The sequence below is a fragment of the Chanos chanos genome, chromosome 6 (genome assembly GCF_902362185.1).
Source record: "Chanos chanos chromosome 6, fChaCha1.1, whole genome shotgun sequence".
In the NCBI taxonomy this organism is placed as follows: Eukaryota; Metazoa; Chordata; class Actinopteri; order Gonorynchiformes; family Chanidae; genus Chanos; species Chanos chanos.
This window is the reverse complement of record NC_044500.1, coordinates 16,044,235-16,188,413: the sequence shown is the minus strand read 5'-3', so window position 1 is coordinate 16,188,413 and position 144,179 is coordinate 16,044,235. Positions and strand designations below refer to the sequence as shown.

Here is a 144,179-nt window from a genome sequence, read left to right as displayed (position 1 = left end):
GCTACTGGATCTCTCCTTTAGCTCTGATTGTTTGGCAGAAATGTAACTCTTCAGAGCGTTCGTACATATGTACACCAACATGCAAAGCGTTAGACATGGCATGGTAGGATCATCATAACAGCTAGGAACTTTGAAGGATAGTCAAGTAAAAGCAGTTCCCTGTCTGCCCTGAAAAAAGAAAAAGAACTTTGTGAGTAAAGTCCAGCAAAAAAAAAAAAAACAAAAAAAAAAACCCTAGTTCCAAGGAAACTTGGCAACAGTGTGCTTTGTTTGCTTACTAAGGCGTGCCTGTCCAGTGATTTACAGCAGACAAAGGCAGCTGTGAATGACTCACCATTACACAAAACCATTGGCAGCACTGATAAAGTTATAGCATGCCGAAAGCATTTTCATTCACTTTAAAAAGATCATTATGAACTGCTCAGTCAAGACCACGCTCTGGCTGGTGATTAATATTAGGCAATCATTGACCATTGCTGGCTTTAATATATATATATATATATATATATATACACACACACCCATACACATGTGTTTATCCCCTCTCTTGACATTTCAGCAGTAAAATCCTGCTCTCTCTCTAAATCATTTTTTTCCTCATGCCTCCTTATGCACCCACCTACTGGTAAAAAAATGGTGAGTTATATCTCATTCTTTGCTTTTCATCATAACGTGCTCATCATAGTTTCTCTATTACTATGGTATTGAGCCTAGTCTAAACTCACACACAGCTGTGCAGATTGGGCCTTTATTATTATTTGCCTTTATAAGCACCAATGCTAACTGGAAGCTTGCATAGCACTGACTGAATTAGTATTTAAAAAAAAAAACACTAGACACACTTCACATGATTTTTGATATGAATTTGATCTTGCTGATTCGCTGAAGTAGTTCATTCTCAAAATTTCTCTGAGAGACATGTTTTTCGGTAAATATTTGGTGGGTGTCTCCTTATGCATAATGCACATAAGAACAATAAATAAATAAATAAAAGATGAAGAATATATCCAAATAATTAAAAATGTGGAAAAAAAGCTTTCTGTCTTAAAGATTAAAAAAAAAAAAAACTCAACTAGGTGGAGATAGAAAGTGACGAAGGAAAACGCACAAGAGTACAATATGGCAAAAACACAACAGGGTTTCAGATTTTGAAAAAAAAAAAAAGAAAAGAAAAAGGGGAAGCTATGCAGCTGTGTTACTTTTTCATGAGAGGGGTAATCATACTGCTTTGCATATCAAGATTAACCAGTCAACCAACTGGTGAAGGTAGTCCTGCAAAAAAAGGATCCTCTGTTGTCAATCAATTTTATTGTACATTACAGCACTCCTGGCTAATGGCGATACTTAGTGGTACTAACATCCACTGCTAATCCCACCTCTCCGTGTCTCCCTGATCCAGAACATCTCACTCACATGTATTGTGTATACACAGAGACATGGAGAAATAACAAATAACTCACTCCCAACCCTTTACAAACAGCCCCATTCTGGTTTGACCCAGTTGCTTAAAATGCTCTGTCTATTCTGTACAGTCACTTAGTGCAGTCACTGAAACGTTGCACCACTTCTCAACAGTTATACCACGTTAAAACTCCCTTTTGTTGTCTGAATAATTACAGATATAGCCAAATGCTACACTGGGGATAACTCTTTTCAGACAAAAGGGTCAAATTATGCATTTTTAGGATACTTAGTCAGTGTTGACCAAAAAAGATTATTTAGTAAGTCAAAGGCTCTATTTAGTCCTTCTTCATAAAAGCTGAACATATTTGGACATATTTTATCTATCTATCTATCTATCTATCTATCTATCTATCTATCTATCTATCTATCTATCTATCTATCTATCTATCTATATGTCTGTCTGTCTATCTGCCTGCCTGCCTGTCTGTCTATTTATTTATTATTTATTTATAAAAGCCAGCTTTTCAATTAAAAGGAGGGAAAAAAATTAAGTGCATGGATTGTAAGATAAAAACAATGTTTTTTGTAAGACTTAAGCTGTCATATTCCGTCTACACTGTGTTTTTTAAAGAGCAAATGCCACTTGTAAATCGTACTTACATTTTCCCATGTGCATGCCTAGATGTTCTGCTGGTTTTACACTACTATATGTTAGTGAGAGATTTCCTAGCTTTTGCAAATATCCTTACTTTGGTTCAATGTTCTAGAGTAGCTGCTTGAGTAGGCTGCTTTATAAATGCCCTCCATGCAGTTTCAAGTGATGTCACTATGCGCACCACCACAAGTTTCACTGTGCACTCTCACGAGTTCACACATAACAACATTTTACCATTAGTATAGGTGACAGCATTTAGACTAACACAGAGAAAGTGCTATAAAATAATCACAGAAACTAAACAACAAATTCTCATACTGTGAAATCACACAGTGTACAGTCTTCAAACATACAGTCATACATTGCTGATACTCATCACTTCAGCCACATACAACTGTATGAACCATTACAATACAAGACAGCAGTGCTTTTCCAGGTTGTCCCCATTATAGCCAGTTACTTTTGTGAAACCTTCCTTGTAAAATAAGACGCTCTTTTATATAGAAATGTATTAAGTATATTCATTGATATTAAGCTGAATAGCAGAACAAGTCAGTAGGGTGGTGATATTTTCCACAGGCAGTATGTCCGTTAGCAGGATCCCAGCTGCAGCTAAATGGTATATCACAGATGTTTCTATATCAGCAATGCTAGCAAAGATAACTTAAAAGGGCAAGATACCCAGGTGGGACAGGTATGAAAGTCTACATACTAAAAAGCAAATTGAGGTCTGCGTGTCTTAATATGGTTATATATTTTTGTGAGAGGCATTGTTTCTCAGATTACCATGAAAACGACAAAAGCGAATGCATATTTGGTCACTCATTCATGCCCATCTGTAAATCAGGAATTTAACAGTGACCACAGCACAGAATCTCTGCAGTGAATAAGAACAAGGAGTACTGCATAGGCACTGGGATTCCTCACTTATCAAATCAACTGCCAAATTAGAACATATATGCCCAGTAAACTGGTTCTGGTGGGAACAGACTGAAAATCAATGGCATGACACACAGTATCCATCATACCTAAAAATGAGGTAAAGTATTTTTTTCAATGAATATCTATGGAGTCTATTTTCTTTCCAATGGCATTTAAAACAAGCCTTGCAAAATCATAGTTCCTTAACATTTCCATATTTGCTTTTTTATGAACTTCTTCAAATGAGCAGGGAGATGCAGGTGTTGAAATCTTGTGCCTAAATTAGATGGTTTTTTGTGAATTTTTTAACCAATCTGAAACTGACAGGCCAGTCAATTTATCAGTCTCAAATAGGAAGCACCTGCATGCATGTTGAGCTTCACTGACTCACCCATTCTCCACAACTCATGTTCACTGTCCTTAAAGTTCTGTCCTCAGTGTAACACACCAGCAACAACAAATATTTTAGTTTTAAAAAAAAGCTATATGTCATCAAAAAAAACCCTGATAATTGACTAAAATGAAATTAGAGAAATGGGAATACTAAGAATATGCTTGTGGTTAGAATTTCAGAGGCATGCAATCATTCTGTAAGATGTTTTTCAGAAAATTACTGAATTAATTTTAAAGAAAAAGAGTGCGATGCACTATCTAGCAAAAGTATGTTTGAGTAAAATCACACACACACACACACACACACACACGATTGATTCTTTCACCGAATTTAGAGATTAGACTCTATCAGTCAGCTGGTTTGACAAGCAATTCTTAAGATTCACAGACAGTATTGCAGAAATTAAATGAAATTGCACTCACTTACTTTGTCACGGTAAATAGAAATGCCCTTTTCTTCAAGTTCTAACATGAAATTTGCCACTCTGTCTCACAACTGTCTCATTTTAATACTATCTGATGCAAACGACAGTATCCCTCAGATGCAAAGAAGCTATTTCTTACCAACCTAAGCCTACTACAGAACATGTTTATGGGTTTATGCATAGTTACAATATGATATGATTTAACACATCTAGCTGATGAATTTGGGATTGTTCTCAGAATGTCTCCAGACCTGAACATTGTGTGAGTTTGGAGCATGTCACTGTTTGACAAGTGTGTTACTCTTTGACCTGTCATCTGAAGGTCAAACAGCTGGAGGACTTTGTTCTGCCTCATGACCTGATCCCGGTGGTCCATTATTTTTCAGCTGTCTGAATAATTGAGTTTGAATTCACAAATCACCTGTCTATTTTTCTCCCAAGTGTTTCAGGTTTCATAAAAAAGAAAAAATGGGACACTGGTGGTCTGTGAACCCATTTAAAATAACTGTAGAAAAGAGGAAGCAACAAAAATGAGTACAAGCTCACAACAAGCAAGTGAAACTCTAACATCCTAATTTACTACTTCAATCAGTTTGACACGTTCCCTCATTATAAACATGCAAGTCAGCAGATTTGATGGCTAGGGGCCCCAACTGTCTTATCCGACATCTTCACCCGGAGGCTTTTTTCTGAGAGATGGAAACCTGCAGACGGAGGAAACGTTCGCGGCCACGTGCACTCACTTGCAGGTGGGCCTCTGGTTCTGGATCACGGTTTTGGGCTACTGCAGCTGATCAGTTTGGGAAAAGTAAATTCCACAATATGGCCCAAGGAAAAGGAAATGGTGGAACTACAAGTGAAGAAAAAAAAAATTAAAAAGAGCAGGTATTAAGTTTTGGTTGGGAAAGTTTAAGAATGGCCATTAAAAAAAAACAAATTCAGCCAATCAAATAAGGACAAGTCCTTCACTACAGTTGAGAAAGAATCATGAAACAATCAGTTCTCTCATTACATTGAGCAAGGTTTATCTCAAAGAAATAGGAAACACACTCTCATAATTCAGTTGTTCTATGTGATTCCTCCCTTGACGTGAACTGATAGATATGCATTGTTTGACCACATGAAGTCATTACCTCTGTCAAGGTGATTACGTTTTCGGTGGGGTTTGTTTGTTTGTTGGTTTGTCTTTTATGTCTGTCTGTTTGCTAGCAGGATTACAGAAAAACTACCAGGCCGATTTTCATGAAACTTGGTGGAGGAGTGTAGCGTGGGCCAAGGAAGAACCCACAACATTTTGGAGTGGAGCCCAGCCACAGGGTGGATCCACGTGTTATTTTCCACTTTTGTTAACATATCAAGATAGGGCAAAAATGAACTGAATTTGTCGCACATGCGCGAACCCGTTGTAATTTAAGTGAATGATGTGCCGTGACTACACATAGGCTACAACAAAACATAACAGCCACCTGAAACATCACTGTAGAAACAAATACAGCAGGTATGCAAGAAATAAGCAACATCTAAATAATCCTTACTGTTTTTTTCCAAGTTGATATGACCAAAGTACGCCTATTTAAAGATTATTGTGGTCTGGCATAACACACGCATAATCGCTATAAGAAATTGTTTCTTGAATACGTTAGCTTTTACAATCATACATTCTGACTTTTTTTGTTCTAATAGTTTTGGAAGTATATCCAGACATATATAGTGGTTGCGGTTGCAGATTTGAATATCATAGAAGAGTGCACTATTGGCCTTGATGGAGGTCTGCGCTCTCAGCGGGCCCTTGTAATTGGAAATGTTTTTGGCCGCATGGGGCCTCATGAACTGTTTTGTGCACTACAGGGCTACATTTGGAGGGTGACTGAGAGTATCTGGTTCTGCTGTATGCTGTGTATACATGCCAGCTCACAGGACAATCCAACAGGCTGCAGCTTGTTGAACAGAACAAAACCAAGGCTCCTTTTTATCATAAGGGTGAGGCTCATGTCTCACTGTACACCATAGCCAAAGCCATTTGACATTTCCTACTATTTGCCGAAGGTGTTGCAGTTTGATACCTTTGTACCAATGGAGTAAAGATGTGCAGATATTGCAAGTTAAATAGCAGTGCTTCAGGGAAGGCAAACTTGCAGAGGGTCTTTAACACAGTTTATCCCTGTTTTTTTGACAACAGCATCCAGTCAAGTGAAAATGAAAGGATTAGAATGATAGACAGTAAAGCTTCTTCAGTAAAAAGAATTCTGTCAAGAAGAGCTTAAATCGCTCAGTACTGGTGAGTAGCAGAAAAATATTATAGAAACCATAAAGCAAGTGTGATGGGCACTATGTAATCCCTGGATGAAATTGTAAGAAAAAATGGTTAAGAAAACCAACTAGCCTAAAGATGTTCAGAAAGTAACAACATAAACAGCCAAACCCTGAATCCCAGCTCAGGTGTTACTTTGTTGGATGACATTACAGAAAGTTTAAAAGAATTCATTTAAAATTCTGAACATAATTGCAACAGACCACTGTTGATTCTGTCAAGCAGAAAACAGGAAGGAAGAAAATGTTTCTCTTCTCCTTTTGAGATCACTGAAAGCCAAAACTGGTAAATTGTCCAAAATGGTAAATGTAACCCGAGTGAAAAAAGGCAATCTAAAACTTCAGAAAATATATTGCTGTCTTATAAAATGTCACTGGCCTGAGTTCTAAAATCAAAATTCACTTATCTTGTACAAAGCCACTGTACACTACTACTGACTACTATCCATAAACTCACAGACAATTTCTATAGCAGCTTTGTTTCCTTAGTCTTTATCTTTATACGTGTGATTTTCAAACATCAACAGAGCATATGTTGGCTGTTTCACCATCATGACAAGACAAAATAATCCTGTCTTTCAAATTATCTCCTTTTGCTTTAAGCAAGAACAGTCAGTTGTCACCTATGGGGCACAGATCCAAAATCTATGCTAATATGCATAACTGTTTCTTCAAAACAAGTAAAATTACTATTCAGCAATTCATATTTGTAATATGTATGTATGTATATGTATGTATGTGTATATATATATATATGTATATACACACACACATACACACACACATATATATATGAATATGAATACGAATACAAAATACTTTATTAATCCTGAGGGAAATTCGTGTCACCACAACACCATCAGCACACACCAAACACAACATAGAATAAAAAAGTAGAATATAATAAGATATATAGGAAATAGGAATAAAATTAAAACAGATCAAATAAAATAAAGGTAAAATAAGATAAAAACAAAAGTTGTTTCTGTACATAGTGCAGTGATTGGTAATGTAGTAATAGCCGTAAAGTGAGAATACTGAGGTAGATAGAAGTTATTGCCATAGTGCGGGAGTTATATACATAGTATATAATGAATATGCCACAATATAGAGCAGTAGTAGTAAGATCATCACTATTGTGTGGTGTGTAATGTGCAATAGAGAGCACTGATGTTACATGTGCAATGGAGTACATTGTCATTGTTACACATTGTGTAAAACGATAATACTAACTGCACAGTGCAAATCTAAACCAGATACTGTGATAAGGAGTGAGATAGATAGACATAGTTATTGTCCATTATGCAATTGTCCATTGTGCAATTGTCCATAGCGCAATCATTACGTTGAAGTAGGAGCAGCATAGGGCATCAGGTGTCAGTCTAACCCTTTGCTGCGACAGAGAGGGGAGGAGTTGTACAATTTGATGGCCATTGGCAGAAACGACCTTCTGTATCTCTCAGTGGAGCTCAGCCTGCCGCTGAAGGTGCTTCTCAGTTTAACAAGCTCGGGGATGGGAGTAGTTGTTCAGGATGCTCACCAGTTTCTTAAGCATCCTCCTCTCTGCCATCACCCCCAGCAAGTCTAGCTCAGTTCCACCTCCTATGACAGATCTGGCTTTCCCGACAAGCTTGTTCAGTCTGTTAGCATCCCCAGCTTTCAGTCCAAACCCCCAGCACACCACCGCATAGAAAATGGCACTGGATACCACTGACTGATAGAACATCTGCAGCATCCTGTTGCAGACATTGAAGGATCGTAGTCTCCTCAGGAAGTAGAGCCAACTCTGACCCTTCTTTTAAAGGGCCTCTGTGTTCTTAGTCCACTCCAGCCTGTCGTCCACGTGCACTCCAAGGTATTTGTAGGAACGGACTACCTCGACATCTTCTCCATGGATGGAGACGGGGGTCAGGGTAGGCTTATTCCTGAACTGAACTGAAGTCGGAGGTGTACAGGGTGAACAGGAAGGGAGAGAGGACGGTCCCCTGGGGGGCCCCTGTGCTGCTTAACACTGTCTCTGACACACAGCTCCCCAGTCTCATGTACTGTGGTCTGTTTGTCAGATAGTCCATTGTCCAGGTCACAAGCGGAGCATCAACCCGCATGCTCCTGAGCTTGTCTGCCAGTAATACAGGCTGAATGATGTTGAATGCATTGGAGAAGTCAAAGAACATGACTCTCACAGTGCTCCCAGCCTTGTCCAGATGAGAGTAGGCTCGGTGCAGCAGGCATATGATGGCATCCTCCACTCCGACGTGTTCCTGGTAAGCAAACTGCAGGGAGTCTAGTGCTGGTCTGACCAGGGGTTTAAGGTGGGAGAGGACCAGCCTCTCCAGGGTCTTCATCAACTGTGATGTTAACACCACTGGCCTGTAATCATTTAAGACCTTGGGGTGCCCCTTCTTGGGCACAGGGACCAGGCATGACATCTTCCAAAGTGTGGGGACCCTTCCCAGTCCCAGGCTCAAATTAAAGATGTTTTGGAAGACACCACAGAGCTGTTTGGCACATCCCTTGAGCACCTCTGTGCTCATGCCATTGGGGCCTGCAGCTTTGCCTGAGTGGAGCCTTTCCAGTTGTCTTCTCACCTGGTCAGTTGTGATGGTTGGGGGGAGTGGTGAGGGGGGAAGAGCAGGAGAGACCTGAGAAGGGCTGGAGGGGGGCTGCATGGTGATTTGGGAGGTGTGAATGGTCAAGGGGCTGGGGGGTGAGTGGGAAAGGGCTCCAGTGTCAAACCTGTTGAAAAAACCTGTTGCCCTCTCTGATACGGTTGCTGGTCTGATTGCAGCCGGTGATTCTCCTCATACCATTCCACACTTCCCTTGTGTTATTCTGTTGCAGCCTGTACTCCATCCTCCTGCTGTAGGCGTCCTTGTCCTCCTTGATCTTAGCACTCAGTGCTTTCTGGACCCTCTTAATCTCCTCCTTGCCCCAGCTCTGAAGGCCCTCTTTTTGTCATTAAATAACCCGTAATACAGTGTGTTAGCCCCTCTGTGCCCTCACCATGCGGCTCGATTAGAACCTCCCAGTCCGTAGCCTCGAAACAGCCCCTCGTATATATTCTTATGTACCTACTGTTGTGACAAAAGGGTGTGAAACAGCATCTTATGTGCTTTTGAAAAGGAGCCTTATAATGACATTATTCAGGAAAGGGTGCCCAGAGGCAAACTTAATCAAGCACAGAGAACAGTCTCATTTAGAGATGGTGTTCTATCTCACCACCACATTCTCATCAGCCTCATCTAACACTCCCAATGTTATTGGGTTGTTCGGTTTGAGGAAGAAAGGGGAGTCCCTCATGTTTTGAAAGTGAGGTCGTATCTTCCTAATATTATTTACAGGAGGTTTTCAGGAATATATTGAAACCCCAAACTGACCCAGTGCATTCTTGGAGGAGATTTATGCAATTTCCAATAAACTTTTTTCTTTCTATTTTTGATGAAGACATACCGATGGCATGTACTGACTCTGTATCTTAAAGAGATATTGCGTATCTCATACGAAGAGTAAGATGTTAAGAATATTAAGAATGTTCAGAACAAGACAAATAAGTCTCTCCAGTTTAAACAATATATGAATAAACAAATAAATAAATAGATAGATAAATAAACATTCTAAAAGACTGGAAGATCTTTTGAAGATCCTTTCTGGTATCACATCACATAAATGTACACTGAACATCTTGAAAAGGCCTCCTGCAGATTAAATTAAATCCAACATAAAGCTCAGCTCAGCTTCTTCCATGCTTACCAAACCAGTGCAAAGATGTAGGACACGGGATGCAGAAAATTCAGAGCAATAAACCTCCTGAACCAATCCTACAAGACACCTCAGATTACAGGACTACAAGATTATATTTTACATGAATATATGTATGCATATGTCAACATAACCATGTGAAGCCGCTAGCTTACCTGCACTATACTGACATGTTTGCACTAAGTTGCATACTTTATACTGTGAAGCTACTACCTTACCTGCACTGTGCTAACATGTTTGCACTAATCTGCACAGTTTATACTGCATTGCTGCTATGATTTTTACACAAAACTGCCACAGACTCCACTGCCACTTTAAAAATCACAACTCTGTACACATGCTGATCTATGCTCAGTTCTACATCCAGGGACATACAAGACCATGACCCAAGCACACACACAATATGCACAATGCTTTACTCTTCGCTTGCCCATTGTTACGTCCCCGATGTAGTGTGGTGTCTAAGGGTATGTGAAGGGGACGTAGCCCGTATCCCTTTTTGTCCTCTTTTTTTTTACTTTATATTCATATTTTGCTATACTTCTATATTTTCTTCGTATTTTTGTTTTATATTTATATTAATAATGTTTACTTACTGTCTTTTTTATGCGGTGGCTGTAATGTGACATCATCGTTACAGAAGAACAAGTTGAAAAAACTTGAGTGGACCATGAATTTTCTGTCCTCGGAATTTAGATGCTTCGGAGGCCATAGCAGAGAAGTCAGTACAGCAGAAAATGTCCATCGTGTCGGATACAAATCATCCTTTGCATGTTTTTCCTGTCCTATTACTGTTTTTGTGGCTATTTTATAATAAAAAAAGGACAAAAGACATACATGTTTGGGGGAAAAATGTTTTCCCAGTTGTTTTTTATAATCTTCAAATTTAGGCAAAAAAAGTGCTGTAAAATTGTGACATACTCACAACCTTCTAAATACAACCATTATTTTCATTTAGTAATCCTTTTGGTCTTATCGTCCCAGATGCTCCAACACTCTTTAATTCTTCATTCATCAGTTTTACTAGACAATTTAATTGTTGGATTGTATTGTTTTGGATTAGTTCTGCATGGCTGAGATAATGTGCACTAAGGCTCTTTCCTGTAAATTAGTGTTTCAAGACTATTTGTGTTGAGGCTCAGGCCTTGGGGAAGGGTGGGTGAAATTTTGACATCTGAGTCCTTTGTTTTGTATTGCTGGAAAAAGCAAAGATTCTTTGTAATTGGACTGGGCAAAAAGTAACCCTGGGCCTCAACATAAATATCTTATTACGAAATATATGAACTTAAATTTTGTTGAATGATTATCTCATGGCCTGTGTTATCCGCTACCTTCTTTAACAGCTACAGGAATACAATAACACACTCTGTCAAAATCAAGTGTTGATCTTGGATGCATGAATGATGAGACATGTTTCCAGATGGTTTGCAATGACAGATCTTGACTGTTGCACAACGTTTTATTTTCAATATCCGGAAAAGCAAAAAATATTAAAATCCTCATGGCTTGTTTTGGCGTGTTATTGGCATACCACTGATCCATAGTAATGTTGCCCAGAGACTTTAATGTGGGTGAAAAGGAAAAAAGGGAGCCAAGGATGTCATGCAAGTTGCTTGTTGTGCAAGTTGTGCAGCTGGTTATAAAGGAGCCCAACAACAGTTTCTACTATGGCTCTTAGTGCCTACTGGAGACAGGTACAGGGGTGAAAATAGGCTACACACGGCCTCACCTGAGGATTGGTCTACAGAAATGGAGTTGACTGCCAGTGTTACAGTGTGTGTAGAGGTCTCGTGGCCTGAGGGCTCATAGCTGTCAGATACACAGGGGCCTCAAATTTTTGTTGCCTTTTTTTTTCAGTTGATGTATGATTCTTCAAGCTTTGAGGAAAAAGAAGTATGTAACTGGAAAAAAGTCAGAGAAAATTCTGCAACTAAACATCTCCTTTGATCCTGCATGAATCAGTGGGCTTGCTCAATTTGCGGTTCTCAAGATTTAATCAGATTAAATGGAATTACAAAGTAACTGAAAAAAAAAATCCACAAAACTTTTCACCATGATTTTTATACTGATAAAAGAATTAGGACAGGCACCATTGTCAGTACCTGCTGTCAGCTATAGCTTGCAGGAAATGACAGCTAGATTAGAATCTAGCTAACTACTTCCAAAGGACACAACTTCCAAAAACTGTTGTAACTATTGCTCAGTAGGCAATAGTTACAACAGGTATTACTCTGTTTGTTTGCCTTTTTTAAAAAAGGCAAACTTTGTTATATATCCATGAACTTAGATAATGTTATTAGCCAGTCAGTAAAACATATTTAATGGTTATAAATGATATTCATTTGTTTTGTGGAATTTAAGGAATACCATGAGTTTCCAAATTTAACTTGATAGCAACAGTGAACAATGACTGAATGTTACAGGTTTGAATGGATGTATCACCAGTTGTACAAATTTAAATAATTTTCCATGCACTTGCTATTTAGTAGACCAAACCCATTCTTTTGTAAAAGCACTGAAGCATATTTATGATATTTTCATCTGAGTTTGGCTGGCTCCACTCATTTCTAATGGAATAGTTTGTCTGTCTATGTCAGCCAATACAAAAATGCTTGTACAGCAAACTAGTGGCAACACGTTTGTTACTTAACAAGTCAGATTGAGGACAAAGCATTTAGTCAACAACAGGTCCACTTAGATAGCTTAGTCTATACATGCAATAAATGAAAAAGACATTCCTCATAAAATTCATTTAGCAGGTGGTGCTTATCATGTTGGTTAGATGTATTCTGAATAACATTATTAAGGTGGTCAGAACAGTCACTTAAAATAATACAGAGCAGGTATTTTGAAACTAATTGTCACAGCCTGCACCTCATTTTGGACTTTTAGTTTGGTATGTCTTTGTGCTCTTGTTCTGTGTCTGTCTCCGCCCCTCACCTGTTCCTGTTTGTCTCATTATTAACCTTGTTAATTTCAACCAATCCTGTTTTGCCCTGTTTAGTTCTCCTTCTATTTAAGTCCTAGTGTTTGCCTTGTACTTTGTCTATCGTTGTTTGTGTTTTTTGCACATTGTTATGCTGCACCTTTTTGTTATCGGTTTTGTTACAGTTTGTACTAGTATTTTGATCTTCTGTTTGTTAGTAAAGTCCTCCGTTTTGTCACCTTCATCATCGTGTCTCTGCACTTGGGTCCTGCACCACACCACAAGCGTGACACTAATTTTGCAGATGTTTTACAGTCACGTCTCACGAAGAGTCTATAATAATGCTTAACAATGTCTGGTTGAGAAATTTTCTGGATATAATAAATGTACTTTCAATATCAGTGTTGTGTTTTACCATGCAAAACTTACACATGTTTTGACACATCAAAGTATACATTTTTCGAATTCAAAATTTTGAATGTGGGCAATTTCAAAACATATACTTACTGGCCTTCCCATGGCCAGCCTGTATGACCTCACCACGGCCACAAATAATAATTTCTTCTCCACAATTTCTGTAACACTGACAATAGCTTCTCCAACTGCTATCTCCAGTATAATGCAAATTTGATGGAACACCAACATGACCCTGCTGAGTGCTGATGTTGCAGGTGCTTCAAGTGACATACCAACACCAACTTTCAGTCAACAGGTCATATATATGTTAATGTATAATTTATAATGATACAATGTACACAAATCAGGCCCAAAGTGGGCCAACACAGTAATGCTCTTTTCTGAATAAAACCTTTAATCTGGAACAATTTATGTGCCTTGTCTTTTAATAGAGTGGCATATCTCAAATATGAGGTTGAGATATGATGATTCTGTTTTATACACTTCCTCTTTTTGTGGCTGAACAGCAGTTATCAGCAGTCTTGGTACCGTTTCATTTAGATTTTAGATCTTAGCTGTTCTTCTCCATAAAAAGAATCTTAAAGAGTTATGTTTATTCTTATTATCAGGCATATGGATCTCTACATCATGGCTGAGTAATAGTGGATTGAAGGAGTTTATTACAACAGCTTCCTTGAGCTAAATGACAAGTGGGGGCATGTTTTATTTAACCATGGCTCACAGGAAAAGTGAGTCGCTCCTCAACTCAAGTTCCTCATTACAATGAGAAAGTGAATTGAATGGCTGCTTCATACATGCTAGGGTCTTTAAAGACTCTCGCTAGATACCACAAAGTTATAACAAGAAGTAAACACACACTGAGCTCAATAGGAATGCTCCCCACAGATTGAGTTAATCATCACCAATAAATTAAGGGCATAGATACCTGCCACACTCAACAAACCAGTTCAACGGTCCCTAACTAAATCCAACAAAATCGGGGGGGAATTCTGAGGAACAATGTGACAAGACGTTTAAGGAAAAGACATATATATCTGTGGGTGAAGTTGAACTTGTTCACTGTGTGTGTGTGGGTGGGGGGGGGTATGCTTTCCCTATTTTCAATTTTGGAGTTCCTGTATTCTGTTGAAGGACAGTAGAGTTCCTCAGAATTCAGAAAAAAAATCAATGGAATGAGCGTCTACTAATGCATTATAAAATAAAATCCTAAAAATCTTATTTTGAACCTTCTCCTTATTGCTCTGCATGTATATGGAGCTTACAACACAAAAATGTATTTATTTATTTATTTATTGTATGTTTTGTGTGTGTTTGGGGGATGTTGAAACATGGAGAACAGCTCAATATATGTACATGTCTTCAGTGACAAGTAGACAACTGCCATGAACATTGAACCAGAAACTATTTCCAATATTTCCAACAAGTCGATGTATTACCATATCTCTTGCAAAGCTCTAGTGCCCCTTAGTGGAAGTAAACACTAATAATGTGACTTTGAGTAGCGACTGAATAAATAATGGTTGATCATCTCTGATCAAATCCTGATTGTTCCTTCTTCTAACACACGTTTTTTTAACTCTTAGTGCAAAGGGGAATTTAAGCTCATATATACTTGTGGAATGATTTTATTATTGTGAGTGCTACATTTCTTCACATTATCATTTCATTTTTTCATGCATAGTTTTTGACATAGGATACACAGTAAACTCCAAAATGGTTCACAACCACAAAACAATGAAGGAGCTGGTTTTAAATAAGGCATACAGGTCAAAGTTATAACTTTTGGTTATTTACATTACATCCCTTTGTCCTCTTTGTTATCAATTACACTGGGAAAGAGGAAGAACTTTCAGAGGAGCTGGTGATTTCTTAGATCAGGATAAAGATTAAAAACATGACTTATGTCCACTATTAGATCAGGAATCAAGAGGCAAACCTGCCTAGCAGGTGGCCTACGTACAGACAGGAATAAGATTCAAGAGAATACGACACATTCAGTCGGTTGGAGTTAAAAGAAAAAATAAAAATGGATGGATGCATCTTGAGGGCACTAGAGAGCACACTGCCATCTACAGGACATGTCTAAATTTCACTAAAGTATTTTGCTTTGTTGGTCAGAATGGGGTGCTATGGTTTTAGTGACACTGAATTTTTTTTTTTTTTTTGGAAATATACACCACCTGTGTGTTTGATAATTGGGAATGGTGCTTCATTTAAAGTTATTGTTTCCTAACTTTTTGCATACACTGGTTATGGGGCTCTTGTTGAAGTAAATCAGATGACAAACTTCTGAAGGTATGGAAATATTTTTTTCCCTCTGGTATACTAGTAATTTGGCTCCCTCTGCTGGAAAGCTGGTCACACAAACATAAATATGTTTCTAGGAGAGAACCACGCCAACCATACTGCAAAATCAACAGTGCCTCTGGAAAAATTTGTGTCAGCTGGACACTATCTACCCAGTACACTGTCTGTTTTTCATGAAACTGGAGGCAAGTACAGTTAGGCTCTGAGATCACAGGAGTTCAACAGGTTGTTCAGTCTAATGCCACCATCTAGGCAAAATGGTTTATTTTAGGAAAACCTTTTTTAAATATATAAATAAATCACCACAGGAGACTCCAGACACCCATAATTTCAAACTTGAGTATGTGCAAAAACATACTGTATCACTACTAACATCATATATATATTTAGCCATTATTCATAAAATGCATCTTTTTAGTTCTTCAGGCAAACCTAGTCTAGTGCCAATCTACGGTCAGTTAATGCTTGATCACCAGAACTATGGTTTTATCCAAAATCGCGTGTTTAATGTTTCGATTAAATGAAACTAAGGATAAGAAGTCATAGAGTCACAAATACACACACACACATGCTTATTTTTGATACAAGCTGCAGTTCCTTTCAAACATGTGTGATGTGGATAAACTCAAGTCAAATTATTGTAGTGTTCCAAACCTGAAATGTGCCATTCTATTTATGTTAGGCTAATCTAATTTTGTACAGTATCAGCTTGAGAGCACACAGATATCATTAAGGTAGCTCAACAGATGTGGTCCCCCAGCTCTGGAATGGGGGCTATAGTGCGGGACAGATCAACAGGTATCCTGGTCTACTCAAACAAACCACATGACTGGGTTACAGCTATCTTGGGATCCATGGCTACCAGGAGGTATAGCTACAACAAGAGCATTTGGCAATGAACAGGAATTACATAGAAGTTATTTGCCACATAAACTCAGTGGCTTTCTGTGTGCCTCCAGTTATTATAGTGTTATTATGATGTTTAATCTATTTCGTGCTGTTGATCTGATGTAACATATCCATAATTGACAGCCCTCACAAAATGACTCTGAGAGTGCGGGATTCATAGTGTTCTCCCCTCAGATATCGCGTCAATAAGGCATCTGGTCTTCACTCCACCAATATACAACTCAGTCAAAGGGAAACTCCCAGATCCATTCACTGTGGGTGAACCTCATCATCTGGTGTCACAGAAAACTGTACCACAGTTGTCAGCAATACCCTACAGCAATTTGTAAATTATAAAGTTCTTCCCAGGGTGGGTGTTTTTTACCCTACCACTGCAGGCCTTTTTTTTGCTTACCTTCAGTTTAATCATCTTTTATGGTTATTAGTTTGCCCATTATGTTTCACTTAAAGTTCAAATCTTGTAGAGGTCGCCAGAATGTAAGGATAAAATGAGATCTTAGTCACATCTTAGGTCTTTATATTTTCTCTTCATTATTTATTTCCAAAACAAAATCATGAAGTACAACTAGAGGTAAAACTGAAGTGAAAAGTCCAGTGTAATATGCAACAGGCTGACAAGGTGGACGGACAGATGGACGGACAGGTGGACGGACAGACAGACAGACAGACAGACAGAGAGATAGATAGATAGATAGATAGATAGATAGATAGATAGATAGATAGATAGATAGATAGATAGATAGATAGATAGATAGATACCTCTTAGATAGATCTACCTCTTAAGCCTCAGTCTCTAAAATGAAATCTAACTAACAGTCTGCAGTTTTGGGTCCTACTGATTTACAAGCAAAGGCTAAAACAGCATCTGTCCACATGCAGGATAATATGAACAAGTTCTGGGTTCAAGTCCAAACACGGATTCAGATTACAGCTGATGACTATGCCATTCTTGAAAACAACGCACAGCAAGTGCCATTAATTTTAAAACTAAAATAATTGAAACTAAAAAAAAAACGCATATCAAAACTACTTTGAACAACATGATTTCTTGATTTCATGAAAGATCGTTTCTGAAATTAACACACACAGAGGTCTTTTCTTTCATGTATGCTCAATACTTTATATTCAAGAATGTCAAAACCAATGTTTTGAAGAAATTTGTATTGAACAGATATTTAACTCATTTACATTATTAAGTCATTATTGCTTTAGTTTATGGTCAAATTAATTGATTTTCTAAAAATGTTAAGAGGCGAATGGTACAGATGATATATAAACGTGAAGTGACGACAAATAACAGCCTTTACATTTGAAAAGCTATAAGTGCATTCCTTTGAACGCGGTGCTTAACAGGCTTATGAAAACTCCAAACTTTGATAACCCATAGAGGGCGTGAGGTGGTGCACTCTGCAATGGGACTAAAGTTTGGAGCACATCTGATCACAAAAAAATTACGCAACTGATATAGTGCAACAGGATGAAGATAACAGAACTCGCATACCATAACGATCAAGCGAGGTGTACACTGTAGTTTACTTGCTAAAAGTTTGGAAATACTAGGCTACTGATTGCGTATTTTGTGGTACAAGACAACTAGAACGTTATCTCATAAGCATCAGATTACATGTTGTATATTCTATTTTGGTCATTAAAAAAGGAGAGAGGACCTTATGGTGACTGTCAAATCCTATAATTTTAGCAATGCAATGGGATGCCCGAAGCCAGTTCCTTAGCCTAATCTCTAAACCCAAGGTCATGGTATGCTGTCAATCCTCTAATAATGGCTTTCCTGTTGGGTACGCTTTGGGGTTTATGGTACCCTTTCTATAACGACATGACGTCTAGATCTAATATTAAGTTTAACCTACTTCTGTAGCGAACAAAGCAAGAATGATAACTGTCTATTGTCGTGCAGAATAGACGAGGTTAGTAAGGGCTCTAGAAGTTTGCAGGCTGTTCAAGTACCTCTAGTTAATGATAGCTTCGCATTCCGACTCTTGCAACTAGCGTGACAAACGGGTAGGGTTAGAGCCTGCTGGGAGCAATTTTGCATTCCTCTTACTTGGAACTTCAATCCACGCCCTCTGAAGTAATAATGTTTGGAACAGATCTCACCCCAGCTATTTACTCCCATACGCTTGATATTGAAAGGATAACAGGTAGGGTACTGCTCATTTCATTTGGCAAAGGATGCGTCTTGTTTAACAAGTATTTTATACGCATTAACTGAGGGAATATATTCGTGAGTTTATAAGGTCATTAATCACATATCAAACGTTTGTTCGTCTTCGTCTTAGACTGGAGAATTAAACATGGTAAGCAGCCAGGTCGAGACTACTGAGCGCAAGAAAATGCAGCAGCACCGCCGGGAAAGGAGAAACAGAGGAGATGGCTTCTATTCATGTGACAGCTCGCCAATGCCAGGTTCACCACCATCAAAACGGTGTGGGTCAGACGTTTCAGGCATTAATCGTTCGCATTCGGATGTCTACAACAGTAAGCAGGATATGGCAACTAGACAAACACCACCATCCAGCAATTCAGGTGTGTTAATGACTATTTCCCGGGAAAGAAATGGCATCCAGATTATACAACAGTTTGTCAATAAAAACGGTCAACAGTTTGCTCTCTAAGTAGCCTAGACTTTAGTGACTTGATGACTGAATATTTAGTTACAAGACTTTTATAAGAACAGATCCCTGTTTTGCTTGTTAGGATCAAGTGAGGTAAAACGAACACCTCAACTACCATCAATGTTCACTGCTGTCCATATCCATTAGGAGGCACAAAACAAATTAGCACATTTTCTCTGTTTTCATACTGTTTATAATGTTTTGAGGTGGGAAGTACAAATGCAAACTCACAAGTTTTACAGTTGCATTTACCCAAATATTCTAGTGATCTGAACTTTTTAGTAAAGTTACAGGACATAAATTGTTACATGAGTGCACGTTGGATCCGAGTTTGATCGTTCACGATACACATTTGTCAGGGTATCATGGAAAGCTGAAGGGACAGTTATTTCGAAACTTTTGATTGTGCAAATTTGCCGTCACAGCAGTTCTGTCAGTCATAAGAAGCACACAGGTAGATGCTAATTGTGAATTTACCCCGTCTTTAATATCATCAGCAATAGGTGTTATCACTTCATGATATCTAATCATGAAGTGAATATCTAATAATCTGTGCACTGTGGTTGTATAACTGTGGTTGAGTTCACTCTAGAAGTTTTCCAACTCTCTAGGATTAGATTTTTAGAGCTTAGTATACTTGCACTTCTTAATGTTGAAACACAATTGAAAATTTATTGTTCATGTAATGCCACTTCAGGTTCAAAACCCTCTACACCTAAAACTGAGAAAAGGTACCTAGGCGTTCGGGTAAGAATGCCAGTGAGAGATATGCTGAGGAACATACGGATAGCCAAGGGAATGGACCCCAAAGAAATCCAGGTATGACTTCCTTTATCAACATTCCCAGGTCCAATACATAAAGTCATTTGCACCTGTGCAATAATGACCTCTTCTCTCTTCTCAACCTAGGGAAAATCAACCAAAGCGTCAAAAGGTTAGAGAAAACTTTGTATTTGTTTGTTTGTTTGTTTTTTAAACCAAAATTTGTCTTGTTTAAAAATGAATTAATTTGTAATTTTCTGTATAATTACTATAAGGAGATAAAAAGCGTGTCAACACAAATGGAGAACGTAGGAACGCTCTAGTAAGTATAGTTTCTTAATATCTTTCTCATTTAAAGTTTGAAGCTAACTATACTGTTTAGGAATATTTTCTGCCTTGTTAACACAGAATTTCTCTCATGCCCCCACTACATTGTATGTTTCAGAAAAAACATCAGACAAAGGGTTTGGAAGAACTCGCCATAATTGTGGAGGTACTGGAGGAGGACCTCAGGACCAGTAGATCACACAGACAAGCAAACAAGCTTGGTTCATCCACATTGTTTTCAGAGCAGAAGGGGAAATCCTTTGGTGAAGACGTATCCTCACAGAACCCATTTTTTAGACAAAAAAGGGGGAATGAGCAGTCCTTGTCCCCCAGTCATAGCTGGCCCTCAGAGAATTCCCCCACCTACTCTGTAGAAGATTACAATTTCTTTCCGTCTCCAGCTTATAGCCAGTGTATCAATCAGTATCCAAGTATTCAAGGAGGGTACAGCAGCGATGAGTCAGACGACTATAGATGCAGTGACCAGTATGGGATGGCTTACTCTCCCAGCTCATATGAGTACCAAGTGCCCTCACCCACAGATTCAGCCTTTACCAATCCTGAGCTGGACTGTTGGAGTGACTACCAGGAGAGCCTTGGTGGTCCCTGGCCCTGTTCGCTGCTGGAGAAATGGGAGAACATGGTGTTCTTCAGGACTCAGATGGAAAGAGAGGAGAGTCTGCTGAGGGAAGTGTCTGATAGAGAACTTCTCGCCATGGACGAAAATGGAAAAACGTAAGTTATCTGTTGCTCAGTGCATACTTATACTAACACATTTGGTTGTAACAAAAGAAGAACAACAATGCAAAACTTGCACTTACCTGAACATGTCTCAATGGGGATATGAAAATCTAAAATGGCATTTGTTTTTTTGGGGTTTTTTGTTTTTGTTTTTTGCTTTGCCAACAGCAATCATTGTACAGACAAATCAAAGGAATTCCATATTGTAAGTGGTGAACGTAATAGTGGTATTTTGCATCTTATAACAAAATGTGCTGTAGGCTATAGATGTTATCATGTCTTTGGCAACATACGTGGAGCTGACGGGAGGATTTCAAGAACAAAGTATTCAATGAGTCTCCATACTTTCTGGGCCAGGTCGACTCATCATGACATGAAAAGCAGCCATACCTGCCTCTACCATTTCCATTTAGATCAGACTCTGAGGTTGATTCTTTTCTTCAAAGTCTAATTAACTTTTTTTTTTAAATCCCTTGTCTTAGTTTTTAGCCTGTGAGAAAAACAAAACACGTTTTTTGGTTTAGGTATTATGTTTCCCATAAACCTCAGACACCATGATGTCCTCTCAGCTAATGATTTTAACACAGGCTGTAGTGAGCCAGTCTCTAAGTATTCCTGTTTGCTTGTTTGATGGTTACGCCTCAAGTAAACAAACATCTCTGTTATAGTAGTTATGGAATAATTTGAGGATTTGTGTTAAACTGTAGAATATTTTTGATGTTTATTGGATTATTTGATCTTTTCAGAACAGAGATGTGTTACCCCACCATGTTTGAAGAAAAACACAAACACACAGACATACACACACACACACACACATACACACACACACATCAAACATCCTGAAACTTTACACCAGTGAAAAATGACTCTTTACAATCAGAGAAATCATAAACATAAGACAACAGTCTACCCCAGGAATCAGATGTTTAGCTCATGAATTCACATTTATCTTGATAAAAGATTTAATTCTATTTCCCCAGGTATCTTCACAAAGTTGTTGAGGAAGGGAGAAGAGCTGTTGTTTATGTGGTTGCCAAAAGAATGGCAGCGCTCAAGAAACTGGATGCTAAAGATGCAGAGGGAAAGGTAATACCCATACACACAAACACACCCACACACAGACGCGCACACACACACACACAGACACATACACAGACACATACACACACACACACACACACACACACACACACACACACAAACAAACATCTACATAGACTCATACACAGTGACTAAACACTTTTTTTTCTATTTTTTTTTTCAGACCCCTCTCCATCTAGCCACTCAGAAGAATCAACATTTGATGGTTGCTGATCTGATTTCACTGGGCGCAGATGTTAATGAGAGAGACAAGTATGGCAAAACATGTCTTCACCTTGCTGCAGAGCGTGGATATGTCAGAGTCTTGGAGGTAAAATCTTGCTACTAACTCTTTGAGTAGTGCCTCAACTACCCTTGTGGTCACCATTGTTGCATGAATAGCCTTTCTTAACTTGAGAGGAATATAGGGGTACCATACAGTTGTATCCTTATTTCAGGTTGTGTAGAACAAAGAGTTGCTATGTAGATACATGCTCATTTTGTGGTAAACTGAAAAGGACTACAAAAGTAAAGTACATTCTGCAAAAACTGTGTGATATTTTCTTTTGATAGAATGGTTTGTATGAGCTTTAACATGTTCTGTTTCTCACAACAGGTCCTGAAAAATGCCATGAAAAATGGGATGTATATAGAATTGGAGGCCAGAGAAATGAATGGTATATATGTATTTTTCACCCTATCCTAAAGAGCATTTATGATATTCTCTGTATCTGGGTACTTTCAAGCGGGGCCCCAAGTTTTTGTCATTACTTTGAGTTTAACTTTCCAAAAAAGAAAATAAGAAGAAAACAAAAACCCGACCAAATATCCAAGATTTAGTGCAATAAGATCTAGCCAAGATAAAGAAAATTGTGAAAGTTGAAGTGGGGAATCGATTCAAACAATTCTGATGAATAGTGATATGCATTTACGACGTTAAAGAAATCTGATCCTCTACTGGTATATTTTTTTGTGTGTGGTGACTCAAAGTTACATCACCTTAGGATAGCTGTTCATTAGTACTAGAATCTTGACAAACCTGTCACTTGTCACCCACTAGTTATTGACACTGCGGCACTATCGTTTCATGTGCTTTGTTGTTTAGCCAGTCTGGAACTGATCTACTGTAATTGTTTGACATTGGCTCATCTAGGGCGTACCGCATTGCAGTGCGCAGCCGTTGCCCTGAACAGCAGTGTCTGTGGGCTGGAACTAAGCATAGTGCCCAGCCAGGTAAGGCTGCACAACTTACGCCAAGAGCAGATGATGGAAACTCTGGAGTGCCTCTTGCAAATGGAATGCAATTTACACAGTTTGGTGGGTATGACTGTTCATGTGATTATGATATCTTGTCTTATGATCGGCCCATTCATAAGTCATTTGTCCAAAACGAACAGTAGAATGCTCATTCTAATAACTGCAGTGGGCCTCAATGACAAAGATTCTCATAAGCATTCACCTTCCATCTTTGTTGCTGTTCTCCATCACCAAATAAGAGGCTGCTTTATGAGTCCTTAAGCTTTACATTTTATGATATTGATTATCTCTCTGAAATACAGTAGAATACTTAAAAACTCACAAGATTGTGCCCGCGTGTCCCTTGTGGATCATTTTGTTTAAAGACACTCGTAACTGACATGTAATAGATCTGATCAGCATAAGAAGAGCAGCAACAACATTTACGAAATGTGTGAAAGTCATGGTTATATGTTCAAACAGGATCATCAGCTGAAGGAACAAGCCAGCATGATGAAACCAGGGATGGATTCACTCAAGTGTGAACAGTTTGCCCACCTCCCTTCTAGAGAAGACAAGGTAAGTCTCACTGATTGTTTAGCGTGTTTTTTTTTTATTGATCAGTAGCCGTGTTTTATTCAACATCCCATTAAATGTAATAAGTTAACTTGCATTTTTTCTGAATTCAAAATCTAGTGTCTAGTACACCACTGGCTACATGACACCATATACCTATGAATTGCAGATGGTCTCATTGAGTTTTTCCTCATCTTTCAGGCAATGTACATGATCTAGGAGTAAATTGCCTGCCTTCTCAACTGGATTTTGCAAACTGAATAGTTTGTCTGCTATGGAAGGCAGCCTTGTGACCCGACAGTAAAAGTTTTTGAGTTAATACTAGTTTTAGCATGCCAAGGAAGAAAACATGTAAACTCCTGGTAGTTTGTTTAAAAATTATTAGGGAGAAACATGTCTTTCATGGCTTGTTAAAACCTTTAAAACATGCAACCAGGTGTTTTGTTAAGTGCAAACACACAGGAAAACCTAGTGTTTCAACAAACACACTGGTTGCGCAATAGCTGGTTTCTGAGAAACTTCCACTGTATGTTGCGTTAAAGTAGCAAAATATTAATACAAATATAAAAGAATTTGGTTTGATTAAAGTGTGTGCAACTGCAAAAGCCTATTCCAAGGTCTCTGCACTTGCAAATTTTTGCTCCAGGAGTAAACGTGATCATGGGTTTAAAGTGATATGCACAAAGCCCGATCAGTCATAAGGATTCTGATTCTATATAACAGATTAAGCTGTTAACCAGTTAACAGTGGTTTTTAAAGTTAAAGTGGTTTTTAAGTTGTTGTTCACTTACTGTTTTTATTTCTCCTGCTTTAAACCATGTTTGGTTTAGGAATAGTTCTAGAGCTACAATACTTGTTAATTTAGAAACTTTGCAATTCACTACTATGGTATAGAAGAATTCCCACCTAGTCCTTAAGGTAACAGCTTAACCAACTTTTTCTTTGGGTGACCTTCTCATTTCCTCACAGTATAAAGCGAAAGTATGAGATAACAGGAAACATGTAGGTGTATGGTTGAGTCTGACTCACTGCTTTTTGATGATTGTTGTGAATATGTTTTGAATACTTTTGAAATGTTCTTCATTTATTCAAATATGTTTGGTAATGCTCAATTTATAAAATCTTTTCTATACAGCAGTTTATTGAATGGTAGTTACATGATTTTGAGAAGTGTCAAGGATATCTGTAAATGGAATAGAATTCGTAAAATTCAGTAAGGCACACCTTATCCATTTTTTTCATCAGGTGACCTTCTGATGTCTTAAATTTGTAAAACTATAGCATGTGATACAAGAAAAACACAGGTGTGCCACTGGGTTAGAATCTGTTCCTTTATTTTGATCAGATGTTTTTTTTTTTAAATAAGATAAATGTTAAATTTCCTTCATTTGAAATATGTATGATAGTCCTCAATTTGATATATATTCACTTGGCGTTTGGCATATATTCATACTGGTACTGATATTTTTGAAAAATACATTAGTCCCCTTGTGTTGGTTATTATTTTGAAGTTATAATAGTCTCTTTAATAGCAATGGTAATCTTTGGGTAGTCTGTTGCTTTGTTAAACAGTGGATTTTGATTGAGTATCCAGAAAGATTGTTTTTAACTAATTACATGTTAACATTATATTAGGTAGGTTTGTAATAGGTGTTTACTGTTCTTTTACCACCAGTTTTGAAGCAAGTATGATTTATGAATAGTTGTTTACATATCTACAATACTTGTTAGGACAGAAACTTTGGAATTGGCTGTGGGATAGAAGACTTCACACTTAAATTTCTTAAGGTACACCTTAGCCAACTTTTTCATCAGGTTACCGTCTTCTGACAGTTACAAATTATAGCACTTGATACAGAAAACATGCAAGTGTGTGGTTGAGCTGGGATCTGTTCATTTCTTTGGATCAGACTGATTTTTTTTTTTTTGTAAAATATTGTACATTTCAAATTTCACTTGCACTTCACTCGCAATGTCTGATAATCGTCAATTTTGCGTGACTAATCAGCAGTCAGTGAAATCTTAGTTATGTTTGGGATCTGTGTGTTATTTGTAATCATACACTAGGGACAACATGGACACTATTGCTCCATTAAAAACTCCTTATCTTTATGTTTTGGATGCTTTGGATAAAGGGTGATGTGTATGTTATTATGTAGGTGTGTTTATGTGTTATGGGCAGGATGGTACAATGTACATCTGCATGATGTTGATGCCTCATTTAAATATAGGTTATCATCATATTTACAATTTTTTGGGTTAAGGGTGGACAATTATTCACATGGAAGATACATAAGTAGTCAGCATATATTCATACAGGTAACAATGTTTATCATTTCTAATCTCTTACATGGGAAATGGTATGTTTTTAATTGGATACGCAAGATGATCTGCAGAGAAGACTTCTTTCAGCTTCAGGTTCTGTGCTTTTTTTGTTTTCTTTTTTTTTTTTCCTTTTCTTTTTTATTTCTCCACGGAGAGTAAAAATGTGATTTTGATGTTTCATAACTTGCTCTATGTGTTATTTATGAACTTCCGGTCTCTTACCTGTCGTCTTCTCTTTACGTGGCCGTGTGTTTTACATACTTAGAGGGCGGGTCTACATGGGGGAGATGCCAGTTAGTCTTCTGTTACCTGCCCTTAGATCTCCTCCTCCACAATAAGCAAAGCTTGTTTTCAAAAACTTTTTTTTTTTTTTGTCATGTTTCCTCTGACATTTTTGGGAATAATAAAATAAACACAATGTAATTTTTGTTTTCATAGAAGTCTTCTGTCGTTACTAACATATGTGTGCTGTTTGTGTTTCTTTGCTTATGCAATAAAGAAAACTTGAGCATCACACACACGCACACACGTACTGTCATGTATGTGCATTTGTTTTTGGAACAGAAACCCTCTCATCTTATGGATGTCTTTTAACATTTGGGTTTTCAGAAATATTTGATGGTTTGCCAACTGTTGAAACTGTCTTTCATGACTCAGCTAAGCTGTAAACACTTTGACCATAAATCTTATCCCAACAAGAATGTAGTCCAAGCCTTCAGGGAATGAGAGGCGAAGCAGCTTCTCACGCACATCCACTTCTGCTGCATTTTCAAAACCACAAGTCTTTCATGCCCTACAGCCATTTACCTCAGGTCTACGCTCCCCTTTTCAAAAGCGGCTTGGCGGGATTCCAGTAGAATGAATAAGAGGTGACTTCTGTATGTTCCCCAAGACAAAAAAACAGTACTTTCTTATATGTATAATTAGTGTCAGTCATGCTGCTGAAACATACAGCAAGCTAAGCTACCAGTTGCTCTGCAAAAACCGCTGTAGGTCAGCTACATGGAAGCTATCCTTCGGAGAAATGTTGGTAGCTACACCACTAGCTGCATGGCAAAAGTAACTTGCTACATTGAAGCTACTTCATTATTCATATCATCCACTGCAGTAAGCTGCCGAATATTTGGTTCTAATAATTATTTATTACAAAACATACAGAGCATGCTATTTATATTACTCTGTCTCTATGGACTGGTACTGGATCAAATGCAAGAACACTTTCAGAAGGGGTGCAGTATAAAACAGTCATAAAACACAAGTTTGTTTCCTGTCAGAAAGCATGTTTCTCATCAGACTTCATTTTTCCGGTGTTCTGTCGAGTTGTGCTACTTATCGATATGTGCGATTTATCAGTTCTGCACATGCACTTAGGGTTAGGCTGAGGGTTAGAGATAGACGTTGCTATCGATTCCCGCTGTGGTACCATCTCTGGACAAAGCACAACTCGTCAGAACATCGGCACCAAAGAGTCTTTCGCAATCTTCCCAGTTTTCTCATCCAGTGGGGATGCTGAGCAGAATTTAATGTGTAGTCATTTATTCTGATTCCAAACAAAAGACAGAAGAATGAACGACTTGATAAGTTAAAATATAAATATCGCCTGGGAGAGTGAAACAACATAGCAGTTGTCGACGGTACTTAAATGAATGATCGCAGCTTCACTACTGAAAAGCTACCTGCTGATGAAAATACCTCGCTCTTAGGAAATGTAACTGAACTAATAGCTTCGCCACTTCTAGCGGCGCTACTGAACAGCTATCTGTGTAATAAACATTTTGTGAGGCGTATTTTGTACTGTAAATCCTAAAAGTATTGTATTATTAACAAAACTGCACATCAGGTCCTCAAATTAGAGAAATATAAGCAAGTGTGGTAAATCTTATTTATATCAATCTGAGAGTTTAACAATGTCTGAAAAGGGAATGGAGGAAAACAAAAAGAACACAGTTGCTTTCTTGACAAGTTAGTTACAGAGACGCCCAGTTTCACATCAGTAGTTAAGACTTGTGCCTAGTGTAACCACAAACATCTGTTGAGTGATCCCTCTTTGTCAGAGCAACTGTCAAGTACATGTCAAACACGTTCCTAAAAGCTTATGGAAGTTTGACACCTGGTGGAGCCAATATGCACTGCAATTACTTTGACTCCAAGCAATCAATGCAGAGCCGCTGAGAGAGAGTTGCGACACGGATGGATCTCACCGCCAGGCGATCTCGTGGTTCATGTACACCTTCAATAGTTCCAAACGAACCCCGCGCTGTCAAGTTCTCTATATGACAGACGACAGCGAATGCGATATTAAATGGTAAATATTAAACCATTTGTGTGTATTTTTTACCTGCCACTACATTTACGGCATCTACGTTAATGTCAATTTTGGTATTTGGAGTGGCGGAGTGACAACTTAATCTGTTTATCAGTTATTTATACCAGTTTTATTTTTGGAGGAAAAGAGTGTGTTCATGTCAACATATATTATGTTAGAATACATTACATAATGCAAGATTACCTCACCTCTCAAGCACAGTGATTATAAAGAGAAATCATGACACATACAAGTTGCTTGTGGTATTGGTATTCATAAGAAAACAAACGTATATCAAAAGTAACACTGTTCATACACTGTTCTTTGTGTGGATTTGTCTTCCTGGTCTTGTAATGAACCCTGGCCTCTCGCCTAATCTAAGGCAGGGAGACATGAGTGGGTAGGCAGAGGTTGTCACGCGCTCTCTGTGGTCTGCACTATTGTCTGAAGTCTTACAGCAATGACTACGACATTTTATAGATCAGTAGTCATACCATGGCTGGGTGTGCAGCATTTGGATGCACCAATCGGTCAGAGAAAGGAATGCGGATGTATGCCTTCCCAAAAGACACAGACAGCAAAAAAAAAAAAATGATTAGCAATGGTCAGCAGAAGCAACCTGACAATTACAAGAGACTACAATAACAGAAATAACAAATAACAGAGCTGTAAGGAGGGAAAAGCCAATTGGCATCTTGGAAGACAGAGCAGTAGCAGAAGGCAAAGAAGATCAAATCTCCTCCAGCACCTACGACTATAACAACCAAGCCACTACCAAGCACCTCGCTCGTTGCCATGGACGTACTTGGTCTGTCCATTCCTTGCACACTTGCAAACCTACTCATCAGTGAAATGGAAATGTTAGCCTCGATAGCTGGCTAAGCACATTTTCTCAAAAAAAAGATACACATTACCTCATCTCTTTGTATGTGGGGCGCCTCTGCCGGCCCATCTTCACAGATCCCCTCTCATCTCTGATTTACATTACATCATTATTGCTTATTTCCTTTACATTTAGCATACGTCGTCACCAATATTTACTGCCCTGCTGATTAGTGGGGTAAGATATATCACGAAACCTTGAACGTTTCACCCTCTCCATATATTATGACTGACCACAACACTCTGGCAGAGGCGCCGTCCTTATCTCACATGCAGTCCCCTAAAGGGCCTCACAGGCCTCTTCTTTTTGAACAAAGAGAATTTGACATTTCTTACAATACAAAGGATTGTATAGTTATAACTGTTAATATAAACGATTACATTGATTCACCCCTATAATAATGAATACATTATTGTTACATTGTTTATCATGGTTGCTACAATGGCTATCTTAAAGGAGAGTAATATTCTTCCAACACTACCTTTGGTAATAACTATTAATTAAGATAAACATTAACAGTTAATGCTGAGCACACACAAAGAATAACAGTATTCACTATATTAATGACAGTTAATGCATTAACTGTTTAAAAAATTCTGTTATTTTATCAACTTACTGCTGGAAGTGCTTGGCAAGCAATGGAAATGCACGTTGTTCTATGCCGCGAATGTCAATGTTTGGAACTATTCACCGTTCCCATGGCCCAGAAACTGGCCAGAAACATGTCCGCTGTTTTTTACAATGGTCCCCTGTGAGAGTGTCACCGCTGTGTTCTTTCCACCACTCTGAATCAATGTACAGTGAATTATCAGGAAAATCTTTTTCAGATTCTTTTTTTTTTTTTTGCCAAGAATAAATTTACGATACGTAGAGTGTGTATAAGTTATCAGTGCTGTGTACACCAAAGGAAACTACTAGAATATCTATGTATTCATCAAGGCATCAAAAAAAAAAAAAAAAAAACGCTTTGAAAGCTTACAGTGATTCATAATGCATTCAACATGCTTTAGTCAGAGACCAGCACACACCTTAGAGGAAACATCTCTGCCCAGCTCCCCAGACTCTGCTGAGCTGCTGCCAGAGATACATCACCGCCAGCAGAGTGGACCAGCAGAGAGAGAGACTGCAGCAACCAACATTAAGGGCAGGTGTCCTCCGAGTTCCCCAGCCTGTTGACAAGCTGTCACTGGAACCACCCACTACCAGCTGGGACTGATGTTGAGCTGCCACAGGAAGTGAGCCCTGGAAGATGCAGACGAGCCGCCGCTGGATACAACCGTCAGCCTAAGCATCTCAAAGCAAGCCACCTCACCGGCTCCTTACCTGACCGGTGACCACACTAAGATCAAGGATCTACTCCAGCCTGCCCCTGGATGGAGCAGAACCATACCTGCACTCCCTTGTGCTGGTCCCATTGTCCCAGCAGCTTTAGCACATGTGAACATATTTATGTGTGTAATTCAGCAAAATGAAACTGCCTTGCCTCATGCCTTTTGCTTACAAGTTACATCCAGTTAAAACCAGAAAAATTTAAAAAGTGTGGTGATCTCATCATAGGGATGCCACATTAGAACAAACAAGTCAGGCCAGTGAGATCATTACTCCAAACCTTGGATTATTTTGTGATGCATTTCAGTTGTTCTCTCTCAAATCTTCATATCATTCTTTGCCTCATTCTCCTTAGTGTATATAGGAAGGAGTATTGGTTCAACTGTATTACGAACAAGACACGTATCGGTCTTGTAATGAAACCATGTATGTTAGCCAAAGCAAGATCAGTTTCTCAAGAGTTTAATTTCTGCAGTTATGTTTGAACGTTCAGATGAACGCGTATCACCGTCTCACCCTACCTCAATGTGACTCACATCTTTTCATGTGTAGCCAACCCTTCCTCCATACAACCTGCTCCGATAAGAGGATTCATATCCCAGGAGTCTTTTTTTTTCTTTTCTTTTTGTAAACGACGTGCTAAACTTTCAAGAGTCTGAACAAGCTTTTGTTCCGGTTCCCTCTTTTTTATACCTAAGGCTATGGCCTGCAAAGTGAGCATATGGGGTACCAAGGGAATCTATGTTTATGGCAAATCCAATTAAGGTGTGACTGATCTCTACAAATAGGGGCTTTAACATCTGAAATGCATTGTGGTTTGGTGGATTGATCTTGCAAACATTTGGGTGTCTTGGGACATGGTTTGGAATAATGTCTTTGTTTCTTTAGGAAATCCAGGTCATCTTATCCATTATAAGCGAGTCCTAGGGAACATTGTGGTCCAATATTAAAAGTGATTCTTAAATCTCAAAACACAATGCAGCTTTCTGCACCACACTGACATACATTTCATTTGCTATATCCCCAGGACCTAAAAATTGTTTGTCCAATCATGTTTGGCAGAAACTGGCTCTTTCTGATGTTTATCCATCAGAGCAGTTGAAAGCCAGGATTAACCACTGCTCTGTAGCTGTATCTCAGACATAGCAGGGGACAAATGAAAAATTATTTCATCCAGTAACGCTAGATGTATTGATGTTAACAATATTTTTTTTATTTGGAGTAATTTATATATTTTGACCAATGAGCGGGTGGAGTGGGGTGGTGAAAGGGGAGATTGCTAAAGGATGCTCGGTGCTTTGGATGTTTTCTTTTCATCTCATTTGTCCTTGCAATGTAAATATTGAAAGTAATCCTTTGTCTTACCCACAGTAAAACACGAGAAAGAACAGCAATGACACATTTATTTGCTTTAAATTTATTTACTGATGCTTGATTCATTTGACTCACCAAAAAATTTTTTGTGTGATTACATTTTGCAACATCACACTGTTTGCTGCAAAGTATACTTTTAACTGCAGTATCCATCTGAGTATGTTTTTTGACATTTTAATTCTTCAAGAAAGAAAATCACAAACGATGATTGTTCACCGCAAATTCAGTGAGGAAACAAACCATCTCACACTGTCATAAATTTTGATTTTAAATAGTAGAGTGCAGAGTGAATTATATAATAAAATAAATTACAAGGTTGAAATGTTATAAGAAATTTAACAAATTGCTAGCATTATTCTTGAAACATTTTACTTAAAATTGAAACTCATGCAGGTAGAATCTTGCAAACAATCTTAAATCATGACGCTACATGCTTTTCAAAGTTTCTGACATGCATTCAGTACTAGAGCAACTCATATCAATCAGAATAGGTAGTACCATACTTTGTAAATCAATTCATGTTGTAATAGAGTATATTAATTTACAATAATTTTGCAAAAGCATATTGCTTCAGCAAATAATTTCTTCAGCGTTTTCCAGATGAATCCTCTAAAATGAGCAGATTTAAAAAATAGAATAGTATAGCACAAAGCAAGCAGTTATTACCTCGCTGTAATACTTTAAAAGAAACATGAACTGATGCATACATATTTCCTGATTAATACAGCAAGAATACTTCATATTTTAAGTACAAGGCTATGTGTGTAGAACCCAAACCACAGCAGCAAAGAGTCACAGTGCTCACGGAAATATTCATCAAATCTGGTCGTTACAGTGCTCCAGGAAAACAATATCATCTGTTTACGGACATGTCCTCACTGTCCATGAAACGTTTAAAAACTAGAGAGTCCTTCCACAGATTTATGTTAAGCTATATTATTGGTAATGCTGGTGAGAGGATATTTAGGCACTGGTGTCTTCTTTTAAACGCTGACTGCGAGCTTTATAAACTTCAATAAGAAGGTCTTTCACATACTGGATCTCTCGTTCAACAGACTCTGCCTTATCTCTTAACTCTCGGTTCCGCCCCTCCAATCCATGCAGCTCCTCCTCCAAGGAGTCCAGCTCCGCCCTCTTACGCTGCCGATATCTGCAATTATTATCATAACATGGGTGGTGTGAATCAGCGCCATTTTGATCTGGGGTTTTTTTTTCTGCTTTTTTGTGATTACACACATAGCATAATACTATGGTAAACCTACCAGCAACAATACTATTAGAAACCTGGGTAGAGAGCTGATCAGTTTATTAATTTCAAATCAGTTCATCCCAATCAAAAGAAATGTGCTGTATCTGTGGCTCTCACAGTCACTGAAGGGTAATCTGTTTAATTGACATTACTTGTACATGGTACTCCAATGGCTCGAAAACACTAATCGGAAAACAGATAGGAGTAACCTTATCAAACTTCAAGCTAGTATACCTCTGATGATGTCTGCAGTGCAAATTCCACTGCTAAATCAACGCAATAAGGGAATTCTGACATTACCTGTAAGCAGCCGTCTTGTTCTGATCTCTTTTCTTCTGTTTGCGTTCTCCATTGTTCACCTCCAAGGAGCCAGCTGTAAAGTCAGTCTTGAGAGCACAGGTGTTATCTCTTGGCCTTTGCATTGGTTTTTGAGTTGGAGACTCCAAAGAACAGCCTACAGTGTCTTCACCAGACTGACACACAAAGCTTTGGTCTCCAAGGCACTCATGGTGGGAGAAGTCACTGCTCTGGGACTCAACAGCTGCTGCTCTGAAAGAATTATCTACTTCCTCCATAAAGTTATAACATTCTAAATTAGATATTTGGTGAAAGTAACATTCGGCTACTTCTGGCTGTCTGAAAACTGAATCTCTACCATCTTTAGTGCACTGCAACACAGGCATTCCAAGACTTTCATGGCAACCGATCATCTTCATTCCATGCATCTGGCCCTCTTTCTTGAGGTGGGTATCAAGTGACCCACCACTATCATAACTTTGAGTCATCTCTGTTCTATAAAGAACATCTTCTGCAAAACTGTAAGTTTCTTCTTCCTTCAACAACATGCTACATTCTCGAACCTTCTTTGTACAAGCAGAGTCCTTTCCAAGTGCTCTACTAAAAGAGCATTGTCCAACATCAGCAAAACCTGAGTAAGTCTCTTTGGAGTTCCATATGTCCTTCTCAAAGACCTCTCCATCCTTAAATCCATTTGTTACTATCCTTCTGCTATTGCAATGAGAGCGAACGTAACTGTAGGGGGCGGGTCTTGACATCTTGGGTCGGCTTATAATGCCACCGCAGAAGCTACGCAGTTCGAGTTCCCCTGTTGCCAGGGTAACAAGCATAGGGTTCGTTTCAGATTGGTTTGAATTGTATGAAGTGTACGGCAACTGACAGTATGACTGGGTGGCCATGGCTTGCATTCTTTTATCACATTTTTGAAATTTCTCCACTTTTGTTGGCGTCGATTCGGATAGGAAATAGTCCTCAAGCTGAGCCAGTTCTTCCTGCAGAAGAGAGGTCATGACCTCCAATTCTGAAGGCACCTGTACGTCATGTTCCAGTGGTGAAGGTGGTATGGATGAGTTTGGAGAAGATTCCGTTGAAGTGGGGTGCAGGAAGGTATCAAAATTTTCTGTCATCCAATCTGATAAAGATTGTATTTAGAGGAAAAAGATCATCTATTAAATAAAATAAATTAAAATAAAATGTTCAGTCTGCAGAAAAACATCCTATGTTTTCATCATGAACCTAACATTAAATATATAATTTGATTATTCCCAGTAATATTCATTGTCTATGTAAGCAATAATAAAAACTAATAATGATAACATAAGACAAGCATCAACAAAATATTTTAGTAGCTTAACTTACTGTACGCCATTAACGCTTCTGCTGCAGTGCGGATCCTACCTGGATTCGGGTAAAATAAAAAAAGTGATTCATTGCTTACCAATTAAGTGCTAAGTCTGAGATAACTCCTCCCCTCCCAGTCTCTACGATTGGCTGTCGTTAGCCAGTTGGAAAGATCGAACACTGAGGTCGGTTGTGTAAATGAGAGGAATTTTCTTGTGAAGGATCGATGCCGCCGCTTTTTCCTCTCTTTTGGCTCAAATGATGAATTGTACACAAAGAGCGAGAGTTCAAAAGAAACATCACACAAGACATAGATGATGCAGAATGAAACCTGTGGAAGGTGAAAAGGGACAAATGCACTGTTAATTTAATTTCAAATTCACCACAACATACACACACTCTAAGCCATCTTTTTATTCCAATCCCATTAATTCCATCATTAATTGCAGACAATTCTGTATATATTCATGTATCAAACTGCTTTAACAGATTCACCAAAAGCAGGTAACAACAACTATAAGTGGATACACAAAAACTAATATGTATATATATATATATATGTATGTATTTGTGTATGTGTGTGTGTGTGTGTGTATATATATACACACACACACACTAATGAAGACACATAGCTAAGAATAAAGACAGGAAATGTGTTCTGTGTTGTGTTAACTTTCAGCACAGCCTCTGCATTAAAACTGCATGAACATGAAATTCTCAAAACTAACCATGGCTGTGAATTTAAATACCACGCTCCAGTCTGCTCTACTAAAACATTGTCATAGTTACTTTTGGCCATCATCTACATGTATAACTGCAAGTGTGATAAAGTTTCAGCTAAACTATATACTGCATCCCATGTGGCAAAACGTTAGCCAACAACATTTATTTCGCACTTTTTGAAACAGAGCAGAGAGACGGACAAACAAACATACACACGGAGGGAGAGAGAGAGAGAGAGAGAGAGAGAGAGAGAGAGAGAGAGAGAGAGAGAGAGAGAGAGAGAGAGATGAGCTGATATGTTGTAATATCTAGAATACTGTACCGATAATTTCAGACAATAAACACAAGTCACACTTTAGAATGGCTAATTTGTGTAATCTAACTCACACCCACTCTAAATTCGGTGCACACTGTTATTAATAACATCAAATTAAACTTACTCCATGTTGATGAACTAGTTGTTCGTCTGGAGCCGTTGCAATCGCAATAACCAGGACAGGAGATAGAAAACGATTTTTAATCAGTACACCATTATTTCTTTTGTTCGTCTCTGATCAAGTTGTAGTGAGTGTCCTCAATATTTCTATGGATCGATTTGAAAAGTTGTGGAGCAACGCCCCTTACCACAGGAAAACCGTATTACAAAATTATGTATTACTCCGCAACTTCTCCCTGTGAAAAGTTGTCAGTACGCTGCCAGGGTGTTGTCAAGTTTGTTATGGGAAGTATTCTATGGTACAAACTACACGAAAGCAAGGAGCTGGGTTTATTTCAATTGACAAAGAAATAATCATAAAAATTGTATTTTCTCATTTTCACTTAGCGTACACATAAAAAAAACTTTAACGTGGAAGCCATTCCTCGGTAATACTCGTCCTTGTAAACTTTCTTATTTCAAAAAAACAGATAGCACTTTTATTAACTCTAGATCGTTCGAAGGACTAGTTAACTTCAAATGACGGGGAAGGACACTGAATTTCACCTCGGAGATATAACCCTTGTTGCAACCCTGTTGCATCAGAACTGCAGGAAAGTTGCCAACGTTGAAACTTTGATGCTACAACTGGTTGTCATTGCCAACTGACAACGATACTTATGTCTTACAACGTATTATCTTTTTAGTACTCCTTCTATACCGTCTAAGTACCTCAATTTTGAGGCAAAAATACCCACAAAAACCCCCAAACAAAACACATTTGAGAGTTCAGCAACAACTTTCCTCCGTAAAGGTCCAGTGAGCCATGCTCAAAACAGAAAAAATACTCGTGAAGAAGGCGACCAATGATAAACCTCAAAATAAATAATATTTAAAGTAGTTTGTATACTGTAGTCCCATGCATTTACCCCACCTCACTCCCACAGAATTTCAACAGAATTTTACTATACTATTTGACTAAATAGATGGGTAATTTACATAATGAGGAAAACAAGATACCATTTAGCATACGAAGGCTTCTTTAGAATAACCATTGTCAGACACGGACTCATACTGATGAATGGACAATATATCATTGCCTTAGTGCTTCATTACTGCAACAGCAGGTTCACTTCAGACCTGAAGCTGCTATGTATTTTCTTGAGTGAAACCAAAAGCTGAGGGAGGCAGCTGTCTTGCTGTTGCTATAGTGATAGTGAACACTACCCCAATAACCCTCCCTCCCCACCCAACCCCACACTCCCCCCTTTCTGTTATACATATTCTCTTTGCTGTTGCCATTGGCTTTAAAATCCCAGTGTTTACTGTAGTATATATAAGTTGTTCTCGTATCAAGTTAATTTGAAGCATATAGAAAATTTAATAAGAATCATGTAATTCACTGGATGGCAGCTGAATATTTCCGGATAAACGCGGAGTCTCGGACATACTCATTGCTACTGACTTTTTTGTCTCGTCTGTGTACTCCTTTTGTTTAAGTATGTCTGTGTGCTTGATTCTTTTTTTTTTTTCCACAAAAATCTTGGAAAATGGTCTCATATGTACGTTTCATGCAGATTTTTTATTGCTTACATATTTACAATGGAAACACACTATTGGCAAAGGACACCTAATTTGAGCATAACGCTTAAACAACATTTGTTTTTGACTTGTAACACATCTCATTTAGATCAGAATACGGCCATTTTGTATTAAATTATACCTCTTTGGCACTTCTCAGCTTTAGCTTTGGTAGGTCACAAACATATGTACATTTGATGAAAACAAGCTCTGAGAATAAAATGTGTGGTGCAAATTACTTTTGCACATTCAATGCTGATTGTAGCTTATATGAATTAAGATATGTTTAAAGAAAAGGTGACCATTTAACACTGAGGATAAGTGAAAAGAAGATAAATTCTGTGAAATAACAAATATTAAAACATAGCCAAAATATACAAATCCAGAAAAAAAAAATCCACATGCCATTGTCTGAGATTGTGATTTTCCATGGCGAAAAAATTGCTGAAAGCCATAATTTCTCTGTGGTAAATATATTGTCATTTAACCATCCGTACTGTTAGTAGGCTAACCGTTGCTGCCCAAAGAGATGGTGCTGTGTTGCTTTCTCTACAGCATATAACACAGTAGCTTGATCAAGATTACACCATAATTTCATCACCAACTCCCAAAGAATTCTGCTCCATTAATGTTTCATATGCAGTCAAAAGTAACATTAGACTTGCAAGTGAGGATATATTAAGTATTGTGGTAATTGTTTCGATATTGCTTTTATAGACAAAACACTTAGCAGCTGTATCTCTTTAAAGATTAATGTTCTGTTTAATATGATTTTTAAAAAAGGAAAAAAAAAAGAACTGCCTTTTCTCAACAGTAAAACAAAATAAAAAATATGTAAATAAACTCGTTGGTATGCTCTTTAAATAGCATTTACATTTGAGAATCCCTATTACAATGAGAAACTCCCTCATTTACACATTAAAAATAGTCCTCATAACAGCCACACCTTCCCTTTTATGAACTATTGGGACAATTTGTCCTGTGGAGGGAATATTATTAATGTTATCTCATTGTATGTCCATATATTAATGTCATTTCAGTGGCCATTTACTGGTGCAGTTTTTGACTGACCACTTGAAGGAGCTGTTTGACATGCTTTTACTCTTGCCCTGGGACAAGAAAAAAAAAAAAAACAAGGAAATTTGAGTAAGGTTTGTTTGGAGAAATAACCCATTTCCAGACCTTGCCCTTCAGCGGGATCCTAAAGCTGAAGATGTCAGTTAGGGACTCCATGAGATGTAGTTCACTTTCTGCTGCAGTATTCTCAAGCTTTTTTTTTTTTCCCCTGCAGAGATGACGCACAGCAGCACAGTATATGGGTATATGGACAGAAGTTGTATTTGATGAAATAGACACTTGTTCATTTACTAAGCATTTTCTCATTCTCCTTAATTATTAAAGCAATATATTCATAATGGAAATTATAATGGTCATTTTGATACAGAAATAATTTGTAGTTTTTGGTCTTACATTTAACAGTCAAGCGTGAACATATAATCAAATAACAGAGTATACCTTGAACAGTTTTTTACAGCACTAGAACACATAACTGTAATGTTACAGTGAATGGGTGTGGAGTATGTTTTCAAAACTGACACAGTAATTTTTAATTAAAATGGCATTATCAAAATTAAAGGATGATTTCTACTGGAAAATGAGTTAAGGTTTGCTCCTCATACAGACAATGTATAGCATTTGATTTTACATGTTACTTGTCCCAACACTTTCTGTTCATTAGAAGCTGCAGTATTCCCCACACTCATGAAACAAGCACTCTTATCTTTGGTTCTAATGTAAATGAATATATAATTTCTTGGTTATCATTGCTCTCATCAGTTCTCTCAAGGCAAAAGGAAGAATCAAACAAAGAAATGATACTGATTATGTTATCGACAATGGTATTGATATTGTGATCCTTAGATTAGTCATCTCATTCACCTAACTCTTGTGCCTATGTTGATTTGTAGCCTTGACCCAAGCAAATCTGTTCTCTTGTGCACTCTAGTTGTTCTTCTTTCACAGTTTCTCACTTGGAAAAACCAAGCCAAAAAGAAACTCTCACTAAGTTTCATTAGGCTCCGATCCAAATGTTCCTGAGTCTTGTGCTTTTTGACACTAATGAGGTGAGTGAGGGCAACAATCCGTTTTCAGTTGCATGAGTGAAAATAGGAGGGCAGTGAATTCTAGTTTTGAGTCTCAGTGTGACATCTGGGTGAAAAGCTATTGACACAAAAAGGTGTAAGTTGAATGTAAACACCATGAATAGAGAAAAGTGGCAAAGACTCAAAAATTTCAATCAGCCTGGAAGCAGCATAAGTGTAGTAATAAAAATGGCATGGTCGCTCTCTCAAGTGCTCTGTGAGGCTTATGTTTGGCTGACAAGCTACCCACAGTCTGCAAATGAAGCTGCTGATAAATGGTTCCTTCCCTGTGTGTCAAACCCGCTTTTTCCATGTATTAATTTCAGGCAGATTTAGTGAGTTTCAATGTCACAAACTGTCTTTCCTTGATAGGCAGTACAATGCCTTGCTAAGTCACCAAGGGCAATAGCACAGAGACTACTGAGAATAAATCATATACCCAGTAGGCGATTTGTCGGAGGATGAGGGGTGGGTGCCATCCCCCTTGTTAGCAAAATGACCAAAATGCATCCTGCTTGTTAACATGCCATCCCCCTATATACTCTACAGAGTAATGTCAGTGACCATTGGGCCACCCCCCTCCATTGGCCATTGGGCCATCCCCCCTGTTAAAAAATAACAAATCACCTATTGCATATACAGTCATATAGAGGATCATGAAGTCTTTTATACATTCTTCAGTTTTTTTTCCCATGAGAGTGAACTTCATGATTGCAGTCTTTGGAATCCTTGTCCTATGAAAGAGGTGCAATTTCAGTTTAAAAGAACAAAGGTCTTTGTCTTGGGGATTAGTCAGAGATAGGGAATATATTTTGGCTGAAGTTTATGAAAAAGGGGTTTGGAAGAGAAGTTAATTACGGTAAGTGTGTTAAATTATGGTAAAGTGAAGCCAGTCTATCATCCAAAGAACTTCCCTTCCTGAAAAGACTGTTCAGTGAAAAGTGCTTTGACCGGTCTCTCTGTTTTCTCAGGTTTACTGTTCCTGGCAGTCAGCCGGGGCAGATTCCCGACATGAGTAACCAGGCAAAAGGTATTACAGAAAACCTGCATTCTGATACGTTTTGTCTCAAACATATGTATCAACAACTTGTGTTGCCCAAAATCAAATATTTATTCTACGTTTAAAGTTTTCAACAAGTTCACTACTCAAGATATCATCTTTACCAAATGTTGTGGACAGAAAAAGAAACCCAGAGAAAGGTTTTTAGACATCCGAAAAAGAAACTCATGACCTCTAATGAGTCATGCTTCCCAGCAGTCCAGTTACACTAAATAATGAAATGGATTCACTAAAAGTTACCTTTTCAGAATGCGAGGAACTCAAAGTCAGTGATCTGTCTTCATTTTCCAAACTATTAAAATCTCCTTATGATTTAACATCACAGGGAAGTAAGCAGCTCTTAGTAATTTCAGATTTTCTTTGAAATTTAAAAAAAAAAAAAAAACTTTTATCTTGAATTATGGAGATCAAGAACAGCTTACCAACTTCACTGAAAATCAACAAATTGGTAACTTTCTATGTAGTGGTCCAGTACCAGCAGGGAAAATTCCAAACACAAGAACAAACCACAATTAGGACACACATAACAGTTTTCAAACCTTGCCTCTAGCAAAGCACCAGGCAAGCCATCTCCTGCTGAGCATCAATGGCCTTTGCGTGCTACTGAACCAGCACACAAAGCAAGCCAGAGAACAAACATCTCAGTATCCTAGAAAGAATTTTAAACATTATTCAAACTTTTATGAATCCACCAACCCTCAATTTCTGCAGAGGAGCACCAAGTAAAATTCAAGCTTTTGAAACTGTCCTTTAAAAACTTTCTTTTTCTCCCTGTTTCCTTGGAGACCTTTCAGCCCCTGTCCTGAAAATGTCATTCTTGTCGCCTTAATGTTTGCTAAGGGTTCAGGTTTATCTGCATCACAATGATTAAATCATGGTTAAATAACGGTTAAATCAAACATACATACATACATACATACAAACGCACACACATTTATACATGCACACACACACGCATACATACCCACATACATTCATTCATACATAGATACATACATACTTAGGAACCAGTACTTCTCTGTTTATGCTATCTAAAAACTTAGAATGTTTTAGTGGGCTCATGTTTTTAGCTTGTCATTTAAACAGTAAAGTTATGGTCTATATGATCTATATGGTAATGAAGAAACTTGGTTATTACAGCTGATCTTCCCCAGGATAAAGCATAAAGTCCTAAATGCCCCCCCCCCCCCCCAAAAAAATGTGCTGGTAAATATTTTGTCATTTTTAGACAGATTTCAAATGACAAACATCTTTTCTTGAGGGAGTACAAAAAAATGGCTACACTTACAGCATTCTCACACAACACCAAACTGTACTGTTTATTGACAGTTTTCAAAAGGCTGAATCCTTATTGCTTATGTCAGCTGTCCCCATCCGTAGTTGTTTTTATCATTTGCTTTGACTTGTGTTTTGACTTGTGTTGACAATGTGTTGTATATGTCAAGTATTCATGGATTTATACACTATGAGGCTTGTCAATAATTCAAACCAGGCACTCTCCTACTTTCCAATGTTAGCTTTGCATGTGCTCGATCTCAATTCTAAGCCTTTTAACTACAAATTTTCTGAGAAAGAAAAAATCCATACAGCTTTTACAGAATCAGAGGTTCATGCTCTGTATTTGTTGACGATGGTCTCAGTTTTTAAGTCATTCCATTTTGATGTTCTTTTGTCAAGACTGTAGTGATAGATGAACGAGAAATTACTCATATGAGGTGATTTTAGACCTGAGCAAAACATTATCACAACTTAACTCCTTTGGGGTAAACAAAGGGAATGAATTCTCCCCTGATAAAAAGCAGTATTATCTCATCTTTTTTATTAACCTGCCTATGGCCTTTGATTCAGTGAATCACTATTGTTTCAAATTGTCACAGATGTAGGTATTGACCAGAATGCATTTACCACATTCAGAATTACAGGCCCGAAGGATCTCAGTGCATTAAGCCTTTGCAAGGAGTTCTACAAGGGTTCACCTTTGGAACTGTTCATAAGCAATACTGGCACTTCAGTTAAAATTTGTAATGACTTTTCTATGCACATAACACATCATATTCTGCACAGTCATCTCTCTCTAAACGTCCTTATGAGCTTCAGCCTACACTCAACATCCTATGGGACACACAGTTTTTAAGGTGGCTCTAAACACTGATTTAAAAAATGAGAGAACACAGTCCCTCAGAGCACATAATCCTGACTGTACTGGCTTTCAGATTATGGTAAATTAAATCTGATCAAATTAAACCTCTCCAAACTAGGGTGTCTGGATTCTCTCCTTTGAGAAACTTGGAATTAAACATGGCTCCTATTTTTTTGTTTTTGTTAAGTCAAATAAATTTCTCTTTACATATAAGAAATTGAGTGTTTCAGATGTGATTGATTCTAGAAATGTCCTATGTATGCATGAAGCGACCTATACCCTGAAACAACCCTGGGGCAGGTTATCATAATGCCATACTTTATTTTATCATTTCTAATACTTTTATTGTTCCCAGTTGTCTCATTTATAACAAAATAGCCTGGCTGTTTCTGGCTGTATGAGGAGAAGAGTATTATCTTTTATTTGTCTTCAATGCTTTCATTCAGATGCTCCCCTCTTATCTCACATCTGCTGTCAATTAGAATTTCATCGCATCTCACTCCCTCCCGAAACTGCTCCGTCCTGGAATCCCTGGTTGTTAAGTCAGAATTTGTTAAAATGGCCTTTTGTTTTTATGCATCTCACATGTGGAACAGGACCGGTTTCTCCCTCAAAGTGGATGTTCTGGTTTCAATGAGTTACTTCACTGCCTCACAAATCTTTTCAGTGCTGATTGCATTTGTTTTACCCACTTGATCTTATGTTTTACACAAATTTATTTTAATTGTCTTATTTTGCAACTTTTATTTATTCTTCTTATTGTGGTGACCTTCCTCATACTTTATTTTGTTAGACACATGTTTTTCTCCATGTAATTGCTCACCGTTCCATAGTGAAAATGGACCCAAGGTCTTGATCTGATCCCTGCCCATTTTACATAAAGAACACATAAAAGTACTACAGTTTTGTTGGGGTTGTTTGTTATTTTGCTATGTATCCCATATTTTGGAATATATGCTTAAGATACATTCACTCAACGGAAGACAAATGCTACTGTGTCGCTGATTTCATAAGATTTTGAGAGTTTTTGCTTTTTTTTCCTTTTTTTTTTGCAAAAGAGATGTGGGGTTTGGCAACCATGATTCTTCTTATGTATGCCTTATTAAGTGCCTCGAAAAACAAGTTTGTTGTGAATTTAACCTGAAAAGAAAAGTTACAATAACCAGGCAACCTGATTGCCTACTTTATTACAACCGTAATCTTAGTTACATAACATCTGATGCATTGACAAACAAATCTCGATTTTGCTTTCTGCAAGTGTAGCGGAAATACTTTTCTGCAGGAAACTCATATAATATTATAGCTAATCACATTCCATGTTCCATAGCCTACATTTTCTGACAAAAAGCTGGATACAGGATAGAGCAAAACACCGTTGTTTTTATATGTTGTTGTCCCAACTTTTCATTTCAGTGACTTGATAGATCAACAGTTGCACTCCTCGGATTAGTGCTGAAGTATGTGAGGAATGGGGTAAAGACGGTAGGGGAGCATTTATTATCAATCGCGCTCTGGTGGCAATTGCTCAACTCTTCTCTGAGGGGAAGAGAGGGAGGGGGCACTCTATATAAGTGTGCGGTCCACCTCACGGGTTTGTAGGCACTTTTCTGCCTGTTGCCGTTAAGCCTGCCTGCAAGATGGTTGTCCTAGGTGCCTTGCTAACTCTAACGCTGATCCTGCAGACTGCTGTAACAAGTCCCGATGAACACACGTGAGTATAAAGAATGCTCTAAAGGATAAAAGATAAACTGATGCACAATCCCGCATATGAATTTTGTTTAATTAACACATTATAGAATTGTAACTATTCAAGTCAGAACATGTAGAAACAACGCTTATCAACTTCCATCATGTTAATTTTAATATTGTGATGTGGAGAAACGTTCTTGACAAATATTTTTACAGCTTTGTAGGCTACACGAGTTTGACTAAGTGGATTCATTTTTAAGAGGGTAACTCGACAGTGAGAAATGCGATAAAAGTTGAAAAATTTAATCCAAGTAAAACGCACAAGAGAAACTGCAGTTGTAGTCTATATTACTGGTGACAAACTCAAATCACTGCAGGAGTGTGCATTTTTATACGCTTGTTACCTTAACTACCCTCCCCTTCCTCCTTCGATACAAGGTGTAAGTGCGCCATTGCAGAAAAGTTTAAGATTGACTCTAGACAATGCATTGCATTTAGCTAATTCGTTTACCGTTAAAAGCACTGATCAGATGTACGTCTGCAACCAGTTTAGATAGACAACGAGACTGTCGTGAGAAGATGATTTCCCTTGTGTTCGTGCCAAGCTCTTTGTGCGGTCATCTCTCAGACTTTTCAAATGGCAGAACAGTTAAGCATTATTCCTAACACAATTTAGGCCTAATGCATAATTAACTGTTCCCGTCATTTCTCTGTTCTCAGGGCATATGACAATCGGGTCACTGAGCAGTGCTCAAACAAACAAACAAACAAACCAAAAATGGAAAGAGGTGTCTGAAAGATGCCAGTTTGCACTTTTTGTTTTAACAGCCCTATTTGTGAAGAATCTTAATAGTGACATAATAAAAGGCAATTTTTGAATCCTCCTTGCAGATTGGTTTTGTCAATTATCTTGCTTTCTTGGTATTTGCTTTTCTCTTTCAGCTTTTACCTTGTGACCTTCACCTCCCAGACAGTTGGAGGCAATAGGGAGATACTATGTGCACAACTCCATGAGCCGAAAGAACCAGTCTCATTTCGGGTGTCCCTGACTGTGGCACCAGAGATAGAGGAAATTCTGCTGGAGGAATCTGTAACAGATCATTTCCATGAATGTGTTCCTTTTCAGGTCAGCCTCTTGAATTAAACCAGTATGATCAGCAGTTGTTGTTTTTTTTGTTTGTTTGTTTGTTTTGCTTTGTTTTGTATTATTTTTTTGGCATGTACAATTGCTTTGAGTTGTTAACCTCAGCTGGAGTGATGAGAATGCTCACCCTGAAAACTTGCGAGCTAACTACATTCTTCTAATGAAAACCTGTAGTGTCTTTATTTGCATGTAAAAACTCATACATCAGAATATTTTCCTAGATACCAAAGAAAGCAGCGGCTTTCAATACAAGTGCTGAATATGTTTAACTTTTCAACGAGGCAGTTTATCCCGAAATTCATTAAATTTTCATTTCCATTAATGAGTGGAGACTAGGCATTTAGTCTCAGAGTTATCATGTTATTGTTGGATGTTCTAATACATAAAAAAAAAAACTTAGTTACTGTGTTCTTGTGTTGGTTCTTTCAGGTTCCAGTTGTCTCCAGAGACACAGTGGCTCATATTAGCGTCACAGTAAAAGGAGATACTGTAGACCTGAACAAGAATTCTACAATGCTTATCCAGCCATCTCAGGAACTAACCATGATTCGAACAGACAAGCCAATTTACAAACCAGGACAAACTAGTATGTGCCTGATCTCCCAAAGTGTTCTTTGAGGCCATTCATGCATTAAGCCAAATTGGCACACCTTTTTCAGTCAATACTGCAAGAGCCATTAAACAATCTCTTGCAGTTCCCGTTATTACGTTCACTGCATGTCACAGATATTTTGTTAAGGATTTTGAATTGAGTTTGCATACTGTAAGTTTTGACATTTCTTCCAATGTTAAACCTTTTCTTATTTTCCCCCCTATCTAGTTCAGTTCCGCGTTGTGTCTTTGGATACAAGCTTCTTGCCTCACAATCAAATGGTGAGACATTATCAGTGATGGCATTTCAACGCTGCAGTAAAAAAAGGAAAAACTTATTTCTCATAGCATTAGCTGTCCATGTATTTTTGAGGAAAGAGAAACTGAGAGAATGAAAAAGATGAAGATTCTGGCCTTGCATTTACAAACTGCTGACGAAAGCGCTTTTTTTCCTAACTGGGTCTAAGACAAAGAGTGGGTGGCCTATGATCAGAGTTCATTTGAGAGCCAGCAACTGTTTGATTAGAGCTTCAGAATAAACAGACCCCATGACCTGAGGAGATAAAAATAAATGATGCAAGACAGTAGTATAGTACATTAAGTGAAAGTGCATACAGATTTTTTCAGCTAATCTAACTCTGTATTCTCTTTTGTGTTTTTTCTCTCACAGTACAAAATGGTGGAACTTCAGGTACAACACACACGACAGATACAATCATTTTGATTAAAAAAAAAAAAAAAAAGTTGCACTTTTTTTTTTTGTTTGTTTCTCTTTAAATAAGATTGAAGCCTTTTGTTATTTCAACAATTAAACTCGAGTTTTTGGAATTTGGAAGTTCTTAGATGTATTCCTAAAGAATGCTTATCATTAAGGGATAGACCAAAGTCTATCCATCACAATCCCTTGACATCCCTTGAGCTTCTGTAAAAGTACTATTGTTTGAACACTTTCACTGATTTTTCATGTCGCGATAGGACCCTGACAATAACCGCATCGCTCAGTGGTTGAACCGGTCCACAGTGAGTGGGATTTTGGATCTATCCCACCCTATGCCATCTGATGCCACCCAGGGCATCTACATCATCACTGCTTGGAACGAGAAGAACTTGCAGACCACTCACTCTTTTGAGATCAAAGAATATGGTCAGGATTTATCAAGCAAAAAAATAAATGAATAATAAAAAAAGAGAGAGATACGTTCAGTGAACATACCGAAGGAAACAATTAAATGTCAGTTGTCTTTTTACTTAGCAGTGTTAGAATTTTCAAATGGATGGTTTTTTTTATCATTATTACATGTACCATTATGTTGATATTCACCAAATAAGCAGTGATTGTTAACTAGCACAGTCTGTATCAGCCAGCGTGTTTATATATATATATATATATATAACCATCGTTCGCTTGTGCTGATTTTATTTTTTTTTCCATTTTTCCCCCCTCTCTTTTACAGTTCTACCCAAGTATGAAGTGACAATTCACCTTCCTAAAGTTATAACAATCTTGGATACTGAAGTACCATTGAAAGTTTGTGCCAAGTAAGAGTCTTTTAAAAATGATCATTGTGATGATGGCAGCAAAAAGAACACCTGCTGACTGTCTTTATAACTGGAATTATTAGTTCCGATAGATCAGCAGAAATTTGATGGATTTGACATCAAAGTTCTGATATTTAATTGATCCTGAAATAGCGTATTCAGAATTAAAGATAATATGACTGACACTTTACAACAATGTAACAGACGAATGTGACAGACATTTTTTGCATAAAACAACTTAACTAATTTTGTGAGGAACAAAGACTAGTTATTTTTTTCTGCATCTAACAGTGATCTGTTAGATAGTGCCTTTAACATAGATGCGTTCTTTGTGTGTAGGTACACTTATGGAAAACCAGTGCAAGGATCGGTGAAAGCCACGGTTTGTCGTAAATCTTTTCAACACTACTGGTTAATGTCAAGTCCCTCTTTTCAAGACATCTGCAAGGAGTATTCTATGACGGTGAGTAGTCTTCATCTGGCACAATGATTATAGAGAATTCCAAATGATTAAGTGTGGTCAGCCAGAAGTAGTGATACATAAATGTAGTGGTATATAATGTAGTGATATTTTTAATAATAGCAGTTTGCAGCCTTGAAGTTTCCTGTAATATCTACTAATGACCCAAAACAGCAATACCACTTAAAGTTCACGGGTGTACACAAGTCAAAGCAATGAGAAAGTACAAAATTATGACTTAAAAATACATGGAACACTCACGTATGATCGGTTCCCACATAAACTGAAAATGATCCAAATGGTGTGAAAATACCTAGACATTGAGCTGTTGTTCCTGTGTTTTGCTATTGTGAAGTGACTTTCCATTTTATGAATTCCTCAATGTGAGATGTTTATTGGAGCTTTGTCTTAGAAATCGTGTTTGATCGCATTCATCTTGTTTACTTAGACTGACAAGACTGGTTGTGCTTCGCATATGGTGGACGTCACAGAGTTTGCTTTGAATAGAACTCGATACCAAGACAGGTTTCATGTGGAAAGTGAAGTGGAAGAGTTTGGGACAGGTAAGAGCCTTACGTGGTCAGACTGTTTATCGCTTAGCTTGACTTATTTATTTGTATGTTTACTCCATAATTGCTTTTTTCCCCCCTGTGTGTGTCTTCCAGGGGTAATTATGAAAGGACAAGACAGCACTCGGTTCACCACTCAGATCGTCTCCATGGCTTTCGAAGATGCACCACATGCATACAGACCTGGAATTCCATATGAAGGAAAGGTAAATTGGAAGACTGTTTTAAGCGTTTAGACATCAAAGTTGTTTTTTTTATAAGCAAAGAGTTAAAAAACCCATCATGGCATTTGGTCATCAGTCAGAAAGTTAAGCAGTAGGAACTTTTGCCTGTGTTTTGTAAGAAAAAACAAGTTCCAAAAATGAGTTAACTACTTTGTCAGAGTCTGGTAATATAGTGTGATTGGAAACACACCTTTGGCTAGTGTCAGGGGCTAACTTTTTATGTAAGCAGTTTTGTTTGATTATTTTCACAATTATGGTTAAGACTTATTTATTAAGGCTCGTGTATCATTATAAGCATATCAACAAATGTACAATTCGTTAACCTATAATTATTGTTACAGTTTCAAAAATACCTGAAAAATGAATGATATAAAATCTATACTGCTTATTAAATGTAACCCAGCACAACTGTAATCTTGCATGTTTGTATTGTTAGAGAGTATGCAAAAGATTTTTAAATTTTGATTCACAAAGACATGCATTGCTGTTTAGTCTGTTGGGAGTGTCTGTATGATATTTCTTGATTTATACACTCAGATTAAGGTGACTGGTCCAGATTCGGCCCCATTCAGAGACACACCTGTGCATCTCTTTGTGAGATACCAGTCACATGAGGAAAACTTGACACTGACCACAGATGGCTATGGTTTCGCCTCTTTCTCATTGGACACTGTCTCTTGGGGCAAGAATGATGTGAGACTACAGGTTGGTGGTATCTCTTTTTTATTTTTTCTAGTTTCAGAGAACATTTTATTCAGTTTTAAAAGATGATACCCTAGAATGGTTTCTAGAATATTACTTTCCACCCATTGTATCGAAACGCACTCCTCTATCAACTAGCTGTCTGTTTCATGGCTATTGCAGTGACTGTCGTGTTACTCTTAAAACAGGCTCAGTATCAAAAGACAGAGGAAATGGTGCATGATTACGATTACCACAGACCATCCTACGGCACTGCCAGCCACTTCGTACAGCCCTTCCATTCAAAGAGCAACAGCTTCCTGAAGTTCAAGCAGGTCTCCGAGAAGCTTCCATGTGAGGAGGATGGCACAGTGACTGCTCATTACATCATCCAGGGAAAGGAGCTGCGTAAAAAACAGCAATCCCTGGATTTTTATTACCTGGTACATTTGCCTTTTTATCCATAACCCCCTGAGTGGAGAGTAATCTGTCGTCAGAAGTCAAACTAGCTCTACCAAAGTTTTTCAATCAGCATACTTCGACTGCTCTAATCTTTTTCTTTCTCCTATAACCTGAAGTTTAGGTTAGCGTTCTCCATCTCACCCTTCACTACGTTTAGCTCTTGTTAGCTCTTGTCAGCTTCCTGTTAAACTCTATATATAAATCACATCTGTTCATCTGTTTGTATTTCAGGTCCTTTCCAAAGGCAGCATGATTCAGCATGGACAATTCTCTGTGGCAGTAAGAGATGGAAGAGGTAAAAATTCTCCTAATCATTAACTGGCAATTAGACGGTGACCAGTTCCTAATTAGAAGGAATGATAAAAAAAAAAATCGGTTCATTTCTCACACCACTCTCTCCCATGATAGCAAATAAAGGGGACCTGTCTCTCTCACTGAACAACATGCAAAAGCTAAGCCCTTATGCTCAAGTGGTCATGTACACGGTGTTGCCTCGTGGAGAAGTGGTAGCCGACAGTATGGACGTGCCCATTGACCTGTGCTTTGCAAACAAGGTCAGTAGATTCAAAGTGTAATCTGATGTAAAGCAGGATAATTTAGCACCATACAGTCTCACAAAGATGCAGGGAACTTTGTTTGAGGTCATATGTTCCTTTCTCCATCTGTGTAGGTTTCTTTGAAGTTCTCTGCTCCTGAGGAGTTGCCTGGTGAGGAAACATCCTTGAATCTCAGAGCCTACCCAGGATCGCTTTGCTCTTTGCGGGCTGTGGATCAGAGTGTACTCCTTTTGAAGCCAGACGATGAGCTAAGTGAGGATTCAGTAAGTAAAGATGTGCTTCAATCTATCTCCACACAGACAAGACACACAGAGGCCCTCAGACTACTAAAAAAAACGCATTTCATCCTCCCCTGTGCAGTCTCTATCTAACAGCAAAGCTATATATATATAATGTAATTTTTTTTTTTAATTATTTTTATAACCCTCATTTTTATCTTTCAGCTGTTGCTCAAACTTTCATCTTAGAAACCATTGTCTCATATTACATTCACTAAAAATTAATTGAAACAGTTCATTAGTTGTAACTTATGAATGTAATTGGAGAGAAGACAGTTATACCGGTTTCATGGACTGTGGTCATCTGTTTTTAGGTATTCCGGATGTTACCCGTCCAGAGGCTGTCTGGATATCCATACAAGGTTGATGACGAAGATTCACAACCTTGCGTTCCAAGAAGACCATCTATCCTTGCACGACCAGCACCGCCTCGGCCAGTAACAGACAGGATATCTCCTTTAACCCGAACCCTACCAACACTTTCACCCCCACCACGCCGCAGACAAATGAAGCGTTCTTTGTATTTTGGCCCTCCTCATGAAAAGGTTGATGTGCACAGTATTTTCAAGGTAAGAGACCTGTTTGTAGATGTGCACAAAAAACAGTTGAGGATTTTTAAGCATCTTATCACAAATGATTTTTTCTATATATCATGTTCAGTAAACTACAGTTTCAAATTCCCAAATCCATCATACCGTTTTTCTTTTTTTCTTTTCTTTTTTTTTTTTTTTTTGATTGTCGTTCTAAAGTTCTGATCTTGTTCCTTTTCAGGAAATTGGCGTGAAGATAATTACCAATTCTGATGTGAAAAAACCTGTCGCCTGTAGATTTCGTGATCACATGTTCTTTTCAAGATAAGTAATCTTGTTCATAATTTTCTGGCATTTTAGTTTTTTTGCTTAATATTTAAAGAAAAAAGAAATTTGACTTGTTCTTTTGTACCTTACGGCCTCTGGTATAGCTGAAGAAGCAATTCCAATGGCTTTTGCCACAGATGTTGCTGATGATGTGGGCGCCAGAGGAGCCGCAGCTCCAGAAGAACCAGTAAAGACCATCCGTACATACTTCCCAGAGACCTGGATTTGGGACCTCATAACCGTTGAGTATGTATCAGTTACTTCACAGGTTGTAAATCTTTTGAATTTAGTGGGGGGTTTTTTTCTTTACGTGTTGTTGTTGTTTGCTTGTTTGTTTGTTTTGCAGTTCACACTATGCTTCTTATTACTTCCACATTTGCTCACACGTTTTTAAATTATTCTTGTGTCCAGCAATTCTGGCTCTGTAGATGTTGTGAAAAAAGTCCCAGACACCATTACTAAGTGGGAGGCTGGAGCCTTTTGTATGTCCCCCGTCGGATTTGGACTGGCTCCCAACGTAGGCCTCACTGCTTTCCAACCCTTCTTTGTGAGCCTGACCCTACCTTACTCTGTTGTTCGTGGGGAAGTGTTTGCTCTCAAGGCTACTGTCTTCAACTATCTCTCCAAATGTATCACGGTGAGACCTCTACATGTTCTTAAAACCACTTTCAAAAGAATCCCTCCCCTGTTGTTGGCACTGACTGTTTCCTCAGTATCAATTACTTTTGTGTTCTTTCAAAATTTTATCTCCCCTAAATCGGCCGCATCTCTGAAATAGAACATCGCATAATACATTTTGGGGTTTTGTTGTTGTTTTTGTTGTTGTTGTTGTCTGGCTTTGACTCTTAAGATGCTTTCTTTGTTCCTTGAATGTAGGTGAAAGTGACCCTTGCTGATTCTGAACAGTTCACTGCCCAGCCATTTGAAGGCATGGAGTACACGCATTGCTTATGTGCAGAAGAGAGCAAGACTTTTAAATGGATCCTCACCCCCACTGCTCTGGGTACATTCACCATTTGAGCTCTTTTACAGTCCACAGTGATCAGGCCATTCTGTCTCTGCATATGAAAGGCCTCTAAGGGCAAAAGTTATACTGCATGTTTATGGAGGAGGGGTGGGGGTACAGACCTCATGGCTTTAGGGCTTGTATTTCAGCTCAAGGGAGGAATGTCTTTAAGCTTTGGTTAACATGTTCGGTCTTGACTTTTATTTATTTATTTTTTTGTGATTACCGTGTGTCCCTAGGGGATATTGTTGGTTCTCAGTAGATCAAATCTTTCCTTTGGGGCCACGTGGGGGGAAAAATAGCGTGGACTTAGATGTGTGTGTGTGTGTGAGAAAACCTGTGTTTGGGCTTGTTCCAGGTGAGGTAAGCTTAGAGGTCACTGCTGAGTCTATAAAGACAGAGGACCACTGTGGGAACGAGGTAGCCGTGGTGCCAGAGAGAGGTCGCATTGACACGGTGGTGAGAAAATTATTGGTGGAGGTGAGTTGGATTTTTGTAAGGCAAGCACTGCATCCTTTGACAGTTTCTATCAATGATCTGCCCAAGAAGTCCATATCCCACATCCTTAAAACATCACCAAGTCCTAAATGAAATAGTTTACATACGGCGGGTCTTCGTAACCCCGTCTCTTGGCGAACCTGATATTATTTACAACAGATCAGAAAAGAACTGCTCAAAATGATCCTCCCAATTTATAAGTACTGATTGAAAGCATCTCTCTGGCAGGCTGAGGGAACCAAGCAGACTATGAGCCATAATGAACTGCTCTGTCTGACAGGTAAGTTGTTCATTCAGTTTGTGCCAGTAATGGATATTGCAAAGATTCATGTTTTTGAAAATTCTAAACCTGCATGTTTTACCTCTGTCAGACGGTCCGGTAGAGAGAGACGTTTCTCTCAAGCTGCCTGATGTGTTTGTGGAGGGATCTGCCAAGGCCTCGTTCTCTGTACTGGGTGAGTTCACTTGTGTATGTCTAACACAGAGGTATTGTTTTCGCCCCGCGTTTGGCCGGAAAAATTCAGCCATACAACAGAAACTAATTTCTGTTTGCTCGCAAAATCATAGCGACATTGGGTTTGTAATAAGATTACGCCTTTATCCTCCTGCCCACAGGAGACCTCATGGGCCGTGCTTTGAGGAATCTAGACAGGCTGCTGGCCATGCCTTTTGGATGTGGAGAGCAAAACATGGTGCTTTTCGCTCCCAACATCTACATCATGCAGTACCTGGAAAGCAGCGGGCAGCTCACCCAAGAGATCAAGAGCAGAGCTAAAAGGTTCCTAGAGAGCGGTAAGAATGGGACTCTGTCCTGCTTGACGCCGAAAGCAACAAGTGAATTTTCTCAGTCCATACATTTTGTGCAGTGATTTTACAAAGTAAGACATCCGAGCTCACTTGACAGGTTGACTTTGTCTCAAATAAACAGTTAAAGCTGTTGCAAATTTCCGCTGTTCGCCGCAGCTTACGTAAAAATCCCAGGCACACGTCCTTTGTCTTATCTCTTTTTGAAAAAGCAAAAGAAGATGTGAACGAGCACACAAGGTCTTCTGTAGGAATACTGCTCCAAGCTACTTTCTTTCACTGCTCAGATCTGTCATAAGAAGCACATGGTGTTATGGACTCAGTACATGTCTGTTATATAACGCAGGGTATCAGCGAGAGCTCAAGTACAAACACGACGACGGTTCCTACAGCGCTTTCGGAAAGAGCGATGCCTCAGGAAACACCTGGTCAGTACGACAGAAGTTAAACTGAAGAATAGTTTACAGCAATATCTGCACCTGCACCTTTGTTATCACATACCCTAGTTTTTTTGTTGTTGTTGTTGTTATTGTGGATTGACAGAATTTAACGAAGCTGATTAAAGTGGAAAGGAAAAGTGGCGAGATCTTACTTTTTCTCTCTCCCAGGCTCACTGCCTTTGTGATGAAATCTTTTGGCGGGGCAAGGCCGTATGTTTACGTGAACTCCGAGGACATTGACCAAGCCAAGGCATGGCTTGGTCGAATGCAGCAGAAAGACGGTTGCTTCGCCTCAGTCGGGAAGCTCTTGAACAACGCCATGAAGGTGAGATGGCAAAGAAAAACGAGGGGCTGAGAACGTGAAGTGGAACGCAGCATGAAGTCAAAGGGGGCAAATTTTGGAACACTGCAGGAATCCCAAACATGTCCTTGCCAGTCTGTAATAAATAACCCACTCCCTACCCCACACACACAAACACACACACACACACACACACACACACATGCCCATCTTTCATTTTATAAGTGTTGACAGGTCACTGGAGTTCTGAGGAGCTTAATTTTTTTCCCTACGGATATTTTCCATCTGTTGATCTCTATTTGTCAGAGGAACAACATGTGTGTCCCATGGTTATGGCTGTGGGGAAATTATGTGGGGTTTTTGTGTGTATTGGCTGAAGTAGGTATTGCAGTGAGAGAAAATGGAATTGCCAAGGGAATTGGTGCCATGCTTCATAAGGTCTAGCTTAAACATTAACCAGCTGTGGGCCCCCCCGTTTCTCTTTTTGTTTCCCTCTCAGGGAGGTATCAGCGATGAGGTGTCACTGACGGCGTACATCACCGCCGCGCTGCTTGAGCTGGACATTGAGCGCAAAGTGAGTCGCTTTCACCCCCCCCCCCCCCCCCCCCCCCTTCCCCAATTTCAAACCCACAAAATGGTAACGGCTTTGTATGGAATGTCTTTGTGAGGGAACTTTTGTCTTGTTTCCCAGGATCCCATGGTGGAGAAAGCCTTCGGCTGTCTGAAATACGCGGTCGACCAGCAGGAGAGCACTTACTTAACCGCCCTGCTGGCTTACACCTACACTCTGGCCGGTGATGAAGAAACAAGGGCCGAGCTCCTAACTCGCCTAGACAAGCTGGCTATCAGCAGAGGTGAGAAACATCAAGAGATCAAACACCGATCCAGCTTTTCTGTACAAACACATGCCCTCAGTTTATTCTTTTACTTTTGGGAGCAGCATTTTTAAACAGTAGGGTTTTTTTTTTTTTTTTATCTCATTGCTGTTGCAGGAGGTGAACGTCACTGGAGAGGAAGAGAGGATCACGGGAAAGGGACTGACTCTTTGGAGGTAGAAATGACTGCCTACGTACTGCTGGCCCTACTCTCTGGGCCTGAGAGACCAGAGTTTGGGTTGGGCTACTCTGCTAGCATCGTGCGCTGGCTGGCCAAGCAGCAGAATCCGTTTGGCGGCTTTGCCTCCACACAGGTACTGGTCTCATCTTATTTCCTGGTTACTTGCAATACACTTTCTCTGTGCTTTATCTCTTGTTGCGAAAGTCAGTGCATGTTAATTCCAGGGGACAGGAGAAACCACTCCTATCCCTTGTGATAATCCCTTTTTGTTTTCAGTTAGATGGCAGGGGTCACTCATACTGAAAGAGTGGCACCTCTCTCTCACTTTTCAAAGGTCACACTGATAATAATTTGTCACTTTTTGCAATAGGACACAGTGGTTGCTCTCCAGGCCTTGGCCAAGTACAGTGCTGCAACCTTTAGTCCAGAAGGAGCAAGCATGGTGACCCTGATTTCTCCTGGGGGTCTGGAGTACGAGTTCTCAGTGGATCAACACAACAGGCTGCTCTACCAGGAGACGCAACTTCAGGAAGTGCCCGGAACGTATCAGATCAAAGCAGACGGCAAAGGCTGTGTGTTTGCACAGGTTAGTGTGTGAATTGGCCTCGCCGTGTGGATGCTGACTGTATCACGTCACACTGCAAGCAAAAATAGTAATGTCAAAACCGTCTCTTTGTTCTTTTGTTATCTAGCTCGCTCTGCACTATAATATCCCCCCTCCTCCTGACTACACTGCCTTCAACATCTCGACAAGCACCGTGTGCAATAATACAAAGCAACCATCCATTACAGTGTCAGTGCATGTCAGGTGAGCTCTGCTACAGTTTTCAAATTTTCATAAATACACACACACACACATATATATATATATATATGAAGTGGGGGAGAATGTAAATCCTACTTTAATAGCTTTTCTCATGCTTAACATGTTTGCCTTTTTTCATGGTATGTACATTCTGAAGTGGAAGACGGTAGAAAAAATGATCTCTAGCAGTCTCTTTCATGATAGCACTAGTAGTGAGGATGAAAAAAGAGAGAAAAACAAAAGAAGAGGAATTGGGAGTGTTAATATATAGTCTGGATTGACATGAATTATAGAATCTGCTGTGTGACAGGTATAATGGCAGAAGAGAGGAGACCAACATGGTGATCATTAACGTCAAGCTGTTGTCTGGATTCCTCCTGGATGAGGAGTCTTTGAGGCCGGTGAGTGACACTTCTGGGGCAGCTATTCCCTTTGATCAAGTTCTTAACAATTCCATCTCAGTCAAATTGCTCGTCTGTGCTCTATCCATACAGCTGAGGTCAGACCCGACTGTCAAACGTGTTGACCAAGAAGATGGACATGTCATCATCTACCTGGATGAGGTAAGTGCAGACTTAGACAGCCATACCACAGCAATGCAGTAATTCACTGTTAGTGGCTGAAGAGAAAATATGATACGAGTCATGTGCTATTTCTTAAATTTCATATGTGAAGAGGCTCCTTGCAGTCTGCAATTCCATTTTTGATTGTTAAAGCAGTTACTGAATAATACGGTGATTTTAGAAACATTAACAAAATTAAATGCAGCCTTTAATAGTATGGTTCTTTTCCTTCTGTTTTTCTTTTTTTTTTCTCCAGCTGAAAAGAATGGAAACCAAGACGTATAATCTGGTAATTAAGGAAGACGTAGCGGTGCGGAATTTGAAACCTGCTGTGGTGAAGGTTTACGACTACTACCAAACAAGTAAGAACCTCTCATGTTCCTCTCCTCTTCTTAACAAGATTATCCAAAGCTATAGAATGTGCGTTGAACTCACTCAATGTGGGGTTTCAAGACACTGGTTCATTGTCAGATGGTCCTTAAAGACATGAAAGGAATAACAGTTATGAATTATGAAGCGCCGAGTGATCATTTTCATTGTCTTAATATGCTGTAATAATGAAGTATGTTTGTTATTCTCAGGTGACGAAGCTGTGAGTGAATATATGTCCCCCTGTGCTGAGAGTAAGTAAACATGTATCTGACTCAATGATGGCTGGATGGATGGATGGCTGGATGGATGGATGTCATCATTGCTCTGAATTTCATGGAGCATTAATAGTTTAAAGCACTGAGATATAAAACAGAATTTTTTATCTATCCACACATGTTGGTAATTACTCTTTCACGGATACACTGTTCTATGTCAACATTGAAAGGGAAAGATTTCTTTGTGACTTCGAGCTATGTAGGGAAAGCATGGTATTGTGATAAATGCACAACATTTGGTTTTGTAATGAGGTAATACTGAACAACTCTGACACTTTTTACAAACATTTTGAAGGTTTTGTGAAAACCCTAAGAAATTTACCTTGAGGAAATTGCGCTCTCTGTCTACCCTGACAATCTCGATCTGATTAATAGAGTTTGCTGTGTCAGAGTGTTGGTCCTTTTACTTCTGCCTGCCAGTTGTGAAACAGGAGTTAGCTGAGGATATTTTGAAATGGATTTGTGTTCTGTCTTTGCAGGTGACGATGTGAATGAACTTTAGGACGTTCCACAAAACCTCTTGCCCCCTGGCTGATTATGTAATGTTTTACTTGGAAGAGACAGAAGCCTCCAACAATGTTTTATACTAAACGATCATCTCATTTCACTGGACACATAAATTGGAATAATTAAAAACAAACAAAAAAAAGCATTTTGTGAATAATGTTTTTAGGTTGTTTTTTTTTTTTTTTTTATCTTTTTTTCCATTTCAACATTTGTCATACATAAATGTAGTTACCACCTTGAACTGTGTTCTGACTACTCACATTCTGTAAATTGTTTTTTTTTTTGTTTGTTTTTTGTTTTTGCTATTCAGAAACAGAATCAGATGATCACCTCTGCAGTTGCTTTAAGTCAGTGTTGACATTTGTATGGCAAGTTTGTTGTAGACTGACCAAATTTCACCTAATTTTTGTGTTCATGTATTTGAGTGCATTAACATAAATAAAATCAAAACACATTTCTCAAGTCAGGCGTAATGTGACTTTTTTTAAGTACTACTACATGGCTCTGGTAGGAATAGTGTGAATCTAGTACATTTAAATGCTCAAAAAAATTCTAAAAAGGCAATTATAAAAGCTGCAGACTAACGTATAATTAGGCTATATCAGTAAAAGTTTGAGCTGTGTTCGGATAGGGAGAAAGATTTCACTCTTTGAAAGAACGTACAAAAGGTCCTCTATGGAATTAGTACAAGAAATATATCCTCATCTTCTCTCTCTTGTATGTGTGTAAAGTTAACACACACACATTAGCAAAATCTTTTAAAGGTCATTCGGTTCACTTGAGTCCTTGACATATGTTTATATGGGAACAGAAGGCCACTAGTGTATTTTGGACAGGACCAGACAGTCAAACTGACCAAAACAACGTTCACAAAGCGTAAACTAACACAGTCACACCACGGCAATGCAGTAGTGCTGTTAGCGACTCAATGTTTTGGATGAACTGGAGCTTTTTTCTGATTACTCACAAAGAGGCAATTAAATAAACATCAAAAGGGAGAAATCCTGATATTTTTTGTTTTCAGTTAATATGATTGTATTTTATAGTGAATGGAGAGGTAAAAAAAAAGGAGAATGTTTGTATGCTCCATTGGCACGTCACACATTAATAAAACAAAAGATACACTTTTGTGAAGATATAATATCATAAACACTTTACAATATTGTCTAGATTCAATCCTGTGACAATATCTCATTTGACATCTCGCTCTAAATACAAACATTAAGAATTCTTCAGTAAAAAGACTGACGTTCTAATCATCTGAATTGACTCACCTTCCAGATGGCAATCGAAACATTCTGAACATACACAGTTAAATTCAGGGAAATAGTTAGCAGGAGTATGTGGTGTTTTTTTTTTTCCTTGTACCAACAGTGTTGTTCTTGTAATACACGTGCTAATCATAAATAAAGAGACAGACTGTTTTAATGAACACTATGGAAAACTATTAATTCTCACATTTCCGTCTGACTTTTAAAAATCACAGTTTAGTTCTAATCCAGAGGATTCCTTTATATGTAGAAAAGGAAGTCTAAGATGAGGCATCATACACCATTCACAGCCTGTCTGTAAATCTTATGAAGATGGATCTACTTTGAGCATGATTGTTTTAAAATCATCTGAAGACCTTTCTGATGTCAGTTAAAGCTGAAAATCCTCAGGGTTTTAAAAGAGGGTTTTAAAATACCCACTTTTGATTTTTTTTTTTTTTTATCTTTGTCACACCACATGCTCTTTGCAAATCTCTGTTCAGAAACTGCCACAATGACCAAACATTCAAAAAATTAAAATGAATGCACATCACTTACAACACAGATTGCGAATCCAGCAAGTTTTTGTTTTTTTTTTTTCCACTAGCTTTACAGTTCATTACTTGGAGTGATTCATACCGGTAATTATCAAGGCACAGAATGAATTGCATTATTACATTAATATTCAGTCCAGTTTTTCTCTTGTCTTATTCGATCATCAGAGCTCAGTGTAGGCTGGCAGTGATGGAATGGCTGCTTCCCAAGGGCTCAAGTCAGAGGATCAAGTTATCAGGACTTGGCAAACAGACTCTATTGTTGAATTTCTGGTTATGTGTGTGTGTGTGTGTGTGACTGTGTGAAGTATATGGACCTTAGAGAGTTTGCTGGCAACACAAAGACAGACATAGTGTAATCCAGTCAAAGAGTAGCCACCGTCACCTTTGTGAAAGTTACCAAAAGAAACATGGCCTCCTGAACTGGTGTCTGGGCTTTGGTGGACAATGTCTTTGTTTAATAGACACATGAGATTTGTCTGGAGTTCTGGTAAAATCTCTCACAACTATGACTATAATCTTTCATTTTTTTTCTCTTCACTTTATACTTAGGTACAATACCTGGAGATGTATTAACTCTGGCTTTCCTTGTAAATCATTTCCATGAAAGAATACATTGTACAAAAAAAGCCTTGGTGTCATTTGGCAATATCCCATTGTAATATGTGAAAAACATAAAGTAAGGACATACCCTGTCAGAAGAAAAGAACAATGCTAATACAAATAACTGTTACTCAAAAACAACATGGTGCTACTAGTAAGAGATCTCTTTGTTGGCATCCAGGAAAGGCGTTTTTTTTTTTATTGTTTTTGTTTGTTTGTTTTAAGCAGACAGAGTGAAGATTTGGTTATTGATTGTGTCCGTCTTCTAGAACTCCCTTTTTCAATCCGGGTAGGTGCAGAAACCCTGCTATAGATGTGTCTGAATATACAAGATTTAAAAAAAAGAAAAGAAAAGAAAAAAAGTTACAAAATAAAAAAAAAAAAAAAGAAAGCATGGGAAGGTTCTGGGGTTGTTTTTGGCCCAGGAAAAAAAAAAAAGGGGGGGGGGGGCACAGTCATTTGAAGACTCCCTGCCGAAACAGTTTCCGCTTGACCTTTGAGACGTGGTCACTGAACAGCTGTCCTCCTTAGTTCAGGAACTGTGTGTAGCCCTCAGCACCTGTTACTATGACGTCCATCCATATCCTCATGGCCTCCGCTGAGGGGGCCACCATGTAGTACAGTCTGTCATGAGTCTTCACACAGAAGGTCAGCGAGGGATTGGGACTCTGGAAGAAAAAGAAAACAGAAGTTTGACTTTAATGCGGAGGGGGACAAACATTCCCCGACTCTGGTAGAGTTATGTGTTAGAAGGTAAACTCTGGTGACTGTGCTAGCGCATGCAGGGCATTTCCTACATCCAGGACCAAGAGTTTGTGTGAGAGAGTATCAAAATGGAGCTTCACCGCAGTCTTTTTAATCATGTCCTTTCTCACGGGATAATGTTACGGCAAGAGACACGTTTGACGCTGCTTAAAATTAGAGCACTCTGTATAAAACATGCCAGACAGGACTGGATGCTGCTTTATCATCTACACTGATTAATTACTCTTGTTTCCAGACCTACGTACGGTAAACACAGATCAAATCACTACTTCACACAGTCGTTCATATTAATGAGACAAACCACATGAATACACAATTTGATATCTTGCCTAGTTTCATGGAATCGCGCGCACACGCACGCACACACACACACACACAGAGCCACACATGTACACACAGTCTGCATGCCATGCACGCACACACACACACACCTCTCTGCGAAACTGAGGAGGCAGCAGTTCAGAGATGTGCTGGGAGGAATGGATGAAAAGGAGAAGATGCATGATTGGCTATATTTTTTATTTCATGTTTTTAAATGCACAGTTGCTAAGCTGCTTACATGCAGACATGTCGTACGTGAAGACTACACTGTACACGATGCTTCAAAACTGCCATTTCAACTGTGGGGAACAACAGAGTATCTACATGCTAAACATACACATACCACTGTTGAAAAACGGGATGGGCAATCAATGGGGCTACGCTTTTAGCTTAAAACTCCTTCAGTTGTCACGTTTCACACACTTAGGATATGATGAATGGCTCAAGTTCAATTTGGCGCAAATTTTGTTCTGAGAGGGGAAACTGCACAAAAAACACAAGCCTGCAACTGGCTACAATCGAAGATGCAAACAAAAGGTCAGGTCTATGAGGAAATGATTTTCCAATATTCAGCTGAGAAATAAGGAGAGGAGTCATTAATCCCCATTTATCATTAAGACGGAGAGAGACACACAAAAACATGCAGCTCAAGTCTCACACATTGACAGAGTCATACATACATTTGTCAAGTTCAGGTTGAAAAATCCTTTCTGTGAAGCCAGCCAGCCAAGCAAAAGAATAGTGAGAAAAGACAGAGGCCATGGAAAAAAATGCAAAGCAGAAACAAATTTAACTGAAAGGACGAGGGACAACGAATAAAGAGAACTATAGAATAACTCATTTCAGGAATGACAAAAACAACAGACAAAAAGAACAGAAATAGAACTGTCTTTGGAACGAAGTGGGAATATTACAAGAAGTAGAGGAAGAGAGGAAAGGAAGAAACAATACGAAACTGTGCAGAAATAAGACGAAAGAAATGCCATGAGAGAAGAATCAGGTTTCCCCCCAAATCCTACTCATCATTTTGAGGCGGTTTTGTCGGGTTTCGCTTGACGAAGGCGTGACGTACCTTTGTGGCACTGCGTAAGTGATCGTAGTAAACCTCCTCAATAGCCTGGAAGTAGATGACTCCTTTTAGCTTTGTCTCATGCTTATCTGTCAAGAGGAGGAGAGACATTTGTTGTAGAAATGTTATGAGAACAAAAGTCAAAGGAACAATTGTTATGTTCTCCTTCGAGACAATGACCTGGAATGAATAATTAGCTTGGCTCCATGTAAATGTTGAACAGAAACCCACCCCCCCACCCACCCCCCCCCACTTCCATCCTGTTTCAAATAACAAAAGAGCATTCTCTTCCTACAGAGTGTTAGCGGCGCTAACAACGCGATTTCAAGAGCATTGCCACCGATTTCATCACCATTAGTGTAAGGTATGAGGATGAGCTGTTGGGTATTTGTATTCTTCCAGCTAACCTGAGGCATTCAGAAGCCATGGCAGCGACTGTGGGTGGAAGAGAATACTAATTATCCGTATCCCCCTTCTCAAACTTAACCCCATTAGAATAAGTTCATTGTGCTTAAGAAGTCTTTCTTCAACCTCGAGGGAGGATCAAAGCACCGCAACACTTTTTTTCTTTTTTTCCTGCAAAAACAGATTAACATAAGCACCACGCATGGATACTCGTGAAAAGGCTAATTCTATGGAACCTACCCACATAGTAGGAGAATGTCCTTTTAAGTCGGTCAAAAACAAACCAACGTTTTTTCCAAGACTTGATTTTGCCGCCCATTTTGACCAAGTAGCCTTTGCACATCTTCTCTGTGAGGATGATATGATAGCAGGTCTCAACGTTGTGTCCTGATGACTCAACATGGGTGCGGAGGTCAAACTCTTCTTTGCGAATGGGCAGGTACCGTGTCATTGGCCGAGCCTTGAAAAAAAAAAATCACAGGCTATTATTGAAGTTTTTATTAAAACTATATAGGCTTGACTCAAAGGGGATCTACAGCAGAGGTGTGGAGCAAATTCTATGTAACTTTGACTTTTCAGAGGGTCTTAAGTTCTGTACATTTTGCACACTCAGGGTAAGGTCTGTCACAAATCCAGTAATTTCAGACATGTTTCTGGTATTTTGTTGTCAACATGTCAATTTTCATCTGCTATTTCATGTTGTTTACACATTATAATTTCATACACTGTTTCATTATGGTTTACATCTGCATCAGTCTCTCACCTGAGAGAAGTTCTTTGCCCTCATCTTCACCTCCTTCTCTATAAGCTGCTGTCTGTGCACTGTCTCCTCCTGTAGTCGCTTCTCTGCCTCCTCCCGCCTCCTCCTTTCCTCCTCCAGCATCTGTTTCCGGGCTTGACTCTCTCGCTCCTGCAGGACAGCGAATAAGTAGAAATTCAGGAAAAGGATCCAGACTCCTTCATTTAAACGTCTTCATCTATACAAAACCATCACTATCCGTCCCTAAGAAATTGATGCATTTGCATCCGGCCAGTATAGTGTGTTCACACTGAAATCTGACTCACTCTGGATTCAATAAGTCTGGCCTTCTCCAGCTGGGCCTCTTTCAACATCTTCTCCATCTCTTCTATCTTCAGCGCGTCCATTCCGCTAGCACTGTACAACAACCAAAAAAAGAAAAAAGAAAAAAAAAACCCAGAAACTGAGTTATTCTCCAAAAATATCCCAATATCAAATGCTATGCATACTACCTGATTAATTACGCTAAAAAAAAAACTTTTATAAAAGTCGTAATGCATTGCAATAGATCTTTGAAGTGTTTAGACAAGAGGGTAAATAGGCTTCACAAAGAACCCTAAAAGCAACTACTGTGTCGTGTGTTTCACACAGACATGACAGCAGAGCAAGCAGACATGAAAACAGTCAGTCTGTCACATCCCAAGAGTGAGCAAACAGTGGGAGAGCAATGTTGTAATTCAACTGAAGCCCACAAAGCTCTGTGTGTTAGGGACCAGCCCATTTGAATTAACTCCTCAATGAGACAAACAAGTCATGAAAAACGGCCCTTTTTTTTAACAAGCCACACATGAGGAAATTTATAATGAAGAGTATAGCATGAGAGCTACAGTTAAAAATGGGTTGGACGTGAAGCCACTAGAACAAAGCAGCTTATGTAAGTAAACAATCTGAGACTAAATTTTAGGAGGAGGAAATGTGGGTGTGGAGATGCCAGACCTCTGATATGTGTTTATGAAAACGGTTTTTCACCGTGGACGTTTTTGTGGACATAATTACAGCCAGAGTTATTTGCACATGAAAATAAACAGGACACTGCGAAACAGTCTCAGCTTTGTTATAAGAAGGTTCAAAATATTTCTACTCAAGGAGATTTATTTTTTTAAAATAAATAAGCTCCTAAATTCAACGACACTCTGTTAATAGAGTTTTGATGGCAGGGTTAGCTGTCTGTTTTCACACTGCAGCAGACAGAGCAAACTAATGAAGAAATAAACAGTCCCTGCAGGTGTGAAATTAACAGATGGCTAGTCATTTAGCAACAGACAGGCAATGAGGAAGAGCCATTTAACTCATGTGGATTTCTGTCAGATCGCCCGTAGCAACGAGGAAAAACTCATGAAACTCTGCGTGCTCTAACCTGGACATGTTGTCCGGGGAGCAGGCGGAGTTGTTGCCAGTGGAAATGCTGGTGTCCATGCTGTCAGAGCTTTCCAGACTGAGCGTGTCATATGGCTGTTCTCCAGCAGGGGGCGGCTGGTGGTGCAGGATTGAGTGGTGCACCAGCGGAGGCCCGACCTGAGGGAAAGGGCTGTTGAGCTGCGTCTGAGAGCCGCGGAGCGCCTCCCACTGGCACTGGGCTTCCATTGCAGCCTTCTGTTTTAGCTCTGCCAGCCGTCGTCTCTGCTCCTCGATCACCTGCTGGCCTGCACAGAGCAGAACGAGAGAGAAAAGAATGTGAGAGTGAGGCCAAAACGCACGCGCAGGCACGCACGCACACACACAGACACACACACACACACACGTAAACACACAAATATACACACCTCCAAGCCAAGGTTTAAAACAGTCACCAGAAAGATCCAGAATGATGAGCAAAACCAAATAGGCAGAAAATGAATCCACCACCTTGCGTTCTCAGGGCAGTTATATAAATCAGAATATATCTCTGAACACTATTGCCTGTGGGGCCACTCATTCACAAAACTGTCAAATTTAAGTATAAAACATGCCAAGCCAGTAAACCAGTGCCAGTAAACCAGTAATGCACGTTCCCTAAAACAGCAGAGAGTATAACCCAGGAAAATGACTGTGCATCCATAGGATATCACTGTCTGGAAAACAAAAGCTTAGTCATGCCCCCACACATACACTCAAATGTATGTGCTTAGTGTCAAAAGCCCAAGCGAAAACACAAACAATATCAAATGTTGTTTTTTATATGAAATATTCACAAAAACACTCTGAACGTCCCTGTCCATGCCCACTCAATAACTGGTTTGAAAAAAAAAAAAAGACAAGAAAGTGAACAAGTCCCCTTTGAGCAAATGTATAGTTGAGACAAACACATGCATTGTGTGTTCCCTGAGGAGGAAAACAACACAAATGTATTAGTTGAAAGGACAGAGAGAGAAAGTGACGATGATGATGAAGATGAAGATGACGAAGATGATGATGAGTCCACTCCCAGGCTCGTGAGTCTACCTGAGGGTTTGTCCGTGATGGAGGGGAACTCGAACGAAGAGGGCAAGGACTCTGAACGATGGAGAAGTATGTAAAGAGCGGTAAACAGACAGAACAACACACACAGAGTCTTACATCAGAAGAGACGGTGAGGAAGGGAGGGGCATTGGGATGGGTAACCAGGGATTAAAAAAAAAAAAAAAAAAAAAGAAAGAAAGAAACAACCTGTGTACGAATTAAGCTAGATCTGATCAACACAGATCGGTCAACTTCCATTTATTTAAAGCGGTTTGCTTCAAAGGGACCGCAAACGACTGGAGGTGAGTCGTAATCTTCTAAGTGTTTCCCCTTGTAAATGACAGAGTGACTGGAGTCAGTACCTTTTTGCTGTAGGGCCAGCTGCCTCTTGGTCTCGATGTCTTGCAGAGTAGCAGCAAGGTTACGTGGCAGACTGCCAGTACTGTTGGCGACCATTAGGGGGCTCTGAGGAGACGAGAAAAAGAATCTTTTTAAAAAGGGGTTTCTTTTCCAAATGTCCTTTGACAAGGTTAATAAGGAGTATTTTTGAGTAATAATAACATTATGAAGGTACTGAGTGAGTAGCTGTGGGTCAGAACAGTTTTATTTTACCCTAGCTGGAGTGTTACGCCCCAGTGTTGCAGTGCTGTACGGAGGAGACAGCCCTGCGCTTGCTTTGGGTCGTAGTCCCGTCTGACTGGCATCGCTGTCCAGCCTGGAGCGGTACACCTGACATTGTACAAAAAAAAAGCAGGTCACACACTAGATAAGAGCCACTTGTCATTTCCAGTGTCTTCCATTTTCCAGGCCGCTTTGATTTACTGTGTCACAGTTTAAGGTCACATTTCAGCACTTTTACTTCAGTAAACAATTCTCAGGTCTCTCCCTTGCCTTTCTCAAAGTGAACTTTCTCTTCACACAGTTTTGTCCTCTGACTTTTAACCGGTGGTCAAAGGACTTTGACAGGACATGTGATATAGGCATTGTGCATTTAAGTACTGTGTGAAGGCCTCTTTAGGATTCACTAAAAGTTTCTTTGGAACAAAAGGTTTCATCGTCAAACAAGAAAGCTTCCACACTCTTTATTTGTAAAAACTTAATACTTCGCCGACCATCTCAGTAATCATAACAATGTAGCTGGCAGTCCAGAGATTTGGGAGCAGTATGTCAAAAAGTTTGACAAGTCCAAAAAAAACAAAACAAAACAAAACATAACAGGGTGGACAGTCACCCTTTGATAGCCAGCCATTAGCAATCAGCAACATCTGGACAGACACTGAGGTAGAAGAGGCACATGAGGATGAAGGGATGAGAAAAGAGCAGAGAGAGAGAGAGAGGGAGAGAGAAACCGAAGCGCGGCCTGTGCTGGTTACCTGCCCGGGCCTGCGTGCTGAGTAAGCTTTAGCCGGGAGAGGAGGAGGGCAAAGCTGGCTGGAAGAGAGAGGCTCTGCCTCCTCCATCAGCTCCTGGTACCACCGCTCTAAATCCAGAACGGGGATCTGGGGCCTACTCCAGTCTGACTGACACTTTACGCACGTAGCACGAAGAGAGCATAGAGAGGACAGAGAGCAAAAGAGAGAGAGGGAGGGAGGGAGAGAGAAAGAGAGAGAGAGGGAGAGAGGGGATGGAACAGCAGGGAGTGAAGGTAGAGTGGAGGGCAGAGTGAGACAAACGGAGAGAGAGAGAAAAGAGTGTTAATGAGCAAACTAAAAAGCTTGTTTAATGACAGAGTGAGTGATGGAGAGCGATCTGTAGTCTTTGGGTGTTTTGAGCATTTCAGTTGTCTTCTTTCTCTCCAAAGATGCACCAGCTTTTAGACTCTGACCATTTCTAATTACCGTTTTCAAGTCAGTTTCATACATGATCGTCCAACTAAGCATGGCATTTTCCGTCTCTGGTGTAGGCAGAAATTTATTCCTTGTATAAATGTAACCCTAATTGGAAAACATAAGTACTTGCGTACCAAAAAAAAAAGGAGATATTTGTTCACACCAAGTTTCAAACTGCATAAAAGAGCAGGATCTGACTGAGGGGAAATTTAAATTTTTCTATTTAATAATGTATGAATTTTCTGCTTAATAGATTCATTTCCCAAAACCCTGCTGTTCCTAGCATGATCTGAAGAATCACTATATATATATATATATATATATATATACATATATATATATGTACAGCTCTGAAGAATGGTCTGAAGGACTGGTTCATCAAAAGTTATACTATTTTCACAATGTTCTAAAACAGTTATAGTCGCATACAGTAATACCTCACATTTACAACACTGAGAGCACAGTGTAAGTGCAACAGTGTAAGAAATGAAGCTGACACACAATGGAGTTAGGGCCTTCAGAGGGAATCTTCCAGGTTAAAGGGATGAAGTTAGTGGAAAAAGCACACACCTCAAAAGGGAGAGCAAGGGAGGAGCCATGAGGAGAGGATAGGCAGGAGAAGGCGGGATCTGCAAGAGCAGACTGAAGTGATTGGACAGGAGAGGTAGGGGAGGACTCAACCCTCGGCATCCCATACATCTGGTTTAATTGGCCAACAGTGACGTATTCCTTTAGCCACAGAAAGCCACACACAGACATGGACAGGAGAATGAACAGCACAGAGTAAGAATGAGTAAAAAAGAGGACAAAAAGACTGCCCAAAAGATTAGAACCTTTAAAGAGAAAGGTATCAAAAACAATTCAGATATTTTGACTGACTGTTTTGAATTAAGTCAAATTTATCACTGTTATGTTCTGAGATATTCCCTGATCAAAAACATGAGGGTACTTCATCATGTAATGCTTCATTTCCCCACATGTAGATAGAAACAATTTCATGAAACTACAAATAAACAATATTAATTTTAATCATATCAAGATATTAAGTCAATGCTGAAGCAAAAGTGACATATACTAAAATATAGGCAGGGTTTGGTTAATACAAAGCATAAAAGCAAGCAGCCAACTGGAGAGACAGAAATACCAAAATGACCTGTAAATAGACAGAAAGAGTGAGGAGAGGAAGAGGGAAAGAGCCATGGTACCTCACGAGGAGTAGCCACAGCTGGGTCAAGCGCAAGATTGAGGCACTGCGGAGCAGAGCTGGGCAGCTGTGTATCATGGCATTCGTTCCCATACATCTTATAGACATCGGAAAGCCTCAGGTACTCCTGAGAGCCAGAGTTAGGCACATTCACACACAGGACAAAAAGCTGTCAGTTCACTTCCCAACACATACCGTCTGCTCAAACATACACGGACATACACGTGCACGGACGCACACGCACGCACGCACACACACACACACACACACACACACACACACACACACACACACACACACACACACACACAAATGCACACACACACTATAATTCACATAAACCTGCCAGTCATCTCTGAAAAAAAAAAAAAAAAACGTCCGTGGAAAAAAACACCCGCCACATCATTCAACATGTGTTAATCAATTCAGTGATGTGCTGGGCCACCCCCCCCCCCTCCAACAAAAACCAGTTAAATTAAAAAAGAAGGGTCAAGAGTTGCAGAGCTGATCAGATCTCGTAGAGTGAACAGGTGCAGAGGAGTGGTCAGTGTTGCATGCAGTACTGAAGCCTATGTCATCAACACAACAGCATTACACAGCAAGCCTGCAGCATGAGTCTCTCAACTCATCTCTGCTTTTCGCAGCAAAACGGGCCGCCATCAACCAATCAAACGCACTAAACGCCTGCAAATGCGCATTCAATCCTGTGAGACAATTCCGAACACTTTGTGCGGGTTCTACGGTGAGTTTTGGGTTTGTTTGTTTGTTTGTTTGTTTTGGTCATTTCTCAGGCTGCATGCAGGGACAGCTAAGTTACCTCTTGAAGCCTGACGGGATATAAGTGGGGGGAGGAAGAGAGTAAATAGGGAACAGCGGTTCGGCGAGGGGAACGCCGAGAGAGCACATCGTCTAACAGGTCGCTCTCGCTGATGTGAAGCACCACCTGTCCAAAGTTGCACAGGTCAGCTATCGTCCTGTCCGTCTCGTATATTCTCATCATTTGTCTTAATGGGGTTTTTTAAAATATATTTAACTATAAGAGGTGGTTTATAATGGTCAAATACTGTATTTCAACAAAGGTCACCTTCACCTCAGGGGAAATTATGCTGACAAACCACTGTTCCATTATGTTAGAAGTAAAAAAAAAAAAAATCACAGTTAGGTATAGGTAATATGGCTAACTCCACAATGAGGAAACACACACACACACATACAGAAACACTATTGAGTGCAATGTAGAAACCCTTGGATTCTTATAACGTTGGGTTATGATAGGATCAGAAGAGCAAAAGGGATGATATTGAAAAGCAGACGTGGAGAGAGGAGAGGTGATGCGCTTCGCCTCGGTTATGATGAAGCTACGTTATCAAACCCGTCACTCTTCTGCGTCAACCCTACCCCAGTCTGACATTTTAGACGGGTTAATTTTCAGCAAACACATTCTCAGCTGACTTTCCTGATCAAAACAAAATATGTCTCTTTACCTCTTTTATCGTGCTTGAGCCCTTTGGGAAATTCCTCCCGCCGGTTAGGCTAAGATATCTTTTCTCCAAACCAGCCAGTTTTTCTTTTTCCTGTGACAAACAAACAAAATGCTTGAGGCTTAGGAAATATGCTTGCAAACAGTAATTTCACTAGCACCCTGAGGCTCTGAAAACTGTTTACAGTATAGGAAAACATGAATTTGAAATGTCTTCCTCACACATCAAAGGCACATCAGTGTACACTACTCTACATCATAGTGAAGGAAGATTTCTGAACACAGAGAAGGGTTTGTGGAGGCTTTTTAAGGAAGAGGTTTATAGGAGACTTATACCTTCTGGAGCAGCTGCAGTGTGAGGTTTCTGTCTTTGGCTAGCCTTTCACATTCTTGGGCAGCTTGCAGGCCTAGCTGATTAGCCTGGGTCTCCAACGCTGCTACCTTCTCCTGTTGAAAGTCAGAATAATACCAAAGCAGCAATACTGTTACACCTGATACGTTCTGAAGGTTTTGACAGATTCCACTATCATTGGTCTAGCCTCTCTGTTATTGCTTTCAGGACTCCTAGACTGTGTCCGGCGTGCTGAGCCGGCTTGGTTGTAGGCTGTGTGGAAAGTTTTCAGCTGCACTGAGGCTACCTTTCTCTGGGCCACACTGCTGTGGTACTGGGCTCTCTCTTGTAGCAGCTGCTGGCTGATAGTCTCGCGTTCCTCCTCCAAACTGCTCTCTTTCTCCAGCTGCTGGAACTCCAGGTCCTCAAACCGCTTAGTCTCTGCCTCCAGAGCCTCAGCCTCCTGTACACACACACACACACACACACACACACACACAGAGCCCAACAAAAGGTCAGCATCTAGCAGTCCAGCCCGTAGAACACTGACCATGCCACGCAGCAGAGCCCCTAACAGCCAAGCACAGCCAGTGCAACAGGGTAGGACGCACACATACACATACACATACACATACACATACACATACACATACATAAACACAGCTGGGTAAAAGAGATGTAGTGGTGTGTCTCCGTTCTGTAATATGGAATATATGGATATACCTGAGCATGAATTCAAAAGTTATGACTTTTTCACTTCTCCTGCCTATTCAGTAGCTTGTACAAAATGAATAAAATTAGCAAAATGAAACAAATATTCAATGCAACAAGAAACCGAAGAAAGGCAAATAAAATGCTTCCGCTATTCAGTAAGGTCCTACAAAAGAGCAACTAAAGTGTTTATCTAAACATCATAGCTACAGGGTGGGGGGGGGGGGGGGGGGGGGGGGTGTCAGGTTTGTGCATCAGGAAAGTCAATAATCTAGTTGGCCAAACGTGAAAAACGCTGTGACTATGATAGTGCTGTCATGTTCAATAGTATCAGGAGAATTCCGCGCTGCAGCCTGTTTACGTTTTCAGAACACGAGCGAAGGACATCGGTCTGGCCTTGCCGTCAGCTCATCAAAACATTTTTGACAATAAAAGAGGAGCCTGAAGGTTTAGGAGCACCCATGTCGACGCTGTCACGTCGGACTCGCCTCAGGACGTCTGAGCGTGCACAGATCACCGTTCAAAACGCTGCCGGATCACGCTCAGTCTTCACAAAACATGAGACTGACAGACTCAGGGTAAATCTTATTGCCTCTGCTTTACAATTAGACCTATTTCCAAATGTAAAACAGTCTTTTCAAACATGTTTAAAACATGTTTATCCTCTTGTTTTAGTGTAGCACGATATCGTTGCGCCTGGCGAAAAAGAGATATCGATTAGACTTTGAGGTGTCAAGGAACAGAAAGTGAACTGACAAAATATGACTGTGTGTCTATAGGAAATATGTTATAACCTGCATTTTAATAACCAATGTAACAAAACCAAATAATTATGACGTGTGGCCTCATCTTTTCAATGTAGTCATTGAAATACACAAAACCAAAATAAATTTGTCTAAGGAAAGGGCATATCTGTGAGAGAGACAGAGAGAGAGAGAGAAAAGTGAAAGGAGTCAAAAAACCCTAGCACCCAGTTAAGTTTGACATTAATGTATTAGTAAAGGGTTAAGAGTTAATAGCCAGTTTGAGAACAGACAGACACACGAAAGAGAATCACAGGCGAAGACAGACACAGATCCGCTGGAACAAAACACATGCATAGACTGGAAAAAAAAAAAAAAATTTTACACGTTGGGGACAGATTTCACCACAACGCACCACCTTACCCTCAAGTCATCACAAGCCCATTTCACCTTTTACCCTCTAGGCAGTGAGGCATAGCACATAGGTGTGGACGAAAGAGTGGGGCAGGGTTTAAGTGGACATCCCAGCAGGGTTTTACACTTGCATGCTAGTGAGGAACCCAAGACAGACCCTTCCCAAATTCGAGAGGAAACAGCCACAACATGGGTTGGAGAGATTGTTCTCCATGTAAGCACGTGATGTTTGAGTGAAGAATTGAGGTGCTGCCTTAAATTATGCATTTACCATTAACTGACCACGGCCGTGCATTGGCTACAAATTTAGAGAAAACTTCTTATGCGTTTTTACAGTTAAAAGTTCCCTCAAAACAGTTGTTGTTCCTAATCTATGAGGAAAATAAACGAAAATGAGCAAAAACGGGCGTGAAAATGACTTTATATCTCTGCAGTTCAATGTATTTTCTGCTGGAATTTCCATTGAGGTTGTGGAGAAAGGCAGGGTGGGAGTGCCTGTGTTTCGGGAACAGGCTACGGTGCTGACGGAGGTAGCACAGAGAATGCCGGCAGTGGTCTTTTTTTTTTGGAGGGGGGGGTGGTGGTGGTGAGGGGGGGGTGGGATGGGGGTGACTGACCCTTTTGAGTTGTTCCTGTAACTGCTCCCTCAGTGATTCGGGACAGTTATGGAGCTGGCTCTTCAACTCATTGTATCCGTCCTGAAGCCGCTCCAGGGCTTCCCGCTCCGCGTCAACATTTGCCCTCTCCTAGAAAGATAAACACACCATCCAGGGGAAAAAAGAGAGAGAGACACACACACTGCTCAAATCCACGCCATGCAGAAAGCGCCCGAGGTTAGAGGTCACAACAGTGGGTAAGCCAGAGAGGAGGGACACTGGACGGCGTACTCCATAATCTGGGAATACAGGACTGTATTCCCCGACCAGTTACAATTCTACCGTGCTGAACTGAAGGCCTCCGACTGGGCAGAACAGACTTTCTGTTCCCAGGCATTTCTTAACCAGAATGTTAACTTTAATAACATACTGCTGCTATGTGCTTAGGAATGAGATTATTCATCTTAATCACACATTAGATGGCAGTGTTTATTTGTTTTTGGCTTGGCTGGAATTTCACGGAAATTCTTGTTGTCAGGCCCGCAACTGACAATCTTTCTTTCTTGTAAACAAAAGAAAGATTCATCATTGAATTGCCTCCAAGTACGTATTGTATCTTTTAAGGACAACTAGTTAGTTTTAAGATTCTGCTTCTTCTATTGATTGGCATGCCTGAATGCACCTGATTCACATTCATGCATGTTTAGCTCACTCACTCTCATTCAAGCACAACTAACAATATAATCCTATCCAAGTCATTTTGTCTTGGGAGAACAATTCTATCCCCAAACAATTTTTGTTTAATTTAATAGGGAATATCCATCATTTTCCAGACATGCATCTTTAGACTAGCTGAGTGAATTACAGACCTTTCGTGAAGGAGAAGCGTAAGTAGATGCTTTGAAATGGGACAACATAACATCACACGGACTCAGCGTTTATAAGAACACTGGGCAGGGCAAGTTGGCTAAACAAAGCTTGGATGACTGCAGTATACATGCCCCGTAGTCAATGGATGGTAAAATGAGAAAAACACGGCTTCACCCCAGAGGGAAACTGTTTAAAGTGCACCATCGATTAGCTACAGATCGTGTCATCGTCTGACGGCTGAGCTGAGTGAGTGACTCTGTTGCTTACGCTGCGTTTACTGCTTAACACTTCTGATGGAACAGCTGCTTCAGTGGAGTGAGTTTCAGTGCCTTAGTATCTTGATTTCCGTATATTATATTTAATGTATAACGTAATGTATAAAATAGATAACATTTTGAGAGGACATTTGTTTCATACAGACCAAGGAAGCTTTAGAATTTGATTGACATCTCATTTAGTCAGTTTCCATGCTCTGGCCCCACCCCTGTTAATTGTAACCGGTGACAACATAAAACAAAAGACTCCACGTGCTTGTTTTTGCTTTGTAATTCTGCAAGTTTTTTTTCATGTTACTCAAAAATCAACTGTGACAAGCACCAATAACTTTCTCCTGAAATATTTTTCAGCTAAGCATATAAGACCGATGACAAATGTAATGGCTGAACTGGGACTTTCAACAGTCATGTCATATCTGTAGATGGAACAGTTACACAAGATTAGTTTCACAGGCATTTGGAAACTGCAATGCTTCCAAAATGATTCTAATTTTCCAAAGTGTTTTCACTGACTCCAAGAATGAGCTTATGGATGTCTTCAGTTTTCTCAAACACTGTAACTATTCATTAACATAGCTGGAGGTGCCAGAGAAAACCAGAGCACGCAGACGCAGATACTCAAACACAAAGACAGCCTGGAAAAGAACCTTCAAACCTCACCCCCCCCCCCCAAAAAAGTACTTCTAAAACACTTCTGCCTGAATTTAGTTTCATGTCACTGCAGCTATTTGCTGTTAAAGCTGGTTTTACTAATTCCCCTGCATGGGCATGTTTGAGTTTGTGCTAAGCTAACTGGATTAGGAAAAGAGAATGAAAAAGAGAGAGGGGGTGTGTGAGTGCTGAGGGAAGCAGTTAGGGGATTAGAGGTTAACAGAGGCTGGTTAGTGCAGCAAAGACTAGAATACCTGATGAGAATCAACCGTAAAAGAAAAAAAAAAAAAAAAAAAGAATACGTCTTCTGTTTGTGTAAACGCTCAATTATCAAAGAAAACAAACAGCTACTCCCTTGTACAGCTACATCCATTAAACCTAATCTATCCGAGGCTAAAATAAGATCACGGCTCTTATACCAGAGGACCTCGTTGTAAACAAGGATGGATGTACTGGGAACCATTTTCCCGAAGGCACACGAGCACTGCAGTTCAGTTTTACCTGAGGATGGCAAGACCAGACAGAAAACTTGTCTGCAGGGACCATCCTGGATAATGGTCTCCCTTTAAGGAATGTCAGAGAGCAGAAATACACTGTTCGGTCCATAGAGGCTCACCAGAACTGACGAAAAAGACGACAGCCCTACTGAAGAAAATGGCTTGAAACGGCTTGATTGAAAAAACTATGGACTTGTATACATTTGTGTGCTGTCTCATACCTTGCTCTGTAAAATTTGCTCGATGTAGACAATAATTCAGCAAAAGATTAACCAAACATTGGTACTTTCCCCCCTCTTATTTAACCATTCCAGAGGTCAAAAGAAATGAGGCAAGAGATTCTTTTAAAGCAAACAAGGTAAGGGAACTGTGTATCTGTAATGTGTATTCACATTACACACAAACCTTCTCAATGTGACTAACATCTGCATTATCTGTGCGTGCGTGCGTGCGTGCGTGCGTGTGTGTGTGTGTGTGCGTGTGTGTGTGTGTGTGTGTGTGTGTGTGTGAGTGCATGTCCTCTACCTTGTCTTTCTCTCTCTGGATGGCGTTCTCCAGCTCGTTCAGTTTGTGCTGCAGCTGACCAATGATTTCTGTCTCTGCCTCCATCTGTTCCAGTTCCGCCTGTCTCTCTCCCTGCAGCAGGGCTCTCTCCATCTCTGCCTGCCACATACAGACCCACAAGTCAGATACACACTACTCTACAGACACCCACACACCCATACACACACACATACACACTCTTGCCCCAGAGGAAGATCTCACATTCCCCTCTTCTTTTAAACCCCTCTTCCTGTTCCCTTAAGCTCTTATCCACTCTAATTGGCCAGGGACTTCCTGTGTATCTGTGTGTGTGTATATCTGCATGTAAATATGTGAGTGAGTGTGTGTGTGTGTGTAAGTGTGTGTGAGTGTGTGTGTGTGTGTGTGTGTGTGTGTGCCTGTATGTGCATGTGCGTCTAACTTTAACTCTGTCTTGTCACATTCAGGGTTTGCTGGTTGTCTAAGAGATCTACCTCCTGCTTCGATTCCTGTAGTTGCTGCTCCAATTCGGTAATGCGGCCCTTCAGCTCATCCACTCTGGCCAGCACTCGCACTCGCTCCTCCTCCAGATAGCCCAGCTCCAGTCGGCTAACGCTGCCCGAACCAGTGTCCTCATGCTGTAGTGATAGACAGACGCAAACGCATACTTGTTTCAGCCCCTTCCTAAATAGTTCTATAGTCATTTGACTTAAAAGCACAGAGTTTTGACATAAACATTACTGTTTCTCTCTGGAACATTGATGAAAGTGCCTGACCTGTCCATTCTCTCCATTCTGAAGGGCTGGAGGAGTCCTCAACTCCTGATGTGTGCTCTCCGTGCTGCTGCACTCCTCCTTCAAGTTCTCCTCATCGCTCTCTCTCTGTCTCTGAGCCACTCGCAGTGAGGCAGCATTCACAGCGTCCATGGAGGGTCTTCTGCCCACCCCGTCCCCTGGGCTGAGCCCTAGGAAGCCCCCCCTGCTGGTATCCAACCCCGCCCCAAGTACTGGTGTCTGTCCCGGCCCGTCACCCTTGTTATATTCCGCACAGAGATTGAGGATGGTCTCCAGGCGTTGCCGTTCCTGCAGAACCACACACACACACACACACACACACACACACACACACACACACATCAGATTAAAAGATGACTCAGCTTCTGCCAACGGGCCCTCATGCCATTTCATTTCCTCTGGGCTGACTGTTCTCAGGGTCCCCCAGGGCATCTGATGCCAATCTCAGACAAGAAAATCAGAGGCTGCAGAAGAGAGATGGAAATAAACACGAAAGGCTACTGAGTGGCCTTCAGCAGTTCTTATCAAGGGATGCCGTCTCCGTCCACAGAGCTGAGAGAGAGAGAGTCTTCGGCGAGCAATACAGAACTTAGCTGAGACCAAACTGTCAGCACTATTTCTCAATCAAACACAGACCTACAGAGTCACTTCTGAAACAACAAAAGCGAAACATTCTGGGTTCTTGGTTGTTTTTAGAGCGACATGGAGGCGGTGGGCTAATTAGAAAGGCAGCTGCCAGTCCTCGGCTGTCTGGGCCACCTCAAAGTGCTTGGAGACAGAATTTTATAACTTAACCTTTGGCCATTACATGCCAACTGCTTCTAGCTACATCTGCAGATCTGCAGACTTACCGTCTGAGTGCTCAGTCCCACATATATTGTCTACTGAGAAGAACATGTATGGAACTTTAACAAAACAAATATTTCATCCTACCTTGTTCAGTTTCTAGATCTACCTGTGCTGTATTTGCAAATATTTGCAAAAGTCTGTATTAGAATTTGCCTAGAATGTGCAGTTTCTTTGTTGACATATCACAGCGTTAAGCAACATAGCTTTTCAGTTTAACACACTGCAAGTTGTTTTTCTATTGGATAAAAATATCATTTCAAAAAAAAAAAAAAAAATTGAGCGAAAGAATGTGAGAGACACTATGTCTCAGCTGGCTTGGCAAACGCTGCCTTTGATGTGCACTTACGTTGAGCTGAGGCTGTGATTCACTGCGATTTGGAATGAAACGTTATGATGAAGACTTTTCAAGCCACCCATTAGCAAAACCTGTAATCTAATGCAACTGAGTTCCACTTCCAGCCCTGGGCTACAACATCTTCACCAGTGATAAAAGAAACACAGCTGTGAGATCTTCATTCTTGAAGGAAAAACCCACGCACGCAGAGCGAAGTTTCATTCGCAGACACCAAACTGCTTCTATGACAAATCACTGAATAGTAAAAGGAGGTTTTTATCAAACAACAGAGATGACTGAAAAATGTTGATTACCGGTCCAAACAAACCATAAACCTAGCATGTACACATGTGTTCAGGATCACAAACTGTTGTTGTGTAAAGCTGAAGTAATCCCACGACCACATATATCAAAACTAAGAGCTATACTAAGATGTGATGCATTCAGTATGTTTTGAAACGTCTGTTTCAGAAATCAGGAGGTGCACGTCTTCTTTTGGGATCTGACACGGCTGTCTAAATGAGAAAATTACATGTCTGCATCTAAAACAGAATTCTCCTTTAATCCCTCCATTTCTTGGAGTATGTCTGGTCTCACAACACTTCAAATACTGCTTTATGACATGAGGACTGATATCACAGAAATGTTCTGAACAGACAAAATTGCTTCATTGCTTACTGTAGTACATTATTACTGTACAATATACACATGTTTATTGCTGAGCCAAAGGAAACAGAAAAAGACTCACAGTAGAACACAAATCAACAAAACTAGATACTACAGGCAAGAATATGCCTAAAAACAATGTCATATATCAAACTGCAGAGCCTAAAATGCAAACGGTTATCAATTCCACTATATACCTGAGATTAAGTACTGGTAAACATGGCCTTTTTTCTTTTCTTTTTTTTACCAAAAATTAGTAAAAAGGGCCAAGGAGTGTGCAAAGTGATCTTATCATGAGAATGTTGATCTCTGTTGATCTGCCAGGTAAAGTCTTTAAAGACTTAGTTTTAAAGATACTCTGCGGATGCCATTAGTTGGCACCCACTGGGCAGGGAAACAACTGAGGAACAAGTTGGTGCAATTCCCTCCTTTTAAAGCACGTTCACAGTCTGTGGTCTTTTCAGAACCATAGTGGGGAAGTGGCTCTTGTTTGATCTCCATATTGGACCACCGGGCCTCTGATCTTGTGAGCTTCCGCTCTGAGTGGAATGGTTCCAATCAGAGCTTTGGTTTATGGAGCAAACACATGCTGGTTATGATCCGCAAACCCAACTTAAACCCAAAAGCAAGTTTACACCACATATTCAAAATACAACACTCTCAACCTCGTGGTCATCAACAAAGGCCTCGTGGTCATCATCACCACACATAAACAAATAACACAAATCTTACCACAGTAGCTATCATTTTTAAAGGTTTTCAAACACAACGTGAGTTCTTCTTAGTGTGGGTAAAACAAGTGAGCACAATTTACCTAATAACTATAATAAACTCACTAAAATTAGACCTAGTGTATCTGTTAAAATAAGCTCAAAACATTGTCACAGCTTACAATCATACTGTAACGTATCCACGGTCAGTTAGGGTTCTCTCACAAGAAACAGAAACTTGAATATCCTTCTCAGTACAGCAGTTGTTCACATATCCATTCAAGCGTGCAAGACCAAACAAAAAGGAAAGCAAAAAACCAAAACAAAACAAAAAAAACTGAAAGGCAGAAATTGTACTCACCTTCATAGTGACCTAGTTTACAGAGGCACTAGTTCTAACACAGACTCTTGAGATTCTCTGAGGGGCTCCTTTGCTAAGCGAGCAACTCTCAGCTTCTCAAACAAATGAACACACGTTGGAACAGATGAACAAACGGCTCTAGATCCCACCCCCACCTTCACCACTCAACCTGGGTGAGTGTAAAAAGGAGGAGATGGGCTCACACGGACCCCTTTCTCATGCGTTAAGATGCACAGTTTTCCCTCACAGCACCTTCTGGAAAATAGCTTAACACTCCAGCCATAATTCTTGCTTTCTCTACTTACTTTAAAAGAGTATTTGGATGGTTCAGTTATGCCTTTTATCTCAATTACACATCGTTTGATCTCATGAATGAGACTTTAGGCTGTCTCAACTTGAAAAAGTGTGGGTGTTTTTTGGACTACGACAGAAGTCTAGTCACAAGTCTAAACCACATGCTTACAGACCTAAGCTGACAAGGGTCAGAACTCAATAAACAATAACACTTCTATGTAAGTTTTTTCCAGTATTAATGGGTGTTGATGAGGCATCTGTTATTCACACACTCTCTACCTCTCCCCCAGCTTCCTGTGCTGTAAACTCTTGTAAACCTACATTTCATTCAAAGCCTGTTTCATGTACTTAAAGTCAAAAGTGTTTTCAGAGTTTAACAAGACATAGTAATTACAATGCCCACGTTAGTAAGCAAAGGGAAAATAAACAGACTGTGTAGGCACACAGGCAGACAGATTCAGTACCGAAGGGTGGGGGCGGGGGCGAAGGTGGGGGGGGGGGGCTGGCGGCATTGAATGCAGTTTCCACCAGAAAGTGATGGATGCCTAGACTCAGAGACATTCCTGTACTCTCATTTCCGCTCGGCCACTGCCACGCATTCCTGCTGAGATTTGACCAATCAGAGCTGAGGAGTCAGGAGGCCATGCCTTCTGACCCTGTCTCCTGCATTCCGCTGCCCTCTGTCTGGAATAGCCATCAGCCCAGCTCCAGTTGGCCTCCCACACTGTCTACATCACCGTCTTTTCTTTTTCTGTCATTCTTTGCATTTTCGAAAGCTCATCAGGGGTTACATTCGGCAATGCCCAGTTGACTTGCAGTCACACGCAAACAGGCAAGTCGGGACGGGTCAGTTAAAAAGCACATAAATTTAGATTCAAAGACAGTCATTGATGATGCCTTTTCTGTCTGTTGTTTGGAAATGTTGCAATACAAAACATACCTAATAAAATTCAGCTCCAGAGGCTATTCATTTAATGTGTTATGTAATAAGCAACATTCAGAAATAAAAGTTTGTTTTATTCACTTTTCAATAGCTGTTTGTTAAGATCCAAAAGGGTGAATAATTTACATTACCTTAAGATGAAATCATCAGGTTACACGGCACAATTTATTCAGTGCTTAGATAAACCTGTCTTTTTGCTTGTGCACATGTACACACTGCTGGTATGGAAACTCTCTCAGTACAAATATTTGCTTTTCATACATAATTCTATCCGTATCCATAGCAGTTTTATGGTCTGTAGCATCTCTTTCTATTGCGATCCTGTGTAACACTCACACGAAAGAAAACAGAATCAAAGGACAAAAAATAGATGGATTACTCTTAGGTGAAAATGGAGAACAAATTTGTTTAGGATGAACTACAACTTCAGCGAGGATAGAAAGGAAAACATGTAGTCTAATCCACATCCTTCGTCTGATACTTCTCTACAAGGTAAACTGAAACTGTTAAATTTATATTAGCGCTTCTAAACATGATTGTTCTTGAGGAAACATTGTAAATAACATTGAGTAAATACAGCCAACACCACCAACAGCTTCTCAGACGTAAAAGACGCAGGAATGCTGACTGTATACGAGTTCCATTCCCAGGCTAATGGTTCTGGGAATCTCCTGTCTGTTTCTTCAGTGCACAGGTTTTGCTGTGGGACTCTTCAGCCCACACAGTGTAATTTACTCTCTCAAAGCCATCTCAGACTGAGAGACAAATGACTTTTAATCTTCAACAGCATTTGCTCTATGAAGCTACATTTCCGCCAAGCTCTCAGTCTATTAAGGCAACAGCACAAAGCTACTGGTTAATAGTTAAAAATAGAGGGTCAGTCTGATGTTCTACAGTAATTGGAGGCTTGGGGTATTTAATGCAAGAGGAATGAAAGGCATTTCCACTAGCATTCTCTAAACATCCATTAGAAACCCTGGGGTCTTCCAGACAGATTTCCATATACTTTCTCTTTAGACTTAATGAGAAAAAAAATAGCAGAAGCCATTTTTCCAAATGATTCTTTTATTTCAGCAGAATTTTACTATTGTGAATAACTGTGGTGCTGCAATTACTGACTTCTGTTTCTTAATGTTTCAGATCCCGTAAGTTCTTTCAAATCTGCCTATAGAATTTAAACTGCCAATAACTGAACCCAAACCAATGTTTACCTTCACTACACATAAACATAGTTAAAACATAGTTAGAGTTCCTAAAGATCCAATGCAGTTGCAATAAGTAAAGCACAACAGGGATAAGCTTATGCAGGATAGAAACATACTGTCCCCTCACAGTCATAATAGTGATTGAGCGGGCCTCTCCAACCTCTAGGCCTCGGGCAGCTCCTGGCCCAGAGGTTGGAGAATTGGGCTTGAGCAAGGCACCTAACCCACAACTGCTCCCAGGTTACAGATTTGCTGCCCACTGCTCCTGCGTTTGGTGTGTGTGTTCACTACCAGTGTGTAAAGACGGGTTAAATGCAAAGGATAAATTCACTGCACACTGTTCACAGTGTGTGTGTGTGTGATCACGGCATTCTATCCATTCTGCTGCCATGATTCTGACAGAGAGACACAATGAAGCTCAACACAGAATACTGAGATAGAGGAGCAACTGCCCCCCCCCCCCCCCCGCCAATTATCTTCACGAGCGCGGTCAAAAAAAAACGCATCCTCCTGGACCAGAGTCATTAAGTGGGGCAGAGCTGGCCTCTGTTTTCCACTAGTTTACAGGATAACGGTCCACTGGAGAATCTCTGTCAGCTTATGGTTAATGCCCAGTTTAGTGCTCCTCACTAGAGGTGAACACTCACATCCTCTCTCCTGACCCTCCCTAGACTTTAGAATAATGACAGAAATACTATAGACTCATCTCAGGAATAAGACTAAAACAAGAGAGGAGGGGCCAGCAATGAGGAGGCGGGATGTAAGATTTAAGAATGGCCTTTGACTCAGTGTTCTGTATGTATACTCATTCATAACACATTATGATCATTAGGGATCTAAAAAAAACATAATGCTAACTTACATCACTTTATTCATATTTAAAATGCAAAAGTCAAAAGTAAACACAATAATCTATAACCTCTCTAGTGGAAAGCAGCCTACAGATGTGTGTTAGATATTTCCAATACAGGTAATAACATCATATGCATCAGGTAAATTGCCATGGTTTAACCAAACACACCATGCCTCACAGCGTGTATTCATCACTGCTCAGTCGGTTAAGCCATGTCCAGGGAGGGGGAAAAAGAAACGCAGTGCCATTAAGCTGTCAGTCAAACGGACGTGCCGCTGCTGAATGCTGAAGCAGACACAGCACATATTTGTTGTCATTCGGGGGCTTGATTACATGAGCTTTCCTTAAACTAGAGTTCAGATGAGAAAGTCGTCAGTGACCCAGATAATCCGTATTAGAGCAAAGAGAATTCACTGTCTCCTTCCTTTTCTCTGTGTCTCTCTGTCTATCTGTCTCTCTCTCTCAAGCTGTGAGGGGAATCACCATGTAATCTGTTTCAACCAACACAACTCTTGCTTTGTTGTGGACCACAGACATGGAGGACAGACAACAATTGCTCATTACTCCCAACACTCACCTAAAAATTAACAGTATCCCTTCTTGTTTCACTGTAACACATTTTACTTGTAGTATCTTACAAGCTAGGGTAATACACGCGTTTATTTTGCACTGCTAAACCTTGGCTAGATCTCTACATTACAGCATACTAAGGGCCGGAGAGAGCTAGTATATTTGGTGTGCTAATCCAAGTGAACACTGACAAAGATGCCAGTCATGCAGAGCAGACCTCACTCTCCCATGTGGAGTCGACCTTTTTGCCTTCCCAACAGACTATGAAAAGTCACTGTTCCCCACCAACACATTCTGCACATACAGACACACACGCGTACCACCTAACATAGCACACGTATATACAGCTTACAGAGTAAAACACCACATGTCCAGCAAGGTTTGAAAGGTCACCATAAACAGTTCTTTTCAACGGTACCTATGTGGCTTAACACAAACGCAAAATATTCAATTAATTTACATTTACATCAAAACAAATCTTTTTAAACCTTTTTTTTAAAAAAAAAAAAAAGACATTTTGCAGTCTCTTGTAATGCAGTTACAGGAGGAAATTCTTACTGTCCCACAGACGTCCCGCATATGGGGTAATGGAAACGTGACGTCATCTTTAGAGCACTTATTTAGAAGATGAGGTCAGGATTGGCATGGGTACAGTGGTTCAGTACAGTGGAGTGACAGAATTGTCTTCTGTTGACCGATGCCATACGCCCTCTGAGAGAGCCAAGCCTGTCTCTCAGGCGACCATTTGTGCTCTCTGAACCATATGCTACACTGGACATGATAAATTATGCACACAGTACTTAGGCCTGTTCATACTCAGCTTTACCTACGTATAAAAATACATATCCAGATACAAATGGACATATGACAAATGCCAGAGCTGAGGACAGCTCACTGACATGACCTAAGTTTTTCTTACAATTTTGAAACACACAGTATATGAAGTGTCACTACTGTGAGCTGAATTTAAGGTCCATTTCCTCAGACAAAGTGTGTTTGTTGGTGTTGGTGTGTGTGTGTGTGTGTGGTGGTATGGGGGGGGGGGGGGGGGGGGGGTTCTTAGACTGAGAGGCTGTAGGGTAAATATAGCCCCCATCGCCAAGACTGTGGTTTGGTGCTGTGCCTTCTCTCCTGGCCCTGCTGAACCGTGTGCTGTGCCTGTCTTTCAGTGCTGGGGGTGGAGGCCCCTGCTCTGCTGTCTCACACATGACTGACTGTAGATGTGCTTCACAAAGCTAAGCAGAAAACAGCTAAGACGCCTGTGTCATACTTCAGCTCAGCAAAGCACAAATGACATAAGCTGTGGCTAACCCTACAGCTGGACAGTGCTACTGAGAAGACTGTACTATATAGGCGCTTTCATTTCAGTACAGTCGAGCATGCTAAATTAAGCTCTGAAGGATAAGCACATTCAACCAGTTTCAAACCGAATTGTAAACCACACAAAACTCTTATACTGTGTTGTCATCAGAACCATAAAATCAGCAAAAAAGAACATATTAATCTAAAAAAAAAAAAAAGTTTACTCGACTTGAGAAAATAATTCATCATTGTTTCAACACACGGACTTAGACTTAATATTTGTCCGTCCTAAATGACATTTTTCCTTGTAGGTCATGCCTTATCTGTTTGCCTCTGGAGTAAACACGGTTACATACTCTGCTGTTTGCATTTGAGGTTGTGTAAATATTTCTAGCCAAAAAAAAAAAAATTATTTTAGCAAGGTCTGAATCAAAGGTCATCTTTAAGGCACAACTTTCAGACTGACGAGACCTTTTCTTTTCACTCCCGATCTAATCATACAGAAGAGGCACCAAAAAGAGAAACAAGCTAAAGAAAGTTAGTTGCAGACAGTTACAGACTTGTACTCCAACTGATTTAATCATATCAACTCAGTGCCATCAAAACTACATTAGAGCTGAGTCATAGGGAGAAAGAAAAGCTACAGGGCTGAACTAATGAGGCAGAGCAATATTTCTTTTGGGAGTAACTCAGTTTCTTTCGGGAGTTACTCAGTGTTCTCAAGGATATCACCTCCTTTATTTCAACCCAATAAGCAGCCACAATGCGTCATTACGAGAAAGAAGACAAGAGTTGTCTCAGACATACACACATAAAACTTGTCTCAGTGGCTATATCTCAGGCGACAGACTGGACGAAGATGTCTTCTGCTCCCGCCTACTCCCCAGTGTAAAAAAAAAAAAAAAGACAACAAACAATGGCGTTGCCATGGAAAAATCAGAGCCTTCTGTCACAGCACGAGAGCCGCTCTGTTACAATTTGCACCCAGTCTGAAACATTTACTATCTCAGCTCCTCCCTGTTCCTCAGATACTATACAAATTCACACCACCCCCCCCCCCCTCTGTGCACTAAACCTCACATGGAAAAAAACAAAAAACAATATTCCTACCAACACATAAAATGACCATGAAACTGTCAATTTCCCTTATCTTCAGGGACAAAAAAAAAAATATCCACAACTGAGACATACAGTAGATCCTGTAACTCCTGAATTACTGATGTGGATGAACCTGGGATTGTCTGATTAGTCCATGATAGAGGGTCACTCACCAGTCTTTCCATTTCCTGTTCTCTGAGTCTCTCTTCGCGCTGGCGGCGGTGATACTCCAACAGGTCATCCTCGTTATCGCTGATTTCTGTGATGCTGTTCTTGCGCTCCCTCATGCCTGGGTGGGGCAACCTCAAGTCCCTATGACCTCCTGACATTTTTCTGTGGCTCCTGGGACTGGCCAGGGGTGAGGAGCCAGGGAGCGAGCCCAGACTGAAAGCCGGGGAGAGAGGACTCCCAAAGCTACCCTTTCGCCCTCCGCTCTCCCCAATGAGCCCGGACGTAGGCGAGGGGCTGCGGGCGCGGACCGTACGCGGACTGAACTGCTCCTCGGGGGGAGAGCCAGCCTTGCGCCTAAGTCTCGGACTCTCCGGAACCAGTTTACTAGATGTGTTCTCTGGTGTTCGCAATGTGGACAGGGTCCCTGGGAGAGACCCGGGGAGCACAGGTACCCCTCTGCGTGACATAGAGGGACTAAGTGGAGGCAGTTCTCTCATACTGCTGACCTCCAGGTTCCTGCGGGCCAGCCGTGGGCTCTCTGGGGGCTGCAGTGTACGTGTTTGCTGCTGCTGCGACTGAAACGGGGGCCCACCTTGAATGATGTGAACAATGGGGTCCAGGGGTGGCGGCTGGAAAGCTCGCGAGGGAGGAGAGAGCTGACGTGAGGGACTGGAGGTGAGGGAGCGATCTGGCTGCGGTTGCTCGCGGAAGGGGCTGGACGGGCGCTCCTGCAGGATGGTGGCCGCTTTTGTCCTAGGACTGGATGGGGAGGAGGAAGAGGAGGAAGTGGGGAATTTAGGGTTGAGTCTAGGGCTACCTGGCACTGTTATGCGACTGACAGATGGAGAATCTCCAGGAGCGACAGATATGGACACTGATGGCAATACGTGTGTCTGTCTTGGGCTGTCTGGCACTTTTCCCATTGCACTGTCTTGACTCAGACCCCTCCGAGATGGTTTTGGACTTGGTGGGGCCTCGAGGAGGGCTTTTCTCTGGAGTCTGGGGCTCTCGGGTACCTTTGGCGCCCCAGCGCTGCCTGAGTAATTTGGCAGTATAGTCCGAGGTTGAGGTACAGGCGGCTGGCTGGTGTAGTTGTAGCTGGAGGACCTGATGGGCACTGGAGGCAAAGAGGGGCTCTGGTCTTGGCATGCGCTGGGCGAGGGGCTTGTATAGCTCCCACTGCTGGCTGCTGAGGGTGAGGAGAGAGGAGAGAAAGGTGGGGAATTGTTCTCATAGCTGGAGCCAACAGACATGGCACCTGGGCTTGCTGGGGGAGACAGCAGGTAACGGCCACCTCCGTTAAGCATGGGAGACAGCGGGGACTGCGGAATGGGATGCCCAGGGGGTTTCTTGGGTTCAGAAGAAGAGGGCTGAGGATCATCCATGGCTAAGGAGTCCATAATGTCCTGTAGGTCTTTCTCAATGGAACTGACAATAGCACTGTGTTCAGGACGAACTCTCTCGTGGGGGACTGGGTGAGATTCCGACAGCGTTGACTGGTGGTTCCCATTGACCAGGCTCTCCGAGTCTGTGAAGAACAAAAACAGGCATTAACAACCCTCATACATGTGCACAAAACCAATTACTCCCAGAGCGGGTTAAGTAAGTCAACACGAATACACGCAATGCCAACTACATACGCTGAGATGTGAAAGGCACTTGACAAACTGACCCTGTTTGGCTGATTCACCTCATATTCAGATGGAGTGGCGTGTTATTTTTATAATTGCACTTGGGCTTTGAGTGGAAGCTCCAGCAGTTGTTCTCACTATGCAAGAATCCAATTTAATCCTTTAGATTTGGCTCTAAATTTCAAACATACTTCTCAACCTTCATTTAACATGACAGTCTCTCAAGCAAAATTGCAAGGCAGTAATATAAAAAAAATGACAGAACACTAAGGTAGAAAAAGATAGCAAGGCCTAAGGAAGAGTCAAAGCAAAATATGTCAATGTAATCAAATCAAAGTGCAGTTCACAGGTAAAGCAAAGCCCAGTGGCAACCAGATCACTGTAAAGTGTATTTGGTCATTTCTGAACTTAATATAACAGTGGTTCATCTGCTGTAATATGTGATATGTCAGTTAGCATACTGTTCTAGTATGAAGCTTGTCTCATTTGTGCTTCATCAGTACAACCTACAGTAGGTTTGATAAACTACTTTCGATCCGATGCCAGACAAATAAAACAACAATGTAAAATACAGATTTATACTTCAACTGAAATCTGTTATTTAGATATTCACTATATCTTATGTGCACTCACAGTCTGGTTCAGTCCATTTCTTTAGTAGTAAATTCAGATACACGACTGAGGATCTTTCTGACTTCAAAATTCTTCTCCCTGTCTATTCCGATGTTTGCTTTTCTATGTATAACGATGATCTCACAAATGTCAGTGTCCTGATTACGAAACCCTCTCTCTCGAAACTCCTCACAAATAATGTATGACACTTCTTGGTTACAGAAAAGGACCCCGAATATTATCTTGAATATACAGGGATTTAAATCTATAGGATTAAATCGACGGGTTCGCATCTCCTTTTAAATGACATCATCGGCAGAGCCTACTGTTAAAATCCTGATGATTTAAACATACTGGGGGAGAAACAGTTTTAACCGGTCAGGGACACATGGCAGAAAAACGCTGCCAGCATCGTCTGTCATAAGACTGCAGCTGGATAAATCGTTAATATGCAATGTGTTTGAGGATACGATACAGCTGGTCCATATGTCTCTCCCAGATTTTACTTAAATATCAAAGCGGCAACAAATAATCGGTACTTACATGTAAGGATAAGCCAGTGACTAAGCCGTTTTGAATGGCTTATGAACAAGCTCAAAATGAAATGTTGGGGCCCTGCATTCCGATCTCGAAGACAGACGCTGACCGAAGCCTGTTGGACCGGGTAAACGGCACCCAAGCAGGGCTGAAAACCACTGCAGACGTGATATTCCAGCCGGGTTTCGTGTGCCAGGCGCCGCTACACCATCGCTCATTCCCCCTCCCTCCCCTGTCCACGGTGCTGATGTGCCGAACTGTTAGCGGTACAGGGGCGGGAACAATGCCTGTGCCTCTTATTTTTAAAGAGCCAAAGAGTATTTTCTCCTCGACGTCAACATTGCCGAAATACAGGGAATACTAGAGGCAACAGCTACACCAAGCAACTCAAATGTAAACGGCCAAAATCGGTAAGAAGACAGTCCATTGAGATTGAGGCAAAACAAGAAATTATGTCTAATAATGATCAGGAACTCAACTCTCTAGAGGGGAAAGCATTGCAAAAAAAAAACAACAACTATAAAGTGTAAAGCTTTAAATATTATTAGACTCCTAAAACTTTAGAGGCTGCAAAACATGACAGTCTGTTCTACTAAAGAACTGTCGGTACTATGAATAAAAATACATCAACTAAATTTAAATGAGTGAAGAAAGAAACATATAAATAGATACATAAATCTAAGTCAGACCTGACGCGCGGGGTGGGGGGGTGGGGGGGGGGGGGCATTTACAGAACGGAAATGCGGATGGAAGTGTGAGGTGGGAGATAGCAAAATGGGCTGGGCGGCGGGACAAAAATAGATCCTGTAACTGATACCGCTAAACTTTAAATAAGCGGTGCGTGGCCAACAAAGCAGTCTGGGCTCGAGTGGCAGAGGAAACAGCCTTGGCCTACGGCTGCTATGGGATAATAATTTAGACCCTTGGGGTTTCAACAGCTCCTTCAGCAGTTCAGCTCTTAGACTCTGTACTCATATCAGACCACATCCGTGCGAAGTCAGCACTGTCAGGCTAAAATGTTCAAATCTTATATCACTAAGTCAACAACTATTCTTCAGTTTGCTTGCCACTGCATCGTAATTATCGTTATTGTAAGTAGTAGAGCTGTAATTGTGGAGATAAGTTCACTCTGAGCTGTGGGAGAGAATTTGGTGGTTTGGGGGAGTGGCAAAATACAGAAAAGGAATGTATTTGTTGTTGTTGTCGATCCTAAGAAGAAAAAAAAAAGAATCTCTTGAAGGACGGAAGGAATTCATTACCAGCTCGGGGAAACGCAAACAAGCAGATATGTTTATTTGCGAAACTTGTTCCTGACGGCAGCACGACAGGAAAAATAAGGAAATGACATGAGACAGGGAGATACCCCATTAGAAAAGCTATGCCAAAGGGACACAGAGGCCTCTGTGCTACTGAAAATGGGAGAGGCCACGTAACACTTTGCCCAGAGACTGAGACTGCTGTCTCATAAAAGTTGCATAGTGAGAGTTCATGCCTTGACAGGGTAGTGTTGCACATGGTTGTCCTCTTGGTTGGATATGGAAAGACTAAACGCTTGTTCTGCAGGCCTGTATCCGTAAAGGAGCCTGTCTCTGCACAGCAACCATTCCCAGCATGCACTGCTGAAACCATATAACCCCCGTGAGACTCTCGCTCTCAGTAATGTGTTGGACATATAAAATACAGAATGCACATCAGACTGTGTTGCTATTACTGTTCTCCAACAGCAACATATGCAGTATGGTCCCTTACAACAAGGCGACGTCATTAATGTTCAGATGGAGTAGTCTATCACACACATTCATGTGCAAAAAACACATTTTAGGTGACAGTCCTTGTGAAACTACAAAAAACGTTTTCACACAACTCTTGAATCTATTTTAAGGACTTTGTGCAATTTTTATCTCAACAGCGATGATACACAACTCTCTGTACAAATAGCCCTCTTCAGATCAGTTGTTTCTTTGTTTTCCAGTACGGGGATTTCTATGTCTATAAATGAATAAGAATTTACTAGGCATCATGTGTGAGGACACTTCCAGTAGATTGGTTGGTTAGACTAGCTGAATGGTTTCTCACGGTGTGTCCTTTACATAAGCTTTACATTGCTTTACCTGTGAGGCGTGTGTTATTCCCCTGGATTCTCTGTCCTGCCTCTGGCATCATGCTTTTCATTCTGAAAGCCTCCTCGGGGTGATTGAAGCGGAAGAAGGCCGACTGTCCAAAACACAGCATACACCCTGTTAAGAGAAGCAAGCAAAGTTGTTATCAAATGCTGCTCATCCATTGAGTGATTAATACCAACAGTGAATGTAGTGGCACATTGAAGAATGCTTCAAGAAAAAATAAGAGTATTATCATGACTGGTTAACCACTGACTGACTAATACCAACAGTGAATGAAGTGGCAAATTGAAAAATGCTTTAAAAAAAAGAAAAGACTATTATCATGACAGTCCCACTGAAAAGTGTGGGGTTTTTTTATACTGTGGTATGAGAGATACAGGTAAAAAGATGGGACGACTTTCCCTCTGTGTTTTATTACAGGGAAATATGAACACAAAGGAATATCATTTATTTCCATATCTGCCCTGTGATCAGGCATATGGTTTATTTACTGAAATGGAAAAAAAAGGACAAGAGGCAAATCATCTATCTTCCTCTGTGTCCATCTATTCCATTAGATGCTCAATAATTTCAGCTATGGGGCACATGTAGGGTGCATCTTGCCCTACTTAAAACGACACTGTGGGTAAACAATGTCTAACCAGAAAAAAAAAGTCAAGTTGTGGTTTTATCAACTTATTAAAAAAATACAATATCTCTAAATCTGTCTTATTGTTCACGTATGCTCATATAACAGGATAACCTGTGGTCTAACAGAGAGCATTCATGCATTTTATGGAAACTTCTTTAACCGGAGCAGATGTGCAGTGAATTTAGAGTGCCAGGTGCCCTTTTGTTCCAGCTGGAAAGCAGGAACACTTGATTGCTCCTCAGGTCTTGACAGGACGAGATGCGATTAGATCAGACAAACAAAACATTAGTTTGCATTACCATAGAAACTACCGATTTGAAAGAATTCTATCAATGAGCCATGACAAATAAACCAAAGTTCTTTAAGTTTAAGCATGTTGGTGAGTTGATGTGTAAATACAGCAGGATTGTCATAAATGAATTTCACCTAACAAAAGAGACATAGTTAAGGTATACTATGCCCCAGATGTCTAGTATTTGTAGCTCAGCATAAACAAATCAGAAACACATAGATACATGGCTATGGTGTTTGCTAAGACAAACTTGTCTTGATGTGAAGCCCGTGTGTCTACATATATAAGACAGGGAATAACAACAGTGTTTTCCAAAGTTCAAAAGGAAATTAAGTGCAGAGATTCAGGGGTTAATTTGCATTTTTTTATGTTTTGTGGAAGAGCTCAAACATGCCTGACAAAGCCAAAGGGCGCACCCTTCAAATGACATAGCCAGGGGCAACAGCTTTCATATGCTGACAACTGCACTGTGCAATGACTTTGGAAACAGAACACTCTCTGTTCTTTATCCAAGGTATAAACCCCCAGCTTAAAGCCCAGATTTCACAAACTAAATGTTAATAAAGAACATATTAGCCCAAAGAAGCATGAAAAAAGCATCTAAATACTGTATGCAATCAGCAAGCCGCAGCAACAGCCAATGTGGGCTTACTGCAAGAGAAAGCTTTACAATTCTCATCTGAGATTTAAAAAAATGGCTGGGAATATTTATGTCCATTTGCTTAGAATGCAATTTCCTCTTTAGTGAATTATTAAAAAACAAAAAGCGGAATATGTTCCCTTCATACTTTTTGTGATTCCACGGGGACTACGACAGAGATTTTAGTAGCAGTGAAGCTCATGTGGCTGGCTTGTGACCGGGGCCTCCAGGCCACCACTAACACCAGAGCTTACACCAGAACACATTAAGATCAAGGACAAGGTCCTTTCAGCCAAGCTCTGACAACCAGCACTCAGGGCTCAGACCAGGATGAGTCAGCAAACCTCACATCATGCACTTAGTAGAGCTCTGCCACTCTCGCTCTGTCAGCAAATTCTGTCAATATATGCAGCAAAATATACTTTCTCTAAAAAGAGCTGAAATATATGTGTGTGTGTGTGTGTGTGTGTGTGTGTTATGTTTCATAGATCAGTACCCAGGGGCTTCTAAATGTTCACCTCTTGGGAATTACATGTTATACAACAGGCAGAGTATCGGTGTTTACATCTGGAAAAAGGAACTGGAGACTTGGTTGTTAGATGTCAGAAATGAATGATTATTGGTCTTAATGAGCTACAAGTGAGAATGGGCTAATCTAATATGTTCTCCTGCAAGGCAAATGAATGTGAAGGTGGAAAATGAGGAGTGTAATTTTATTGCTGCAGTTGTCTGGGATAACTGACCAGCCACCAGCAGCAAAGGAGGCGATGCCCATAAGTTCTGTCACTAACACTCACTCCAAAGCAGCCGGCCATCACCGCTCCACTTATCATCATGGGTTCTAAAGGATTCTATCGGGCTGCAATGTCGGGAGGTGGGTTTGGCCATGGATTTATAGACTGTAGAGATGTAGGGCATTAATCTGCTTTCAGACACAAACACACTCTGACACGAGTGAGGATAATATAGTCGTGAACCGCACCTGTTGAGGTGGGAGCAATTCGATCTCTCTGCCACATACATCACCGTCAACCGGTGTGTTTGTCAGAGAACCCAGCTTCTTTCAACATCTAAAATGCACTGAACACTGAACTTCAACTTTACATTTACCACTCTCTACATAAAGGACAATTTGTTTAAAATATATAAATAGCATAGTTGTTTTCATGCATGATGATGCATTAATGACAGAAATGAAAGGCAAAGCTTTCTTGTCCATTGATGTACCACTCAAAATTTCCTCCTGTTTTATGATCAGAAACCCACTGATCACTTTGTTTATGATAGTTTTGGTAGCAAGCTAAGGAGATACTATAAGATATAGCCAATGTGTTCTGTGTATGCTCTCCCTCACCAGGTAACTTGCAGCAAATTCATCAGTGTGGAAATAAACTCTGGTAAACCAGTATAGATTATACAAATACTTCTTCAATTTTCACATCAATCACTCACCAGAGTACATGCAGTTCTTAAAGCAACTGTAAAATACACTGCCCTTGTTGTTAACTTTAACTGTTCAGTAAGCTATTGACGAATGTGAAATCGTTCTGAAATGAACACTTGGAAATTCCAGGAAATTTTGCACTGGTAAATAACACTTAAAAATTTGCTGTGCCAACAACAAGTTCTCTGTGACCTCCTCTTCCTCCCTCGCTTATCCTATTTCTCCGTCTGTCCTGTCTCAGTCTGTCTCATGGGATACATCCACCAGTCACTTAAGGAGGAGTCCTTTTCTCACATTAGCCAGAGCCTGCTGATACACACCCACCACTCTGGTGGTCCAGAGCTAATTTCCACTCAGCCCTGTCTGACACAATATTAATCATCTACGCATATTCCCCCTGAGTCTGATCACTAACTTTGGATCATGCCATATACGTAACAGAAAGAAAGTGTGAAGTTCATTTACGAGATTTTACAACTGATGATTCATTGTAAAAGCTGCAGCAATATTTTTAATATTAAAAAACGCCCGACGTGGAGCCTTTTAGAGAGCCTTTTGAGGTCTGATAAATGACGCACAATGTAATATTTTGTGCTGTGCATCTGCTGAGAGCCAAGCCAGGAGAATTTATTTACCTGTGGTCCCATAATGCTTAATAAAACAAAGCCATGATGGATGGCTTCTAAAGTAATGTAGGACTGAATGCAATTTTTGTAATTAAAATGAATAAGGCAGTTTGTGAGGGGATGGAGTTCAGTGCGAAATGAGAGAGAAGCCAGACAGGAGTGGGAGTCCAAGGCATTCTTGGAGGAGAAGGAGGTCGGCCAAAAACATAGCGAGTGTCCTCAGCATCAATCAAGGAGATTGATTCTCTAAACAGTGTTCCAGGGAGTGTGTTTTTTAAAGCCCATTATTACATCAAGACTGGAAGCCTTCATCAAAGTAAGTGCACATCAGAATTCATTCTAACTTTCACTTGAACGTGGTTCTAAGTCACAAAATGACCAAAAGAAACCAGAACGACTCACAAAAAGAAGACGTCATGCAAACGAGTACTTTTTTTTTCTCTCTAAGATCGATATAATTTTCACAAGTGCTTAATGTTCAGTCACAAGGGGCTAAAGAAAAATCATGTGGTCATCACAGAGAAGGAAACAAGGTACTTCCACGTTATTTTTTATATATACTTATACCTGAGGTAGAGACCTTGACATAAGTATAGAAAAAAAAAAAACAACCACAAAAAAGCAACAGTAAAATAAAAGCCTCTTACACACGACTACAAAAAAAATATTTGAACATAATTCACTCTACACCTTAAGCGTAATCTTGTAATATGTCCCAAATATGCAGATGATAAAAAGGCATTATATAGGGCAACAAAACTCCTGGACTGGGGACCTCTAAACAAAGGGATGCCAAAAGGTATGCAGGACAGTTGCCATGGCATCATGATGTTTTACAGCTTGTGAAAAGGCCAAAGACTAAAGAGGGCCAACAATTTACTGCAACCTTTAGCCAGTTCCTCCTACCAAGAAGTGCATGGTGCGCAGGCAGGCACAGAGCTGCAGCTTACTATTTGGCTGCATTTAACATTATGGCTAAATTCTGTCTAGACAATCAGGACGAAGATTACTCTGGTCATGTGTTTTCCTCTGTGAAGATGTGAAGTCCAAATCATGGGTCTCTATGTAATTTAATCAGTTGCTACACTGTCAGACATGAGACATGTCATTTGCTGCCGAGAGTCCCATTGTACCAAGTTCTCAAATTTTTGTCAATTTTCAAATATGTGGTCATGGCTTGCTTAATAATAAGGATGCCTAGAAGGCAGGAAATATTTCCATAGGGAAGTACAGCTGGTTACTTTTCATTTTTTTTTTTTTTTTTTGCAAATACAAAGACAGCCCTAATGGTCAAAGTGAAGAAATGCTTGAGCTGATGAGCCTCCGGGAGAGGAGCTATGAGTGTCCACATACACCGGATTAGCAGCACTCTTAGGTCACATTGGCCAAGAATAGATGTGTAACAGAATACAGGCACCCATGGCCCTGCCAAAATGGAGATGGATCTCTGACCAGAGGGAACTAAGTCCAGGTTTATACCCTGCTTTGCTGTCCTAATGGTATCCGTAATAACAGTGTGGTCAGAGTGATTCAGCTAATATCAGCTATGGTTTTAAGAGTTTTTTTCCCCCCTAAATGTGTATAACAGGCTTTGAGCAATCCGAAATAAAATTTGGTCCCAACCCTTTCTTTTCTGAAAATATTATGCTCTAGACCACAACTCTAGACTACTGTTGTAGAGCTGTTCAATCAGGCTTCGAGGTTCAATAACACCTCTACAGTGCTAGAGCAAGACAGGTTAATTGTAACTCTAAGATCCATCTATGAATTGTTACATAGATGTGTTTGAATTTTTAAAAAAACGAGCAATACAAAATCTTTGATTTCGGGCACGGTGTTACAGTATGACACGCTTTACCATTACTCACTGTCTGCCAATGTTTACAGTCATTTTAGACTCTGGATGTCTTTGTGTTACGCCCAGTTGTTATTAGACAAGAGGCAGGCTGTAGTTTCGCAAAATTCAGCCTAAACAATCCCAGAAAATATTCGAAAAGACCTCATGGGGCTGCCTTGAATAACATCGTTAAAATGATTCATTCTAATAAACTTACTTTTAAATCCAATTTGTTAACGTCCTCTTCTCATCCGCTGTGAACATAGTAAACTGCCCCTTTAAACGGAAAGCCACGTGTTATTCTTATTGGCAAATAATTGTTGAGCAGAAACGGGGCAGCTCTGAATTGTCCTACTGGATCCTTTGTTATGGAAATATTTGCCAGTTTCTTTTGAGCAACTCGGTGGCATTCTCAGAGAAGGGGTTCTGTATTCGCCGGTCCCGACATGCTTGAAGTCAGCTGGTTTCATAGGCAAAAAATAATTCGCCCCATTCTAGAGATTTTTTGGAAAAGCAGCAAGTTTGCTGCTACATGCTACTGTTGTGTCTCCGGTCGGCACAATAACGTTTTGGAAAATTAATCCGCACGCCTTCATTTTCCTGGCACTGTGCCTGACACAGGTAACTAAAGCCGAACAGCTGTCTCCCTCCCTGGTTCAAACTAATTTCCTCCTCAGACAGAGTGGTGATGATTGGAGTCAGGGTTAGTAAACGCTCACCCCTGACTCAGTGTTCTCATGTGCACTCCGAAGTGTCTCACAAACGTGTCACTGGGCGCGTCAGTTATTCTTTTACATTACCTTTCATTATCCATCGCTTAGTCTTTCTATGTTGTGACAAGTAACAACAAACATTCTGTCACACCCAAGAAATGCACAGTTTAGTTTCTGCGTATTTTACCCCCCCGAACAAAATATGTAGATTATTCACATGGTTCTTTAGCGCCCGTTAGCCTGCTATTAACCCACGCCACAAAAGATTACCCCAAAACCCCTCCCCCCCGGGAACCTGTTCAGTCAGATTGCATTGCACCCCCCTTAACAATAGATATTGAGCCCAGACTGTTCTTCTTTGAGTTTGTTAATTCACATTCATTATATTGCAAAAAGCTTTCACAAAGGCTATAGCAAGAAAGATTTCACACTTGAGTATCACATTTGAATATAGGTCTTTCAATACTGGGAATATATAGCATAGAGTAACGTGTTACAGTAGCACAACCCTTGTACCTCATCCCCCCGCTCAAAAGGAGGTAGGAATATTTGGGTTTGTCTGCATAATGATCATGGGCATTCTCTCTCAGTGCTGCTCATTTTGATTGAAATGACCAGTCAGCTGGAAACTGCTTTGGGAATGAAAGGGAATTAAAGACACTCAAGGCTAAATCATTTAAATATTCAGTCCCCGTGAACAAAAAGGTACTCTAGGTTTCCACAGAAACACAACATTTGTGTAAAAACAGACCTATCACACGTCGCTTAGGTGAACTTGAGTATTATGAATGCAGTTATGGGACATTGTATTTCAAAAGCCCATTAATATAATAACAATAAAAAAGTTCATTCTTAACAATGCCATGAGAAGATATTGTAAAGTAAGGTAATGGGGAAATAGAGGAATTATTCAGACAGCCCTGCTACCATATGTCAGACATGTTTTTGCTGAGATTGTTTGAATAACTGAAAAAAAAACCCTAATTCTGCACCATCGTGTTTTACATTGACATCATGATGCATCCATGTATGTGTGATCCTCATATTTCTTTGTTTTTACAATGTTTCGCCTGTTACTCCATGGCAACGAATGTCATTTTAACAGTGGTCAGATAGATACAGCAGTAAGAACACAGATACAGTGCTAGTACAAGATTAAATGCTGCCTGGTTGTGGTCATATCCTGTGATCGTTGCTGATATCTCTCAGCATTAACAGAAGACAGTTTTCCCCTGCTCCCGCGAGGTTTTACACATTGGAATAGATTTTATAAATACACATCCGAACATCATCCCCTTGGGACAGTGCCATTCTGTCGTTTATCAGGAGTTACAAATGTATGTTGCATTTGTGGATGCAGTGGAATAGCACAGTCTGCTTGGATACTGAGAATGATGTATTGCACTTAAGCAAACATTGATATCTCCCCCTAACCGCAGAGTAATTTTGATTTTTTTTTTCTTAATCTCCTGTGTTTAGATGGACCACAGCTTGAACATGTGGGAGGTGATTGGTGAACAAGATCATTGCATCATTACGGCCGCCTAGCATCTCCAGTTGTCATCCATCTTTAAGACAGGGGGCAGCAAAAGGGATGAGGTGAGGATAGAAGAGTAACAAGAGTAGCCTCTATGTTCACATTTCTAAAGGTTTTAAAAAGTAAGAAATGATATACATCTCAAAGTTGAGTGTTTTTTTTTTTTCCCCCACAGAAATAATTCATAATCTTCAGGATTCTGATGCAGAGTATGCAAATGTCATGCAGAGGATAAAACCTGTTTTGTTGTTGATGTTGTTGTTGTTTGTTGCCTTCATCATTCAACTTTCTGTTTTACTCATTTTGCAGCTGATTTCAAGAGCTATGTACAAAGTACATGCATTCCTATTATTCCTCTTTTTGTCATGCTAAATGTGGGATGATTTGTGCAAGTGCAGTGAATTGGATACGGTGTGTATTAAAACTCGTACTTCAACCCATCTTTATGACCGACTGTATCAAAACAATCAATAGATGTCTCCTTAGGAGAACAATGATACCCAGACATGTACCATGGCCAAATCCAAGCTATTGCAAACTCATTAATGTTCCCAGAGGAATCTGTGGTTAACTCTCAGTCAACACATTTCGAGAAGAACACCACTTAGCATTTACTGAATAGATTTCCTGACATTCTGATGCTTGATCGTCATTGATCATTGGATATAAAGTGCTGGCAACCCAAAAGTAATTAAGCATTGATTTAAGGCTCGATTACAGGCAATATGTAGGACTGTCACCGTATTATCAGAACTCATTTAAATATTTTAAACCAGTGCCAAGACACAAAGACAAGAAATGTTCAGAGTATTATTGAGTGCAGAAATGGCCTCCCTCTCATTTTCTGTCCAAGTGTAATGGGATCTTTAAACACTTTCCTGATGTGTTACAGAAATAGGTGCTAAACATAACAGATAACTTACAAGTCAAGACACATTTCCCATTACCATTAGTGGTGGTACGATTTCTCCAGTTATTTTTTCCGAAGTCCTGTACCAACCTTGAGACAGACGGACAGGCTTGGAGATGGGAATCCCATCCATGGAACACTGATTCCCACAGGGGTGAAGAGTGATGACTCCAGCCCGGTTCTCGATGAAGCAGTGTTGGGCTGCCACTCCTGGACCCTGAATGTTGATATCCATGGCAGCATGGCCTAAAGTGGTCCTCCCTTAACAAACAGTTGACATAGAGCCATAAACACACAAAAGCTCACACCAAAAACTCAGTTTTCCAAAGAGGCTGTGGCACTTGCCAGTCTAATTCTGACAGCCCAAGTCATGTGAAATTGACAGCTTTAATTCAAATTGATTCATTTTGTACAGTTTTGGTATGTTAAATTTGAACATTTAAAGAATATTAATGTTACGGGCTTTTTACAATTACTTTGAGCACTTTCTCAGAGCCAAAGGAAACTGGTCACTTTTTAGTCATATGGTATTAATTGGTTTGTCATGTACAGTCTAGACTTTGGCTGAATCACTCATGTGGTCCAGCCCTCTAGAGAAAAGGACATGTTGAGCTTGGATGAAGAGAAAGGCTAACACTGGAACCAAAAGCTGCAGTGAAGCATTAAATCTCACAGTCAAGGTAAACAGTCGGTCTTTGTCACAGAGAGCAGAATCGCATTCCTCAGTCCCCTCCCCGACTGACCCTGTCCACCCTCATCTGCATTCAGGCCAGAGATATGAGGATAGAACCTTCTAGAATACCTCAGCATGACATGAGCAAGTATTCAAATTTAGACCACCCTAAATAAAAACCTGCAGAAGATTCCAAGGGGCTTTCTCCTTTATCAAAAAACCTCTGGAAGCCTTCCAGAATGTTCCTTGTGCTTGCTATTGACAGACAGACAGATGGGTTGAGATAAAGGAGTCAGACAAATGAATGGATGAGCATTATCAAACAGATGTAGGAGGTGGAAGATAGGTAGTGGGTGGGGGGTGGGTGTAGTTTGTAGTTTGACTGAGGAAAAGAGAGGGAGATGGGGGTGTCTTATTGAAGCCCTCCTGCTGCTGCATGCTCAGAAATAGGGGTGATGACAGGGTCAGGTCAGGAGCTTTTCAGTCGCAACACTGAAGGCCTTGCCGTGTGGGCAAGTGTGTGTGTGTGTGTGTGTGTGTGTGTGGCAAACGTTATGGGTGGTGGCCTAGCATACACTTACTTGAATGTTACATGATATCTCCATGCTTCGTGTGTGGCATCTCTCTATGCGTATGTGTGTGTGTTTGTGTGTGTCTGTGTGTGCGTGTCAGAAGCTGTGGAAATACGTCCATTCGTGCATTCCTTTTAATCAGTAATGGTACCCTGGTATTTTTTGTTTCTCTAAAACAGCAAGACACCTTTCAAGTCATCAGCATATATTATAAACACAAAATGTACATCACAAAATCCAGGTAAAACTGAGTACAGTAGAGTGACGGCCTCATACCCTCAGGCAGGGGAAGCAGTGTGATAGCTGTGCTAAGACGGCCGCTCCCCAGGCTGACCAGATGGGGACGCTCTGCCTGGACCTTGAGTCCCTTCCCAGTCTCGATCAGATCCAGTGGGGTGCTCTAGGGATGAAAAGAAGGGCAACATGAGTGTCTGTATTCGGGGTTGTTAGGCTGATCTTAACCCTACAGATTTCAGTTCATCAAAATAATAATAGCAAATCTATATATAAGCATTCATTCACACGAGGCCAAATCTCTAAAGATTGGTTTCTCCATGTTGGCTGGCAGGTGGCTGGAGCTGCTGTTTACATATTGCCTTACACAGCGTGTGCATGTGTGTGTGTGTGTGTGTGTGTGAGAGAGAGAGAGAGAGAGAGACCCTCTGGTTCTGCCTTGAGAGCAACTCTGTGCACTGTGACAAGCTGAAAGCTCAGTAAGGGTGGTTGTCATGGTAACTGTGGGAGGCAGAAGCAAGGGGAGATTTTTTTTCCCTGCTCTGTGGAATGACATCATCCTCTTGAAAATTATGTTGCCATGTTTTTGGCTTTTATCAATATAGCCTACAGATGTAGGTCGGTGGGCAGTACTATTATTTTAATATTGTAACAAAATTGCAGACTTGTATGTGGCCTAAGAATTGTTTTATTTTTATTGCTAATTCAATCTTTGTTGTCATATTATTGTAGTCACATCATTGGCTTATGCACTAAGAAGGGCATTATCTGTCAAAGATAATACCATCTCTCAACCAAACAAAAGACACAGCTTTTTGGTACAGCTTTTTAAGGTTGCTGTGTATCATCGAGTCAAAGCTAGTCAACCATAGCCGCTAAGATCTGATCAGCGGGATTCTATTAGGCAGATTAGTTTGAGCAAAGATTGCTTAAGAGGATTGGACTGATAGATAATGAGGGTTAATGTATTAGTAAGGGCCACTGACAGGTCTGGTCCATCGCATTTTGAGCTTGTATGATGATGGCCTTTTGAGAGCAGGAGGAGGGTGAAATAATGAAGTCTTGGAGGGGGTCGTTTTCAGCGGTTACGCTGTGCAGCGGCAGCTATTCTTCTGCCAGCTAACAGATACAGCAAGGCACTGTCCTGTAACACCATACTGTAAGCCAAGAGCTTATTTACCACTTAGGGAAAAAACAGAGTTTAAACGATTAGGTAAACAATGTCTGTTAGTCCAGAGACGAAAATGGTTTGTCTTTTTGTTACTGTGTTGTTCTGTTGTCGCCACTGCCTGTGTTGATTTGACACATGCCAGTTTGTGCTAAGCTGCTGGTTCACTGAACTGAGTCCAACGAGTGAGACCATCATACAACTGTCAATTTTGAAACCAGCTTTAGAATTATCTACAAAGATGTTGTGACGCTTCCAGCAACAATAACAGAACAGCAAATTAGGAATGCAGGCAGGTGCAGTTTCCCAGACAACAATTAAAAGGACTTAAATGTGTTCTGAGTAGCTAATTGCTATTTCTAAATATAACCTCTATGTTGAGAAAACTGACCAAAAGTATACTGTACTTGGCTGACAATTTGTCAGGTAAAACAAACAAACATACAATCATAAACAGAACAGGGGGTATTTCAGAGAGCAGGTTTAGTGAAAACTCAGTTAACTCAGAGTAAGTAGTAAACCTCCTGATAGAAGAGCCCTATGGCTTTGTTTTGCTGGGAGAATGAAGCCATAGGGCTCCTCTATTAGGAGGTTTACTACTTACTCCGAGTTAACCAGTGCAGAGTTTTCACTAAACCCACTTTCTGGAATACCCCCCAGGACAGTAGCCGATGTATAGAAATCTACAGAAACTGTGTTGTCTTGGGTAGAGGGTGGTAGAGACGCTACGTCACCTCTAAGACCTGATGAGTCGCTCGTCCACACTCGGGCAAGTTCCTGTTCAGACTGTCCATGTCCATGGTGTTATCAGCCATTCCCACCGGTGCATGAGGATCCTGTGGAAGTGAGTCACAACATTTAAAAAACCACATCACAGTGAAAGGAAGATATCTCAGTGCAGTTACTGCTCAAGTATTACCTTTTTGTATTTCTGGCTTTCTTCTAGCTATAATTACACTGATAATAATGAGTTTTTCACAAATTCTTTATCATGTTTTCATTTCAAGCCATATTATCTGTTATAGAACATTTATGAGTATGGTTTTTTTTCTTTGCAATTACAGATATTTACAATAACTGACCAAGTACTTTTACCAAAAAAAAAGAACTTTTATTTCACATTCCTTGCAGTCCATAGCTAGCTATACATTAGACTCAGACACGCAAACTGTCATTCTCTCACGCACATATAAACACACAGTGATGAGTGTAGTTAGGAGAGGATTCCAGTGTTTATCAGTAATATCCTCACAGCTCCTCCACTGAGTCATTCATATGATTAATGTCTTTGGTACACAGATAGAGGAGACTTTTACAAACAGATGCTGTGGATTTCCCCACTGAACTAACACACTCTCACACACATACCAATGCCAGCAGAAACCTGACACACTCTCAGCAAGCCAGACTCTGTTTCTTTGGCATTCCTTTACTCTGAGACAGTGGCCTAGCTTTGACTTTAACCTAAACCAGAGCAAAAAGCCATCTGCAATCTCAAATGCCTATATTTGTCCATTATCTATTTATAGTCATACCTGGCACCCTGCCTAAAAGTGTAATAGTTAGACACACATCTCTTTAAAAGACCTTATGGTGTCACGAAGTCCTAGAAACCTAAACCAGAGCACAAAACGCAGCAGTAATTACAGTAATTAGACTGTGTAATAAGGCCTCTGTTCTGAGATATCAGAAGACTTCTGAAATAATCTGCAGAGCTGAGGACAATAAACACAAGCATTTATGCCTCTGCAGTGATATAAAACAGCATCTACAATATAAGTTTCTTTATGCATTTCTCTTTCAAAAACAAATAAATAAGAGCCTTTTATGTTGCTCCATACACCAAAGTACCATGGCTTCTAAATGTTTTACAGAACACACTCAACTAAAACTAAGTTAGCAGTTAGAGTTCCTAAACATAACACAAATTATTCCTCCCAGTAATGTGGCAAACAAGGTATTTGAGAATCTGTGATGTAATCAGCACAATAAAACAAATGAGTAAACTGAAATAACTGTAAAAATAGAAACTGATGCAGCAAAAATCCATATTTACCTTTTTCCAGTTGTCCAACAAAAACATGGCCTCCACTGCTGGTTAATTCAATTATGGAAACATATAGACTAACATGCAACTGCTTACCATAGCAATGCAACCTCCAGTCAGTTCAACAGCCAACTAAAATCAAAGAGGTTCTATTGTTCCTGGTCCCGACCCTGTGTGGTTCCTCATTCACTACTACGGATACCTGCTCCTATTCAAACAGGCCTGCCTCTACACGCCCCTCTGAGTTAAAGCCTGCATTCCTGCCTGCCAGCCAAAATTTCTGATAACAGATGCTAGACAGCCAAACAAAAACGACAGGGTTTGAGTGGGAGAGGGATAGAATGAAGGAGGCAAAGAAAAAAGGAGCAAAATTTGAACAAGTCACAGCAGAGACGACTGAAGTGAGAGCATGCAACAATGAAACCACTGTATGTAGGTCATCTAGATACAGACAATGAGCTTCCATCAAATGGTGTGGTCAGTAGACCCATCCAATCACGTCTGGTTTGACCCTTTCTCAGGCCCTGTCATCACCATTGGGCTCCTCTCATAGGAGCACATTGATCTACATCCCTACATGTCGCAACTGTTCACTGAGATCTCTTATGGATGCACACCAGTGCAAACTCCATGCACACTCAAGTCAGTCACCCAACAATGCAGTAGACACCACATTTTTTCCTCAGCACTATCAAGGTCGTTGTTTTTCAGAACTCCCTTTCTCATATGAGACACAGTCTGAGTTCTGAAGGGAAATGGAATGGAACATAGAAGGGAAATTTGTGGCAGGCTGAAGGCATGTGCTGGTCTGAGCCAGAGAACTTCACGTTCTTCCCAAACCATATATTATCCGAGCAAGCAAAATGAAATCCATCTCACATGCAACCATAACAGAGTCACGAGTATGTGACAAGTTGAGCATTCTTTTCACCATTCAAAACAAAGCAAGTTGTGAACAGTAGCTACACCAACACCAAATGCATGGAATTTCTACAGGGAAGTTGAAGTTTCACAGAGACCAGAAATGGGGGGATAAGTTGGTTAACTGCAGATCAGAAGATGACAGTCTAGCGTAGTCATCACAATTATAGTGACAGTGACAATGACAGGGTACAGAGGGGCCAGGGAATCCTGGCTGACATTTCTCACAAGGAAAGGCAACGTTGAAGTTTAGAATTTGGATGTTTAGTCATGATTTTAACCATACCCTCAGCTGAAACATTTTCCTAGTCTGTTTTATCATTGAGTTATATCATTATGTCCTTTTGTGCTAAATTCACAGTTGGCATAAAAAGCTGTGTAGTTTTACTTCTTTGAAGGAATTTCCCTTGAGAACATGTTAATATGGTCTATGTACTCAAGAGGAGCTGAAAGTGTTGGGGAAAAAAGCAATTAATTTCTAAGCAAAACAACACAGGGAAAGGAAATGTAGTGAAAAGTATCTCAAAGCATCCCACACTTGGAGAGTGGTAATTGCCTGCTAGTTTTAGCCCAGAGCTGTGTGGATTATTCACCAGTGGAATCTCGGTCTTCCTCAAGGACAGCAAGGAGAGTGAGAGAGAGAGAGAGAGAGAAAGAGACAGAGAGAGAGAGAAGATGAAGAAGAAGAAGGGATTAAAAATGGTTGGTTATCTTTCTCTGCCAGCTGTCTGCTTAGAGACCTCCACCTGGTGGTGAACACTAAGCGCTAATCCTATTCCTCAGTCGATTGTTCCTGCCTCCTACTTAAGCTGATGAACCAAGATGCAACAGTGAAGGATAGAAACTGAGGCTATGAAGTCATCCACACCACAGAGGTTACACTGGGTTAAATATTGGCCTTGGCATTTATAAAATCGTAAGAAAGTATAGAGTTAGGCACAATAATATTTTCCAGGGATACACTGCAGTTTGTAGCAGCTCTAACAGATACAATGATACCACAGCTGCAAGGCCATCTCATTATCATACAGAAGAACCATCTTCTCTTCCCTTCCAGCTGCTGGTCATCTTTGAACTTTTATGTTATGACTGACATATGGAAAAACATTCCCAGAGGCTCTTGTTTCATATAGAGAGATGGCAGATTTCAAAAGAGTGTATCAGAAAGGGGAAGACACACGAAGGAAATTAGTTCCAGCAGTTTGCATCTCACTGAATGAATACATATCTGGGCAGGAAATTAAGAGGCATATGATAAATACTTGGCATTTCTGCAAGTGTGCGATTATGGTTGCAGAGAAACCCAGCTATGGATTCGGCCAGCGAAAAAAACAACATTCTCCAATTTGAGATGAAGCCACAAATATGTGACAAAGTGGCAACGTGGGAAGATGGAATGGGCTCTAGAATGTGCTCTTTTTGGAAATGTATGGGTGGTAGTTACTGTCTTTTTTTTTTTCTATTTTAGACAAGCTGATAAGCTCATTATCCCATGTGAGAATTGTGTTTTGTTATTATTGTTGAAAAAAAAAAAGTTTATCTTTCCAAACGTTTCTTTGATAATGAGAGACATTTTCTTCCAGGAACCCCACAGAACCAATACAAAAAAATGCACCCGCTGATAATTGCTCCCACAAAGGGTGGCATCCCTCTCCAAAACATTCCTGACATCCGCAGAATACTTGGGAGAACTGCAAGGAGACATAAATACGGTGTAAACGTGGGGATGATTTCTGGTGTTTTCTCTCTTTTGTTTTAAATTTGAGTACATTAAGAGGGATCTCTGGTATGCTGCTTAAACTGACGTTCATTGTCTGACGTAGGCCAGAAGTGCATTATCTGTTTAATGACTTGGCACCACCTGCTTTGTGAGGACACTTAGACAGGTCAAAGGTCAAAGGGACAGCATCAAAGACTATTCTGCTCTGGTTCATGTTAAAGCCTGCTAAATATATGACCCTTCATGACCGGAAATGGAGAACCAAAGGAGACTGCGTGAAAACTGGGAGGAAAGAAAAGAACAAGGGCAAGCATGCCCGTATATTTACTGAAGGGCAGTGAAAACTGAAAAGCATGCTGGTTTTAATGGAACAGCCATTAAACCATACAGAAAAATGTTTCAACAAAGCTTAGAATCTATATATTTTTCTGCTCTGAATCATTTCAGTCAACATATACATTCCACATAAATAAGACCTTCCAACTATAGCGAGTTCAGATTTTGTTCCTGTAATTAAAGTCTATTTTTAGCATAGTACCTGGTACCACGGTTCCAGATGTAACTTCAATGGTCAACACAGAGAAGCCAAAAATTTATTGTTTTACATGAAATCTGCTTCCTCACTGGAACAATGAGCCAAATCCATTAAAAATAGGTCATCTATGACCAAGACTTTGTCCAAGATTACGCATACGATGCTTTTGTCATTAAGGCATTCCTTGAAAATGGAAAGCCAGTGAAATGTGTCCAGTGTCCACAAATTACGACTCTGTTACAGATATGTGCATACTTTGTCTATGCTCTTGTGTAACATTGGGATAATGAGCATTCAACACGACAACAAGACAGCTAGTGCCAAAAATGTCACAAGGAAATATGTGACAAACAATGAATGAGTGCCACAACATGGCAACCACAGGAGATTTCCAAGTCTATATGCAGACATCCTGGCTGACAGAGAATGGCAGGGTGTTTCCTGTGGGATGGGGCCCAGGCTGTGGCTGGTCTGCAGGGACACACAGCATGGTACAGGAACACTTACTCTGCCCAGAGGGGAGAACCCTCTGAGGGAGTACAGCAAATGACATAATGCATGGACTTTTTTTAAAACGATGTAGACAAATGTTGTCTACGAACTATGTAGAACTCATCTGTAGACAAACGTTTTAGTTTCACTTTCCATTATGACATTGGGTTTCAGCTTCACGACACATAGAAACTGAAAGGCCAGAATGAAATAGGTTGAATAAAAACATTACCGGAAAGAATCACAAAATAAATAGATAAAATAATGCTATCTAATATTGAAGGTGATTCCTTAGCGTAGTATGTGCAGTAAGGCACCTTCCCGATTCCTAGTGCCACATAGTTATGATTTCATGGTAAAAGCAATGCTTACAGAGGCATTTTAATGTAGTCACATTACCATCAAATCAGCTCAGAATGTGAGAAGCGTAAAGGTTACGTTTGGATAGTATGTCCCTGGCTTGAATACTGCTGTTGTGAGTGAGTCATAATTTCTCTGGCCCTGGTATTTTCCTCCTTCATTAGAGAGAGGACGCAGCAACGGAGCTAACAGTGAACACAATATTCCTGCAGGCTCTTACTCAAATGTTCCGTTGACTTTGGCTGTTTGTTTCCCATAGACACTGAGCTCAAAAGGCATTCCAATGGCGGTTAGCACAAAGAGTTCTTTTCAATGTGGGTAATCCCTGCAATGGACTGGGAAGGGGCCTAGGTCTACACCTCTGTGGGGTTACAGAACCTGTAGTCCATACACTGACACTGGTTATGTGAAAAATACTCCGAGACATGTTTTGTGTGTGTGTGAGAGAGTAGCTGAACAGGGGTATTTACTGAATTGGTTTTACGCTTTCTGTTGCTTATTCATCATGGGCAGACATCTCAGGGGCTATATAGAAGATAGTACACCGACGACACATGTAGAGATTTGTGTGTGATGTCCATCAGGGGTCATGTGTTCGACATACAACGAATCGCTTAGAAACACATGATGTTTTTTAGCATTTGTAAAACAACACTATATGGCCACATGATGAATGTTATTATTTGTTTGTCCCACTTTGAGAAGGATCTCATCAAAACCGCCAAGAGTTGTTGCAAACCGTCTAAACAGTATACTGTAACACATTAAATCAAATCTCATGCCATGTATAAATATGGATTTTATGGATATTACCATTAAGCGCCAGCAATAATATAATGCGGTATTCTCACAGCAAAAGCTGTCATGCCTCATCCTTGTAACCTTCCACAGCTTGATTATAACTTGTAAAATAAAAAAATGACAGTTGCGCCACACTTTACTCCTTCTTATTCTGCAATATCTCCAAATATTTCACCAGACACGTCTGCATTTTGATTTGTTTTACCTCTGGGACAAACCGGATTACGGTTCCAGCAAAGAAGCCAGCAGCGTTCTTGGGCCGCTATTTGCTGGGCGAAGGAACAGGTCCATTGCTCAAGTCGGCATCCTCTGGATGCAGACACTGGACCCACGGCCAACTCTACAAATCTTCCCCTAACTTAGCTTCTGCTTTCACTAAAATATGCTTCTAGCAGAGTACAGATTTAAAGACCAGATTCAGTTTGTTTCCATGCGACAAAACATGAAAAAAAGGCAAGACCAAACTTTCATTTCATATGGCAGCCAATCAGGACACAAGGGAGAGTAAGTCTCATCGTTACAGTGCTAGGCAACTTTGTTCAGGTGTGCCAAGTAGTGTCAGAGCATTCAGTGCCAGCTTGTGACTCACCCAATGCTTTCACCAAAACTCCAGCTAACGCTGGTAACTAATCTCCATTTCGAATCATGGACAAAGGAGAGTAGAGGACCAGGAATTCCAGTTCAAGTTGAATGTGCCAAGCGGCAAAGAACACAGGGCCTCCAGCATCAATAGGCAGAAAAAAGGAAGACGTCAATGTTCCCTTTCACTGCTAAGTTAAAGGGACGTTTCAGCACCATACGCCACGGTCTCAAAGTCAAGTGTCTCGGCGTCACCCTCCACTTTTTTTTTTCTTCTTCTAGTTTTGTCCTCCTCTCCCTCAGCAGACTTCTTCGTAGAGTTAGGAACGTGAAAGGAACTCTGTTCAAATTAGTTCTCGAATCCTGTCACTGTCCTTTCAGCCTAGTCGGAGGTGTAAAAGGAGAGGGTTTCCTTGTGCCGGTGTGCTAGCTGGACAGTGGAGAGTAAAGGAGAGCAGCATGTGTGACAGGGAGGTGGTTACAAAGAAGGGGAGGGAAGGAAACAGCTTTGGAAATCTCTCTCTCACTAATGGAAACTCATCAGTAACCTCCTTCCTGCATCTTTCGACCATGCGTTTTTTGTTTTTTTTTAATTCTGTTTCTTATTGGCATACGGGTAGACACAATATATTGTTTTTCTTTGCTGCAATTTGAGCTTAAATATCTAGACACAAGTGTTACCAAAAATTGAAACAATGACCTCATAATCATGCTTTCATTGCCAAACTTCTGCTCTCCAAATAATGGAGCTGGAAACCTCCCAGATTTGTTTCTTAACCAAAACAACTGAGTTTAAATGCACTCAATTACAAAATATCACATCACCAACAATTTGAAATTTAAGGAGTTTTGAAGCCAGATCACATTTCTTATCATACCCAAAAAAATTCCTGCTTCAAATATGACATTTAATGACCTACAGAGCTCACATGCAGAGGCGGTCCAAAGGAGAAGAACCCGTTCTGTCTGGAGAGTAATAACTGCAGACACCACTCGTGTGAAATGCAGATGTTCCAGCTGTGCCTGCAGTGGAATGCACCCACAGCTGTTTTTGAGTCACACACAACACATATACTCACAACATGACAAACACTTCCTTAAGTAAACATGTCCAGACCCAGCATACTGAGCCAATGACATAAATAAAGCTGACTGAATTCTGATTCAAAATATATTGTTCCATGTCTGATGTGCTCTCTTTGATACCAATGTTGAATGTCTAATCACACTAACAAGGAGAAATTAGCAGTAAAGAGCAAGTAGGAACAAATTGGATGCACAGAGCTTTAATAAGAAGACTGCATGATTGCAATGTTGCCCTCATTGCTTTGTGAATAGACAGGACTTGATAAACAATGGCTTGATTATTTTAGCCAAAACCTTGTGGAAATTTTTTTCCCTCTTGCTGAGTCTAAAAAGTGCAACTGATCATAGAGCATGGAAAACTCTCCAGCAACCCCCCTCACACACACACACACACGCACACACTGCCCCGACTCAAAGGCCTGCACTGTTTTTGGGGGGTGGGAGTCAAGAAGGAGCTAACGTGGCAGTGACAGAGGATAGAGTGCTGCTTCTGAGTTCTTGCTTGCTCTCTCTCTCTCTCTCTCTCTCTCTCTCTCTTTCTCTCTCTCTCTCTCTCTCTCTCTTTCTCTCTCTTTCTCTCTCTCTCTCTGTCTCTCTCTCTCTGAGATGCTGAGGCTGTGGAGTGTCCAGGAGGTATACACTATAACACTGTTGCTGTGATGCTGTTCTGTTTTGGCATAAGATATTCCCTTTCATTTTTATTCATTTTCCTTGAGGTTCACTAGGTCATAGACAGCAGGACAAGTGTCTGACAACAGAAAGCTTGTGTCACGTCCGAGGCGTTGATGAACCAAGCATGTAGCCTGATTTCTGGAAGCTGTAGTTGGCAAAAACAACTCTATCTTTCCAGAAAAAAAAAATGACAAACAATTACCAAAACGTGGGAACTTATTCAGTCTCTAAATGTCTAATGACCCCTCAAAAACCCTGGTTCCAGGACACTAACTAAAGACAATGTGCCTGGGATCTAACAAATATCAACACAATTATTGCTCTGGCCCAACCAGTTAATTTATGGGTATAACAGTTCAAGAGATGGTGAAGCACATTACTTAAAGTCACCCACACACTTTCTAACGACGCCCATCAGAACAATGTCAGAGTGGAAATGTAACAATTTAATCCACACACACCACACTATCTCGAGTTACTGGTTAATCTGCACGGGTTAAATTTCCCCCAAATACGATGGGATACTTTACCTGCGAGTAGGTATCTAATTCTCCATAAAAAAAGCTGATGTAATGAGCAGACATCCAGCTCTACAGAGACACAGTACCAAAAATTGGACAAAATCCAAATGGAGTCCAGAAGAGTAAAGCTGTGGCTCGTCCACTGACTGAAATATTTGTGAGGTACTCCTTTACGCACAGTTCAGTCAGAACAGACACTGTCAAAGTGGTGTGTCTTGTTCAGTTCTGGAACAGAAACAACCTCCCTCTCTCTCCCTCTCTCTCTCTCTCTCTCTCTCTCGTTCTCTCTCCCTTTCCCAGTCTTCCTGTACCATCAACCCCTCCTAACCGTGCACAAGGCAGTCATTCTTCCAGTCCAAGAAATCCACACTTATTCCTAATACCTCACAGAGACGTAGGCAAACACGGATTCATTTAGGGGGGAAAATCGTAAAAAAAAAAAATGTTTAAGATGTCTCTCTCTCTCTCTCTCTTTCTCTCTTTTTTTGTCAATTTTGTTGTTGTTGTTGTCGCAGTAACAAGGGACATCCTGGAAGACTGCCACAGCACGGAGGACCTTTGGCCAATCCCACAGAGACACTTCCCAAAGCTTTTGTTTGATCCTTGGAGTGTTGGTTTTGCCCTATGTCAGCCCTGACCCACTCTGACTGCTCTATAGAAGAAGGCCAAACTCTGATCCTGAGCCCCATGTGTGACTATTGTCCACATTTTCAACAGGAACGCCACGTAACACACCACCATCTTAAGTTAATATCTAACATTAACCATACGTTGTCTGTTAAAGGAAACCAAGAAGTACTCTTCTTCCTATCAACCTTCATAGATCTGTGTCCATCTGTCTGATTCTTTGTTTTCTACATTTATTTAATCCCATAAAAGAAACATCACACTTTTTCTGCATGTGATCAATCGCAAAAAAGCTCTCCATTTTATCCTCACTAAATAAGAGAGAGATAGAAACTGCAGACTTTCGCTGTTCTCATGCTCAGACATTAATATGTCATAATTGTTTCACGCTGTTTTGGGAGTTTATGAGAGACACGCCTTGGTGGCTTTTCGACTTATGGAAAATAAAAATGAACTGTACTGTCTACTCGCTCTCTTCCAGAGAAAACAGCACAGGTGTAAAAAAAAAAATGGTTAACAGCTCAACCGTGTATCTGGGTGTATTATAACTTGAAAAAGTCCAGTAAAAATAACTCACTGAAAAAGTGCGGAATTTTTCTTCTAACCTGTAATCACCATTACACGGTCCAAGTTTCTCTGTGTCCCAACCATCTATAAAAGCATAATGAGCAGGTTCACACATATTTTGGTCAGATGTATTTCTAACTACAGACAGTGGGAAAATGTCAGGTTGACATGAGAGGAACAATGAAAGGTTTAAGTGAGAGAAAAAAATTCATGACTTTATGCATTCTATGTATTTTTTTTACGTTATTTTTATTTTATTTTCAATCTTATGTTCTACCCTTTTTTCCTTGTTTTTACATTCATTCTATGCCTATTGTGCTGTGAAGCACTCATTGCATGTAATTTCTGTAATGTAAAGTACTTTGAGCTGCATTTGTTGTATGAAAGTTGCTATACAAATAAAGTTTGTTGTTATTATTATTATTATTATCAACTCCAGAATAAATTATTCTAAGCGCGTGAATAAATTTTCACTTCCAGTTTTGTCTTTAGGCCTAGATTTTGAGGATGTAGTCATATCTGTAGTCATATCTGAATAATTGATTGATCCTGTGGTTGTTTATAATGTATCATTCTCCCCTGTGTCAAGAGAAATCCATGCCCCCTTTCAACCATTTTTTTTGTTTTGTTTTGTTTTGTTTTTTGTCTTTTTTTTTTGTCTTTTTCAGTTTGAGAATGTTTACTGGAAACTCCCTAAGGATTCCCTTTCTGTTTTCCCCTCTGTGACCTTTCAATGACAGTGCAATATGTATGGTTAGATATAAAACACACACAGAGAACAAGAGCAAGAGTGAGAGAGAGAGAGAGACAGAGAGACAGAGAGAGAGACAGAGAGACAGAGAGAGAGAGAGAGAGAGATAAGACGGCGACAACAACAAAAAGCTCAGTTCTGCTTCTCTTTCATCTTTAATGAAAAGCCTCTTCTGCTACCCCCAGTTACCCAGTCCCTACTGGCTCTGTGGAAACACACAGTCTACGGGGCCTAATTAAGAGGAAACCCACATTAAATATAATAGAAACATATATACACAGGCCGTCCCTCCTTCAACTGATTTGAACAGTAAAATGAGCCAATCAAGTGTGTATCCTGACCCTGGCCAGACGTGAGACGGAGCGGTGCATGGGTAATGCAGTCAGGATGGGAGGAATGTAGAGGCCCAGAGGAAAATGGGTCATGGACACTACAAAGAAGCATTTAGTACAAAGCTGATCATTCTCCTCCTGATGATTACCCGACGCTTTTGGTAGCCACAGGGCTACTGCAAGAGCTAACAGTTTGAAAAAAAAACCCATCTCAGCATAAAGTTCAAAAACAAAACTCTTGTCAAATATGCAAATTAATTTGAACTTTTAACCATTAGAGAACTGTAATTATTGTCAACTAGTATTCGAGTGAACGGAAAAATATCACTAGAAATTCCACAGTAGCTTCAATGCTAGCTCCATTGGTTTGCTGCAGAATTATGACTCTGGATGAACACTAATACCTAAAAGCATTCTCTCACAGTAGGCTAAGAGCAACAGAGTATCAAGAGAGATCTGTGACATAACTTAAGCACATGAACTCACACTCTCTTAGTAACAGATTGATTAACTGCTTACAGCAAAATGAAGACTGACTTTTTTTTTTTTCTAATATAAACTTTTTTTTTTTCTAATATAAATAATGCATTGTATCTGGTATGCATACATTATTATTAAATATGCCTTTAATTATTTCATAAAGGAAGCTGATGTAGCCCTTGCTTTCTTGGATAAAACGCTACTGCCCCCAGCAGGCCCTTACAATTAATGCAAGAGGTACCTAAATGGGGGACAACAGCTTAGGGTTCGTATTACAATGTTTTTTAGAATTTGGAAGAAATGGGAGTTAAAGACGAAAGCAGAGCATGCACCAAACTGAATATTATCTGTTAAACTTACATCCTGATATGCGATATTAAATGGTAATTTTGTACAGAATATAAACAACTGTTTAAACGACAACTCTGTCAAAAACTTGGAATATGCATTAACATTAGCTCTGATAAACATTTAATTGCAAAGAGATGTTTGTCATTTTTTTCCCCTGCTATTTAGATAAAAATGTTCTCAATCTAAGTTGAAGATAACAAAAGAGAATCTTAAGAGAATAAGTTGTTCTAATTTCCCTTTCCATATGTATCAGTGTCATGCGAAAATGAAGTCCAACATAAGTACTAAAAGAGTCTACTGTCTTTCTCTGTCTCACAACAGCGAAAATAGTGTTTGTACTGTTTGTTGGGTCACGCAATGGGAATTCCTCATAGTCCCTTAGAATGCACTTAATATCCTCTCTCTGTGTGTCTCATGGCAGTGATAAGGGCCAGGCTCAATGGGACCAGGGCTTCAAAGGAGGACCTTGGCTGCTGGAATGACTAGGACAGGTGAAGAACAGTTTCACTGCATTTAGAAAACTCTCACCAGTGGAAAAAGGCTCTGTTGTTCTTTAAAAGCGTTCTCGACAGTGCCCCCCCCCCCCCCCCCCCCCCCCATATGCATGGTAACTATGTGTATTAGATCCATATATATGAATTTTGACACATTTGGTCATTGTAACGTTACCTAGGTAACAAGCCATTCAACGTATTTAGGCTGAAAAAAAAAATGCCAATGGAATACGGCCTAACCAATCTAATTATAGCCATGCTGTTTTGTTAAACCCTTGTTCTCGCACAATAGTTTACTTAGGCTAATGAAAACACAGATTTTGCAGTTATTCCAGTGGGGGAGCGGACTCATCCTAGTCATCACTCAGTCACCACATGGCCTAAAACAGCACTCAGTATTCACAACTCCAAAACAAGATTCACACATTACTGTTCCAGAACAATTCACTGAAGTTCTACGTTTTAAAATAATAAGCACAAATTTAGCAACTACTCCAGGAGGTCCATGAGTAGACTTGGAAATTCTTAGGAACACGACTTTTAGCTTGTTTGATTTAGAGCAAACAACATACTAGGCAGGATTTAATTGATATACACATGTTTAACAATGGTGGATTATCCTACAAATTTGATTCACTTTTAACAGTGTTGTTTAGGATTCATAAGTGACTATGGTGTACTTTTTTTCTCTTTTTCAAATTAGTGTCATGTTAGAAGCTCAAAAGGAAACTTACCTTGAATCGAACCTTTTTCAGCATCATGTCAGATCCCAGGTCAATACAGATTATGAGACTGCCGTCTCTAGTGACAGAATCTAAAGTCTCCAATATATGTGCAGCTCCTCATTAGTCAGCCATAGTGAGTTAACCTTCAAATGGCACCAAAGTACATCTCAAACCACACTAAATCAAAATCACCATCTGTTCTGATCTAACTTTGCATTCTCTAAATCACAGGACCAGTGCCTGATGTTACTCATCTGGTAGTATAGACACGATATGAAACGACTGACCCCAGAGCAGATTCAGTAAAGTTCTATTTTTTTTTTTTTTTTACTCTCTGATGTGTTATCTGCCCTCTACCACTCTTTCATGTGAGCCTTCTAACAAAGCCCGGCTCTGCACTCATCTGTTTGTTCATTCATTCGTAAGGAAGACCCACCCTCTTTTTATGACTGGAAGGGTAGTAATTAACACCCCTCCCCTCCCTTAACTCCAAATACAAGGGCAGTGTTAACTCACCACCCCCGACTTTCTGGACCCATCTGGTCCCTTAACTACAGTAAATCTGATTGGAGGACAACTTCACTTCATTTTAATTGACTGTCTCTCACTATGGAAATGTACAGAGTGGTTTTATCTCGCTCAGCACTGCTTTCCATAAGCAGATCCAGGACAAATTTCCCCCTCAAACATTTCAGCATCTCTTATCGCCATATCACATAAAATTAGAGCACAAAGCATGTCAGCGTAGATATAATCTCAGCTTCGTGTTTGTAGCGCGGCACAAAGTTCAGATATCAGCTGTTAAATCTGTCTTAGAGCTCCCTCCCCCATCCAAAAATAAATAAAAAAACAAATAAAAATAAAGATCAAAATCTCCTCGTAGATATACTGAGGGGGGGGGAAGCAGATTTGTCACTCAGATTCAGTCTGCTGCAGTGTGCCACATATAGAACAAGCCTAAGCCTGACGAGCTGGTTGAGATGCCGCTTATGTACTGTAGACACTGGCCACTGCATTAGTAGAAACAAACGCTACGGTCGCAAGAACTTGTCACCCACTGACAAACCAGGATTTACCTGGATCAGGCTGTCTGACAATTCGAATTCTGTGAAAAACTATCCACTCTGTTGACGAATTAATGTACAAAACAAAATGAATGAAGTCTCTTTTTCTGCATTCTCTAAAGGTGATTTGTCAGTTTTTTAAAACTACCCCATGAATCAATTTCGACTGAATGGAAAGGAGACAGTAAAAAATGACTATGGGACTGTTCTGCCACTTGAGCAAAAAAAAAAGAAAAAGAAAAAGTCAAATTTATGGTCAAAAAGGCCCAACAGTAAATGTCATTCCAATTATGATAATGGTTGGAGGAAGTCTGTAGGTTTTGGACTCCCAACAGAGCACAGAATCCCTGGCACTTACCTAAATTTGAAGGGTCATTCTTCTTACACTGTTTTTTTGTCCTAAGCGTTAAAATGGCACTGGGGGGTGGTCAGGTGCACTCAAACACAGTAACAATGTAAATCTGAGGGGTGCGCTTTTGGCCTGATTTTACAATACCCAAGTTTACCCAAAACTGGTTCAAAATTAGTTATGCCGTTGTCAGTGTACAAACCAAGCGTCTCTATCCATTTTCAAAAACCTAGAGAATGACAAATCGCTTTTGGCAATTACTGCTCACTGCTGATACTGATATTAGTTATGTTCATGATGTTTAAGGAAAGGCAGACTAAACTGAAAATTCACTCCATTGTTTAGAGCGAAGTGACACAATGAAATACTTGGTAAGAAGTACCAGGATCACGATACTCCGCACCACGAAGAGAATGATTTCACAAATCACCGCTGGCATCCAAATTCTAATACATTTTAATCGATTAAAGATTTTTTTTATAATTACATTACACTGGAATGTCATTATTTCTCCATTTGTATTTTTTCAATGTTAAAATAACTCTGCTCCTGCCCCACCCCACCCCCCACAGAAATGTGAAAACTCCACTTTTTTGGGATTGTACAAAACAATAAAATATATATTCAGTTCTCTTTGACAATGTGGAGTTGAAAGAGAAAATGCATTCCTTCTATCAGTGGATATACATGTGGGTATGAAGAGAAGCGACGTTGTCGTGGAGATTACAAGGCAAGCAGATGCGCTGCCCAGTACATCTGGAGGCATGTCAACAAACTGTTGAGAATCGCGGAAGTGAGAGAAGCTGAGAAGAGTCTCTAGATGAAATTTTTTGTCAAAATACTCACTTTGGTGGGTCTTCAATGACTATTCTTTTTTTTCCCCCCCATAATGTACAATGGAAAAAAATACAGTATACAAAAGCAAATGAAGGAAAAAAAAAAAACGAGAGAAAAAGAAACACAAGGCCATTAATGCTGAAAAGCTAGTCACAACTCACGAGAATGCATCAATTCTGTTACGGACAAGATGGAACTCTCTGGGAAAAAAAAAAAGAAAAGAAGATCCTCTTACTCAAGTGATTAACATACAGTATTTGTGCCTGCACATTTAATGCAGTTACAAATAATGCCAAGACTCATTTACAAGTGAACATAACATGACAAGGATTTGTCGCTTACATGCAAGCAACCCCTTTATGCTTTACAAGTGTCAGTACTTCGATAGCAAGGAGAACAATGAAAATCAAAAATTGAACAGTTTGGCCTTCAACCACTTTTATGTCTGATAGCAAAAGAGTCATTTTGCTCGTACGAGCGTGACCAATGGATACTCAACGCGTGATGTGTTGTCGCGTAGACGCAAATAAAAAGCCGTTGGTTTAATTATCTATGACGAGCCGACAAATCAGAATGGGTTTTTCCCTAGGGGAGCTTAGCCGGTTCCTTCCACTATTTTATCTCAAATGAGCATTCTTCTCACTTATTTCCAGTCTACCTAAAGTTGTGTGTTGAGATGTGAGAGTAGGACGGGATGCTTGTCTCCCCTCCGTGGCTTGGTCTCCAGTAGAAAAAGCTTCAGTTCGTTTTCCCATCTCCGTGGCAGATGCAGTCTGTTTATCTGCTGTTCAAAGGATGTTCGTTTTTATACATAGATATATTTATATATATTTTCTTCTCTCATACAAACATATAAATACATCAATACTGCACGCCATGAGAAGGGATAGTGAAGGGCTAAGTCCACTTGATGTAATCTCTTGGAAACGTTACACAGGCAAGTAGGCCGGTAGGATTTTCTCGATCCCGAAGCCGTTACAGTATCTCGTATTTGTCGACAACAAACGATGTTTCGGTGGAGTATCTCACGGGGCTGTCTCCTTCTATATGTGACACTTTGGTAACCTGGAGAAACGTAGAGAGGCACAGAAAATCCCACAGAACTGTTACTGAAAGTCTTCACACATTTGGTTGTCACAAATCAAAATATCAACATTTGGTATTTCTGTGGTACAATAATTATTTTAAAAACAAAAAAACCCTTTCGCAACTTGCCTGAATGTCACAGTAGTTGCGTTTCGAGACAAACGAGACGCTGATGGGGAAGAAGTCGTTAGGCTGGCCGGCTATGCTAAACTCCAGGCTGCCGGTTTTGTTTTTATCGTCAATGACAGGCAAGCACCATTCCAGAACGTTCCTCCTGGAGTCGTGACGATACTCGCCGTCCAGGTCTCCGATCACCGGAGCCCCCACTCCAGATCTGAATCAGAGAACACACCATCAGCACCCAGAACAATCCAAACAGCAGTCAAATGCTGAGATTTTACATCCCCAAAGATTTGAACATTGACTTACGGCACAGGGATGCCAATAACCACATCATTGAGCTCAAGTCCCTCCTCCTGCAGCTCATACTCTATGTTTACATCACAACCGTTCCCGCTTTCTGAGGGCCAGCAGTTAACTAAAGAGAAAAAAAAACAAGTATAACAGGAACAGTGCTTGTTATGATGAAAGCTGAACTACAATAAAGTACTGTGAAAGAAAAGAAAAAGCAAAACAAAATAACCTTCTGAGGTGTGAATTGAACAAATAAATGTACCTAAATGATTAAAAATGTAAAAACTGAAAATCAAAAATAATTGGGTGAAGAACTTGAACAGGAAAAAAAGAAACGCACTGGTTAGAGGGATGAGAGACTCATCTGTGCTCTGTAGTCTCCACTTCAACACACCAACATCGTTGTTGAGGGGAAAGGACTTTTCTGGGTTTTTCAGACCAATCAGAGACTCTGCAGAGAACAGCTTCTTATCTACATTTGGATGGGTCTAAAAGTAACAGAAAAAAAGAGCATTAAGTATTAATTAGTATCACTTTGGTTAAATCTAGAGGAATTATATAATACTTGTGCATATCCATAGGCCTGAATGAATTTAACCAGCTAAACCAATGTGTGCTGATGAAGCATTTCAGCCTTTTCAGTCCTATTTTCCATCCACATTTGTTGAAAACGATCTGCAGTGCACTTGAACTCACCTGCAGCTGCACACCCTTCTTGTCATTGTTGTTGATGTGCAAGCGGATTCGTCCATTTTTCTCATCCGAGACTCTCAACGTGATCATTCCCAGGACCTCCATGTTTTGCAGACCTCCATCGCGCCCGCATGTCAGAGAGATTCTCTCCTCAATCCTCATGTGCACACTGGGGTTGAGGAAGTGAAAGGGGAGCAAAAACACATCTGAGAATTAGTTTCACTTTGATATTACTGATATGACACCTGTTTCTAGATGTGGTTAAAGTGGTTACCGATAATGGTTAAAGTGGTAAAACACTGGCATGACTTAAATAACATACCTCTCTGTGTTAACTGGAGGCTGCAACACTTTGGATGCTTCAGACGGCCTCTTCCCAGAGCTGGGCATGATGATATTTTCACCCTCTGATTTCAGTTTATCGACAAAGTTATCCACTTCCTTCCCCTTGGCACCCAACTTGAGTGCTTTACTGGGACCACTAGGTCTAGAGGTAAACAGAATATCATAGCGTTACATTCGCCTTAGAACTGAGGGCACAAAGAAAACAACATTGTTACTACGGGACTCTTCAATAGCAGCAACACACCTAACAGGGGCTGGAGTCACTTTCGGCTTCTCTGGTTCAATGAGCGTGTCTGTGATGATGGTGCCCGAATTGACGCTGCTCATGCCTGAGCTGCCGAAGCCCCCGAAGCCAGGAGCTTTCTTCCCTGCTCGCTCCGCGTCACGTCTCGCCTGCTGCAGTTCTTTGGCCTTGCGTCGCATCTCAGCCTTGGCTTCTCTCTCTTGGGTCTGCGTGAGGGTGGAATACGCAGGACATCAATTCAGTCTGCCCTCATCTGATTAAAGCAGCAGAGCAGGCTTATTTGTGTTCATCACAGAGGCAAACTCACCTCCCTGACGGCGCGGAAGACCTTTTCCTCGTGCGAGTCCATCTCGGTGAAAGTTCGGATCTGGGCCAGGTTTACGTTCTCTCTGTAGCCCAGAGCGACAATCTCATCGAAGGCAAAGATGAGGTCGAAACAGTGCTCAGAGATCTCGCTCTCCTCCAATACACGACAATACTCTGGGATCTAAAACACAACATTTAAATATTTTTGGTAACATTTTTAAAACCCTGAAGACACTAGAACTTTCACTAGCATTCATTTAGTCATCATATTATGATATGTTAATTATATTCATACCACACGAGAAAAGAGCCTCAGTGTCTCCAAGTCTTCCAGGATATTGCTGTTCTTTGTGGTTATGAGCACCATGTAGAGCTTCTCCAATGGTTGGTAAACATAGCGCACACTCTCTGTCTCAACAAAAGTGTGCTGTTTTCCTGTGTTCATTAGTTTAGGGAAGGCAGCCAGAAGTCCTTCAATGCGTGTCCGAGTCATCTCTACAAATTGACGTGACACAATGGCTTTGCCTGCCTTTGTGCACACCGCCGCTGCCAAAAGCACCTGGAGGGTACATTCAAAGAACTCGTCTATAACAAATAGCCTATTACATTTAAGTACCGGTGGTGGATGCTAAGGTTCTAACTATATGATTTATCTACATGCAGCAGCATCTGAAGTGTTACTACATTTAAAACTGTTGGGGAAATGTGTTTTCAGTCTCTTCTTCAACAAGGTATAAAGTTGCACAACCGATGTGAATTAAATACATGGTTTCCAGATGTCTGGATTTGCGTATGACAGCTTAACATTTAAGTGCGCTAAAACTCAACTGATTCGGGAGATTACCTGGAAACATATACCCATTATGTCTGTGCTACATAGAGATAAATCACAACAGAACAAAAATAGACACGGGTTTGTAAAACAATACACAAACTCACTATTCAGATCAATATCACATCAGTAAACTATAGTTGGAACATTAGCTAACGAGGACATCTCGCTAGCTACAGCTGTTCTTGATAGCTACGCTAGCTGCGAGAAGTTAAGCTAGGCGCTAGCATTTACATATGTCAGAGTTTCAGAAGCCGTGTGTACTAGCTTGTCAACGTAGTTTAATGTCAGGTAAGGCTGAGAAAATGCATATCTGCCAATTAACTAGATTTTGACAAATTATGTCAGTGTCCTAACTATCCAAACGGAACATGCTAGCTAGTTAGCGATACAGCAAACTGATAGTGATAGTTATCTATGTGGCATAGTAAACTAACAAAATGAACGGATACCATTTTTGATCTCTCGCGGAAGCAAGGTGCTTATATCCCGAGATGTGTCGTCCAACAAAAGCCACTCTTCCTTAGTGATTTATCAGAAAACTGCAGGTCTCCAGGACAATTTGTGTTCTCCTTAGAGTAGCCCGTCCACTTGCAACAATATGGCAGTAGGGCAGAGCCACGTCTCCAACCGGAAAAGTTCTTCACTGCCTGCTGGCGTCTCATACGATTTGACGTACAAGTGGATGCGTTTTACGCAGACTTACAAATCATAAGCGTCGTTCTCATTCCCAGATTTCTCGCATGTGTTGTTTCTCAGTTGACTTATAAAAGAGCGAAACAATCGGTTGTGCCGACAACTTGAACGCTAACCACATCTGAACTGTTTTGGAATAATCTGGTTGATGACGACCCATTCTTTTAAAGCTTGGGATATTTTAGAATCTTACAAATATATCATCTCATTAATAAACTGCAATCTTACCAAATATCATAGCAATTAAACGATTGCGTGCAAAGGGGCATAAATGGTTTATGATAGAGGTGTTTCATCTACCTTTACACATAAGATGTGACATAAACGAACAAATAACTTTAATTAAAGTGAATTTTGATAAAATCAGACAACTCTCTATGAAAGCAAACTTTTAACGGAAGTGACGTTTGTACAATCACAAGCAGGAAGAAATGCACCGGTGAGGATGCGTTCACAGCATTTTTGCTCACAGAATGGCATGTTTAACTGACTCGTGATATATGTCGCAGGTTGCACTGTTTCGGTTGAATTGAATTGAACTGAAGAACTTCAAACCCACTAAAATGTCCGGAGAGGCAGGCTCACAGGTACGTTTTGATATGATTTTCAGTGAGTGCAGCAAAATTTCACAGTTTTCACAGTTGTAGCTTCTTCTATAGTGATTGGTTCATCCAAGAGTTCGTCTTCCCAACATAGTAATACAATTGGCTCAATGATCGGGTGGGTGTTTTCGCTCACTCTACTTCTTCGCAGATGTAAGGAGAGAGATTTTACAGATGTTCATATGTTAAAACAGAGAAGTTGTACCGGTTTGGCTTGAAACAGATTTTTTATCAGTGTCTTTGCAAACTAAAGAAGCTTGTTTCAGGTATATACATTATGGGAAAAATCCGGTTCAGCTTCAGATGAATTGCTTCTGATTTGTCTGTGTTATTTGTTTTACTGATTTTATTCTTGCTTGGGATTCAGTGAGCGGTCCCCGCAGATCCATAACTGACTTGATGGTTCACCGTGCTTTTTATTTGAACCCCCAAATCTGCTCTTTTCTTCACAACTTTAATTCTATTCTAGCCGGCCCTCGCCCTAGATTTTCAGTCTGGCAGATAACCAAATGTGCTTACTTAGAGTGACGAACTCCTTGTACCTCTGCTCTAATTTCCTCGCGCACTCCCTGCAATAAAACTGTGCATTAGATGTAATGGTAAAGGTTACGCACGTTGCTTTCAACTTTGGTCAGTTTGAAAACATCCCTTTCTCTCCCTCTGGCATCCAGATCACTTACACGACACCCTTTGCACCTCCCTTCTGTCCTAACGGACAGCGAACATCATTCGCTTATCAGCTGAGTCCAGGAGATTGGGGTGGAGGGCCTGAAGTCTTTATAATACAGTGCTACATGCTGTAGTTCTCATTCATTTACAGTAGATGTTCAGAGTTGTGTGTCAGATAAAAGATTTACTACTTGTTTTATTAAAACTACAACATGGAAAATAGACTGTACAAGTACATAAGGGTAAGATAAATGCTCACTCAGCAGCCTTATTTTGATCTTTTTCTCACATGGAATGAATTATTTAACTTTAAAAGAGTGATTGCAGAATTCGAGCCCAATTCTAACAGCACAGAATAGATTGCGTGCTTGTTTTATAAATATTCATTGTTGGTGATGACAGCAAAAAAGAAAAAAAAAAGCATGCCTTTAAATAGAACGAGGTATATGAAGAATCCATTAGAAGAAAGAAACAAGAAGACAGAGAAACTGAACAAGGAAACATGTGCTGTTAAATACGTCTTTTGTCTTGTTTTCTTTGCAGGAGGACAATGGCAAAGTCAGTAGGGTCATACGCATTGGAACCAGGAAGAGCCAGGTGATACACAATTAAATGTTGTTCAAATGTTATTTGTCAACTTTGTGGTCCAGTCTTCCTAGAACAATAGTGAATGAATAATGGTGTAATAGTGTTTGGGTACATGTAGAAGGAAATTATAGTGAACATTTTTGTATGTCAGGCAGCATGGCAGCTCTGTGAAAAATGCATAGCTTTCCTTAATATCGTAGCTTTTTATGTGTTGCATTGTCGTGGGTCAGGGTTTTGTCGGACCATCCTTAGAGGGTGGGGCTGCTTTGCTAGCATTTGATAACATACAGTTATTATTGCGGTTACAACCATTTCTCTCAGTGTTAGACTACAACATCTCAACATGTTTTTATGCTGCATTTATACACACAGTTCATTCTGTGTAAAAAGATTAAAAACATAATTATGAAGTGGGGTTTCAGCGTACTGCCAGGAACCTGAAAAAGTGTTGTACTATGCATATTATTTGAAAAGGCACACCAGTCAATGACACTATCAGTCATTCTCCGATTGGTGAACATTAATGATTGTATGATTTATGGTATGAGTATTCATTTTACTTCAGCTAGCACGAATTCAGACCGACAGTGTTGCAGAGAAACTGAAAGACTTGTACCCCGATGTCCACTTGGAAATAGGTGAGTAAGATGTGTTTTATACATTGTGAATATTTTTTTGGGATTTGTAGCAAACAAAATTGGTTTACTTCCTTTACTTTTTATGTTTTGCTTCCAGTGGGAATGTCAACAACGGGAGACAAAATTCTTGACACAGCCTTATCTAAGGTAAATCTGGTTGTTCAAGAGAAAATGCAGAATGCAAAGGTTTATGACCAAAATTCTACTTTCTTTCTTTCTTTCTTTCTTTCTTTCTTTCTTTCTTCATACCCATTTACCACCTGTATTCATATTCAGTAACACATTAAATATTTTCAGTGTGTGTCGGGTTTGCAAAACAGCTTGTTTTAGCCATTAATTTGGATTTCATTCGTCTTTCCAGATAGGTGAGAAAAGTCTCTTCACGAAGGAGCTAGAAAATGCTCTGGAAAGAAATGAGTAAGCTTCATATTACACACACACACACACACACACACATCATCAGTATGCTGGATGTTTGTGCGTTTGATCTAGTCTGGCACTTGTTTCTTTTCAGTGAATGACTCATTTGCCTTTTTTCTGACATCCGTAGGGTTGACCTGGTTGTACACTCTTTGAAAGACTTGCCCACCTGTCTTCCTATGGGTTTCACTATAGGCGCTGTACTAAAGTAAGTCAGTACAATAATTCCTCTGTGTTCAGTGACAGACACATCTTTTGAAGCACCATGTCCTTTGATCATACAAATAGCTTGTGTGAACGTATACGGCTGTTTTTTGTCAGTGCAAATTAGTGTCTTGGCAGCATTAGACACTGGTTTATATTACACTGGGTTTTTGTTTACGTCTGGGACATGTCATTCATGCCAGTCTTATATTGACCTACTCTTTTTTTTTTTTAAAGACGGGAAAACCCATTTGATGCAGTAGTTTTGCATCCCAGACACAGGGGAAAATGCCTTGAGACGCTGCCTGACAAGAGGTAAGAATTTTTCTCACTATGCATCCTGTGATGTTTGGAGAAAAAACTGAATAAATATGTAAATGACCAAAAAATTGGTCCTTAAGGTCAAAACTTTTCCTACACTTAAAAGTATTGTAGGCACCAGCTCTCTTCGTCGTGCCGCACAGCTAAAGAAAAGGTTTCCTCATCTGGAATTCAAAGACATTGTATCCTTTGAAGACTTCAATGTCTTTCCTTTTTGAATGAAACCTATGTAATGATGGCCATATGTGTGATTAGTGACACAAACTCAGCTTTCTTTCTGTTAGTAAGTAAGGACCATTAGTGTGTTGCTACTGTTTTGCTGTGTTTGTGAGTGTTTTCCTGAGCTACCTGTCATAGAGGGGGAATCTCAACACTCGTTTAAAGAAGCTGGATGAAAAGAACGACTTTGCTGCCATTATCCTCGCAGCTGCCGGGCTGAGGCGTATGGGTTGGGAGGATCGCATCAGTCAGGTGAAACTCCTTTTCTCTGACCACTCACATTACACATTTAATGCAAAACATTATTTTTAATCTCTTCAGTTAAACGTCAAACCCTGGAGGATCTATAAAGCTTTGCTTGACATGGATGAGAAAAAATATTTTTCACAGATATTTGTTAGTTTTGTGTCTTAGCTTCTGAATAACAACTTTCTTTGTCATCTCAGATCCTTGAACCTGAGGACTGTATGTATGCTGTCGGACAGGTAAGTAGATGGGGGGAAAAAACTAAAGACAGTTATTATAAGTTTAACAGTTTATACAGTTTTGTATGTTTCAAAGTGGATCATACACAGTTGCTCTGAAACCCTAGCATAGCTGTGTACTGTGTAGCCATTTATATCCAGATCCAAAATACACATTGACAAGTCCCAAAGAAATACAAGTCTCATTCAGTGTTTTGTCTACTCAGACCATGATTAATGTCTGTTCTTTATGTCCAGAGTGTTGTGTAAGAATTCTTGTTTTTGGGTACTGAATATTGAGCAACCGGTATGTGTTATTTGTGTGTGTGTTAGGGAGCTTTGGCAGTAGAGGTTAGAGCATGTGACCAGGACATCCTGGAGATGGTGTCAGTACTGCACGACCCGGACACAGTGCTGCGCTGCATAGCAGAGAGAGCTTTCCTCAAACACCTGGTAGTTATCCGATTCTCTCCAAAGTACCTCTCCAAAAAGCTTCCTTTCCATGACCAGAAGTGTATACCTGTGCAGTTGTGTGTCCGGACAGATTTTAAGGGGAGGGTGTTTTTTTGTAAGTTTGTGAAGTTTATAGTGTATGTTAATTCTGGGTCTGCTTATCATCTCTTGGGCTTCCAGGTTGGATCTTGAAGCAGTGAATTTCTTTGGTTGTAATGTATTTCTCTTTGTCTCAGGAAGGTGGCTGCAGTGTTCCTGTCGCAGTTCACACTGAAGTGAAGAACTCACAGGTAAGCCACTGTGAACACGCATTCTAGTCACATAACGATGGCATATGTGTGTACGTTTTTGATTTGGCTTTTTTTTTTCCCCTCACAGCTCTATCTGACTGGTGCAGTGTATAGTTTAGATGGCTCTGACAGCCTGAAGGAGACAATGCAGACCAGCACTGACTCAGACAATCAGGTTATAACACCATTGATGCACAACAGTTTTTGTTTTCACAATGCAGATGCATTCAACAACCTGGAAAAACTTCTTATGCTAGATTCATGACACACACACATTCAATGGAAAACAAATATCAGAAAAAACATCATAGTAGTGATTTTGATTTGAAAATATCTCAGTTCTTCCTTGCTGTGTAAAATAATATAAAATATATATATACATCAGGGTTTCCGCTAGGATTTGTTCTTGCTGGTCCGGTGTGCGGAAAGAATTTATTCTACCAGACAAATTTGAAACTTACCAGTCACGTTTCAGCAACAGTCCATGTTACAAACATAAATATGATGTACACTTAGGTTGACCAAAAAATGACGATGACCTCAAATCAGTTTGACTATTTAATGAGCGGTAACGATTAATCAAAACGAACAGTAACAATTGAGCAAAACCTCAGCATTAACTGCTATGGTGTAAGCTATTACGAAACATCTGTTACCTTTAACATCTATAGCCTGTTTAAATGTAGCCTATAGGCTAGCGGGTAACATTTTATTTTCTCCTTTTTTTCATTGCGAAAAAGTCCTCTGGTGCTGCCAACTTGAAATCAAACGTGTCCAATGTGTCTTTGCAGCTTGCAATACGCAGAAACCACATCCCCCCCCCCCCAGACAACTTGTCTTAATTCAATTCTGCAGAGTGTAGCCCTTCTCTGCTGCTGGCACACTTGATACAGGCAGGCAATCTTAGCCAGTGTAGCCCAGTCTGGGTAGCTATAGATGTGTAGTCATATATAGTTATAGCTATGTTTTGTATGAGCAGTATTACCAGAAATTTTGACCAGCAAGTTTTAAGTTATCGTTTTTTTAATAAATTTTACAAGGCAAAAACCAGTAATTACCAGCTAACAGAAACCCTGATATATATATATATATATATATATATATATATATATATATATATATATATATATGTATATATATATGTGTATATATATATATATATATATATATATATATGTATGTATATATATATATATATATATATATATATATATATATATATATATATATATATACACACACACATATGTATGCATGTATATATGTGTATTGTATCGTTCTCTCCTTATTATCATTGATATTAGGAGCAGGAGAGAGTGGATGAAAAAGTCCAACGGGTGGGAATTACAGCACTCAAAGTTCCAGGAATGGCCCAGGATGCTGCTGAGAAGCTGGGGGTGGATCTGGCGAATCTGCTGCTAAGTAAAGGAGCCAAGGAGATTCTGACTGTGGCCAGACAACTCAATGATGCACGCTAGCTGTGCCATGTCCCCTCATTTTAACTGCCATTGCTTATTTTTAAAAGTCCCACATGTACCTACATGTGTTAAAAAAAAAAAAAAAAAAAAAAAACAATTCACACTGAACAAAGTTATAATGTTCTGGCACCATTATAAGACATAAACCTCAATAAGCTCTGTAAAAAAATAACATAGACTCTTTTTGTCATAAACATTAAATTACCATGTTTGTTTGATGCCGTATGTTGTGATGTCAGAGATATTGGCCTCAATACCTTTTGACTGTTGCTGACATTGTAGGATATAGTTGCGTATAATCAGAGAATTCATCATTCAAGAGCACTATTAGCTCTGATTTCAGGTTTTCAGGCTGAGGTTTTGGTCTTATACTTATAGTCTTCACTCACGGAAGAGACACAGTAGAAACAAACGCAGAGTTGTAAACAAGACTGACTGCCTCATATCCTACTCTATAGCTATGTGCCTAAGACCACATTTCTAGTCCACTGCTGCATTTTGGTCAAATCAAGCTTTAAATACTTAACAGTACGTAGTTTTAAATACCATTTCCACTTAATAAGCTGCAGACAAATAGTACTCTTCCCATAGGTTGTGTACATAATAAAGCAACATGCCATATATGTAGTCTGTATCCTCTAACATTACTTAAGCTTTGAGAAGGCCATAATGCTACTGTCATGCCTGTATAGTGAATCCAGTTAATGTTGGTGCCATTTGATGAAAACAAGCTAATGCTTGAGAAAACTTGAAAAACTGAAAGACAAATTTATATATATATTTATTGTTTTGTTTTTTTTTTTGTTGTTGTGCAAATATATACATTCCTCATTTACATTCATTTCTATTGCAGTTGTGTCCTCATAGCTAACATTTACAAATGTGCTACTATAGTAAATTCAGTCCTAGAAAATACATCTTTTGGAAGAAAATATTTCTTACCAAATATGTTCTGTGAACACATTAAAAGTTTTAGTTTTCTCTGCTTATAAAGGACATCTCTTGATACAGTTTTTGCCTTAATATGCTAACAAGATACATTTTATATTTGCATTAATGCAAACATAAAATACTTTTATGATCTGAGCCTTTTACATATACGTGTTTTGTGAAAGTTGAAAATGTTCTCTCTGTGTGCATTGCCTTAGCAATAATATGCTAGCCAAATGTCTTCTATTGGTATTTTCAAGCTGAATTGAAGGTTTTCTTTATCAAACGGAAGGTTTGTTTCTGCTTGTGTTGTAGGTCTATTTATTTGTCAGTGTGTCACAGCAGTGTTTTTAATAGATCTTAATAGTGAATTATCCTTCTGGAAACCTTTGGAGTGATACATTTGTGGTCCATTTATTTTGTTAAACTTTAAGCTTATGCCACCAGGAGGAGACTTCAACACACTGCAGATGACTTCATATGAATGATTCAAGTAATTACCGTGTGAATCTATCCATGTAACCTGTCTGCCTGTGAACTGATGCTTTGCAAGTTTACCAAGTGTGAGGAGAAAATGTCTAAAGTGCTGGTGTTTAACATCTTGTGTCGTATTGAAGCTGCATTTTCATTTCTTTTTACAGTTACAAGTACAATTCAGTTGCTGCAGTCATTAAATATTTGGATAATAAATCATGAAATGTTTCTATGACTAAAACTTCAGCTACCTTAAATTTATTTAAATCATTTCCATACACCACAACCATATACCATGGTTATTGTGTTCAATTCAAAAAGATGTGTTCATTATACACATAATTAATACAAAACACATGATTCACATAAATGAATGTGCTGTTTTACCCAACAAATGTCACACTGCCATTCTGGTAATGCTGTATCATAAAAATGAATTGGTCAAAATTCCATGCGTTAACATAATTACATAATTATATTATCATGTTTGTGATTGAAGAGGCACTATTTTTTTTGCCTTAGTTTATTTCCCCCTTTGAAGATACTCCTTAACTAATTTGATGAATACAGTTTAGGTAAATCAAATTGCAACATATACAGAACTAGGATGATGAATCAGTGGCTTCCCTTGTTTACCAAGTGGTCTATTTAAAGATGATTTTCTCATTTGGCTTTGGAATGTAGCATCCAACACCTAAAACGTGCTGAAGTCATTACTTTATATAAATTCTAAAGTCCACATAAGGTATATTATCTGTATTCAGATAGCCTCTAGAGGAAATTTGTTGAGATTTGTTCAATACTTACCCACATCAGGCCTCATGATGGTGCCATTGTGGAGCTCAACTTGGAGCACCCAGTGCGCAAGATTGGCTTAGTCTACGGCCAGTCATTTCACAGTCACAAGGTGCAGTCCGTAGTCAGTGTTTAATTTGACAGTGAAACTGAAGAAACAAGTCAGTGATTTAATAAGTATCATTTGCAGTGTTTCCTTACTCTAGCATATACATCCTTTGACATTCTTTCTTGAACTGGCAGATGTAATCTAAACTCATATGGTAACTGTCAGTTTTCCCTAAAATTGGGCAATATATTTCTGACATCATTAAACCTCACTTTGCAGCTTAAGTAGCACTTTAGACAACTTGCTGATTCTACACAAGATTGGTTCACAGGCAGATGCATTACATTGAAGGATTCATATACTTATTACTTGAATCACTCACAAGAAGTCGTGCACCAAAAGTTGAAGTCTCGTCATGGCACCAATAAGGATTCCTCTGTACACAGTGTTTGTGGTATATGTTTTATTTGGCACATTTGTAATGGTGTCATGTACCACCAGATGAATTGGATATGCGGATCAGATATACATGAAACTAATATTTACATACCTGCAATGGACTAGCGTCCTGTCTAGGGTGTTCTCCCACCCAATGAGCGCTGGGATAAGCTCCAGCACCCTGCAACCCTAATTAGGATAAGTGGCTTTACATACACCAGTGTGCAAAAAAACTAAAAACAACCCCCAAAAAAACCCTGTAATTACAAGCACTGACAACTAGTGTGATTATTGCCAATGATGTGTGAAACATTTTCTAAAAACAACTTAAAAGGTTATTTTATTATAAACGTTTACAAGAAATTATATGGGAGAGAAGGGCTTTTTTCAGTTTTTTTCTACCTGATGTCAGGATCCTGGGAACCATCAGAAACAGAGACATGCAGAGGAAAGTTGTCCGTATCACGTTCATCCTTCCTTCAGAATTTTTGAATTTTTATACTCTGGCTCAGGTCCTTATTGTTCACACCTACTGATTCATGTGTTTGCAAAGTCACTTTTCTGAAATGATACCTGTCAGGCTAGTTTGTTACAAAAAGCTGTTCTTATTCCTGATTGAACTGAAAGTAAGTTTATCATTACCAATTAATGAAGTTTTGAAATGTTATGTTTTTGCAATAAGGAAGTTACCACACTTGGGTGTTACCGGCACCATTACAACACTTGGATTTAACATGACCAATTTTCTCATTCTGTTAACGATGATTGTATTATAAAAAACTTGGGCATATAAATCAGAGATTTTGATAACATTTACACATTTCAATGTGTAAAATCTGAAAATTGATACAAAACTTGGACAAGACATTTGAGAAACTTGAGATAAGATATTTACAGAGCTTTGGGGAGGACAATCATTCTACATTTTAGAGCCATGTTTTCTGTACCATTTCACTCTCTAAATTTCTCTGGATTCTTACCCCCCAAATGAGACACACTATTTGCACTGGCTGTGATCCTAAGTGTTATGATCCTAAGTGTTTACAAACTTAACTTTTGTGGAATGTCATACATTGGTGTTTCCAAGATATTTTGTGATATATTAAAATTAATATTTTAATTTAGTTTCTGGCCCATTGTTTGGGTCAGTTCCATGGTAAGATTGACCCCTTACCCTCTCACTGGAATAAAATTGTGCATTAGAGGTAACACAAAGGTTAGACACATCTGTTATACTTTGTTAATTTGTAAATATATTCTGTACTCTCCTTCTGGCATCCAAATCACTTACACAACATGCCTTGCGCCTCCCTTCTGTCCTAATGGACAATAAACACCATTCACTTATCAGCTGAGTCCAGGAGAATGGGTTGGAAAGCTGGAAGTCTTTATAATACACTGCTATATGCTGTAGCTCTCATTCGTTCACAGCAGATGTTCATTGTTATGGCTCAGATAACACAGATTCTACTCATTTTATTAAAACTACAATATGGAAAATAGAGTCTGCCAATACCTAAAGGAAAGATAGATGCTCGCTTAACTGGCTTATTTTGAACTTTTTCCTCACATGCAGTGAATCATTTACCTTTTAAAGGGGGACTGCAGAGTTCAAGCCCAATTCTAACAGCAAAAATAAACGTATGCTTGTTTTATAAACATTCATTTTTGATAGTGGCAGCATCATAGAAAAAAACAAATGCATGCATTTAACCAGCTTTACAAAGAATTCATTAGAAGAAAGAAACAAGATTACAGAGAAACAGAACAAGGAAATGTGGCGATAAAAAATGTATTTTGTCTTGTTTCTATCACAGCATGAAAAGTACACATAAGCCAGGTACCCATTTCAGCACAGCAGGTGCTTTATTCAGCAATCAAAGCTAAAGAAACACATGAATGCCAAAAGGTGCTGGGGCAATGGGACCAGTGCAAGGGATGCAGGTATGATTGCATTCCGTGCAGGGGCACTGTGGAGAGGACCTCGGGCCTTGAAGCGGTCGTCGGCTCGGGGAAAGAGCAGGCGATACAATCTGCTTCAAGACACTTGGGCTGAGATCCAAAGCAGTGTCTCCTGCTCAACCAGCGAGTGTCTCTCCTCTGCTCGACCCAGCTGGTGGTGATAGATTCGGCAGTGCTTCAGTTGAGTCGGATGGCGGTCACTTCCAGCTCAACAACAGGCTGAGGAACTGGGAGGACACCTGTCCCAAAGGCTGACCTCTCCCTCTCTCCCCAGGTACCTTTGTAAACTTGGCCTCAGTGCCACAAGTCCAGTTGCCTGGCTGTGACTTTTCCTTTTTGGGAGGAGAATGACAAAGTAATACACGTTGGAACCAGGAACTGCCAGGTGAAACACAATGATATGTTGTTTGTCAACCTTGCGGTACAGTCTTTCTAGAATAATACTGAAGGAACAATGGTGTCTTAGTTTTTGGTGGTATGTAGCAGGAACTTAAAATAATTTTTTTCTGCAGTACATAGCTGGTAAAGTGACAGTCCAGTAATGCTAGCTGTCAGCCTTCAGAGCACAGCTTTTCTTGATATTGTAGCTTTTTATGTCATGTGTCGTGAATTGGTCTCGGAAGCCCTGGAGGGTATGAGAGCTTCGGTAACATTTGATAAAATACAGTTATTATTAGGGTTACAACCATTTTTTATGCGGCATTAACATACATGGCACATTCGCTGTAAAACATTAAAAACATATTCATGACATGTACCTTTAACTCATTTCTGGGAATCTAAAAAAGTGTACTATGCATATTATTTGAATGAGTAATCAGTCATGCACTGATTGGTGAAAATTAACAGTTTAATGATTTATAATATGAGAATTCACTTTACTTCAGCTGGCGCAAATCCAGACTGACAGTGTTGCAGAGAAACTGAAAGACTCACACCCTGATGTACACTTGGAAGTAGGTGAGTAAGATGTATTTAATTCATTGTGAATTTTTTTTTCAGTTTTGTACATGATTGCATTTATTTATTTATTTATTTATTTACATTTAATTTCTTTCAGTGGGAATGTCAACAGTGAGAGACAAATGCTTGACGCAGCCTTATTCAAAGTAAGTTTGATTATTCAAGAGAAAATACTTAATACAAAAGTTTATGACCAAAATTCCGCTCTAATTAATTTTTCCTGCCATGGTTTTTAAAAGAGGCTAGATGCATGTGAGGTTCGAATTATGTATTGGAGATTGGGGTAACAGGATAAAGGACTAGACACAGAAAACCAAGATAAACCAAAAAGTACACAGACTTACACGTAGTGTTAAGAGCTTAGCGATACAGAGCTCAGTCTCTAATTAAGACTTCATGAAGGAAACAGGGAAAAGACAGTGGTATTTATATGAAACAAAAGGAACAGAGTAAATTAATGACAGGTGGGGCAAACCAAAAGAAACAGAACAGAGACAGGAGCAAACAATAATTACATGACCCAATGATTGGCCCAGGGATCAGTAGGCCAGTGACGCTGAAAGTTGAATGGTGGAACCACAAGGAAGAGGAGACCAGGTCATACTCTTTCTTTCTCTCTGTCTTTCTTTCTACATCCCAGAATTACACTATCACAATTTTCACCTGTCGTCATTCAGTGACACATTAAATATTCTCAGTGTTCCTCAGGCTTGTAAGACAGCTTGATATTAGGCATTAATTGGGATTTCATTTGTCTTTTCAGATAAGTGAGAAAAGCCTCTTCGCAAAGGAGCCAGAGAATGCCCTGGAAAGAAATGAGAAAGCCTCATATTAGTTCTAAAAGCAACCTCTCACACACATCATTAGTATGCTGGCTTTATGTGCTTTTGATCTAGTCGGATGCTTTCAAAGTGAGTGACTCTTTTTGCCATTTTTTCATCCATAGAGTTCACCCACATGAACACTCTTTGAAAGACTCCACTCTTCAAATTCAAGTCCAGTTGACATATGTATGTACTTTTTTGATTTGTCTTTTTCCCTTCACAGCTCTATCTGACTGGTACAGTGTGTAGTTTAAATGGCTCTGACTACCTGAAGGAAACAATGCAGCCCAGCAGTGACACAATCAGGTTATAACACTAATTATACACCCATCAGTTTAGTATGAAGTGTCATGGTTTTATTTTCACAATGCAGATGCATCCACTGCTGCTTTTGGTCAAATCAAGCTTTAAATACTTAATAATGCAAAGTTTTAAATACCATTTTAATAAACGACAAATGAATAGTACTCTGCATATAGATTGTGTACATAATAAAGCAGCATGTCATATGTGTATGCCTGTGTTTTTGCATTACACTTAATGCACTTTTGCATGTTACACTTAATGCAAATATAAAACGCTTTTATGAACTGAGCCTTTTTGTGTATTCATGTTTTGTGAAAGGTAAAAACGCTCTTTCTTTGTGAATTGTGTCTTAACAATAATATTTTCACCAAATGTCTTCTACTGATCCTCTTAAGCTGAATTGAAAGTTTTCTTTATCAAATGGAAGGTTTGTTTCCTCTAGTAGTCTTCACTTGTCAACGTGTCATGTGTCACAGAAGTGTTTTTAATAGATTTTAATGGTAAAGTATCACTCTAGGAGCCATTGCTGTTTTACATTTGTAGTCCATTTATTTTATTAATATTTATGCTGATGCCACAAGGAGACTTCAGCACACTGTGGATGACTTATGGATAATTACTGTATGAAGCAAATTACTAATTTGACTTACAGTTTAGTCAGCCATCAGAGACAGAGACATGCAGAGGAAAGTTGTCCGTATCACGTTCATCCTTCCTTCAGAATTTTTGAATTTTAACCCTCTGGTTCAGGTCCTTATCGTTCACACCTATCATCTGCAAAGTCACTTTTTTGAAATGATATCTGTTGGGCTAGTTTGCTACATAAGGCTGTTCTTATTCCTGATTGAACTGAAAGTAAGTTTATCATTGCCACTTAATGAAGTTTCGAAATGTTTTTGCAATAAGGAAGTTACCACAATTGGATGTTACCGGCACCATTACAACACTTGGATTTAACATGACCAATTCCTCATTCTGTTAACAATGATTGTATTGTAAAAAACTCTGGAAGAGGTTAGTTGGGATTTGGTCAATACTTGGATGAATCAGTAGCCTCGCTTGGTTACCAAGTGGTGTATTTAAAGACGATTTTTTCATTTGGCTTTGGAATGTAGCATCCAACACCTGCAACATGATAAAACCATTACTTTATATTAATTCTAAAGTCCACTTAAGGTATATTACCTGTATTCATATAATCTCAGGAAGAAATTAGTTGGGATTTGATCAATACTTACCCACATCAGGCCTTATGATGGTGCCATTGTGGAGCTCGACTAGGAGCTCCCAGTATGTACGATTGGCTTGGTCTCCTGCCAGTCCATTCACACTCACAAGGTACGGTCCATAGTCATCGGTTTCTTCAACAGTGAAACTGAAGAAATAAGTCAGTATTCTAAGAAGTATCATTTCACTCTTTACCTACTCTTGCATATATGTCCTTCAGTATTCTTTCTTTAACTGGCAAATAAGTAATACAGTAATTTAAACTCACATGGTAACAGTCAGTTTTCACAAAAACTTTTAATGTACATTTCTGATACACAGCAGCTTGTGTGGCACCTTAGGCATTTTTCTTTTGACACTTGCTGAATTTACACAGTGTTAGTTCACAGGCAGCTGTATTACACGAACGCATTCATATAATAATTACTCGAATCACTCACTTGAAGTCGTTCACGGTCTGTTGAAGTCTTCTCATGGCACCAATAAGGATTCCCCTGTGCGCAATCTCTGGAGTGTAAGTCTTATTTGACACCTTGATGCTGTTGTATACCACCAGATGAAATGGATATCGTCCACTGGGATCTGTGGAAAAGGAAGCACAGACACACATCAAACTAACATTTATAGGCACCAGTGAGGAAAAAAACCTTACGTTTTAAGTGAGAAAAAGATGGGATATTTGTTTAACTTTTTTCTACCTGATGTCAGGATCCCAGGAGCCATCAGAAACAGACATGTGCAGAGAAAAGTGGCCACTATCATATTCATCCTTGCTTCAGAATCTTTGGGTTCCAACCCTCAGCTCAAGTCTTTTATACTTAACACTTACTGTGTCACGTGAATGCATAGTCACTTTCTAGAGTATTCGTTACCACACTCGGATGTTCCCATGAACATTAGGTCATCTGGATTTTATCATGACCTATTTCCTATATCGTTTTATAAAGATTAAAAATGTATTGCAACATAACTGTGGCATATTAATTCAGAAGTTAGATAACATTTAATAAGACAAACAGAGCACAATACTTGGCATTACCAGATACATTACAAATGTGTTTAGGAGATTGATTGTTCTTTCTTGAATAGAGAAGAACTATTATGTTTAATTTTGATTTTTCAGTATGTACAATCTGAAAAATAATACACAACTCAGACAGGACCTTTACAAGCATGAGATAAGTTATGCGCAGTGTTAAAGACAAGACTACAATCTTCTACAATTTTCTCTCTACAGTCGTACTCTGAGTTCTTATCCTCTGAATCAGACTATTCGCCTCGACTGTTTTCTATCTTGACTGTTTGCTGATCCCCTCATGTGGAATATCATATCATTGAGTTTCCAAGGTCACGCTGAATTTATAGAGATATTTTTCTTTTTCATTTCATTTCTGGCCAGTTGTTTGCATCAAGTCTGTGGTAAGATCAAAGTGCAATGAAAACAGTATACTTATAACAACAATACACTTACACTGTAGTTGTCTTTTATAAGTACATTATGTATTTACTTAGGAATTTGATTTCTTTCTCTTATAAGACTGTGACAGTTTAATACTGCGGGGCCCATCCTTCCTACAGCACATTGTCCACGAAGGGGCTCATTGTTCCTCATGTAGCTCAATTATTTATTAAAAACAAAACAAATTACATCTTGAACACATCTCTTGTGTTACTGATAAGTGCATCGTGGCTACACGTACAACATAACAGAGCAATTCATTCCACTTCTTGTCCATCATTATGCCAACTCCTGCCTAAAACAGGGCAGCAAAGATGAGAAAATCAAAGTTATGATACTGAAAATGAGTTTGAGAATGAAAAAGAGTGTAGGATATGATATGTTTCTGCAGTGCCACAATGTTCTCCTCACACAGTGTTTGTTTCCATTCCGTTCCATGCAGGACACTGGCCCTCGGAACTCAAGTCCAGACCTGTTCAGGTGTTTTCCAGCCATCTGACCTGTTCCTGTTGCAATGTCACTAACTGTACATGGCATGGTCGTGGTAATGGGCTGATATGCTCAGATTCAAAGTCAATTATTTGACTGATCATATTTTTTTCATGGCATTCAGTGAATAGTTGCTGCAATTCCGTAACTGATGTGATGGTAAACCTTGCTTTTATATTTGCACACCCAAATGTCTTTTTTTCTTCACAATTTCGTTTCTGTTTTAGCAGCCCTTGTTCAAGGTTGTCAGTTTGACGTATAACTGCTACACATAACAAATGTGCTTAATTGGAGTAATGTACTCAGCTCTATCTTCCTTGCATGCTTTGGTGTTGTTACTTTGGAAACATTCCTTCCTCTCTCTCTGGCATCCAAAACACTTACGTAACACCCCTTGCACCTCCCTTCTTTCCTAATGGACAACAAACACCATTCACATATCAGCTGAGTGCAGGAGATTGGGGTGGAGGACCTGAAGTCTTTATAATATTACGCTACATGCTGTAATTCTCATTCATTCACAGCAGGTGTTCAGAGTTATGTATCAGATAATACCAAGGGCGTAGGTTTGGTTTCAACATTGGTGGGGACAGTGGTTATTATTTTAATTTTTTGATCAAAATTATTGCTAGGGACAAGTCAGTAGTCGTTGGATATTAGTAGGGACATGTCCCTACTGTCTCTACTAAATTCTACGCACTTGACTTCAACACACTGCAAAAGACTTCATGAGAGAGTTAAGTAATTACTGTATGAATCTATCCATGTAATCCGTCTGCTTGTAAACTACTGCTGTGTAAGTTTACCAAGTGTGAAGAGAAATATGTCTAAAGTCTTGCTATCACTAGAAAATGTCTTGCTATGACTAAAACCTTAGGCACCTTACATCCATTAAAATAATTGCCAGATACCACATACCATGGTTACTGTGTAATATGAGCATTGTGTTCAATTCAAAGATATATGTTTATTATACACATAATGAATACAAAAACACGTGATTTATGAGTAAAACACAAATGAAAGTTTTATTTTACCCAACAAATGTCAAATCGCCATTTTGGTAATGCTGTATCCCTAAAATGAATAAGTCAGAATTTCACGTGTTAGAAATTATTATATTATGTTTGTGATTGAAGAGATTATCTTATTAGCCTTAGTTTATTTTCCTCATTGAAGTGACTCCTTAACTTTACTAATTTGATCATTACAGTTTAATTAAATCATTTTGCAGTACATACATAAGCAAGATGATGAATCAGTAGCCTCGCTTGGTTACCAAGTGGTGTATTTAAAGACGATTTTTTCATTTGGCTTTGGAATGTAGCATCCAACACCTGCAACATGATAAAACCATTACTTTATATTAATTTTAAAGTCCACTTAAGGTATATTACCTGTATTCATATAATCTCAGGAAGAAATTAGTTGGGATTTGATCAATACTTACCCACATCAGGCCTTATGATGGTGCCATTGTGGAGCTCGACTAGGAGCTCCCAGTATGTACGACTGGCTTTGTCTCCTGCCAGTCCATTCACACTCACAAGGTACGGTCCATAGTCAACGGTTTCTTCAACAGTGAAACTGAAGAAATAAGTCAGTATTTAAAGAGGCATCATTTTCACTGTTTTTTTAATTCTGCATACATATCCTATAACTTTCTTTCCTGAACTGGCAAATGTCAGTTATCTGAACTCATATGGTAACTGTTGGTTTTCCCTAAAATTGGGAAATATATTTCTGACATCATTAAATCTCACTATGCGGCTTAAGTGGCACTTTAGGCAATGTTTTCTTGACACCTGATGAATTTACACAGCATTAGTTCACAGGCAAATGATTACACTGACAGATTCGTAAAGTTATCACTTGAATCACTCACGAGAAGTCTCTCACTGATTCTTGAAGTCTCGTCATGGCACCAATAAGGATTCCTCTGTACACAATGTTCGTGGTATAAGTCTTATTTGGTACATTTGTGATAGTGTCATATACCACCAGATGAATTGGATATGGTCCAATAGGATCTGCGGACCAGATATACACCAAACTAACATTTACAAGCAACAGTATGTGAGCAATAAATAAATAGATGAATAAATAAGTAATTAAAAAAACAGTAATTACAAGCATTGACAATTGGTTTCACTGGCTGTGTGAAACATTTTCTAAAAACAATTTAAAAGTCTTGCTTTGGGGTAAACCATTACTACAAATGATATGGGATTTAAAGGGCTTTTTCAGCTTTTTTACCTGATGTCAGGATCCTGGGAACCATCAGAAACAGAGATGTGCAGAGGAAAGTTGTCAGTATCACGTTCATCCTTCCTTCTGAATTTTTTAATTTTAACCCTCTGGCTCAGGTCCTTTATAGTCAACACCTACTGATTCATGTGCTTGCAAGGTCACTTTTCTGAAATGTTACCTGTCAGGCTAGTTTGTTACAAAAAGCTGTTCTTTGTTGAATTGAAGGTGAGTTTATAGTTACAAATAAATTAAGCACAGAAATTTTATATGTCTTCAAAAAGGAAGTTACTACACTAGGGTTTCACCATTGCCGTAACGACGATTTTATCTTGATCAATTTCCTCCTTTGTGTAAACGATGAAAATGTATTGTAAAATAATTTGGGCATAGGACATAAATGAGAGACTTTGATAAAAATATAATATAAACGGCATGCAATACTTGGCATTACCAAGTACATTATGAATACGAATACAAATATGAAATACTTTATTAATCCTGAGGGAAATTCAAGTGTCGCAACAACACCGTCAGCACACACCAAACATAACATTGTCACGCTTGTGGTGTGGTTCAGGACCCAAGTGCAGAGACACGATGATGACGGTGAAAAAAGGAGGACTTTACTAGTAAACTGAAGATCAAAATACAGGTGTGGAACAGGAACAAAAAACCAATAACAAAAAGGTGCAGCGTAACAGTGTGCTCTAAAACACAAACAACGATAGACAATGGACAAGGCAAACACTAGGACTTAAATACAGAGGGAAACTAAACAGGGAAAAACAGGATTGGGTAAAACTAACAAGGTTGAACTTCTTTATATATTCCATTATAGTGATAACATAATGTTACCTTTACTGTAGGTTCAAATCATGTAGAGATGATCAGGTCTTTAAATGAGAAAGAAACAGGTTTAGTTCACTGTACTGACCCATGCAATACTACTAAAATTATCTTGAAAGCATCACTAAAACAGAAAAAAAAAACCCTCACTGAGGACTGTGTAGAACCATTTTCCGCTATATAAATCTGTCCTTTTGCAGGAGAAGGGAAACTCAGCAGAGCCTCAGAGATTGAAGACAAAGTTTAATAGTCCTGCAGTGGATCCATGCTAGATAAATCCCCTCAAATATTTTATGCAGAATACTGACTTCACAAAAAGACTGAGTATAAATTTTATAACTTCATAACACCAGCAGATGCAAAGACAGAGAGAGAATAAGAATACCAAGTTCTGAAAAAGATTTTTTTTCACCTTTTAGGCTCTACCCCGCTGTGAAAACAAAGCCCTGTGTATAGGCAACTGAGAGTGCACACACATCAGTCAGGCTTAGTGACTCAGCCACTGCGTCTGCATGGCAGCACCAAACCAAAGACATCTATCCAGAGACATCTCACATCTTACTCTCTTTTTCCACTCATCTTTGTGCGTTACATATATGCACTTGATTAAAACAGTGTGATACAATGTCCTT

At 39.8% G+C, this 144,179-nt stretch overlaps 7 protein-coding genes across 8 annotated transcripts in view; 3 read left to right on the top strand and 4 right to left on the bottom strand.

Annotated features, from left to right (window-relative positions):
• pou2af1 (POU class 2 homeobox associating factor 1) overlaps nucleotides 1-2,080 on the bottom strand; it is an 8,761-nt gene extending 6,681 nt beyond the window's left edge. Inside the window, exon 1 of the mRNA XM_030778730.1 lies at nucleotides 2,065-2,080. Coding sequence (XP_030634590.1) covers nucleotides 2,065-2,080 — 16 coding nt within the window. The remainder of the gene's footprint in view (nucleotides 1-2,064) is intronic.
• A 16,658-nt stretch (nucleotides 2,081-18,738) lies between these two features.
• On the top strand, nucleotides 18,739-24,003 carry LOC115815142 (NF-kappa-B inhibitor zeta). The gene is made up of 11 exons (XM_030778107.1): nucleotides 18,739-18,922; nucleotides 19,757-19,878; nucleotides 19,969-19,993; nucleotides 20,097-20,143; nucleotides 20,267-20,883; nucleotides 21,873-21,978; nucleotides 22,157-22,303; nucleotides 22,589-22,649; nucleotides 23,126-23,289; nucleotides 23,692-23,787; nucleotides 23,986-24,003. Exons 1-11 carry the CDS (start codon nucleotides 18,739-18,741, stop codon nucleotides 24,001-24,003), a joined length of 1,587 nt encoding a protein of 528 aa, XP_030633967.1.
• Nucleotides 24,004-32,042: 8,039 nt separating this feature from the next.
• atf5b (activating transcription factor 5b) lies at nucleotides 32,043-36,183 on the bottom strand. Its single transcript, XM_030776144.1, has 4 exons — nucleotides 36,051-36,183; nucleotides 34,985-35,218; nucleotides 33,550-34,678; nucleotides 32,043-33,150 (listed from the first exon to the last, which is right to left on the bottom strand). The coding sequence occupies exons 3-4, from the start codon at nucleotides 34,671-34,673 to the stop codon at nucleotides 32,964-32,966; spliced, it is 1,311 nt and encodes a 436-aa protein (XP_030632004.1). The 5' UTR covers nucleotides 34,674-34,678; nucleotides 34,985-35,218; nucleotides 36,051-36,183; the 3' UTR covers nucleotides 32,043-32,963.
• Nucleotides 36,184-44,548: 8,365 nt separating this feature from the next.
• Nucleotides 44,549-59,087, top strand: LOC115813627 (alpha-2-macroglobulin). The gene is made up of 36 exons (XM_030776143.1): nucleotides 44,549-44,658; nucleotides 45,579-45,762; nucleotides 46,210-46,366; nucleotides 46,601-46,653; nucleotides 47,042-47,062; nucleotides 47,347-47,515; nucleotides 47,826-47,910; nucleotides 48,250-48,373; nucleotides 48,819-48,933; nucleotides 49,036-49,145; nucleotides 49,701-49,868; nucleotides 50,054-50,287; nucleotides 50,538-50,601; nucleotides 50,715-50,860; nucleotides 50,977-51,126; nucleotides 51,456-51,710; nucleotides 51,913-51,995; nucleotides 52,089-52,244; nucleotides 52,410-52,635; nucleotides 52,875-53,001; nucleotides 53,363-53,484; nucleotides 53,731-53,782; nucleotides 53,874-53,957; nucleotides 54,118-54,294; nucleotides 54,653-54,734; nucleotides 54,915-55,071; nucleotides 55,547-55,621; nucleotides 55,739-55,901; nucleotides 56,040-56,236; nucleotides 56,474-56,689; nucleotides 56,796-56,911; nucleotides 57,219-57,309; nucleotides 57,403-57,471; nucleotides 57,728-57,833; nucleotides 58,053-58,094; nucleotides 58,598-59,087. Exons 1-36 carry the CDS (start codon nucleotides 44,585-44,587, stop codon nucleotides 58,618-58,620), a joined length of 4,473 nt encoding a protein of 1,490 aa, XP_030632003.1. The 5' UTR covers nucleotides 44,549-44,584; the 3' UTR covers nucleotides 58,621-59,087.
• Nucleotides 59,088-61,061: 1,974 nt separating this feature from the next.
• phldb1b (pleckstrin homology-like domain, family B, member 1b) lies at nucleotides 61,062-113,079 on the bottom strand. The gene is given in 28 exon segments (XM_030776141.1): nucleotides 61,062-61,700; nucleotides 62,799-62,828; nucleotides 63,191-63,276; nucleotides 63,833-64,052; nucleotides 64,356-64,502; nucleotides 64,658-64,748; nucleotides 65,749-66,034; nucleotides 66,813-66,863; nucleotides 67,172-67,274; nucleotides 67,422-67,538; nucleotides 68,183-68,335; nucleotides 69,209-69,367; nucleotides 69,844-69,969; nucleotides 71,327-71,416; nucleotides 71,659-71,769; nucleotides 71,961-72,116; nucleotides 74,139-74,267; nucleotides 76,415-76,441; nucleotides 76,444-76,476; nucleotides 76,936-77,073; nucleotides 77,427-77,570; nucleotides 77,709-78,014; nucleotides 87,085-88,610; nucleotides 91,974-92,099; nucleotides 100,706-100,876; nucleotides 102,137-102,260; nucleotides 103,997-104,098; nucleotides 113,006-113,079. Coding segments are annotated over 28 exon segments (4,947 nt in total). The 5' UTR covers nucleotides 113,060-113,079; the 3' UTR covers nucleotides 61,062-61,559.
• A 6,597-nt stretch (nucleotides 113,080-119,676) lies between these two features.
• On the bottom strand, nucleotides 119,677-124,069 carry arcn1b (archain 1b). Its single transcript, XM_030777465.1, has 10 exons — nucleotides 123,946-124,069; nucleotides 122,957-123,220; nucleotides 122,663-122,842; nucleotides 122,356-122,561; nucleotides 122,089-122,253; nucleotides 121,770-121,935; nucleotides 121,414-121,561; nucleotides 121,089-121,197; nucleotides 120,789-120,993; nucleotides 119,677-120,638 (listed from the first exon to the last, which is right to left on the bottom strand). The coding sequence occupies exons 1-10, from the start codon at nucleotides 123,946-123,948 to the stop codon at nucleotides 120,549-120,551; spliced, it is 1,536 nt and encodes a 511-aa protein (XP_030633325.1). The 5' UTR covers nucleotides 123,949-124,069; the 3' UTR covers nucleotides 119,677-120,548.
• Nucleotides 124,070-124,651: 582 nt separating this feature from the next.
• Nucleotides 124,652-130,570, top strand: hmbsb (hydroxymethylbilane synthase, b). Of its 2 annotated transcripts, none has more exons than XM_030777336.1 (14): nucleotides 124,652-124,776; nucleotides 126,004-126,057; nucleotides 126,614-126,686; nucleotides 126,784-126,833; nucleotides 127,048-127,103; nucleotides 127,237-127,314; nucleotides 127,548-127,625; nucleotides 127,738-127,813; nucleotides 127,989-128,102; nucleotides 128,297-128,335; nucleotides 128,648-128,767; nucleotides 129,004-129,057; nucleotides 129,146-129,232; nucleotides 130,362-130,570. In XM_030777336.1, the coding sequence occupies exons 1-14, from the start codon at nucleotides 124,753-124,755 to the stop codon at nucleotides 130,533-130,535; spliced, it is 1,077 nt and encodes a 358-aa protein (XP_030633196.1). In that variant the 5' UTR covers nucleotides 124,652-124,752; the 3' UTR covers nucleotides 130,536-130,570. The 2 variants fall into 2 exon arrangements, with proteins under 2 accessions (XP_030633196.1, XP_030633197.1); XM_030777337.1 differs by lacking the exon at nucleotides 124,652-124,776 and adding an exon at nucleotides 125,673-125,702.
• Nucleotides 130,571-144,179: the final 13,609 nt, after the last annotated feature.

Excerpts from the sequence above, each read along its gene's own strand:
- LOC115815142 (XM_030778107.1), top strand. The coding sequence starts at position 18,739 with ATGGTAAGCAGCCAGGTCGAGACTACTGAGCGCAAGAAAATGCAGCAG. Across the intron at positions 19,879-19,968 it reads TGGACCCCAAAGAAATCCAG|GGAAAATCAACCAAAGCGTC; the intron begins GTATGACTTCCT and ends TTCTCAACCTAG. Across the intron at positions 21,979-22,156 it reads CTAAAGATGCAGAGGGAAAG|ACCCCTCTCCATCTAGCCAC; the intron begins GTAATACCCATA and ends TTTTTTTTTCAG.
- atf5b (XM_030776144.1), bottom strand. The coding sequence starts at position 34,673 with ATGACAGAAAATTTTGATACCTTCCTGCACCCCACTTCAACGGAATCT. Across the intron at positions 33,151-33,549 it reads AACAAGACGGCTGCTTACAG|ATATCGGCAGCGTAAGAGGG; the intron begins GTAATGTCAGAA and ends TAATAATTGCAG.
- LOC115813627 (XM_030776143.1), top strand. The coding sequence starts at position 44,585 with ATGGTTGTCCTAGGTGCCTTGCTAACTCTAACGCTGATCCTGCAGACT. Across the intron at positions 50,861-50,976 it reads ACCTGTGCTTTGCAAACAAG|GTTTCTTTGAAGTTCTCTGC; the intron begins GTCAGTAGATTC and ends CCATCTGTGTAG. Across the intron at positions 53,958-54,117 it reads GGCCTCGTTCTCTGTACTGG|GAGACCTCATGGGCCGTGCT; the intron begins GTGAGTTCACTT and ends TCCTGCCCACAG.
- arcn1b (XM_030777465.1), bottom strand. Across the intron at positions 121,936-122,088 it reads CCTCCAGTTAACACAGAGAG|TGTGCACATGAGGATTGAGG; the intron begins GTATGTTATTTA and ends CCTCAACCCCAG. Across the intron at positions 120,639-120,788 it reads GCAACTACTGTGACATTCAG|GTTACCAAAGTGTCACATAT; the intron begins GCAAGTTGCGAA and ends ACGTTTCTCCAG.
- hmbsb (XM_030777337.1), top strand. The coding sequence starts at position 125,673 with ATGGAAAATAGACTGTACAAGTACATAAGG. Across the intron at positions 127,315-127,547 it reads ACTATAGGCGCTGTACTAAA|ACGGGAAAACCCATTTGATG; the intron begins GTAAGTCAGTAC and ends TTTTTTTTAAAG. Across the intron at positions 129,233-130,361 it reads GCACTGACTCAGACAATCAG|GAGCAGGAGAGAGTGGATGA; the intron begins GTTATAACACCA and ends CATTGATATTAG.